Raw genomic sequence first — 117,084 nt, forward strand, 5'->3', positions numbered from 1 at the left:
TCATCATGCAAATTGCAATAAGAAAAGCACATGACGCAACTTTCAAGCTAAACGCAATCGAGCAGTCCGATATGGAAGGAAACAGAGCTAACGCACGTGAACATTACTTTGCGATCGTGATGCGATCGTGTTTTTGAATAAGGGAGCGTGGGACGACGTCTATATGACAAAGTCTCTTTCCCATTCTGGAGAAGACGACTTTGATGATGTCAGTTATTAGGAGGAAGATGAGGACGGTTTACCGTGCTCATTACAAGTACGGTATATTTCTTTAACAGAGCTGTTTACTGTGTTGCGAGCGTGTTTCTAGTAGCGTTTTGCTACCCTTCACAGGCACGGTTTGGGATGAAAGTTATAATATTCTTATTAAAGCTTTGAAAACTCTCTCGGTGTACCGTCTTTCTTTGTAAATATGTGTAACCATGTATAATATGTATTTGCAACTTTTTGTAACGTATTGATTTTAGAAACTTATTCTGATATGTTCTGTACGAGCAAATGAGAAAGAAGGGGCGGGGCAAACGCGGGCTGGCGGGAAGTGGAGTAAAGGTGAGACGTGTTTGTCGACGGGGCCGACAATAGTGGATATATATATTTTTCCCACACTTACCTTTGGAAATATACACTTTTTTCCTTGGATTACTTTCAACGGGCACCCGGACTGTGCAGGTCTGCATTAAATTTTAAGTACCGGTATCATTTTCCGTTCATTTTGCCGGCTGTGTTTTTTGGACTGTATCGGGTATGGGATAATTTCGTGTTTGAATTTCGTTTTTCCAATGTGGGCGCATGCGGCTAATATACAGGTGCGGCTTGTGTATGTATAAAGTCGGTTTTCCTCACGAAATGTGGTGGGTACGGCTTATAATCAGGTGCGCTCTATAGTCCGGAATTTACGGTACTCCAAATTACTTTCCTTGAAATATAAGAACACAAAGTAGTGCAAAAAAGTATTGTTGGTGCAAAATAATAACATCTGTCAACTGTAATAGTGACAGTGTGAACGACAAGTTATTTAACTGCAAGAAAAGACGTCCTAAGGCTTAGGTCATATTATATGTTTATGATGAAGTGAATGCTAACTCTAGAGTGGAAACTTGTGAACAGCACACGTAGTTACTCCTAAATGACAGGTGCTGATTTGGTTTCCCATGGCTCTGGAAGATGGCGTGTTTACGGTTTAGTGCTTTTACATACACTCATGTACACACATGCACATATTCTAGTGTAATCAGTCACTCCTATCTGCTCTCCCTCCACTAACCTCTTCCTCCTTCTCATCCTCCTCCTGTCCTGCAGCATAAATCTGCCGCCTGACAGCTGGAGTCGCCCCGACCGATACGCTCAGAATTAGCGTAAGAACTTCGACTTTGATGAAAGCAGCTTGGAAATACGAAGAAAGTGTGAAAAACATACGCACACAGGAGTCAGGAGGCATTCAAAGGTCATTCGTAATCTGTGACTGGAGGGTTGTTCATGTTGATTGAAGATAAAAAAATATAATATAAAATTAAATAAAATAAAATAAAACAAAACAAAAAAAAAAAAATAAAACTAGACTTGATGGAATATAAATATGATAATAACGTCTGTTATAAAAAATGAGTGTTTTAAGATTGATAAAATACAAAGATGGTGAAATACTGTAATAAATATGTAAACGGTTTGTTTTTTATCCATCCATCTATCATCCGCACCACTTATGCTCAGTTGGGTGGCGGGAATTTCGGGTACCAGTTCTGTTTCTGTCTGTTTTTGTCCTGTTTGTTAGTTACTTCAGTTTTTGTTCCCGTCTGATTTCTCCTGTTTATTTTCGATATCCTGATCAGTTATCTTTCCTGTCTGTCACTTCCTGTCCGGTATCGACCCCATCTGTCCGATATCAACTCGGGCAATTGGAATCGGTCTCGTCGGTCTCTGGCTTCCGGTCTTTCCACGCCCGACCGGCTACCTAAAGTGCATGACTCCCCATTTCCCGTAAAATAAAGGCTTGTGTGAGAACGTCAGGCGATTGGGTCCTGTATCTGTTCTGGTTCTGACAGGTCATGAGCCAGTGTGCTTTTTGAAGACCCAAATTATAGGGTTAGGTAGGTTAATCGGAGTCAGGCTGAGGAACCGTCTCTTGACGCCCCAGAGTTGGAGACTCCTGTTAGGTCCTTTGGTGACCGTGTCATTGTCTTTTGCTTCCATTGTCATTTCCACATCATCTCTTGCAGGTTTAGTTTGTTCACAACGTTGATATAAATGACAATAAAGACTATGTTATTCCATTTTATTCAACTTTGTTCCTCATTTTGCCATTAAATACCATCCTTTTTAGCCGCTTGCTACCCTGCATTTGGGTCTACCTACAAATTGTAACAATTCCCTTAGGATGTTTTTATTCAGAGGGTGGTTATCAAATAGAGTTTAACATTCATGAGGCGAACCCACGCTCTTTCTCAGACCATCAGTTCCAAGGCCACATCTAGAGTGACACCATAAAGAAAGTAGCACTGCAGACAAGTTGGCATCTCCAAACATCAAAGGTCCACTGCATTTGGTACCAGGGCCTTCACATTTTACACACAGTTCACAAATCCCATAACCACTTGGGTTGTAGGGGCACCACTCCCTGGGGTGTGTCTTGGGCAAGTACAGCCTGGTGGCGCCCACCCCTCTCCAGGCTGTTATTTGGGTTTGAGGTAGCTCCTCTTCTTGAAACAGATTTTGTTTCCATGGTTATCTGCAGAAGGAGAAGCCTCCTGATCTGACTTAGATACAGCACTTTCATCATCCGGCCGCTGTTGTTCTTCAATGTAAAGCGTTATCACACTCTTTTCAGATGAGCCGGATGTGTGGCAATACTGAAAGTAAAACCTAAATCCCAGAGGAAAAACAAATTTGTTCCGAAATTTTGAGTGTCTCATCGGACAATACACATTGCATCACTTATGGCTTTCACTGGAGACTAATGGTAAATGGTAAATGGTCTGCATTTATATTGTCACGACCTAGAATGGAATCTCGGACCCAATTGCGTTCGTTTTAAAGGAATCTTTATTGGATTGAGCTGACAGAGCTTTGTTTTTTTTGGTTGTCGGTCGCTAGCAGCGTTGGACGGAATGGCAGTTCCGTGACAGTTAGGCAGAATCGATACGGCTTAGCGGGCAGGTCGATGGCCAGGGCAGGAGAGCAGGTCGTAAACGTGGGACAGAAACAGGTCGAAACCGAAGGCAGGCAGGAATCAAACAGGAGAGGTCTTTGGTACTGGAATCTGGCAAAAAACACAGAGAGACACAAGTACGGTCTGACACTCCTCTCTGGGCGATGACAGTTTAAGAGGAGAGTGCCAGCCAATCAGAGAGCGCGCTTTCGCGCGCCAAACAAATGCCCCAGGTATCTTCATTTTGGCAGTCATGACATATATAGCGCTTTTCAAGTCAATGAAGACCTCCCAAATCAGTGTTAACCGTTAATATCTAAATAAATACATCACTTACACTGTCAGCAACATGTTTGCATATATATTTTTCCGTGGTTGCATATGTCCTTTGAGAATTTATATAAGCATCTGTCTGGCAAGATCAATTTACTCCTCTTAGACCTGTTGGGTTTGATCTGGGTTGAACGGAGGACAGAGCAGCAGGAGGCCCACCAAGTGTTTCCCTGACGGGGTGCAAAGACAAACATTTGGCAGCCTGACACTGGGGGAGAGGCAATCTTTATGGGTGTTTGTTTGAGTGTATGTGGGTGCTTTTCTATTATGAACTGTAGATTTACACCTGGATTATTCTTTCTGATTCCAGGATAATACATTTGTGGGTGTTAATAACCCTTTAAATAGATGCAGTGAATGTGAATGCATACCCGAGCACTTCAGTGGGCTGACTGATTTTTTTGTAATTTTAAAAATCAGACAAAAAGAGAGCAAAGCCATAATATCAAGTCAATACCGATGAAGGTCGAATTTGAGTTCCAAATTTGACATAAAGGGGGCAGTCCAATATTGGATTATAGTATGGACTTTCCCTGATTCATCAACCAAGATCCAAAGATTTTTAGAGATTGGTAAAAGAAGTGGGGTATTGGACCATGGCTGGTTACAAACCAATCGCAGAACATAAATTGACAGGCAACAATTACATTATTTCTTAAATATATTAAAGTGGGCCAAACTTGAGGAAATTATTTCGCCATTTTTCTGGGGACCCTTATAAACTGAGAAGTTTGGTACAACATGGACTATCCGCCAGTCAAAATCCTTCATGGCATATAGCAACATTTTTGTAGAATTGTGAAAGAACTGATTCAAAGTATCACTATTGATTTGAGCCATTTTAGTATGTACGTGTATATGTATATATACACATATGTACTAAAAAGTATAACCTGACTGATCTAGAGAAGATCTGTGTGGAGGAGTGGGCCAAGATCCCTTCTGCAGTGTGTGCAAACCTGGTGAAAGATTCCAAGAAACGTTTGACCTGAGTAACAGCAAACAAAGGCTATTATACCAAATATCAACATTTATTTTCTCAGGTGTTTGAATACTTATTTGCAGATATATCACACAAATAAATTGTTAAAAATTCATACATTGTGATTTCTGGATTTTTCTTTCTAATTGATCTCTCTCACAGTGGACATGCACCTAGATTTTAGACCCCTCCATGATTTCTAAGTGGTAGAAATAGCAAAATAGCGTGTGTTCAAATACTACATATATATATCCTGTGCGGAGTTTGTATGTCCTCCCCGTGATTGCGTGGGTTTCCTCCGGGCACTCCGGTTTCCTCCCACATTCCAAAGACATGCATTTCAGGTGGATTGGCTGGTCCAAATTGTCCCTAGGTGTGAATGTGCGAGTGAGTTGTCTGTCCCTGTGTGCCCTGCGATTGACTGGCAACCAGTTCAGGGTGTCCCCTGCCCACTGCCTGATGATTGCTGGGATGGGCTCCAGCACCCCCGCGACCCTACTGAGGATAAGCGGTGCAGCTAATGAGATGAGATGGGGATATGTCTTGTTTTTATTTATTATTTCGTTTACAACTTTTTAAATTGTATTTTTTTCTTTCATTGTTTGTACAGTGTCCTTGGGTGGCCTGAAAGGCGCTTTTAAATAAAATGCATTATTATTATTATTATTAATATATATATATATATATATATATATATATATATATATATATATATATATATATATATATATATATATATATATATATATATATATATATATCAATCAAGCCATCCATTATCTGCACCGCTTATCCTCAGTAGGATCACGGGGGTGCCGGAGCCCATCCCAGCTATCTTCGGGCAGTGGGCAGGGGGCAATGGGCAGGGGACACCCTGAACTGGTTGCCAGCCAATCGCAGGGCAAACACAGACAGACATTGCTCTCGCTCATTCACACCTAGGGACAATTTTGACCGGCCAATTACCCTGTTAACATGTTTTTGGGATGTGGGAGGAAACCTGAATGTCCGGAGGAAACCCACGCAAGCACGGGGAGAACATGCAAACTCCACACAGGAGGCTCGATCTCATGACCTCAGAACTGTGCTGCACACGCGCTAACCACTGCGCCGCCGTGGAAGATGTCCCTTCTCAAGGATTCTTCATTTCCCTCACGTTGAGGTTTTTGAGTTTTTCCCTGCCCTCATGTAGGTTTTAGAACAGGGGATAGTGTAGTAATAGTCTGTGGTTTGCAATAATCTGTGGTCTGTGCAGCCCTTTGAGACTCTTTGTGATTAAGGGCTATACAAATAAACCTGACTTGACTTGAGACCCTTGGTGTAGGGCGACTTAAAACGAGTGCTAAAAAGCACAAGAAAGATTTCAAACTACTGAGACTCAAAGTTACCAAAAAGCATCGCTTTTCTTCTAACTTCTATTCTCAGGTATTTGTGACGTTTTTGGGTGCCCGTAGCAGCAAAATGGCTAGTTTCATGTTATGTAGAATAAATGCAAATTTCTCGACCTACGAGTATTTTGTAAAAGGTACGTTTGCTTGATAGTTCTTGTGTTTTTGCTTATTGTTTAAATTATGTGTTTTTTATTGAATGATGTTTTATTTACACCGTGAGGCGCAAAATAATACACACTTTCCGTCTAAAACGAAGAGCTCAGAACTTTGAGGCAGAAGTAGACTGGCACATCATTGGTAAAATTGTAATTTTGTTTATTGACCCCCAGTCGCAAAACAACATGTGAAAAAAATGCTGACAAAAGCACTATTTAAAACTGAAACCCAGACAAAGCAGTTGAACTGCAAAATATTTGATATCGTGTAAAAGTCTTTTTTGGGTGAAATCGACGAACGGGTTAATCTGAAGTCATCCGCCAAGTACAAAAATGAGAAAATGAAAATTCCTCCGCTGCGGCGACACACCGAGAGGAAAAACTTTCCACCAAAATTGTTTTCACGCTACCCTCAACATAGAATTCGATTCATTCGTTATAATTGATATTTTCAAGAAATTCCAAGTGAACATAAGGGGAATGACTCATTAAGTCACTTTAAATAATACATCGTTAGAGGTTCAAATAGATCCACTCTGACTTGAAAGGCGGAAGGATAACCACTTTGGCGTTTCCATTCGTTGACGGGCAAGGAGAGGTAGAGAGGTGCGACGCGGCACCCTAACAATTTTCGTACAAACAGCGACGTTTAAAAGCTATCCCGTTTAAATCTTTAGAACCAACTAAATGTGTTAACTTACCAAAGCCGAGTTTTTATTTTATTTCCGCTCTTTACGAACGTTTCAATTCAAAGTTTAGTCGGACTTTTTTTTCGGGTTGAGAAGTCACCGTCCGGGGAGGCAAGGCAACCAAGCAGTTCAGTCTTTGGGCTCGCGCGACCTTATGTGGATTTTACAACCAAAAACATGGAGAGGATACCCGGTTTCTCCTCGGGAACGGCGCTCATTTTCTTCCTAGCTTTTTTTGACCTCTCACGAGGTAAGTCTGTTTATTTGCAGCAGAGTTCAAGTCTTCATTTATCATCATTTTACCTCCACCTTTGCGCTTTTCCCTCACGCATCACTGTGCGCCCTGCACGCACCTCGTACTTTTCGTCTTCCCTCCAAAGTCAGACTAGTGAGCTACTTTTGTCACATTTTCTTTACATTTAAATATTTAACGGACAACCTTTAAGATATTCACATCGTTTCTTACTTTTAACATGATAAAACAAGCAAAGGTGTGCTATGTAAAAATGTCCATTGAGAATTTACTCACCTTTTAAGAGGTCATTAAATGCAACAGCCCATTTCACTTTCCTCCTGATTTAGCGGAAAAAATGAAATTTGTGGAAAAGTGTGTCATTTCAATTTACAAAAGGATATCATGACAAAGAAACACAAACTAACAGAAAAGATTTTTGGTTTGTGTAGTACATAAAAGGTTTATGCACAAGTCAGAGCAAAAAAAGACAATTCCAATACATTTTATCCAAGTTAATGTAATGAACATTATTAAATAAACAACATCAAAAAATATTTCAATTCACTCCAAAATTTCACATCACCTCTCTCCGAATGTTTGAAACCTAACATTTTTAAACGATTAAGAGTATTTTCACTGTTCTTCAAAGTTAAATACAACTGAATTGTAGGCTACATATCAAATTGTACTGTATAATAGTAGTTAATACATGCATATGTGACTGTAAAATACTGCACATTTTTCTACATTTACCTAACTCATATTTCATTTATTGTAATGATAGCAAAGATAGAAAACGTGCAAATGATGCAAAGGTTGAATGCTTTTAGATAATATTGAGGAGTCCCATTTTCTGCAAATACTTTTGGCTCAGTCAGTCATGCCGTTAGGCTAACAATTAAACCAGTAATAACATCAAGAAACACAAGATGGATCACACAAACTTCTTACTTTAAGTTCTTCAGCTGTAATGATAAAGTTACACCACTATGCCTTTCACTTAGTTTGGTATGTGTTGCAATATAAGTAACTATTAAGTATTAATACTTTTGACAAACTTTAAAAAGTTGTACATAATGCATACTTGAACAGTGTCACCATAGTCATTCTCCCTTGGCCTGTTTCTGCAAAACAAACAGTTGTACATGTTTACCTGTGAATGCCTATGCATAGAATGAAGTCTCATGCAAGACTAATTACTTATTTGGTTGTTGAATTGGAATGTGATAAGTGATCATTGCTTGTTATGAATTCATGTTTTAAGGCATTATTTGCGACCAACAGAGGTGTTGTTGATGCACACGCTACTCATTTCGTGAAGAAATTAAAATGGAGGTATATTATCTACAAAACTTTTTGAAACAAGCATTTTGACAAAAAGCATAGAAACGATAAAGAAAAAAAAAGGGGGTTTTGGAAATTGAGTTTCCAGTAATTGCTCTTATTATATAAGTGGTTGTGCAATAGGTGTGTTTTTTTAATTCATTGACCTTGCATTTTGGTCTAATAAAGTGTAAATCCAACTGTAACATTTCTTATTGACATGACCCTTTTAACCGGCACAAATCTGAAATACAGTAGGCTACTCCCTCGATTTTTCGAGGTTAATCTGTTCCATAATTGTCCATATTAATTAAGTTCTGTGAAGTCGGAACAAGAATCTGTTTAATTGATCGAATTACTGTGCACAGGCAGTTTCTTTGATCCGAAATGTTTTTAATGCCGCAAAGCACTGTGGGGTTTGTAGTATAGAGACTATTTGTAACAAAATTTGATGCTTTTGGAAAGCCACATACTGCACACCTTGTTGACAGACGGGACGCTGTAATGCAGCCCAATTTTGGAACTAGAGCAAACAAGCTCAGTACTTTGTTGAATTTGGTGGTTGCTGTGAAAGAAATTATCCTCTCATTTATTTCAAAAGATTAATGAGGAAACAACAACTATTTTCATCATGGTGTCACTCATGCCTGCCCCGCTATCAGGATTGCTTGCAAACGAGACTTGTAATTCATTTATTTATTAGTAATGTAAGCATTTGGATCGTTCCAATCAGTAAAAGATGGCAGGTCTCCGATTGGTTTGAGTGTACTAACACTCTTAAAGTGACACCAGACTTCCACGATGTACAAAAAAATGCACAGAACTAATTAATAGAAAAAATATGCAACTGCACAGAGGGCGCCAAAGTCGGGCCGCATATAGCAAAGGAACTCTTTACTGGCTAACCAAGTTCAGTGACAAGCTGTGTCACTGAACTTGGGGTGACAAAATCACAAATTGTACTCAGGCCACTGTTAATGTAGATATTTACTACGGTAAAGTATTAGCTTAACTCCTTAGACCATGTTCCCATAAACGTACATACCATATTAAAAATAATTCAATATTCAGATACTCTCACTTTCCATTTGTGGTTCATTTTCACTCTGCTGTAATGATTTACATGTGATTTTTTTCCCCAATAGGACTACATTAGGCACTTATTCTCACATATGTTGATCAGTTAAACTGTTGGCAGGTGATAATCTGATGTTGATCCAAACCACTCTTTGTGTTGTCTTGAGAGTTTTAATACCCTACTTTTGTCTGTCAAACTTAGACTTCAATCTTGTTTCATCCTGGACTTTAATGTCCAACAGTTGATTCATGTTTGATGCAAACTAACAATTCATTCAAGTTTTCCTTAGCATTTAATCTGAGTTGTGTCAAAGTACACATTAAACTAGAATCATTTTGGCACAGTTAACACCATTTCTAACAACTTAAATATTGATTCATTGTTTACAAGATATACCAATGTGAGAAAAATGGTAAGAGTTTTTGACAAAGCTTGCTTTGTTCACGAGCATGAAATTGCTGCAACGATTAATGCCCTGTCATCAGAGGAGGAAAGAGTGGTCTCACTCTCTAGCTGCTGAAGAAAAACTGCTGTTGGCTAAGTTTTAATCCATGCAAACAGTAAAGCGGAATGCCAATACATATAATGAACTGGGGTAAATTGAAAAAAAAAAATGTCACGTATTTCCAATGGTAATAAGGCTTCTTCTAATCAATTTTTGTTAAAAATACAAATTTTCTTGAACTTGGCAAAAATTCTACACGCATTGTGCTATAACAGCGGGTTCTACGCCATGATTAAAACACCTATTGGTAATCTTTATAAAGGAGCAAGTACTAGTTAAAGAAGATAGCAAAGCACAAAAAGCAGCCAAGCAAAAAGTAACCTACTGTTTTTTCCAAAGACTCATGACTTTGATGCCTTGTATGATTTTCATAAGCAACTATTTGCTTTTATTTGAAATACCACCATTTCTTTTCTGTGGTAAAACGGACCATATAGAACTAATAGTCTAAAATACAATAAGAATCTGAAATGAACGTTTCCATAGTAAGGAGTAGAAATTACTCTTTTACTTCCAATTTGTGTCGATCAGACGACCAGTACAGGATGTGACAAGTGAGTCAACAACAATGGGAAATATTTCTACGTATATAAAATAGTGTACTTGTAAAGGTTTACTTGCTTACATTTTGACAATGTAGATGCATCATTAGAAGGCTACCCAGATTCTAAAACATACAAAAATGTGAGAAAATAGTTCATGGTTTTTACATAATATATATGTATTTACAACATTTTAAAAACGTGATGGTTATGAAAATATCAAAATATTGGAGGGTTGCAACCTTAATGAATGAAAGTAAGATCCCAGCTGTAGCATTGTATAGGAGCTGGATCGAAAAATGAACTACGCCACAGTGATGTAAATATGTAGTACCTTTTACTATGTGTAATCATTTATGATCAATTGCCATGTTTCATACGGTGAAAACAATTGTTTTGACATCAACGATTACGGAATGGTTTCCATGGAAAAAAACAGGGGCGGGAATTGTCAATTCTTAGTTAAAAAAATAAATAAATTCATTTTTGGCCTTAATCATCCAAAGGCGGGACCAATACTTAAGATTGACAGAGCTTCAAAAATATCTGACATTATAAAGATGGGGAATGTTATGCACCTTCAGTAACAATATCTTTTATTAGTCCATGTCACCAGTCTAGAGTTTCGATGTCAACATTAAAATTTAACTGTGTTAAATATACAGACCACGTTGGATATTGTCAGTCAACTCTATGTGAGCTCCATAGCACTACTGAGGATGTGCGCAAACCCCACAGTAATATTTTAGAAGATTTTTTATAAAGGACGTAAAAACGTTGAATGTGTTACTTATAATGGCAGACCATTTTAAGATTGGAATGCATACAATACTTATAGGTGTGCTTTACTACGCAAGGTTTTATGATATACTTTCGTATATGAGCAATGATTGAACAGAGATGAATCGATTGATAATCATTTCTGGCCCAAATCGCAGTAATGTTGCAAAATACAGGAACCGAAATTTTTTTAAGGTTTTAACAAAATACTATGCAAGCTTTTTTACATCTGTAGACTGGGTGGAAACATTTGTTGGCCTGGAAAAGGAGTGGCACCACCAGGCAGTACTTACAAACCACAGCAAGTGGGGCCCCTTCAACCCATAGCGGTTGAGAGTTTCCAACCAACCATATGGTAAATGGTAAATGGTCTACATTTATATAGCGCTTTTCAAGCCAATGAAGACCTCCCAAAGCGCTTTACAATGTGCTTCACACTTACCCATTCACACACACACACTCACACACCAATAGCGGCCATGCAAGGCGCCTACCTCCTTATTGGGAGCATTAGGGATTCAGGGTCTTGCCCAAGGACACTTCGTCATATAACACGGAGGAGGCGGGAATCGAACCTGCGATCTCTTAATCCCAAGACGAGCTAATGCCGCCCAATATATATATATATATATATATATATATATATATATATATATATATATATATATTATTATATATTATATATGTGGGCAGCACGGCGGCGCAGTGGTTAGCGCTTGTGCGGCACAGTTCATGTCATGGGAACCTGTCGTGGGTTCAAATCCAGCTCCAGACTTTCTGTGCGGAGTTTGTATGTTCTCCCCGTGCTTGCGTGGGTTTCCTCCGGGCACTCCGGTGTCCTCCCACATTCCAAAAACATGCATTTCAGGTGAATTGGCCGGTCCAAATTGTCCCTAGGTGTGAATGAGTTGTCTGTCCCCGTGTGCCCTGCAATTGGCTGGCAACCAGTTCAGGGTGTCCCCTGCCCACTGCCCGAAGATGGCTGGGATGGGCTCCAGCCCCCCCGCGACCCTAATGAGGATAAGCGGTACGGCTAATGAGATGAGATGAGATGAGATATTATATATGTATATTTATTATTTTCACAAAAATATAACAAGGATATTTTGTGTGTATAAATGTCACTGGAATATTCCAATTATTTTACGAGATAATGCATTTTGAAGACCGTCTTTCTTGTCTTTGGCATCCTTTTATAAACACCAGCACCCTTGCAAGCCAGTTACATGTTAGTCAAAAAGGTTTCAAGAGTTTTAAGCAAAGTTTTGGTAGTTTTAGTGGTGAATGCCTTGGTGTTGTGTTGCAGGTGGGTGCAGGAATGGTAATACAAATGGTGAGCAGCCAAAATGGGGTGAACTGGTAATTACATACAGAGAGCTAATAGGGGCTAAACCATCCGAGACACGGCAGGCTAGCTGTATACTATAGAGGGGCAACTGGGACCGATTGGCGGAAAAAAACGGGAGGCTGGCGGACCGAAAACATGCAGTAAGCATCCAGGATAACCGAGAGCCAACAACAACAACAAATGATGGCAACAAACATGAACCCAGTGGGTGAAAACACAAGGAGCACGGCAGGCTAGGCAGCTAGCTGACTCCTAGCGGTGCTAACCTGGACCAAACAAAACTGGAAGCCTTCAGGAGCCTGGCTGCTAAAGGAGAATATTACATTAATTTCAAAACACACGGCGAAAAACACAAATAGAAAAATCACAATCACACACCTAAAATTAGGCAAAGGCAAAAAAGGAACGCACGCTGTACACGACGGCAGGTGAACTTACCCCACAGACCTTTTAACGATCAAAGTACGCAAAACAGGCAGAAGTCCCCCAGAGACATGGTAACCAAAGTTTCAATTACTCCAAGCAAAAATGAGGGCTATGCATTCGCTGAATATTACAATTGCCGTCTGTTTTTCAGTGGGAACCGCCATCGTTTTGAGTCCTTGTTGTCATCTGGTGATGTCACAGCTCTAAGGGATATGAGGTCAAACTGTCAACTTTGAGAATTAATTTTTCAAGATCCATGGGGCGTGGAATAATGTGTAACATATCTGCATTATTGTGGGGAGGGACACTACATGTTCTGTGTCTAATTGAAAACGTTTTTTTCTTGTAATCCCTTTAAGTGCTAATTATACAGCAACCCACCATGGCAAAAGCACCTTAATGAGTACAAAGAGCATAGTTTTGTTTTTTCTCCATTTGGATACATGCATCACTACCGTGAATGCTCATTGACTGGAAATCACACAAAAGGAGAAAAGACAATGTGAAAGTGCTGCAGGCAGTGCAAGGAGGAGCAGTGGAATGTTGTTGCTGTTTGACATTCCACCACCTCCCCAGCCCCCTTTCGCACTCTTTCGATCGCACACACACAAACCATGCATGCACCCACACAAGAAGTCATAATTTCACTATTACACTACAGTTACAAATTAACCTTAAAACGGGATGCTTATTTTGCATTACATAATTATAATTTTCCACAATTAGACAATAATATGCAATATCTTGATCTGAAACTCTGCGTAATCAGGCATTATCCAATGCAGAGATTTTCCTAATTGGTGTTCTGGGCTCTGCGTAGTGGAGGCAAAAGCTTTATCTTTCAATGTACCGATGTTGTCAAATTTGTATAAGCGCACATTACATAAACTGATAAGAAAACACTTACAGGACAGGTAGATACTAGATAGATATTTTAGGGGTGGCTATAGTGAAGGCATTTGCTGACTCAAATGGTTGATGTCTTTATGTTGCTTTCCCAAATGTCTAAAGTCAACACTTGCCCCACAGCATGGTGCGGAATGCATTTTCCTTTTTCTTCTGGAACCGACACAACGACAAAAAAAGCATTGTGTGGCAAGTAGCCAGTTGGTTTTAACACTTTCTTTACATGTACAGTAATTTGATGACGGAAAAGAGATGTAAAATATATAGAAGTCAGAAATAAGTTTTCTGTATCCGCAAAAAAAGATTTTTTTAATGTAAAACATGTCACCTTCAGATTCAGATTCAGATCTACTTTATTGTCATTCTAGTACACGTGTATACAGAACGAAATGTCGATACATCTGACCCGCACAGTTTCCTCGAATGTACAGATATAAGTAAAAGTTGTATTGTATTATGGCTACGTATAGTATTTTACCATAGTGCAAGAGGAGTAGCTAACCAGATGTGCAAAATGGGCAGTCAGGTTAACAAGTCAGGTAAACAGATTGTTCTGATTGTGTGCATGTCGGTGTGTGTGTTTGCTGTCTTTTTTGTTTGTTTCTGAGAAATGCCAAAATGTATAACACTTTGGCAAAAAAACGGCAGGTACCCAAAATGGAGCATTTGTTGGTAAATGGCAGCGGAAAAAAAACAGCTTAACCTCTGTCCTGACCTACATTGGTTACCCTCGCCTTGCTGCACCACTTTGTTTTTTTCTCAATTTTTACAGAGCTATAGTCTGAAATCTTTAAGGTTATTTTTTGCCACGTAAATTAGCAAGAATTTTATGTAAAAAAAAAATAACTAACAAAAAAATTAAATGTATCCTTCCATACGGTCGTGTGTTTGGTGTGAAATGTTGCTTTGTTTGTGATGTGCATCAACCAAACAAAGCAATATGTTGAGCAACTCACAGCACTTGCATTATTTACTGTACTTCTCACTGCCATTTAGCTGTTGTGATGGATGTAGCATCTACTAGTTAGACATTTCAATGCACTTGCCATTACACTACTTCTCTTTGGCCCTTTTAGCTATTTTAAGAGTTGCACATGCAGCTAATTAGTAGCAAAACTCACGGCTTATCAAAGTCTTTTAGTACAGGAAACCCTTGTGGAGAATGTTTGTGTTTATCCCTCCAAATACCCATTTACAATACTAAAAAAATGGACTTAACAATAGTTTCATGTTCAAGAATGAAAATTGTAATTCACTTTAGTTCTACCAACCATGCATGCCCTTTAAGCATTTCTGTTCCCATATGGAGGTGTTTTCCCTAATGCACTCTCAAGCTATGACTTGCGACCCCCATTGCCCTAGGAACCCCAATTGGATATGCAGGGCTCTGCTTCTGGAATTCCTGCAGCAGTTTGCAATTTTAGTAATTGTGCCATCAATGTGCCTGCTTAACCAAATAGCTCTCAGTGGATTTAATCCTTCAATATTAAATAAGTGCCAGTCAAAATTTGGAACAAGGACTACTGGAGGTAGGGTCTATGGCTGTAAATGTTGAGGAAATGACACAAAGCGTGGTGTCTGCCCTGTTCACTGGGTTAGAAAATTAAGAGGGAATTAACGCAGGCTGCATTCCTCAGTCAAATAGGCTGCTAAGCCCGGATACAGACATCCAGGGTGCACTAAGTACAAGTGGTACCACGAACTTGCTTTGGAAAAAAGGTAGATTCTGTGACATCTGGTTTTACACTTAGTCATTGTTGAAATCATAATAAAAAAAACACAACGTCTGGATTAATTCATCCTCGTCTAAAAGAACAGCTTTAGACCAGACAAAAAAATGTAGACGTGAGTGAGGGGAGGGAAAGTCCCAGAAGTTAGGTCTGTTCTCACAAATGCAGTCTTTTGGATTTTTCTTTTGTTTTTCTTCTTTTTTCTTGTACCTCAAACACACAGACGCACACAGAAATCAGCAATTTCCCACCAAACATGCTCCCTCAACTCCTCTGCTTAATTACAAATACAAGTGGACTGTCAAGCACCTAATTAGGTCTAATTAGGTCACACCCTCACTTATGCGAGAATCTTGATTCTCTGCGTACAGGGGGAGGGGGTTTCCTTGATTTACGGGTTGAATCTGTTCCATTAATACTCCAAGCCACTCTCTTAAATCCTCTTTCCTCATTGAATTGAAGTTATTGTAATCTAATTCCGTGACACTGGGTAAACCGAAATATTACTTGATGGGCCAGTATTTTGTGACTGTAGATTGTTTTTGTCACACATCAGCCTGCCTATATTCTAGTTCACTTAGTTCTTTGACAATAGTGATAATTCGACTCCAATATTCATACGTGCAGCTTTAATAAAGTCAACTTCCATATTTTTATTGTGTTGAATTTTATTGCGGGAAATCTATTTTAAATGATACAAAATTAACAATACTGTGCCAATATTGTTACAGGGTGAGGTGGAGTAGGAATGTTACGATGGATTTTGGCTGTGATTGGGATTAGCTTTTAGAATGTGGAGTGCGTCGTTTGAGGTGTCCTTAAAAAAGTTGCAAGTAGAATATTTTCTCAATTAAGTATGTGTTGACCATGCCCAACTAAGTTCAAAGAGCCCTTATGCGTTTTCTTCCATAGAACCTATCTTGTCATGGTTGCCATGGCGCCCAATTGGCCCCGCCCGTGGGGTGCCAGCTGCGATTGGATTTCTGTCTATATAAAGCTCAGCGCTCGCTTGCATCGGTTGTCAGCCCGGCAAACGAACTTCTGCCCCACAAGAAGTGGGTCCTGACTCGGTTCTGGTTTCCTTTTGATATCCGGTATTGTTCCCGTTTATTTTTGTCCTGTTTAATTTCGGGTTCCAGTTTTTTTCCGTCTATTTTGGTCCCGTTTGATATTTTCTCCAGTTTTTGTTCCCGTCTAGTTTCTCATGTTAGCTATCGATATCCTGATTTGTTGTCAATCCTGTCTGTCCCTTCCTGTCCGGTATCGACCCCATCTGCCCGATATCAACTCGGGCAATTGGAATTGGTCTCGTCGGTCTCTGGGTTCCTGTCCTTCCACGCCAGACCGGCTTTCTAACGTGCATGACTCCCCATTTCCCGTAAAATAAAAGGCTTGTGTGAGAACGTCACGCGATTGGGTCCTGTATGTGTTCTGATTCGCGACATGCTTTTTCTTTACTTTTAGCATAACATTTTAGGGCAGAATACATTTTGTAACAGGAATGGGGGGATGTTGGGGGTGTGGGTCACGGGTAGAGAGTGTCCTCATTGCTGTCCCTGGTAGTTTTTGGTTCCTATTTGTTAGTGTAGCCTAAGAATGGTAAAGTAAAAATAGGTCTGTTTCAAGTACAATCCAAACGCCAACCCAAACCCCAAGAAAGATAAAAGAAAGAGTGTATTCGTGTGTGTCTAAGAAATGCACGTACTTGCACGCGCATCATGATTGAGCTGACGGAGGCTGCAATAATAACACAAGCCAGCCATGTGTTTGTCAGGTTTATTATCTCTTAATAAGGGTTATTGCAATCATTATTCCAGGGGGGGGGTTTGGGGTTTTTAAGGGTTATTGATCTATCTTCGTTATTCATTATCCATTATCCGTTATCGGTCAGTTCATAATACGCTACAAAGCCTAGGAGCCGGGACACTTACTCTCAGCCAAAAGGCCAAGCTAAGGTCCTAGCCCTAAAGCCTTGCTGCGATCATTGCGAATGCACCGTTCCCGGAGGTACTGCAATACCGGGCCGATGCGTGGAGTGGACAGAGCAAGCTCATATTCCATCTCCGAAATGCAAAAATCAAAGAGGCCAAGCTAAGGACCTAGCATCAAAAGGCCAAGCAAGGCCAAGAAGGCCAAGCTAAGGACCTAGCATCAAGGCCAAGCTAAGGACTTGGCATTATACCAGCACATGTTGACACTTTTAAAAGCTCATGGTAAAAAGGCTGAAACATTCCCAAGGGATCAAATGGCTGAGGTTAACAGGTATTATATTGTGGCGCTATTATTATTTGGGTCATTTTAATAGTATGATGCCACACTATTCCCTTTTGGTTGCATTTCTAATTCAAACGAATGATTGGCATGCCTGGGAAAGCATAAAAAGCTTGCTTACCAAACTAACAGCTTAACTGCAAAGCATTAAATCAAATGAAATCGCCACCCTCCCATAACTCGGGGGGGTCGCCGACAAGCCGCTTCATCCTTCCACTTCGAAAAATTTCCTCTCCCTATAACACGGCAAGGTTGAAATTCGCAACATAGGCCTAGAGCCCCCTCTTGCAGTTAAGAGTGAAAATAACCTGTGAAATAATATGTGTATCGGTAATTAAAAAAAAAAAGAACTAATGTGTTAATAATTTCACATACACGTCTCACTGGAGTATAAGTCCCACCCATGGCCTCACAGTGAAAAAAAAACTACGACCTATAGTCTGGAAAATATGGTCATCTGTTTTTGTTGGTTAACCATGACACACATGCAATTGTTAGCTCAGAGGTTAGGTTAACAACAGCCGTCTCCTGTTTTACCATTCTTGTGTCGCCCTGAAGATGACGTGAAGCCACATTGTGTGACGCCAAAAACGGCGTCGAGCCACGGTTACCATGCAGTGCCATCCTTGTCAAGGAAAAGTAATGGAACTATGTAATGGAAAAGTACCATATGACTGCAAAGACAGCTTTATGACTTTTGTGTTAGCATGAAGATGGTGGATTTTAGGGTTTGTGCTTTGGTTAGATACACAGCATTTAATCATGTTTATTTTATGCTTATACTTCCAACTGGGATGTCAATAAACAGCTTAGTCTCTTGTAAACAGTTGTTTTCCGATTAGGTTACATAAACAAGTCACTCTGTAACTGGTTGTACTTTCAGTGTATTTTTAAGTCAGACTACATTATGATGTCTGAGAAGTATTGTCGAATTGTGCCAGGTCTTGGTTTTGAGTCACTGCTTTCGTTCCGAACGTGATGTCAGAAGACCAAAAATTTCGAGTGTGCTGTTTGTGTGGGCTTCCCTCAGGGTAACGGTGTTTAGTTTGAGCCTCATCTCCCTCCTTTCATGCTGAGCTCAGGGTATTTTATTGCACATTTCCATGGCAACAGCATGCAGCGCTGGATCTGAGCGGCTTGTACAGCAATTCCAGGAAATGACTTTACTTCCTCACTTAGCGTGAACAACTTCCTGTCCTCGGACGCGTGGATGTGTGCCAGGGCTCAGGGATGTGTTTAGTCTTTGCGTGTTGTTTTCGTAATTACTTCCCCTGTCGGTCAATAACTCTCGTTTTCTAGTTTGCCCTCTCTCTTCTTACCTCCCACTCCAATTTTAGATACTGTATCGCTTGGGATCTGTGAAGCATTGGCCCGTTCAAAGAGTGTGGAAACATTTAAAATCTGGCACCAATTATGTATCCTAATATGTATGTCAAATATGGACAAACTCAGACTGTTCTCTCCACTGTCCACATGTCTGATATATCTCAATGTTCCCAGCTGTCTTTGCTGATAAACTGTAGCCGTGTGAAAGTGCATGGCAGCGTGTGTGCATTCTAGGATTATGAATTTCATACTGGTTAATGTACAGGCGTCCCCATGTCTAATGGACATTTGTCTTACATTAGAGTTTTGTAGGGATTATTCTCCATATCAGAATGGATTATGTGAGCGTTCTGATATCCACCAGTTGAAATCCCAAGGTTTCTTCCTTTTTCTCGTGTTGGGGTTTTTTAGCTTTTCTGTCTCGGCATGTAGGTATCTGATTTGAAGAGGTTGTAATGGTGATATGTGGAGCCTTTTGATTTTTTTGTGATTTAGGGCTGTACAAATAAATATCACTTGACTTGACTATCACGTCTGTTTCTGGTCACAAAGACCCTTGAATTTAAGATTAATTGCAGACACAGGAAGTAACACCACGGCTGATTATTTCCTGTATCACTGTGACACAACTTACTTGTTGGTGTTTTCTCAAAACCAGTGGACCCAGCTTCAGCTTTGCCAAAAATTAAATCACTTATGTTTTTTTAATTAAGGATGATAGCAAAACTCCTGTACTCTAAAAATATTTCATGAGAATATAATTAATACATGAAGAAACTAAAGGTCAGTTGGATAATTTTTGAATGGCGATTCTGATTAATACAACCAGATTTTAAGTATGTACAATCAACTATATAGCAGTTGTTGTTCGAAACTAAATGGAAATTCAGAGCTTTTTTATTTAACATTTTGAATGAGATTTGATTGCAGGGCCACTACCCTTTTATACATGCTGGAAGCTCCACTGTTGTTACTCTTGTATTTGTCTTATCGTTAAATAAAGTATGTTTTAGTATGTTTCTTGTTTTTTTCAAAAAGATTACAAGTAACAAGTACAAATAATGGCGGAATACAGTGATGAAGAAAATCGGGTATGAGTGATACGAGTGCGTCTAGAACTATGATTAACTTGCTGTCTTTATACCATAACTGTTATTATTAATAGTATTACAATTGTTGTTATATATTTGGTGTGTTTAATAGGGAAGATGAAGCGGTAGGGAATATAAGCATTTGCTTCTGACTACCCCTTTTCGAACATGTTGTGTAATATTATATTGTTGCTGAGTTATTGTTTTTGTTCTGTTTTTATTTTAATGTTCGAATAAAGTTGTCATTTCTTCATTCATAAACAAGGCAATGTGGGTAATATTAGGTTAGCAAAATATGATTCATGAATTACAGTCACTTTGAAACTTCTTGCACCGTCTTTGTTTTTTGAAATCCATGTTGCATTGATCAAGGCTGGCTCACTGCATGTCTTTTTGGTTTGCATGCGCCACTTCAATGTCTGCAAAGACCACTTGAACTGTAGCCCAATCCCCACACAATGGCCGGTGTGTGTCTGTCTATGAGTATCTTATTGGCAAGGAGATAGTCGGGCTTTGTTTTCTTTCCTCAAAGCTCATTTCTGTCTGTTAACCCATCCGGGAGCCCTGTGACCATTTGCTAATCTGGGGCCAACCTCACTGTGTTAAAAAGAAGACTATCACACTACTTTATCTTGCGCCAAAAGAAGGAAGAGCAACATGTGGGCAAAAGGGGCTGTTCTGTGACACTGCTAAAAGGTCATTCGTAGAATGGCTGTCCCGTTGCCCCCAGTTTAAAGTCTTAAAACATAAAAAGTGGAACTCTCTGAAAAGATATACATTATTGACATTCAGATTCAGATTCAGATCTACTTTATTGTCATTCTAGTACACGTGTATACAGAACGAAATGTCGATACATCTGACCCGCACAGTTTCCTTGAATGTACAGATATAAGTAAAAGTTGTATTGTATTATGGCTACGTATAGTATTTTACCATAAACATGCCAACAAGGCAGAAAAAAAAAGATTCAGAATTAGGTGTGTGGTTTGCTGAAGTGACAATCGTCGGAAAGTTTGATACCTCTATAGAGTATTTATTGTGTAAAAAAACAGATTTACATAAATCTTTTTTTATTCTAAGCATTAGCCACAAACAGAGATCACATTTTGCCGAAACACAATTCCTACCCCCCTGCCGCCCAAAGTTTTTGATATTACAACAGGGGAAATTTTCCAACATTCCACGTATTCAACAATTCATCGGTCTATTGACATTGAAGTCTTTCCTCAAACTTTTCTCTTTTGTCTTTTGCAGCACTTCAGTGTGTGGATAACAAAGCCCCATGTGTCAACAACGCTACATGTCAGACCTTTAGTAATGGCACCGGATACTGCAGGTAAGTCAAGGCTGTGATTACAAGGGTCAACACTGCCGTGTTGGATGTCAAGAGAAACACACTTTTATATCAATCCTCATCACCATGAAGTTTCACTCAAGACAGGGTGAAAAAAAATAATGGACTGTTCTGTGTGAGAAAGTGCACCGATACTGGGAACAATACCAACACACACAGTTTCCCATCCAACACTTCATGCAGTACCATCAATGTTATTTTCATTTTGGCTCCTTCAGATTTCATTGAGTCTGGCATTTCCAGTATTTTACTTTCTGCATTTTCCCAGCAGGTGATCTTGAGGCAGTACAAAAGTACATTAATTATTTAAGTGTATTAAGTTTGATAGTTTTATTCATCTTTTACTCCCAAATGTATAATCAGATCACGAAGTGCATTTTTTTCAGGTGTACAAAATTAAATATATAGTAGATTCTAACTGTCACTATTGCTCGACTGAATGCTCCTGTTCATTTAATAGAGCTAAGCTGTTCTTCCGGACTCCTTTTCCTAGCGATATTACCTTAAAATTAAAACCGGCCAAATGTAATTACTTTGCTGGCATTTGACCATATTTCTTCAGGTGTAGTGTGAAAGGCTATGTGTTTTGGTTCCCACACCTTTAGACCCGCTAATAAGAAGGGAGGGGAGAGAAAGACACATATCTTATTCACTGTTTGACATTCTTTCTGTCTTCATGAAGGTCAGATAGTCTCATTCTTCTGTATGTGCTCTGGGTGTCTTGTGTCCTAAGGACAAGTCTGCCCATTGACTTTATTTTTTATGTCTAGTCTTTAATCTTTTTGTTTTGTGATCAGTCACATTGATCATAGTAATGAACTGACTGCAGATAAATGGCGTGACAAACGGGCAGTATTGCACATTCCTGGGCGGTGGTATTAAACCAAATATATTTAATTAGACCCATCCAGGCCCCTCTTTCACACTCTCCATACCCAAACTGATCCAGTACATCATCAATGGTTTGGCTGCGTTTTGCACACTGTAATCAGCATTCTGAAGCCCAAGTCACAGCAAACATCAGGTGATATGTTTAAAGTCGTCTTGACTGTGAAGCAGCTGATTGAGGTTTAACAGGAATCAGAAGGTTTTCAGCTGATGCTGGAAGAGGAGTTGAAATATATTAGTGTTTCTACTAAACATTATGAACCGACTCCTTGTATTCATTGTTGATAAAAAATTATAAAATGAAGCCACACAGAGGAGACTTTTAAAAGTTTTTTTGTCACCTGACAAAGTAAGTGCTTACTGTTATACTGATTAATATATTATTTGAAATTTTTTTGCCTTAGGTTTACATTTAGACATTGACCAAACATATGCACCCGTACGCATTCTTTTAAGTTTCTTTATTATCTTCCCTTTGCAGTTGCTCAAAGCCCTTTTTTGTTAGCTGAAACAAATTTTATTTTTGCATGTCTCTGTAGTAAATGAAAGCGGTCCTTTGTAAGTTAACAGTCACTGCAGCCTTCTAGCCCAGGTAAGCGTGATTATATCACGTGAATCTCTTTTGCGATCAGACTGGAGGACTTGCATTTTTTTAAAGCAGTGACACTTATTAAACTGATTTTCTACAGTAAAAAGGCGAGTCTGAATGTGGATGTGTTGCTTTATTTTGATGCATAGCATTGCAGTATAAGAGGCTAAAGCAAAGAAGATCCATCATTTAGTGATCCCAAAAGGAACTATAGACACAGAAAAAAAAATCAACATATTATCAACAAATACAGGTAATGACAATAGATGCCAATCATGAATATTGTTGCATTTCCGAAATCTAAAAACATCTTTAATCAAGACCATTGTGGACTTTGATCGCAATCCACACAATTTCAGCCTAACATATTATCAACAAATACAGGTAATGACAATAGATGCCAATCATGAATATTGTTGCATTTCCGAAATCTAAAGACATCTTTAATCAAGACCATTGTGGACTTTGATGGCAATCCACACAATTTCAGCCTTTTTTAGTCTTCTCAATACAGTGCTCGTAACAAAACAGGAGTTCTAAACTAGGGCTGCACGATTTTGGAAAATAAACCTAATTGCGATTTTTCAGACCTGTATTGCAATTTCGATGCAATTTCGATTTTACAAGAAAAGTGCATTTCTGTGCTTGTTTTGTTTTTGGGGAGAACGTAAACGTATTGACAAACCTACCTCGAGATGATGTCCTTAGAGACTGAGAGTGAACGACTGTAACAAAATAACTATTGATTTACAAATGAAAACAGAATTGCAGTTCAATTATTTTAATTGTCATTATACAAAAGTACAACAAAATTGGAGGGTGTATTCTTTCAGTGTAAGAAAATGATTTAGAGAGAGGATGACTAGCTACACGCTTGCTTCGGGTAACCACGTCTTCTGCAAGGTCTTTGTGATGATTAATACAAAAGTCGCAAATGGAGCTCCAAGTCATCCGTTTCATGGGTAATGGATCTGGTGTTGGTGACTAATCACCTTCAACAGTGGTGGCTTAAGAGTTGTTATGCTAGCTGTTAGCTTTCCCGTCCGACGCCGCCTCAGTCAATTCACAGACGCGACAAAAAGGGCACCACCCGCTGGTGATCAGCTTTTCCTTGCGCTGTTCTGACTTTCATCCGAGTCTGATTTAATCAATGAAATTATTTTCAATGTAACGAGCCACTAAAGCAACAAGCTGTGGCTTTTGTTTTAGTGGCCATTTGTGCCAGGGTTGTTGGACTGTGTTGTTGTTGTTGGACATCTTGCACCTGCCTATCAAAGTTGTGCACACTCGTCTTGCAAACATTGCCTCGTCTTTAATGGTTGGTGCCATTAAAACATGCTTCTGATTGGCTGACGCTGTCAAAATAAATTTGACAATTCTTGTTGGCCAAACACTCTCAACACTCAAATAACAAACTGGTACTACATATCCTTGAAAAAAAATGCAGTTTTTTGCGGTTTCACTATCGCACTACGTCACATCGCGATATTGATTCGATTTTGGTTAATCGTGTAGCCCTATTCTGAACATTGAAATTCCTTAATGATTCCTTTTCGATGTGATGGGTTTTACTGAAAATTAAATTCTAGAAACATGTGTGCAACCTAAGGGGGAAAAAAAACAATGCTTCTCTCGTACATGTATCTCTTTTTTATGATGAAAATCCTTAGTTTGAACTACTTTTCTAAGAGTGCTAACACAGGGGTGGCGAACACGTGGCTCTGGAGCCGCATGCGGCTCTTGGCCGTTAAGAATGCGGCTCTTTGCCTCATCATATTTTCTATATACTGTGGCTCTTTGCTTTCATGTTTAGTATTTTTTTGTGTGTATTGAGGGTGGACACTTTCCTTGAAATCAACACAACAACAATACTTGTTGTATTGTAAGGAGAGTGTGTTATGGGAAATAATATGTTTTTAATTGTGTGTGTTTGTGTGTGTCTGTCTGTCATAGCAGGTCAGTGCGTGGTGTGGCTCTTTGACTCTCACAGTTAAAAATTTCGGCCCTTTGTGTCAAACTTGTTCGCCACCCCTGCGCTAACAGATCACATTTTGGAGAATTTTATTAGGAGAAAAATTGAATTGGAAATTTTGCCAGCTTGCCTTTTAGGAAAGGGTTTAGAGAAGCTGCTCAACCAGTATCACTGCAAGCCATCCGTCTGGGTGTGATGAAAAAGGTGTGTGTCATGTACAAGATTCATATGAGTCCCCAAGCTTGCTTGGTATGCTGCGCATGTCTTGCATCGTAATGACAAATGCTGCACATACTAATTTCACAATGTGTTTTGCGCTTCTATAGGTTGATCTCACACAGTACATTTCCTTAAAATATTTCAAGCTTGTTTCCAAGTTGACCGGTTCGTCATTGGTTTAATCAATTTATTTTTAGTCACCAAGTAAGACAGCATAGCAGTGTGGCACTAATTTTTGCACGATTTTTAAGAGATTTAATAATATTGTTATAAATGAAGCAATGTTACCTGCAATCTACCTTAACAACATTATATTTTTTGCTAACTAGAAAAATGGGGGTGGAGAAAACCTAAAATTTGTGATGCTATCAATATAATAATGTAGAAAAATAGCTCCATTTTAAAATGAACTCTTAAAATAACAAAAATTCAAAAGGGAGTTACCATGTCTGTGTTTTCTTAGGTGTTCTGTTTAGAGACATTTAAATCAAGTGTTAGCTCATGGACTGGCTGAATCCTGAGTAATATATCCTAAGTGTCCTCTCAATCAGGTGTTATGATGTTTAATAATTTCTGAAGAAAGGGGAATAATCCAAAAGGCTATCCTGTAAAAAATAAATATATATATGTATACATACAAAAAATGCTGTCAGTAAGTTTTTTTTTTTTTTTTTTTTTTTTGTTTTTTTGGGTGTGCTTTCCGGGCAATTTCAGCATTCATTTTGCTGAGATTTTTGTTGATGTATACTTTTTGGCCCTTTAATTTAGTAGGAGCTTCAACCTCAAATGAGACGGTGGTACCATGTTCTAACGTTATTTCTGATTAGTATTTTGTTACATTTTAGGTGCTGGCTAAATTAAAGAAACTAAAGAATTTATTGGCCGCAATATTTGCACTGCTACAGTTTCTGCGCTCTCTGATCTTCTTGCAAGGGTAGTTGCGTAGTTTCCTTTATATAAAGGCTCTATTGATCCACTCATGAATGATTTTAATGCCACTCTTCCATGGTGCCCTTACAGCTTAAATTATAACCCAGAAGACGCACGCCTTGGTTTACTGATAAAACTAGATCGCTTAAACAAGACTGCCGGAAATCTGAACGAAATAGCGCACTACCAAGCTTGAGATAAAAAGATGGCTGTCGCTCAACTTCTTGCACCTCAACTCTGAAAAGACCAAAATTGTATTATTGGTCCATCGAAATGCAGTGACTTGTTCTAAAAACCTTCTTCGAATACAGACAAATGTAATGTCACCCAGAGTGACTCAGTCAAAAATTTAGGTGTCACTTTTGACCCCAATATGCTAAAATTCGTCCTATTCTGTCCCAGTCTGATTAGGAGATAATAATCCACGCGTTTGTGCCCTCCCGTCTCAATTACTGTAATGTAATACTTTCCGGTCTCCCGAAGTCCAAAATCAAGAGCCTGCAGCAAGTACGAAATGCTGCAGCGAGGCTTTTAACTAAGACAAAAAAGTTTGATAACATTACCCCGATTTTAGCTAGCTGCATTGGCTCCTTGTTAGCTTAAGATGTGATTTTAAGGTTCTGTTGGTATTCTACAAAATCAGGCATGGGCTCGCTCCCTCATATCTCTCAGATTTAATTTACCCTTATGTTCCAGTCCGGAGCCTTCGCTCTGAAAATGCAGGTCTACTTGCGGCCCCAAGAGCCACGAAGAGAACCGCAGGTTTTAGAGCGTTCTCCATTGGGGCCCCGGTGTTATGGAATGTTCTGCCTTATGAGATTTGAAACCTCAGTGGAACTGTATAGATATAGGCTTAAAATCCACTTATATTATATAGTTTATGAGTGACCTTTATTTCATGTTGACAATATCTGTGTATTATTTGTTATTTCAACATCCGTTCAGTCTGGTCATCCTGGAAGGGGGATTAACTCATGTGCGTTTCCTTCTCCAGGTTTTTTCATTTTCCTCATGTTGAGGTTTTTGAGTTTTTCCTTGCCTTTGTAGGTTTTTTTTCAGGGGATGGTGTAATAACCATAGTGTAGTCTGTAGTTTGCAATAATCTGTGGTCTGTGCAGCCCTTTGAAACTCCTTGTGATTAAGGGCTATACAAATAAACTTGACCCTGCTTCAAAAAAGAACACCTCTCCAATGGGTCGCAAACACATAGCAAAAACATATAGTGGTATTTTCCCTTCCGGTGGAATTTGATAGCAGAGATCAACGTGGTGATATACCGTTTTGTTGAAATTTCTGAGTTGAGAAATCACCTGTTGAGCCACTGTCTCCATGTTTTGGTTTGGGTTAGTATATCTCGCGCGGGATTAACTTTTAGTCCTGTAATGATTAATTCATTGAGACGAGCACATTGTTCGAAATCATCTGCCTTATTTCTTAGTATTTTAATCTTCTCTTCCATGTGTAGTTGATTTTCTTTGATACTCTGTCGATATGGCACGTTTACCTCTTTAATTTTCTCAAGTTTGTTCTCCATTTCCACCGCATTGTTCTTAAGTCCCATGAAGTCTATCTTGATTTCTCTCATTTATTTCTGCATATCCCTCAGCTCTTTTTTCGTTGCTTTCGGTTCGTTCAGCATTTTCTCAATTTTCTCAGCATCATATCAAAGCGATCTTGGCTCTTTTCAAATCCCAGTTATGCAGCTGATTTTATAGAGTCCCTGTTGTAGACATTTGTTATATTTGTGATGTGTTGTATGTAGGTTCATCAGAAAGAAACAAGAAAAAAAACAGCAGCAGAAAAAAAAAACCAAAAATTCCAAAGCAATAAAAAGAAAGAGAACATCTTATCGTGCTACGGGGAAATTGTTTGGTACTGAACCTCAGTTACATGAAAAATTGAATTCCTCCAATACAGTGAGCTGATGATTGAAACAGAAGAACCTCGCCTCCTACACGGTGCATCTTTTGACCCCCGTAGGTTGCTCTCTCACAGTTAGGTTCCAGGGGAAAAAAAGAACTGTGTTGGGTAGACATGCTGCTGGTTTGATCTGACAGGCAGAAATTTGCCTGTAGGCCAGACAGTGGAAGAGAAGAAAAGAGGATGTCTCTTTTCAGGTAATCTGAGAAGAACTACCCCAGAGCGTAAATTCTTGCTGATGAGAGAGCAAGAAGTGAATGGCGGGTGGGGGGTATTTGTAGAGTCAAGTCATACAGTGTGGGTAGGGAACATACTTTGACTTTTGCTATTACGCTTTGTTCAGACTGTCACTTATTCATTCATGATAGACTCCATTGGGGTTTGAGGTGCCCCAGGGCACAACTAAACCAGCTTCATAATTTGTGCACTTCTGCTCTTGTAGCTTTGGGGTTTATCATCATTTTTGACGGATTAGCATTTTATCATAAAGTGCAAAAACATATTGGCGTGTAAAGGCTGAAACTTAGAAAACAACTTTTTTTTTCATCAAGTAACTTTAGACGTTTTTCATTTAATGAAGCCACTTGAGGCAACAAGATTCTGCAAGGATCTGGCCATGCTGAGAAGCAGTTGATTTGTACATCCTTAACTCTTTCTAAACGGTTAACATTTCTCGGAATTGGTACCAAACAATTTTCTGAACATCCAATTGGTTAAACATTTACCGGTTTGATTCTACGAAACAATGTTGGAGGAATATAAATCATATTATAACATGAAGTTTAGACTGGACAGAAACTACAGTCTGATTTGTTTTTTATTTTGTTGTTTTGTGTTTTAGGAAATCCATACAGACAAACAAAACGCATGTACTCTTTTTTTTCCTATGCCAGACCCACAAGGGGGAATGCCCAAAAATATTTTACTAACGATTTTCTCACAACGTTTTATTGTCATGCAGACTTATAGTAAATTTGTCGATTACCTTCAGACCACTGATGGGTTACTTCACTTCTCACTTCACAGCCTAGCAGCAATTTTCATATTGGAAGTATTCTGGACACAAATGACCTGAGATATCTTGCGAGAGGCATGTCCGAATCGGCGGATAAACCAAAATTTAATGAGCCATGTTTTCTGAGATTGTAAATCTCTGGAAGATCAGTGGCTCACCCACAGCCTGCTACAAGTATAAGCACTTATTTGTAAAGTACTCTTGTGAATCAGGTCTTTTTTATGGAATCATTGACAAATTCTCACGCTACCAACACTGATAACTTCATATTTATTGAGGCTGCCTGTTTCATCCAACCAAACCCTAAATACGTTATTCAATTTTCAAAAAAAAAAGTCGATACTTGTTTTTTCGGTGATTAGTCTATGGGATTTTAAACGCACGTTAACTCACTAAAGCAAGCATACAAATTGTAAAATGCTAATGGGGCAATTTATGTCAGGTTACAATGAGACTCGAAGGAAGTCTTACAAAATAGTGGGGAATGTGGCAACCAACCCACACAAATTCTTCCTGTCACTCATTGATTATGACAAGTATGGCCAAATGTCACTGTTTTGGGTTAAAGTTTTGTTTTTTAACTACACATCCAGTTTTCTAAAGCTTGACATACAATTTCCTCTTCTAAGCAGAAAGATCATTAAAACCTCAACAGTTTTGCCAACAGTTCTGGTACGAAAAACCATGAGACTGTGACTCAAATCAGGATACAAAGGCCATTCAACACAAAACAGATACAGTTATTGTGAATAACACTGTATTTCCTAGGGTTTTCTTTCAGGACAGAAAATGTTAAGGAAGATAATGACTGTTCATAAGGCTCGAAGGTCTGTAGTTATCCTCATTATAACCGCAAGGGCAAGATGATGACTAAACACCACGATGAGGCCCTATGTTGACTTCCTTAGATGAGTCTATTTGAACCATGTTACTTAAAAAAGATATTTTGCCACATGGGCTCTCTGTGGACTCCACCCTATTCTGACTTCTTATGCTCATCACTTTCATTTTTTTTTTTCTAGTTTGGAGACCCTTATGCAAACGTCTTAGTTCGATTCTGTTTACTTTTCTCTGTGCTGTTTTGGGTTTTTGTTACCAAACTTCTTTTTGTTTATTACACACATGAAAAGCATTTTTAGATCCTTGGTAGGGTCTTAGCTTACCAGTGATACAAAGACACTCAGGTTATTCTATTGTATTTTGCCCCTGGGTATCTAAGTGGCCATTTTGTTCTTGTGGCGGCATCCGATAAAACTAGTAAGGTATTATGCACTTGACTTTTGACGTCCAGACATGCTCACACAGGTATATGGTATATTGAACAGACTTTAGTCAAGGCAAATACGCACTAATGGAATGAAATCTGAGCTGGTTTAATCACACACTGGCGCTCACACACTGCTTCTCTTCTGAGTGTTGCGGGTGTAAAGCATGATGGAGTTATTAGGCTTCTTTGAGACTAGATTAGGGGTTGTAAGGTCTGCAGTTGAGGCATGAACTTATGGCAGAGGGTGGTTGGTAACAAGACAGTTTTTTGAGTGGATGGGACACCAGTGTAACTTGCAAAAAACGTGTTTAATGGATTCGCAAATAAACCAGTGTGAGATTCTACCCAACCCTCTTGCTCATTTAAGCCCCATGGCCAGCTAGTACAGGCTGGGGTCAGCATGAGGTAGAGGAGAGAACATTGTGGAGAAGAAGGGAGGAGTATGCAAGTATAAGTGTGTGTGTGTGTGTATGTGCTTGCAAGATGGGGGCGCTAATATGAACCAGCTGTAGAAACCTGACACCTTGAGTAAGCCAGAACTGTGAGGTGGAGGAGTGAGAAAGAGGTAAAAAGGGGCTCCAGAAAGCTGGAAGAGGGGGACGACAAAGAGATGAAGAAGGGGGAAAAAAATCAGTCACGTAGCAGGACAAAGAACCCCTTAGACAACACGGTCAAACAAACTTCTTAGTCTGATTTATGCACAGGCCATCTTGCCTGAGCTGTTAAGTTTTGTATGACAATGTTGAGTCATGCGCCATATGTTGATTTCATTGACAGAATACTTCCTCCCCGGTGAGACGCCACTCCCTGACAATCAAATGAATCATGCATAGCCTTGTTTGCTTGCCACGGGCTGGAGAGATACTTCCCAAGTCTATTAATGAAACGTTTTGTCTGGCACTAAAAGTAGAAGGACAGGCTGTTATCGTTTTCTGATGTCATGGCATTTGGTTTCTGTCAGAAGGGGAGAAATGGTGGCAATTAAACAAAGCAGTGAAAGCCAAGCTAACATACCCATAAGCAACACTTTGAAATTTTCATTTATCCGGCTATTTAGAAATTTTGCCATAGGTACCAGGGATGCAAATAATGATGTTGTAAAAGAGAGAGAACATTTTGAGCCTTACTTATGTTGCATCAGTGGCACAAAATGAAGCTGAGTTTACATCAGTCACGCTTTTATTTCCTTTCCTCTACACAGGAAATTAGTAATGATGGATGCAACAATGCCTCTTTCTTGCAGCCATGATTTCTCAGTGAAGAGAATTTATCAAAATTAAAATCACAGTGAGGAACCATTGGACCATTATTGCTTACATGTTGAGTACATATTTCATTTTATGTTTGGAAGTCAATAATATATAATGTAAACCTAGCATTTATGTGTACATGGCAACATGCATGGTCTTTGTGCGAGAGTCAACTTATGTGACATTTGTCAGAGGGCCCTTTCAATACACTGCCAGAGACGGCTGAAGGATTATACAGACTCAACACAAATTAGCACTCATTTTTCTTAGAGGTTCATATTGCTGTAATCTCCTAAACAGCTTTTGTTTTTGTTTATATTCGAGAGGGACCTTGTTTGTGTTTGAAGGGAAGGGTGTGAGTGGGATTCACTACTGAAGTCATAAAGAAAAAAAAAGTTAGTTCACATGTTATGTTACCGTCAGTGTATAATAAAATTGGGTTGGGGTCAAGTTTTGCCTGATACTAATATTTTTAAGCGAACACACACACTCACTCTCAACAAATAGACTTGATACCTGGCCAAATACCTCTAAACATATTCAATAACTCAATGGTTTTTTTTTTTGTTAAAGTTCGTTTGGCTTATGTTTTTTTGTCCTTTGAAGCGTTACCTGAGCCTGTCCTGGGAGGCAAGTTTGTAGGGGCCCATTGTCGTAGGCAGCAGTCCGCTCAATCACCCAGAGTCCCAAGACTGTGTGTCTGGTACACGGCTACACATACTACAACAATGCATGCACACCAAGGGAATTATATCACCTGATGTAAATGCAATTGGGAGAAAATGATACACTTGACTAGTTCCTGTCCTCAAGAGAGAAGTGGTTTGCAGAATAGAAAACTTTAAGGGGAACATTGTCTCTGATGTGATAATTTGGGGACAATTTGTGTTGGGTAATGTCGTATTTTCTTCCCTTCTGATAAAAAAAAGGAGTGAAATAGAGAAAATGTGGTGGCAAAACCATACATAGAGTGGTAGTTTTGCTGGATGTCATAGTGCCCACAATGAAATATTTTAAACTGCGAAAGCGCCGGTAATAGTAGCATGGGCTAACATTTTGTGATGTGGTAAGAGTTTGAAAGCGGCATATTGCCTTGAAAAACGTGCTTCTTCAAATGGAATGGTTTGGATGAGGGAAGCGGGAGGTTGCAGTTTGGGGCGTGGCTTAGGCAGGACTGGCGGTCTGTGGTTTCATGCAGTTTCAATCCAGACGAGTGATTTAAAAAACATTTGGGTAAATCACGGTGTAGAATTTTCCGAACAAGAAATCTTTCTACCAGTAATCCTTTCTACCAAACGTCTGTAAATAACTTTCAGCTGATGCTTCCTCACATCCTTCTGCTTTTGAACTTCTCTTTCACCATGAATGACCTGAGTTTAACCTCCTATAGAAACCGGAACTGTTCTCCGGCTCATGTATTTTTTTAGCACAATCATTGTTGTTTCGTAAATGAATAAAGTTGTCAAAAAAGGCACACTATTCAAGAGCAGTTCGATTGCTCTTTTGAGACTCAGAGTGTATGGTTTTCTTTGACATTCTACCGTATCCACCAAATCAATCAGATACATGATACATAAATTTGTCGTAGCGTTTTCCATTCAGTAATCAGCAGCAGAACATGTGTTGGTTTCACTCCCAAACACCAGTGTCTAACAAAAAAATGTAGCTTTTTGTTGAAAAATAAGTGTAAAACCTTAGGACTTAAGAGCAAATGATTTGTAAAAGTATGAGATTTTGTTGATAATGTTCAACTTTTCTAACAAACATCAACGGACCACACACAACTTGGCTGTTTTGGATGTCAACATTTTTGGTTCTGATCCCTACATAGGTGTGCACCAGGCTTTGTTGGTGAATACTGCCACCATAAAGATCCTTGTCATCCTAACTTCTGCTTGAATGGCGGGAATTGCTCTGTGAGCATGCTGGCTGGCGTACCTGTACCAAGCAGCGCCACATGTATCTGCCCACTTGGTTTTATTGGAGATCACTGCCACATCCCGCAGAATTCCTCATGTTACCCCAACAACCCATGTGCCAACAAAGGCAGATGTACCTTGTTGTCCCTCGACAAATTCACTTGCAACTGTGCTCGAGGATGGACAGGTAACTTTTTATTTAAGCAGGGTTACTACTTTTGCTTGTTCGTCATACTGAAGTTGCTTTTGTGTTTTAGAATGAGGGGAAAAAAATGATGGTTTCAAGAAACCAATTGGGTAGAGTGTGTGTTGCCGTAATTCTCAAGAGCATTCATGGCATGTAATAAGTTTGCAAATACTGTATTTATTAGTGTATAATGCTCACTTGTGTATATTGCGCAGTCCTAATTTTTTCAACTAAAAATCGATATAAAATTGTTTCACTTTCTCTCCGTGACAAACTGTTGAATACTTGCGGCCATGATGACACACTACCAACACAAAGTTTAGAATTTAATTATTTAACGTCTTGAAAGTCGGATTCTACATCAGATACAACAAAGAGTCGTTTTTCTCATTGTGCTTTTTGGCGTTTTTTTTTTATATATTTCATGATAACTTTGTGTTTTCATGATTCTGTATTAAACGTCTCTTGTACTGTGACTAAAAATAGTGTGATAACAAGGTAAACCTAATATCCGTTCCTATCTCACTGGCAGTCTAGTGGTTAGGATGCGACCTGGTTTCGATTACCATTGCATCCAAAGTTGTGCAATTGTCGTCAGCAATATTTCTTAACTGCTCAATCGTTGCACAAATACTCTGAGGAACTACCGTAAAAAATAGGTATTTAATGTGTACTAAAACTTAGAGTTCTTTTAAAGGTCAAACAAAAACGCTAATTATGCATACATAATTACGGTATGCTACATTTGCCGTCATCATAAACATTAAACACAATTTTCAAATGACTAGATTAGTCAGGTTTATTAATCTTTTTAATAACTGATTTGTGGATCCATTTAACCATTTACACATTGATAATGTGTATTCTCCCTTCATTAAATTCCCAGGACCACGATGTGTGCATGAGGACAGTTGTCTCTCCAGCCCCTGTGCCAATGGCGGGTCTTGCTTTGCTCTGCCAGGTGGTAATTACATATGTTCCTGCCCACCCGGCTATACGGGTCCTCGCTGCCTCAATGACACCAACGAATGTATCGCCTCGCCCTCAAAATGTCAAAACGAAGGAGTTTGTGTCAACACCCCTGGCTCCTACAAGTGAGAATTTACTATTCCATCAAAACATGACTTATACTGTAGGAGCAAATGTATGGGGACACTGTTTTTCTCTCTCCTTATTATAGGTGAAAATATAGAATGTAGCAAATACTGAATATATTTTCAAAGTATTTTATATGCTTTCAAAATATTTTAAACACTTAAATGCGTATAGTATTTTTCCTTTTTGAAGTGTAGGGGTTTTAACTATTTTAGAAATATGAAAAAAAGAAACTTAATAAAAATCGGCTCTAATCAGATATTGCCTTCACAGATGTATTTGCAGTGCCGGGTTCACGGGTCTGCACTGCGAAAGCTCGTACGTACCTTGCTCTCCTTCACCGTGTCTGAACGGAGGCACCTGCCATCAGAATTCTGAGATCAGCTATTCATGCCACTGTCTTCCAGGTAATGCAGGAAATACTCTGAAACCATTTTCATTTTGAATGAGCAGGAATAAAGACGCAAGGTTTGACACATTTTAGTCCTGAATGTGTTGGAAAAATTAAGACCAAACACCAAAGTAAAATTCAAAAAACAAATGCTCACTGTTTGAGTAGTTTTATTTTACCCAAAAATCATTAGTTTTTTATTTAAGTTTTGCCTCTATTTGAACACATCGGGAGGGTTTTTTTTTTCAATAGCAGCAGCTATTGAGAGCGAATGTATCATTGCTCTGTTTAAGACACAAACAGTTAGGTCCTCCTGGCTGTTTTGTATTAAACACACTGTCCACTCACTCTGCTACAATTTTTGAGTGGAAGCCACAAACACATAGCTGCTATTTTTGCACGAGTGAGGCATGTCAAATTTTTATATACACTGGCTGCTTGTCTGCATAAACCACAGCTCAACTTCAGTTTAACCCTTATGTAATAGTAAATACTAATAAAGCCTCTTCTGCACGCTAAAAGTACCTGTCCTAGTATTGGGTCTCATGAATGCTATGAAAAGCTCTTGGACTCTTTAGGTCCTGTGTCACAACTCATTTGATTGTACATCCACTAACTTTTAACAACTTATATTCAACTCCACTTGGCGTCAGGATTTAATGGGACCAACTGCGAGAACAATATTGACGACTGCCCGGGTCATCAGTGCGAAAACGGTGGCACCTGTATGGATGGAGTCAATACCTACAACTGTCAGTGCCCTCCAGAGTGGACGGGTAAGACTGAATTAATGTGTGCTGGGAAGAGCTTACTGTGTTTGTACACTGCTGTGGTATTTTGTGCGCTAGTGGGAAAGACAGCCATTTGTAGGATGTTCATTCATCTCTCTCATTCACTTTGCGTCCTTTAAGATTTAGTCAATGCAGCTCTGATTCAAAGCACACACTTTCTTGAAAAGTTAATGTTTACTCTTATCCTCTTTCTTTGAAATCAGTTCACAGTCAAGTCTTACATGAGCAACTTCTTAACATGTTGAGAACATGTTCCCTCCACAGGTCAGCGCTGCACAGAGGATGTGGATGAATGTCGTCTGCAGCCCAATACTTGCCAGAATGGTGGTACCTGCAATAACCTAGCTGGTGGTTATGTGTGCGTGTGCGTCAACGGCTGGAGTGGGCCAGACTGCTCCGAAAATATTGACGACTGTGCAACTGCCGCCTGCACCCAAGGCTCCACCTGCATTGATCGCGTGGCTTCTTTCATCTGCCTCTGTCCACATGGAAAAACAGGTGAGCCAGTCTGAAAAGCCTTCCTAAAATGTCTGGGTGTGTCTTTCATTTGAATAGATAAACACTGGGCTTCAAATAGTTGAGTCTTTAAACCATAGTATTTTTTTTAATAATTGTACTTTTAAAAGAATTTATGAATCAACGGGTGATTAATAGAGGCCTTAGGCCACTATATATGAAGTAATTTGTTTCTTATCTAAAAATTAATCTATAGTATCTATATTATCTAGTATCTATAGTATTTTTAAAATTTACAAAATGGCATCATGTTTTTGTTTTCAGAATATTATAATATTTTGACTGAAAACTGTAGAAATGGTCTAGTCAGAATGTTTTTTTCTAATTATAAATGATTCTTTTATTCTGTTGTCATGCCATCCAAGCCTTAGGCGCAGTCAGTAGACTCGTGATCACTACAAACCTCATTTGCTTGCCACGGATAATCATGATGATCCAAACGTGACACAGACATATTTGGACTTTTGAATTGAGATTACTTTTACTGTGGACTTGAACAGTCTCTGCTGAGGTCATCCCATTAATCGCATCTTTTGTCTCTAGGTTTACTTTGTCACATAGATGATGCCTGCATCAGCAACCCTTGCAGGAATGGCTCCCAGTGTGACACCAACCCCATCAGCGGCATGTTCAACTGTAACTGCCCGCCGGGCTACGTCGGCAGCACTTGCAACGTTGATCGAAACGAGTGCATAATCGGTGAGAGAAATGATTCCATATGTTGCGTTAGTGTAACGTGATCCAAAAAATAAGTGAATTCAATCATCAGATGGAAAACAGGGATGCTTTTCTGTCCTGTGAGTTAACATTTGAATCTGATTAATAAGGAAACTCCTAGTGTTGTTGACGCCCACCATGAGAAATTGATAGTTGCCTTTCGATGCCACAAAATGGCAGGCAAGCACTTTTGTTTATTTGACCAGACTACAGCCTGACTGAATGAGGTCGGTCCCCTGACTTGAAATGTGTTATTTCCCTCGAAAGATGTCATAACTTGTTGTCAAAGCAATCTTTTCATTTAAGAACTGGCTTTGACGGGTGCTCAAAAAAGAAAACGGTATTTTCTCCAAGAGCTTTACAGCTCTACAATTTTCATTGACATGACAACAAATAGTAGGGGAATTCTGATTAGACATAAAATAGTCTTACATTCTTATACATTTACTGGAACTAATGCATCCAAGAAAAATGTTAGGAAATGAACAAAATTGACTACTGCCAATGCGCACCATTTGATGGAACAAATTGGAGTCTAATTTAGTTCTTGTCAACGGTACAATCCACCCGCTGTTTGCCCCAACTCTTGTGCGGCACTTACGCCTTCTATGCTCTTCATTTTCAGGAAGCAACCCTTGCGAGCACGGCGGCCAATGCATGAACACAGATGGTTCCTTCACATGCAATTGTGTGAGGGGTTATGCTGGTCCACGCTGCGAGCAGGATGTCAACGAGTGTGCATCTAGCCCCTGCCAAAATGACGGCACTTGTTTGGATCGTATCGGCGACTACTCGTGCATCTGCATGCCTGGTATGCTACAAGAAAGCTAAGCAATATACTTTTAAATTGAATATTTGTGCTTTCGGCACTTTTGATTAATGCAAGGTTGTGTAAACGTTTGTATTCAAGGTATACATGTCTACTTTTAAAGCAAAGTCCCTCATTCTCAAACTTTTTACCATGTAAAGCCAACATTTTAATGAGTTACCCCATTAACCTCTTCATGCTCAGCTATGTATAAAAATGTACTATTTGTAAATGCTTTGTGTTAGAGATTAATGAACAAAAAGTTCCACGTATCTGACATATTAAGTTATTCTTTTCTTTATCTAACCTCGTACAGGATTTGAGGGCATTCACTGTGAGATTGAGGTAAACGAATGTCTTAGCTCCCCTTGCCTGAACCAGGGAAAATGTATGGATGAGGTCAACCGCTTTGTCTGCGAGTGCCCAGCGGGTCAGTATACATGGAATGTGTATCAAACCTCCTTTCTATAGAATATGGAACTATTTTTGGTGTTTTAAGGCTTCAGTGGGGAAACATGTCAGATAGACATCGACGAATGCTCGAGTACACCATGTTTCAACGGGGCTAAGTGTATTGATCGCCCCAACAGCTACGACTGTGAATGTGCTGAAGGTAGGATTTCATGACTGACTTTATGGTTTAAAAAGAAAGCACACTAAAAGTAGTTGAATATCACAACATCTGCTCCACAACTAGGCTTCACAGGTGTTCTTTGCCAAGATAACATCAACGACTGCCAGCCGGAGCCATGCCACCACGGCGTGTGTAAGGATGGCATTGCCACCTTTTCCTGCGAATGCCACCCAGGATACGTCGGCTCCATCTGTAACATCCAAGTGCAGGAGTGCCACAGTAACCCTTGTCAGAACCGAGGCCGATGTGTTGATCTTGTCAATGCCTACCAGTGTAACTGTCCACCTGGGACCTCAGGTAAAGCTATTCGTCCCAATAGGCTTTATAGAATGCTCTCTCACGGGTCTTGCTTTGGCATCATAGGCACAAATTCAAGTTTAGTACACTTTGTCTGTTTGGTGTGCATGCTACATTTACCTGATGTAGTGTACTGTAGTTCATTTTCACTTTCCAGTGTCCTACTCACACTTCCTCTGCTGTGGAGTTCCTTTTTTGAAAGTTTTCTTCTAGTTACCTTTACAAAATAGCTTCGACATGCTGTGAGACACTCGCAATGTATTTGCTGAATTACTGGTTTGTCAACATATTTTCACTTCCTCCTCTGGGCATTTTTTATAAAGGTGTCTTAATATGCCCCCTGGAGGCCACCAAGCTATATTTTGTAGGCACTGCATGGGAGGTGTATCAAGGTTCAAGAAAGTAAATAATCTCTCCTCTCTGCCCACAGGATTTTATTGTAATAAGTAATCACAAAACAAACCACTTGACAAAAACCCCTGACACTCTCAAAAAATTCAATTTTGTATCAAAACATGACTTTACATTGACCTTTAAAGATAAATGGCATGCAGATTATTTGAAAAGAAATGGCCTGGAAGCTTGATAACCCTGGCATATACCACTACCAGTTCTCACTTTCCTTTTAGCATTTTACTTAATCTTAAATCCTGGACTGTACTTCCTTTTTCCATATGACCTTACTCGAATTTACTTTAGCTGTTTAATCATCAGCCATAAGTAGCTGTTCACTTCAAACGTCAATTTCTATATCTTTTTTTCCTGGCTTTCTTTAGGTTTGAACTGTGAAATAAACGAGGATGACTGTGCCAGCAACCCTTGCGAGTATGGAGAGTGCCAAGATGGTATTAATGAGTACAAGTGTGTGTGCTCCCCTGGTTACTCAGGTATTCTTAATTAGAGTGTGAAACAATTAAGAAATGCTCTTACTAATTTAACTAATTCTTCTAAAAGGAACCAAATGCGAAGTGGATATTAATGAGTGCAACTCCAACCCGTGTATGAGTGGGGGGACATGCACTGACAAGGTTAACGGCTTCCACTGCCTATGCCCACCTGGCACCCACGGCCCTCTATGCCTCTCTGGGATTGACCACTGTGAACCACAACCTTGCATGCATGGCGAATGTATTGAGCAGCAGGATGGGTAAGACCTTGTGATATACCATTTTGAGGTTAAGACGAGTTTGTGAGGTCACATTTTAAAACTCATTGTTCTTTTTACCAGGTACCATTGTAAGTGTGAACCTGGCTGGAGGGGACAACACTGTGAGCAGGAGAAAGATGAGTGCCAGCCGAATCCATGCCAAAATGGCGGTTCATGTTTGGACCGACATAACGGGTACACTTGTGTGTGCCAGCCCGGATTCAAAAGTAATGCATCCTTTAGAAACGTAGGCAAACTGAATGGCGTCATCTTCTGTCTCTGTTTTTTTTTAGGTGTGAACTGTGAGAAAAATATTGACGAATGTGCATCCAATCCCTGCCTCAACCAAGGAATTTGTATAGACAGGATTAACAGTTACACATGCCAGTGCAGTCCACCATTTACAGGTTAAATTTCCAAATTTGTATCTATTTAATTCTTCTTTTTCTTTTTGCCCAAAGCTGCCTTATACACAGCTTGGTTTTTACTCACTTTTGACTTGCACTTTAATGGTAATATACTGCAATTGGTCATGAAAAGATGCATTTTTTTATTACAACAGGTAAAAACTGTAAGGACGAGCTTGATCCTTGTGCTTCTCATCCATGTGAGAGGGGGGGAGTGTGTCGTCCGACTGCAGACTACAACTCTTACACCTGCCGATGCCCTGCTGGATGGCAAGGTATTTTTTGGTTGATGCAAGTAACTTTGCATTATGTATTGATCAATAAAAAAAAAATTTTCATCAATTTATTCACACAGGGGCACGCTGCTCGGATGATGTCAATGAGTGCAAAAATAATCCTTGCAGAAACGGCGGCAGCTGCATGAACAGCCCGGGCAGCTACATGTGCAGATGTCAGCCTGGATACAGTGGACACAATTGTCAGACTGATGTTGATGACTGTTCACCTAGTGAGTTTGTTTTCACTGCTGCTGAATGTCGAGTGGGAGAATATGATCCAGACTCACTACCCAAATTTAAAAAACGCTTCCTTCAAGCTGCAAGTGGAAGTCTCTTAAAAAGAACATTGTATTTACAAACACCATGATGTATTTTTCTTCAGACCCATGCATGAATGGAGGCTCCTGTGTGGACGATGTTGGTGGCTTTGCCTGTGAGTGCCGCCCAGGTTTCGAAGGAGGTCGATGCGAGACCGAAATGGACGAGTGTGCCAGCCTACCCTGCTGGAACGGCGCCAATTGCCGGGATCATGTCAACAGCTTTGTTTGCGAATGTCGTGCAGGCTTTGAGGGATTCTTGTGTGAGCACAACATCCAAGAATGCACTGAAAGGTATGCTTTAAAATCAATGCATTGCATTGCACGAGTCACTTAAATGTTTTTTTTCTCACCAAACTATTGTATATTGATTTTTCCATAATTCCTCTCCTCCTCCAGTTCTTGTCTGAATAACGGCTCCTGCATCGATGACATTAACACCTTTTCGTGTCAATGCCGTCCTGGTTTCTACGGCACATTTTGTGAGTATGAGCAGAACGAATGTGACTCTCAACCTTGCAAGAATGGTGGCACCTGCACAGATGGCTTGGATACCTACAGATGCACCTGTCCTGTGGGCTACAATGGGCAAAACTGCCAGGTATGTAAATGTGCTCAGTTGTGGATTATTTTAAGGCTTCGCATGGGCCATTTTATCTATTATCTGTATGCCTTGCTTTAAACATTAATTTGGATTCAGGGGTAAAGAGGAATGGTTAGCTACTTCTTTTATTTGCTGAGAATTCTGCGCCTTTTTCTTGTTTTTGTGCTTTTAGAAGCACCCTAAAACCTTCATTAGCTTCATTAGTTTCTGTTCTATTTTCAGAACTTTGTCAATTTGTGCAGCCAAGTGCGCTGTCACAATGGCGGCTCCTGCTCTCAAACAGCAACTTCATGGACGTGTCATTGCAAAATGGGATGGACTGGACTCTACTGTGACGTCCCCAATATGTCTTGTCAGGACTTTGCCGCTCGGAATGGTGAGAATATTTTTCTCATCATACGCAGTCCTCAAAAAAACGTTTTACCAACTAATGTACGTGGTTTCGTGTTTATATGTAACTGGTATGGTTGATCCTATTTGTGAATCTTTGTAGGTTTGGAAGTGGAGAATATTTGTAAAAATGCAGGGAGATGTGTGAATGTGGGTAATTCCCACCAGTGTCAATGCCAGCCAGGATACACGGGAAGCTATTGTGGAGATATGGTTGATGAATGCCAGTCTAATCCTTGTCGCAATGGAGCTACATGCAAGGACTACCAGGGCACATATGAATGTGTCGTAAGTAGATTTTCCTAATATGTTTTTGTATAAAAAATAAATGTCATTACTCTTTTGAATACATTGAATGTCATGTTACAATTTTAGAAAAAACACTAATACCATATAAACAAATATGATAGCATTAAAATATCAACTTCAGGCTAATATCAAAATAATTTTCAAAATCCAACATCATAACACACATAAAACATATCTAATGAATGATGGTTATGTCCATTAGAGTTTGATCCTTCTGACAATACACATTTTTTTGTGTAGTGTAAGCCAGGTTTCCAGGGAGTGAACTGTGAGTATGATGTTGATGAATGCCACTCAAGGCCCTGCCTTCATGGAGGAACGTGCATCAACCTCATCAACCGCTTCACCTGCGCCTGCCCACCTGGAACACAAGGTAAGCTCCTTAAACAACTTAAAATTTCCAAAAAAGACACGTGTATCGCTCACATGCACATACACACACATGCAAACACACACTCGAGCATTCACACACCCTCTTTTTTTCTGTCATCTGTTGCGTAGGGCTTCAATGCGAAGTGAACATGGACGATTGTGCTCCCAAGCCTGGCTCATGGGAGCCTCGCTGCCTTAACGGCGGTCAGTGTGTTGACGGAATAGGACGGTATACATGTTCCTGCCCACCTGGCTTTGTTGGAGAACACTGTGAGGGTGATCTGAACGAATGCCTGTCAGCACCCTGCCACGCTTCTGGCAGCCTGGATTGTGTACAGCTTGTCAATGACTATCTGTGCCGCTGCCGTCTTGGATACACAGGTATATTTTTAATCCTTATTGAGGTCATAGCCCTGTAAAAATAATACACATGATTTACAAATTATTTGATTTTTAAAAAAAATAAAATTTCTCATTAGTTGAAGACTGCCTAACTTGTACCTTCTGTTAAATCCAATCAAATGTATGATTTTTAACAATGTTTCCTGTAGACTAGTTGTAATTCCCTGTAAAAAAAACTTTGAACCTATCGCATAGCAGCTGTGCAAAATGCAAATACTTTTTCATGGGACTTGCTGAAGCAATTAATTTCATAGGATAGATTCCATAGGTAAAATCATGAATCAAGCTTAAGCAAGGGTTCACGCTAGTTTTTATTGCTTTGGTTTTTCCTCACATGTCTTCCTCTTTCTTCCCGAAGGTCGCCATTGTGAGTCTATGGTAGATTTGTGTCTCTCCAAGCCTTGCCATAATAGTGGTATCTGCTCCATGAACATGAGCTCAATCCATGGCTATACGTGCTCCTGTCTTCCTGTAAGTTTGCCATGTTAGTTTTTTTATCACAACCAGTAATTTTAGTTTTTCTTTTTTAGTGTCCTATAGACTAAGTTGAGCTGAGGACACATTTTTCTTCTTAGTCCTAGGCAATAATGAATAAATAGACTAAACCCTGAATTTAATACGGTGAACCTGCAAGTCAGTGTTTCCAAAACCCATCACACAAATTGCCACCTAAAAAAACTATTACTGAAGTATCACTATAATGACCATTGACCTACTTTGAAATTAAGTTTGTTGTGTGGTAGGCCCAGTTTTAAATGGACAATTTACAATGTGATTTAAACGCTCTTAAATGTTCTCAAATCATTTTAAAAAAAAAGTTATTAATTTTTTGCAAGACTCTGTAATACTCTAAAATTTACTGTGGAAAAAACACATTTTTTTCTGAAATCTTCCGTATTCTTTAAAGTGATTTTAATGAGTTTACTAAAATATGCATAACTACCGTAAATTCCGGACTATAAGCCGCGCCTTTTGTCACAAGCTTTCAACCGTACGAGGTAAGGGTAAGCGTGAGACAAGTGGAATATATGTGTTAAGGAATGCGCAAGTTTAATGTAACTTCGCACTTTGTGAATTAATAAAACTAGCATGAAAAGACCATTATCATCGAAAAGGTGTCAATCAAAAAGGGAGAGCTAACTTCTATATTGGGAATAATTTTACGACTTTGTTTATTTAATGTTGAGGAGTTAATGTACCGTATATTATTAAAACTTTTCTGTGTGCTGTGTTTCTTTGTAAATATCTCATTTTTCAATGTGGGCACATGCGGCTTATAGTCGGGTACGTCTTATGTATGTCAAAATGGTATTTCCTTTGAAAATGTACAGGATGCGGCTTATAATCAGGTGTGCTCTATAGTCCAGAATTTAAGGTATACTGAAAAACTTGTGGGTTGGTAGATCTGTACTACCAGTGGTATCACAAGATATCTGTGACCCTACTGAAGATAAGAAGTGCAAAGAATAGATGGATATTTTTATTATTATTATTATTTTTATTATTTATATTATTAAAATATTTAAACTCTAGTCAAGTTAGTCAACTTTCTGTATTTACTGCACTTTGTTCCTCCTATTGCTCGTAAGCTATTCAATACTACCCTTCTCCTTTGAACTAACCGTTTCCCCTTCTTTAACCCTCACGCTTGCTTCAGAGGGCCAAACCACGACAGAGGTATGGTGAAAAAGCAATCAATTTAAGACGCCCTGCAATTATTAATAGAATTTAGTTATTTCCTTCACATACTGCTTCAAAGCTCAAATGCAACTTTATCAATTCTGTGGATTTACTCTTTTCTTTTAGGGCTTTGTTGGATTCAACTGTGGTGATCTGGAAGGCTACAGCTGCAGCAAACTGCATTGCCAGAATGGCGGCAACTGTGTGGAGTCGCCAGTGGGCCAACTTTATTGCCAGTGCAAACCAGGCTTCACTGGTCCTCATTGCGAGAGCAAGCAGACGTGCCCCACACCCTGCCAAAACGGCGGAACCTGCGTTAGCGACCCTTCCAACCCATACCTGTACAGCTGCCGTTGTCCTACTTACTTTTCTGGACGCTACTGCGAGAACAAAGTGGTGGTAGCGCGCAGACCGTCCTGCCCTTATCTCCAATGTGAGCATCAATCCGGGGATAGAGTGTGCGACACACAGTGTAACAACCACGAGTGTCAATGGGACGGAGGAGACTGCTCCCTCAGCTGGAAGCAGCCGTGGGTGAACTGCACCGCCAGTGTTCCTTGCTGGGATTATTTTAAAAATGGACGCTGCGACAAAGAGTGCGACAACCCCGGTTGTCTCTTCGATAGCTTTGAGTGTCAGGAACATCCGCCCAGTACCTGCAAGTATGTCACCCATGCATTGATTTGAAAAATAATATTGACTAAACACCTTCAAACAAAATGTACCTTACAGCAGTGGTCCGCAACTTTTTCTGAACCGCAGACCAGTTGATTGTCTGATAATATTTTCACAGCCCAGCCTCTGGGCGGCAGTAAACATGTTTGTACTTTTTCTAAAATAATAGAAAAAAAGCTTATAGTAACAACAATTAAAACATTTATAATAGAAACATTATTAATAATAATAATGAGTGTGAATCCACTGTGTAGTCATGTGGAACATTTAGATGTCCAACAGATATGGTTTTGGCTAAAACTATATGCCAAAAATGTCTCCAAAGCCATATAGTTGAACCCCTCCCCCCAAATGAATAATTAACGCTTCAAAATGATTTTTTCAGGTATGACAAGTACTGTCCAGACCACTACGGTAACCATGTGTGTGACTGGAGCTGCAACACGGAGGCTTGCGGTTGGGATGGCCTGGATTGTGCCGGTGACACTCCAGCCAAAGTAATCGAAGGCACTCTAGTTATTGTTGTCCGGCTGCAGCCCAAAGAGCTGATCGAGGACATGCGTGGTTTCTTGCGCTCCCTTGGAGCGCTCCTACATACCAACTTGAAAGTGAAGCTTGATGAGAACAACGAGCCAATGGTGTACCCCTACTATGGGACTGAGGATATGCATGAGCGGCTATTACATATAGGAAAAAACAAACGGGAGATGGAGCGAGAAGTTATAGGGTAAGGCTACAGGAGTATTTCCTATTTGCCATCAGGATTTTTCCTGGCTGGTTTTATTTTTTGGTTTAAATTTCAATACGAATGCTGAGCTTAAGAAGAGCAGTCCACAGATCAAGTTACCTCAATACTCTAATCTGGGTTTTTATTTTACGTTGGTTTATTGGTTTGTGATCATGCCACATTTGTTTGATGGAATTTTGAGAAGGTACAGTAATGAATACAGTTTATTCTAGAGTCATTTACTTTTGTTTTCTGTTGACAAATCCATCACAAAAGCACATTGAAAAAAGTGCATTTTTTGACAGCAAATGCCTTGCTGAGTTACATTCTTTTTCTTAAATGCCTTGTGTCATTTTATTTTATGATAGATTTGTGTATGTGTTAAGTTTCTCTTTACCAAATGAATGTGCTCCTTTTGCTCTGTCATCTTGACAGAACAGTATTGTTTTTGTATCCACTCATTTGCTAAATTTGCAGTAGTCCTTTGATAGTCTTCTAAACGGAATGTTTAGGTTTTTTTAGTCTGTATATGCAGAAACCCTAACTGTACATACATTTCCCCCCAGTTCTGTGGTCCACCTAGAAATTGACAACCGCGAATGTGCCCAGAAGTCTGAAGAATGTTTCTCAAACACCAACGAAGCTGCCTCTTTCATTGCAGCGGCACACATTAAGGCTGGCCTGCCTTATCCTCTTGTATCTGTCAACAGTAAGTGGCTCTAATACCCAGTCTCAAATAAACAACAGAAAACTCTATTCACACCGCCCCCTTTTGGCCTACAGGTGACCTGACGGTTAAGAAGTCCACACCATTTCCAATTTACGTGATTGGTGTTGTAATTCTCCTCATGCTAATCGCTTTGGTGTTTGGGATGCTGGCAGTCAAAAGGAAACATAAACACGGCAAGTTATGGCGGCCCGAAGGCTTTTCGGCTAATAAAAATGACAAGAGAAGAGAACCTGTTGGTCAAGATGACTTTGACATGAAGTGAGTGGACATATATTGCTGAATAAGAAGTGATGATTATTCTTTTTATGTGCGAGAAAAAGTGTAAATCTAGCTTTGGTTTAGTATTATTTCCTGCATTAACTGAATGAGGGAAAATAAATCAAGTGAATTTGTCACACCAGGAATTTCAAGGGCCAAGATGGATCCATTATTGATGGACGTCAGGATCAGAGGTGGATGGAAGATGAGGTTCCAGCTAAGATTCCAAGGGTGAGTATGAAAACTCTAAAAAGCACAATGTTGTTATGAATGTAGGTTCAAAGTTTTTGTCACCTGCTAGAATGAAGACAAGCCTTTGCTAATGTCTTCGGATGGAGCGGTTGACCATAGGGAATGGACTTTGCAGCATCGTAAAGCCGCTGACGTCATCCTGACCCCGCCTCAGGCTGACATGGATTCAGACTGCCTGGATGTCAACGTCAAAGGACCTGGTAAGAAGACTCGTAGGTGACAATGTTACAGCATTTGTCCAAGTCACCAATCTATTACCAGTCTACTAATACCAGAATTGGCAACATTTTTGACTCATAAAGCCATGAAAGAGAAATGTTACGATTATTTTGTTTCACTGTGTGACGTTTGATGATTTCATAAAATATGTAAAACAATAATAATAATGCACGAACCTGTGTCTCAAATCAACAAATATTCTACTTGAAATGTGTCTCCTTCTGTTGTAACTTAAGATCAATGAGGTTTATTTTGACCATTATTTATATTGAAAAGTGCGAGCAGAATTTCCTCGTTAAAATACATAAATACAGCGAATAAGAACAATACGGATGTATATACCTTCAGCTAGCGGAGCACTGCGGCACAGTGGTTAGCGTGTGTGCAGCACAGTTCTGAGGTCATGAGATCGAACCTTCCTGTGTGGAGTTTGCATGTTCTGCCCGTGCTTGCGTGGGTTTCCTCCGGGCACTCCGGTTTCCTCCCACATTCCAAAAACATGCATGTTAGGTTAATTGGCCGGTCCAAATTGTCCCTAGGTGGGAATGAGTGAGCAAATTGTCTGTACCTGTGTGCCCTGCGAATGGCTGGCAACCAGTTCAGGGTGTCCCCTGCCCACTGCCCGAAGATAGCTGGGATGGGCTCCAGCACCCCCGTGACCCTACTGAGGATAAGCGGTGCAGATAATGGATGGATGATGGAAAGTTGAAAAATTTTACTACTAGCTGTCGCCATCTTCCGGTGGAAATCATCATTGCAGCCTCTATGAAGCTGCACATTAAGGTCACCCCAAACTATGTTCCCCACCTTTAATTTGGAGCAGTATTTGACTATTGTACTTGTTTTTGTTCAATGAAGATTTTTTTTACCCAAAAAATAACTCAAAGTTTGGGTGCGCGAAATACTCGAGGTTTTAGAATATTTGTGGAATGATTAACAGTCAAAAACTATTGCTGACCACAATTGCAAATCACTGGTTGCAACAGAAATTAAACCTGGGTCACGGTGGTCAGAGCGCCGTATCTTAACCACTTGTAAGTAAAAATAGTGTGAAGATGACATAAAATCTTATGCCTTTTTATGTGTCATGTACATTACTGGTGGTCCTGTGGTTCCAATTAGTCATGTTCACCGCCTCAACCCGGGTTCGTTTCCCGTTGCATTCAAATGCAAAGTTTGAGCTAATAAAAATTGAGACAAAATTTTGTATTGATTTTTAATCAAAAATTAATGGTGCGCTTTATACACGTATAAAAAATGAATGAAATGAAACAATCACGTTAAGCAAGTATAACTAAAATTTAGATTTAAGGACATTAACAAACCTTGTTTTTGGTTCAATACTAATACTACTGTTAATGCCTGCTTTTGATCCTCTCCCAGATGGTTTTACTCCTCTGATGTTGGCTTCCCTTCGCAATGGTGGAGGGCCTGATTGCTCATTCCCCGGCGAGGAGGAAGAGGAAAGCGGAGGCGATGAACCCGGTCCTAGCATTATTTCAGACCTCATTGCTCAGGGTGCGTCACTCATGGCCCAAACGGACCGGACGGGCGAGACTGCGCTTCACTTGGCCGCCCGCTACGCCAGAGCGGACGCTGCAAAGAGGCTTCTTGATGCTGGAGCTGATCCCAACGCCCACGACAACATGGGAAGGACCCCATTACATGCTGCCGTCGCGGCAGACGCGCAGGGAGTCTTTCAAGTGAGTTCTCAACAGTCCTTTTGCCCTTAACCCTACAAGTATATTTCTATAAACTTACTGAAAATGTCTATAATGAATCGTAAGGTTGAATGAATCGTACGTAAATCATGTATCTCCCGACCGATCAAGTTTTTCTGGGCATATTTGCTTCCTCCTAGATTCTCATTCGCAATCGCGCAACCGATCTGGACGCTCGAATGAATGATGGCACCACTCCACTTGTTCTGGCAGCCAGGTTGGCTGTGGAGGGCCTGGTGGAAGAACTAATCCACTGCCATGCTGACATAAATGCTGTAGATGATCATGGTCAGTACTGTTAAATCAAGAGTGCTCTATATATGTATAACATTTGATTTTACATTACGATTGTAATGTGACATTACAAACGTTAACATACTTTTTATTTTATTTTATTGTTTACGTATGTTTCATTACTTAAATACCTGTCACCTGGAAGAGTTTTATTTTAGTAGTAAAATAGGTATCATTTAAGATTAAAATGCATACTAAATGTTGAAAACAACCTGCTGAAAATATAATTTATGAATGGCTTTTAATGGCACAAGATGACCGCAAAACAGGTTGTTTTCCTTTGACAGTGCTTTTGTCTGTCACAGAAATATAATTTATTGCCTTTACAACATGTTTGATCTCAACATTCCATATAATGGCCACAAAGCACTCCAGTTGTTAAGAGTTTTTGGCCAAGAAATATGCAAAATGAAATATGAAAATAAGTTATTAAAAAAGGGATTGATTAACTGGCTGCCAAATTATGATTAGTTTAATATAACCCTTTACAAAGATCAGCTAGAATCACTTGGCCAAATGACCTCTTGTTTTGTTTTTGCTTAAAATGCAAAAGAAGCTTGAACGCTCCATTTTGTTTGCAAGCATTAGCAGCTAGCAACTAACCTTTGTTTTTCTATTGTCACAATTTTTTTTTAATGTTTGATAGCAACTATTTAGAGTTTAGGTTAAAACCAAACTCTATTTTTTAAAACATTACTTATTTCATGGTAACTGGCAAAGTATGTGGTGATTATTTTTTGCTCTGCCTAATATTTTATCTTCCCTAAAACAAAATCCATATCCATCAGTGAGAAAAATGGGGGTAATTAACAACGATCACACAGCTGATTTCTGCATTAACTTCTCATTTTTTTGCATCTTCTCAATTGTCATTCTAGGCAAGTCCGCTCTTCACTGGGCTGCAGCAGTAAACAATGTGGAAGCCACACTTGTGCTCTTGAAGAATGGAGCGAACCGAGACATGCAAGACAATAAGGTCAGTTCAATATGTTTCTGTGTTACAATTAGAGGGAGGATCTTAAGCCTAAATCCGAGATAGATCCGACCGTAATTTCGGCCCGGGTCGGGCCGGGTTTCTCTAACTGACATATATATATATATATATATATATGCTTATTAAAAAAGTATTGTAAAAAGGTATGTGAATAGTAAAAAAAAAATTGCTTTTGACGGGCTATCGTTGTTCTTCTTTGTCTCTCTGCGTCTCTCGCTCTCTCCTAAATTGGTGTACCTGATTATTAAGTACGTATTGTTGCTGTGGTTCATAGCCCAATTTTCAACCTGTAAAAATGACGGACGGCCTTAAAATGTTCTTGCCAGTATTTTCGTCAGTAATGGACAATAAACAAATAATGTAATCTTTGCAGACACAGAAATAGAAAATATGTAAATGTTTATATTGTCTTGTTTAAATCAGATTTCTTTACAAAAGACAGGCTTTAATTTGTTATCATAAATCTCTTCTCATTCTCCAAAGTTTTCACAAATACAATATGAAATTTTGGATTTGTTACAGGCTTAATCCTGAAAATCTAGTTAATTGGTCAGGCTCAGGCTGTGTCAGGCTTTAATAACGACAGGCCTTGGTTGGGTCGGGCTGGATTTATTTGGCCTGACCTTACGTCAACTTGTAATTATCTGGTCGTATTCAGTGTTTATCAGGACAAGTCGTCATGATGCCTCATGTTGTTTGTTTCAGGAGGAGACACCACTGTTCCTGGCAGCCAGGGAAGGCAGCTTCGAAGCCGCTCAAGTACTCCTTGACCACTACTCCAACCGGGACATCACCGACCACCTGGATCGTCTCCCCAGAGACACAGCTCAAGAAAGAATGCACCATGATATAGTGCGCCTGCTTGACCAGTACAATTTGGTTCACAGCCCCCACAACGGGCCCAATCACATGGGTGGAAACTCCTCAGTTATGTGCGGAGCCAACGGAGCCACTTTCATCGGCATGCGTCCTGGACCCCAGGGGAAAAAGAGCCGGAGAGGAGGCGCCAAAGTGGGAGGTGTCAATGGGGCAGCAAAGGATGCTAAAGACCTGAAGGCCAAGCGCAGAAAGAAGCCCGCTGGAGGCGAGGGTCCGGTGGCGGTGGGCGGCAGTGCCATCAACGGTGTGAAACCAGCTGAAGGACTTCCCGAGAGCTCCGTCACCATGTCACCGGTCGACTCCCTGGAGTCGCCGCATTCGTACACAGGCGAGGCATCAGGGGCGGCCTCAACAACGGCTAACTCCCCGCCCCTCATGAGCAGCCCTGGGACCAGGCCCATGCTGCCCCCAGTCAGCCACATGCTAGGCCAGCAGCAGCAGCAGCAGGCCTGGGTGGGCATGTCCAAGCACGGTTACAGCGGCCACATGTTCGGCCTGGTGCCGCACACAATGGGGGGAACCCACCGTGGTATGGTCCGGCACCATGGCCCTGGGGGCCCCATGCTGACCCCCATGAATGTCACCATGAGTCGGGAGCAGCTGCCTCCTATTGTTACCTTCCAAATGATGGCGACCGGCGGAGGCCAAAGCATGCTGAAGCAGCCGCAGCAGGGCCATGTGCAGGTGACTCAGGCACAGACCCAGAACCCCCAACCAGGGCCCGGCCACATCCACTGCCCCCAGGGTTTGATGTACCAGATCCCTGAGCAGATGAACATGGGGCTCCCCCGCCCCATGCAGCACGCCCACACCGTCAACCATGGCGGAACCCTGCCTACTTATCCGCCCTTGCAGAGCCCGGTGGATAAGTACCCCACGCCTCCCTCTGTGCACAGCTTCACTCCTGCTGGCTCTGAAGGTACTACCCCGGGCCATCCGGCGCACCCTCCCAACGAGCACCCCTATCTGACGCCCTCGCCAGAATCCCCAGACCAGTGGTCGTCGTCTTCGCCACACTCCAACTCGGACTGGTCCGACGTCACCACCAGCCCCACTCCGCTTGGCAATGGCCACCATGCTTTGCCCTCCACCCGCCACACGCACATTCCTGAGCAGGTGCAGCTGCAGCCCCAGCCCCAGGCGCAACCGGCACCGCCGCAGGCGACCCAGCAGCCGCCGACCCTGGGGAGCAGGCAGGTGTTTGCGTAGGTGGGCGGCCAGGCAGCCAAAGAATGACTCTCATAGTAACTCTCTTCGTTCCCGTCGTATGTTATAACGTTCTCTCTTTGCACTTAAGAAAATGTGCATGAAGTTCCTGAAATCCCCGAGTTTAAAATCAAACGCCATGGTGCCTTGACCTAAAGAGTGTTTTGTTTCTTTAAAGATGTTTATCACCAAGCTTCAGATGTCATATACCAGGGGTGCTCGCACTTTTGCAGCACACGAGATACTTAAAAATGAGCAAGCTAATATGATTTACCTATACTTTTAGAGTTCTGTTTACATTGTGTGATTGAATTAAAAACTAACTAAAACCAATGAAGAATCGGCAGCAGTATGCATTGAAAAAAATTAATTCCTAATTTCCAATGTAAGCCTGACTCGTCGGTCTCTTTTCCAGGTAAACAATGTTGCAAATAAATGATAGCCAACACTGTAATCTTAACATGCTGTATTGACCGCTAAATGTGTCCTTACAAATACAAAGCACCAAATACAGTTTCCCGTGATGGACCAGTACTACTTCTAGGATCCACCAGTAGATTGTGATCTACGTATTGAGCACCCCTGTCATATACATTTATTAGTTTTTTTCAAATGCAGCAAACAGAATGAGCTACTGTATGCCACGATTGGGCCTCACACCCGGACTATTTGACCTTGAGAGACTTCAGCTCCTGATCTTACTCCTGATGCTTATTATTTCGTAAGAACATTGAGTTGAACTAAATGCATAGGTACCTCGCTGTACAGTACTGTATATCTCAAAACTGTATACCAAACACATTCAAAATTAATTTGGCAAAGCAACCTTTTTTTGTATTTTTTTATGATCACAAGCCCAGTGATGAGAAGCGAGGACGTTATAGATTTCGACTTGTGTTGTTATATTTATGCCATGCTACATGTTATTGTTGAAACCACTCTCCTTGTGTCAAGTCTGTTGGACCGGATCTCAACTTTGTTACTCACCAGACCATCTAAAGTTTTCTACGTGTTGTATTTTGACAGTTACTGTTACACAAAGAACAATCCTATTTGCAGAGCTCCATGGATTTTTTTTCTTCCCTTTTTTGGTGTTTGAAACCTACATGGACGCACAGCGCCTTCTGCTCGTAAAGTTTGAACTTTAACATGGCAGAGATTTTTTTTAATTTGCTCTTTTTTTTATATAAAATACCATACGCACTTCTTGAATGATTGTGAATGTTACAAAGGTGCATGATGATTATTGTACAAACTGCCTTTTTTCATGTATGCTCCAAAACGATGTAACCTTCTCTATTTTTCTTTTGTTGTTGTCTATTTTCAGTCTAGTTACAATCAATGTTCCCTCTAAGCTTCTACGAGTCTGAGCAATCACAAAGTCTGTGAGCATAGCTCGGAACAATGGTGAGCAGCATCAATCCTGTGTGTTGCAACAAAATCATAACGAAACATGTCTAAAACCTGCCATCAAATCAAGTTACATTTTGCTGAGTTTTTGGCAATGGTAAATTATTTTTCACATATTACTGAATTGGCTAATGTACTATTGGAAAGGTTGCACGCCGCACAATCTAGTTGTTTTTACAACAACTTTGACATGAGATTTCTATTTTTCAAAAGTAACTTTTGTTACATAATACTAACATTGTGTGGCTTTATTTAGTCGGTTGCAATCACACTTTTTTGTGAAACGAGTGCTGGCAAAAAGACTTGATATGTTTGCCAATTATTTGAATATAACACCAGATTTCTCAGCACCGGATAACCCGAGAAAAACATATTTTTCCTGTAAATGAGAAAAGTCACACTCCTATGATGTTTGGCAACACAAAAGAAGCAAAAAATGTCAAGTTGGTTTATTAACCATGGTCAAGCAGAATGAAACACACTGTGCAAAGGTGGCCATTCAATGGAAGGTCCACAGTTTAACGGCTGGAACAATGTTCTTCCATTATTGCCCACCCCCACCCTCTTATCTCCGCTTCCTTTCGTTTACTACCCAATCTCGTGTTGATATTGACTTCAAAATACTGCATTTAAGACACACGTAGGGAAACCGAGTTGTTTTTACCCTTATGCACTGTACTTCTGACCGAATATCCTAGGGAATTCGTTTTGCAATTTCAACCCCTAATTTTTATGCCCTGGATAGATGTTCATGTGCGCTTAGAAAGTGTGGGCAGTTTAGAGGGAGCATTGGTTACAATCATTGTCCATCTTTTTCCCGTGTTGCATAAGCCAAGTCTAGAGGTCCATCAAAGTGTTTTGTGACTTTCCTAGTCCCAACTTGTAGGTTTGTGTCACACGTTAGTAGTGGATGCTCAAAGGACCAAAATACCTACTAATAATAGTGTTGCCTCGCTAGTAGTATGACGACTTTTGGGACTCAAGTGCATTCGATGCGGTTGCAGAATTGCAATGAAAATATTCCCAAGCAGGTAATAGTTTGAGAACTCAATCGGTCTGCATACAAAGGCAAAAGCTGTTCTATAAGGTTTGTGAATATCCATTTTTCCTCCAAGTCTATATGAAGTAGTTGTGGTGTTTTTCCGTTAGGTTAGACTTCAAACGTTTTTTTTGAAGATCAACCAAATTTATTTTCTCAATTAAAACCAAGATTATTATATCCCAACGTGTGTGTGTTATTTCTTTATTTTCATTTTACGATGAGTTTTTGATCCGATTTCAAATGAATGCTCACAGCGCTTAGTGTGTTTTGAGATCCTTTATAAAGTAGTGTTACTTGCATTACATTTATGTAGCCTACATAATGGAGAAAGTAGTTTTTATTTTAATGACAACAGCATGTATTGATCGAAATTTCATCTTGACTAATTACATGCCTAAAAAAAAGTCCTCATTTATAATCTCATGGGCGGCACGGCAGAACAGTGGTTAGCGCGTGTGCAACACAAGTCTGAGGTCATGAGATTGAACCTTCCTGTGTGGAGTTTGCATGTTCTCCCCGTGCTTGCGTGGGTTTCCTCCGGGCACTCTGGTTTCCTCCCACTTTCCAAAAACATGCATGTTAGGTCAATAGGCCGGTTCCAATTTGTCCCTAGGTGTGAAAGAGTGAGCGAGTTGTCTGTCTCCATGTGACTGGCTGGCAACCGGTTCAGGGTGTCCCCTGCCCACTGCTCGAAGATAGCTGGAATGGGCCCCAGCACCCCCGCGACCCTACTGAGGATAAACGGTGCAGATAATGGATAGATGGATGGATATAATATAATTTGCTATAGTTATCTCCATCCGTCTATTTCTATTTGTCTATCCTTTCCAGTTATATTCATTAGTCTTCACAATGTGATGTATGATTCAAAATGTGTTATCTGTTATTGACCCCTTGCACGTCAGGTTGCCTTCCCTGCAGAATGAGGGCCATGAAGGACGGCAGGAAGCACCCTAGGGGACAACACTTGATTTATTGCTTTGCGGTGGGCAAGATTCTATGCCCTATTAGGGATGTTGTCCGGTTTGATGAAGACAGAAGTCTGTGATGTTTATCTGCAGTCAAACGGAGGATGCACAACACTGGCAGCTCTCGGGTACTCCAGGAATTTTACTGCACAATGAAGTACAGCAACGCGTACCAGATACAAAGAACTAGTAAGCATTGAAGGATTTTATATATTTGACTATAAGGGATTTTTTACGATCAACTACAAATTACATTTAATGCAAAAGATATTCACTGGCTGAGCTGTGGGGCTAGTCATTGCAACCTTGTGAAGAATGATGTTTACAGAAAACAGCAGGAACTGGGACGAAGGGCTGATATGATAATCAGCGCTTCCCGGCGCAAGATGTGCCTTCCTGACGCAGGGGTCCACACATCGAGGCGACGAGGTAGAGCCCACATGGGCGTTCCTGGCCCGCCCATGGGAGGAGCCGGCACGCCAGCTTGGGAGACGTGGGTCGAGAGAAGAACTTCAGAAGATCGAGGGAGAACGAGAGAAAAGGCTCGACAAAGATGCGAGCGACGATAATTCGGCTGATTCGATGGCGTTCACTTAGTTAAATACTTTAAGAAAATAAATCTGCCCCCGTGTGGAAATGCCGGTCTCTTGTCCATATTTTCCCAAAAAGAAACGAGCATGCATTGTTAGGCGTAAGTTGTGTTTGGTTAATGGAGTCAGATAACTCATTCGAACAATTTGGTAAACGATACATTTTAATATTTATTTCCTAACAGCATCCAGCCTTGTACTGTATAAGCTTTTAGGTCAGCAATACTGTATGGGGATACTCCATTTACAATCTAGTGGTACACATCGTTTGGAATGAAGTCAGGCAGACTGGAGGATTCAATTATATCTGTGAACATGTCAAGAGGAAGACTGTTTACGAAGTCGGTGGCTAGCCCTGCTAATGCTATCTTCACTTTCTCAAAAAACGCCATTTGTGCTTTTCGACAAGGAGCGCCACCTCATCTGACAGCTACACAATATTTCTTTGACTAATTAGTGCTAATGGTGTTCAATAGTATAGCATTTTGTTTTTGTTGTCAACTGTTTTTTGGCCATACCATGTGCTTACTCCAGTTTACTACCGCCTGTCGTGGTGTCATCACGTGGTTAGAATAGAATAGAATATACCTTTATTGTCATTGTTACAAAATGGGTTAACATATTGTGACAACGAAATTGGGCATGACACTCCAGTTTCACACAGTCACAGTGAGGTAAAAAAGCCAAGAAGATAAAGGAACAGAGAAGATACGGTTATAAAACAAGGACGATAAGGTTATAGTTATAATTTACACAATATTTAAACAAGAAATGTCGGCATGTAGGATGTCACATACAGTTTGGTATCGTAAGGGTTTGTGCGATATGCATTTGGTGCAAAAATAGTCATCATAGTGCAAAAAAATAGTCAACATTGTGCAAGGTGAGCAGTAAACATAGTGCAGTCAACATGTGCAAGAGTCATAGACATAAGTAACATTTTACGTTCGTATGAGGTAGTGTGTTTGCAAGAGTTTTTCAGTTTTTTGTGCGGTGTCTGTTTAGGGTGGTAATGGCTCTAGGGAAGAAACTGTCTCTGAGTCTGTTTGTTTTTGTTTTGTGTGACCTGTAGCGCTCAAAGAGGTGGTGGCCGGGGTGAGAAAAGTCCTTGATGTTTTTTTCTGCTCTGCTGAGGTAGCGAGAGCAGGCAATGTCCTCCAGACTGGGCAGAGAGCAACCAACGATTTTCTGGGCTGTTTTGATGACCCTCTGGAGTGTTTTCCTGTCTGCTGCTGTGCACCCAGCATTCCACACCGTAATGCAGTGCGTTACGTGTGTTACTTGTGTGTGCAAAGGGTCAATAGAGAAAAAAAAACTTTCCTTTTGCGAACTTCATTGAGATATAAAGCGCCAACTCGCCGTTAGATGGCAGCCTCGCATATGCAACAGCTGCAATTGAACGAGGACAGAACAAAGAAGAAACGCGGAAGTGAAAATTCTTACTATTGTATTGAGCGTTTCTCGTAAACTCGCTGTAATTGGAATGCTTGTCTGAATTAGAATGTTTTTAAGAGTCCAGGTGTCTCATAAAATGTGAGTTTTGTGCGTGGTAGGCGTACAAAACCGTCAGCAGGGGACATGCCGTGAATGAAAGAAACAAAGGATTGCATTCTTAGCTGTTTTGGATTTGACACTTCTCCACGAGTTTATTTCAATTTATGTCCGGAATCCCTTAAAGACTCACAAACAGGTAAGATATATTTTTCTCTAACGTACCATCTCACGAATGGGTTTTCATGTACACAATTGTTATCATTAGCACGTTAAAGGCAGTTCTACCCCTTTGGCAAATATATGCTTGTAATTCATCCATCCATTATCTGCACCGCCTGTCCTCAGTAGGGTCGCGGGGGTGCTGGAGCCCATCCCAGCTATCTTCAGGCAGGGGACACCCTGAACTGGTTGCCAGCCAGTCACAGGGCACATGGAGACAGACAACTCACTTGCTCATTCACACCTAGGGACAATTTGGACAGGCCGATTAACCTGACCTGCATGTTTTTGGAATGTGGGAGGAAACTGGAGTGCCCAGAGGGAACCCACGCAAGCACGGGGAGAACATGCAAACTCCACACAGGAAGGTTCGATCTCATGACTTTTGAACTGTGACGCGCATGTGCTAACCACTGTGCTACCCTGCTGCTTGTAATTCAATACAACCTATTTCGATGTATTTAAATATAACAGACACTGATTTTTTTGTTCATTATTTTAGGGTGGCAATGGTTTCTTACAGGTGTGCGTACCTGATTGGTGGAAAACCATGATGGCTATTGTGTACACCTTTTTATATAAGGGGTTTCAGTACAGGTTATACCAGGGGTGTCAAACTCACGATAGAACAAACATTCTGTCGGGGGCTGGACTAGTAGATTAAAGAGAACGAAAAAGAGAAAACAGCAGGAAATGAGAGAAAAAGGGAGGGAAAAGGAGAGAGTGCGGGACAAAGAAAGAAAAAGAGAGAGAGGGAGAGAGCGTGAGAAACAAAAGAGATAAAAAGTCGTGAGAGAGGGGGAAAAGAAAGGGAGAGGAAGAAAGAAATCCAAAGAGAAATAGAAAGACAGAAGGAGAGAAAAGGGAAAAGAAAGCGGGAAGGGTAGGAAGAGAGAAAGAGAAAAGAGAGAAAAGGGAAAAAGGAAGTTGGAGCAAAAGAAGTTAAAGACACAGGGAGAGAAAGAGACAAAGAGCAACAAAGGAAGAGAAAAAGAGAGACACAGAGAGTGAAAGAGACAGAAAGTGAGAGAAAAGGGGTGGAAAGAGAGAGAGAGAAAGAAATCCAAGTGCAGTGTCTTTGTTCGAGGCACCTGGCTTTGGCAACAACAAGTTGACATATTTTAACCTGCAGCTTGTTTTTCTCTTGCGCTTCTCTAAGTGTTGTCTCGCGGGCCGGATTCAATCCCTTAGCAGGCCTGAGCTTGCCCGCGGGCCGCCTGTTTGACACCTGTGGGTTATACCAACATTTATCTTCCTCTCCATGTCCCTTAATCATGCAAAACTTGAAACACTTAGGTAAATAATAGTAACAAATACTTAGTTTTATCATTACAGCCTCCTGAAACATTAAACATTTTAACAATCTGAATTAATTATCGTAATAAACTTGAGTTAAGTGTCTTAATCAAGAATTATTTCCTCTGTCATTGGGTACGTTTACATGCAGGCAATAATCCAATTGGAAATAGTAAATTGCCAGTATAATAATTATTCAAAGAGATGTAAACGTAAAATTATCCAATTAGGGTTTCAACCCAACGGCGAGTATTAGTGTTGCCATGGTTTGGCTAGTCCTTTAAATTTCCAATTAATAGTGCATGTACAGCAAACGCTTTTAAGTAATCTAAATTCTTGTGCAAATGTGCAGTTGTCCTCATTTGGGATATTTTATGCCCCTAAGCACTATGGGACTTGTAGTACAGAGACAAATGAGACATGCAAACTCTAGCTTACTCACTAAAATATGTATTGGTTGATTTCTCCAGGACATTTGTTTTATTTTCTGCCCCCACAGCAAAAACGTAGCTATATATAGTACATGTCGCAATTTTATCGATCCATAGTCAGTTTGAAATTATGCTTTTGGCTAACCATGTACGAACACATCTTGTAAACACATGCAACGCAGCCATGGAGCTCACTTTTGGAGCGTGGAGGAAACAAGCTTGGTATTTCTGTGAATTTGGTGAGTGACATGAATGAAATCCTCCTTTGTTTAATGTCAAAAGTTAAATGCGAAGTAATACTCATTTGCATAATGCTGCTCCTGCTTTGCTCTTGTAATAGTCTATCTATCTATCTACCTTGGTCATATCCATCAAGAGAGGTGACCGACAGCAAGACACACACATACAATAACAAAGAAAATAAAAGGGAAATAAATAGCAAAAAAAAAAAAAACACAAGTTTTGGACCATGGCCAACCCAATTGCCCAAACACCCAAACAAGTTAGGTACCTCAGCACGTAAGTTGGTCATGCTTTCGTCCCTCCAGATGAAACAGGACAAAAGAAAGAGGCCATGTCACTCGGGTCAGGGTGACACAACCAACTCTTTTGTTCAACAGCAGGGCCCGCCAGCTTTCACTGGTTTACCCTTGCCGCATCATACAGGTGCCCAGCCCATCCTTAAGAACGCGTCCACAATCCCACTATCCTTTCACAACACCTCTCCACTCCTTTCACCAACAAGAGCTCTAGCTTCCATTATATTTAGACCTCGTTCCTGCAGTGCACTCATAACACCATCCATCCACACTCTTGTAATAGTAATAGTCGCAAACTCCATGTACTGTATACGGACGAGGTCGTTTGTCATGTAAACGATTAATTCAGATTGCTCCAAAAATTCAATATCCGATTTCTAATCGAGTTACTTTGTTGGTGATATGAATGAGTGGAGAGGTGTTGTTAAAGGATAGTCGGATGTTTGGGCGTGTTCTAAGGAATGGGCTGGACACCCGTATGATGCGGCAGGGGTAAACCAGTGAAAGCTGTCGGGCTCTGCTGTTGAACAAAAGAGTGTGTTGTGTCACCCTGACCCGAGTGACATGGCCGCTTTCTCGTGTTTCATCTGGAGAGACGAAAGCATGACCAACTTAGGTGCCGAGGTGCCCAACTTGTTAAGGTGTTTGGGCATTTGGGTTGGCCATGGTCAAAAAATGTTTGTGTGTGTTTTTTTGCTATTTTTCTTCTCTTTTTTATTTTCTTTGTATTTGTTTGTCTTGCTGTCGGTCACCCTTCTTGAGGGATATGACCAAGGTAGATGGATAGATAAATCGAGTTACTGCCCTAATGTAAATGTAGACGTTGTCCTCTCATCTCCCATAAGCCTTCTAATTGGGTGGCAAGCATGGCTTCTTCCCGGCTCAAGTACCTCTCACTGGGCGTGCTGGTGTTCCAGACCACGTCACTGGTTCTCATCATGCGCTACTCCCGAACTTTCCAAGCGGAGGGTCCACGATACTTGGCTTCCTCTGCCGTGGTTGTGGCCGAGGTCATGAAGATCGTCATCTGTCTAATGCTTGTTTTCAAAGACCACAGTGAGTGCATGTCATCTTTAAAGTACCTTTCACTATTGAGGCATTACTAGTTTATCATTTGATTTCCCTTAATTAAAATTGATTAAAGAACGAGCCTTGTTTTTCCTCAGGTTATAGCGTACGAGCATTTAACAGCATCCTTCGCCAGGAGATCGCCTACAAGCCCATGGAAACCCTGAAGCTGGCAATCCCCTCTGGCATCTACACCCTACAGAACAACTTGCTCTATGTCGCCCTGTCCAACCTGGACGCAGCTACTTACCAGGTACATTCACAAATTCCCTCTGGTCTTGAAGTAAATGTTCATTTTTCAGCACACTCTTGTGTGTGCCAGCTCACGTACCAGCTGAAGATTCTGACCACGGCTCTGTTCTCCGTGTTCATGCTGGGAAGGCGGCTGGGCGTCTACCAGTGGCTCTCATTGCTCATCCTCATGGCCGGAGTGGCTCTTGTACAGGTAGACGGCAAACTTTTGAGGATTTTAGTGTGATTGAAGTATTTAAAAAAAACAAATTATCAATATAGCAATTATAGAGCTACCAAATAGTAGAAATCTATCTTTGTTTACCACTTTGGTTGAGTGCAAATTACAAAATACGAAAAGTATAAATAGAAAATCCAGCAATGTTAATTTTTACTCCTCTAGAGGGTGCTCTTGGTTTACACAAAAATGCTACCTCATTACATTTTGAGTGCATCTTTAGACAGAAAGTACCTTCTAGAGCAGAGATATCAAACTCGGTTTGGCTTCTGGGGCTGGATCCAGACTTTCTGTTCTCAGGTGGGCTGGATCAGAATGTCAACTCGAAATGTTATGCTTTCTTTTTAAGTACAGTATTATGCTTTATCATTCAACCTACTCTCGTCACGAAGGATCGACCGATATGGGTTTTTCAGGGACGATGGCAACACTAATTATTAGTACTAAGAGGAGTTCGATAACCGATATTTGGAGCCGATATTCATAATGCAAAAACAAATACAATATTTGCTATGGATTTAAATAAAACTTCAATAGTGCTCTGAAACCTTTTAAGGTAAATAAATTAGAATTTCAACACAATTAACATGACTTATCTTTTACTTTCATATGACTAATAAGTGTTTTATTCCTCTGTAGTCTCCTAAAGCCACACACCTAAATAGGTTCGAAGTGTGTCTTACTTTGCAAACAGTAGATAGGGGAGTCAGATTTTGAATCCAATTTAAACATTCGTTTACATGGGCAAATCGAATAAAATCAGACTCTCAATAACAATGATGCTCATGTAACAGTGATCAGTGAACAACTACATACAATAAATATGCGTTACAAGAAGGTGAGTATAGTACACTACAAACATGCATTTACAATAAGGCTAGTTAAGTACACTATATAAAGCCTTCTTGTGTACAACTAGCCGTGTTCATGAATATTATTGCGTTGAACTTCAGTATGTCACAATGAAAAGAAGTATGTAAACAAAGGTCATGGCTTACTGGAAAGGCATCCTCTTGTAAACTCAATATAGAAGAGTGAGAGAAATGCTGCATTTCATAACATTGTGAAGTCGGAATTATCCAACTTGGATGGTACCAGATAACACCTCAAAGTGTTTCAAGAAAAGTGGGGAGTTGGGTTTTCCAACCTCCGACCAGGAAAATATCATTAGAATGACACTCCAAGTGGTAGGTCCTAGTCGCGAAGTCGGGGGAAAATATCTTTTCTCTGGAAAACCCGGCTTCCCAATTTTCTGGAATGCAACAAAAGGCTCGCGTGTTGTTTGGTATCTTGCTTAAAAATTAGCTCGTTGAATAAATAAGTATGCTGATACGGATATATGCCTAATTCCCAAATATCGGTGTCCATAATTTGCCTGCCCGAAAATTGGTTGACCTCTATTTGTAACCTACCCTACTTATTATAATCAAGAATGATCAGGGATCGTTTCTTAACACAACACATTATTCAGAAAAAAATGGGAAAGATTTTCATATTTGGCATTAAATTGGTTAAATTGTTTATTTTAACAGTTGAGTAAATGCAGTTTTATACCAGAGACAACTCACCGTACTATTCAAACTCAACGCTTCCTTCTAGCAGCCGGAAAGAGAATTTGGTTTGCATATATTTAAAAAATCATAACTTTTGATAGAAATTACTTAAAGACTTGCTTATTTTTTGACATACTCCGAAATTTATGGCGCTCCGGGTGTTTGACCTGCCTGATCTAAAGGAATCAATCAACACCACTTTTAGTTCTTTATGAAACCTGAGGCGTGTTCAGGAGAGTGATCAGACATGTAGTCTCTTGATAATCGCTTGCCGCGCACTGCTGAACGTTTTGTAATCGCTCACTGTGATTGCCTTACTGATCCAAAATGGCCGACGACAGTACAATGGATTTCGTTCTACAGCTTGCTTTGAGCGAGTTGGCTGATATGAGCGACAGTTCGCATATTGACACAGTTAAGGTTATCCTAAACGCAGTGGAAGGGTCATACCTGTCTTGCATTGTTCACAAACATTACCAGGCAATGTAAGACGATATATTACATCGCCAACAGCACTCGTCAGGGTGAGATCCTCCATCTTCTGCACTGTCGACGCCATGTTGGAAATCAAAGTAAGCGGTCTTTCTCCCGTGATTACTCGGGCACGCGAGCGCTCAATAATCACTGGCCGTTCAGAAGCTAGCGATAGCTCGCGATAGCAATCACTCACTCTCCTGAACACGCCTCAGTTGTCTATCATTATTTTCATTGTAATCACTAAATCCGTTGATTGTTTCAAATATTTACATTCATAAAGAATTTGTACAATTTTTTTAATTAATGGTCGATACTGTTGTTTTCAAATTTTAAATACTCTCAGAACTAATTCAACCTAAAAATGGCACTTTTAAATGTAACTTGGATTTTTTTGTTGTTTTTAAATATTTTTTGCAATATCAATTTTTAAAATTTATTTTTTTGTATTTTATTAAACATGTTTTTCTGCTGTATAATATATATATATATATACATACACAACATTTTTATTTTAGGGTTATGGCACTCGTCAGCTTCTGTAGTATGATGCGTAGATGATTAGCATTTAGCTAAAGGCAATGTGAAAAATGTACCTTATGGATGGAAATTGTCTTAGATATTTGCACGGCGCCACTGTTGTGCAGTACCTGAACTTGATATTGATCACTCATTGCATACAGCATAATCCAGGGGGCACCTACCTTTTTTAATCAGAGAGCTACTTTTTATTACTGATTGTTGTGAAGGGCTACCGGTTTGAATTTCTAAAATAACAACTTGTCATGTTATTACTATGTCGTTGCTATGTTATTACATGGTTGTAACTATTAGAAGTACAGTTAAAATATCCTCAGTCAACCACCAAAGCACCATGTCAGTTAGAAATCAGATTTCCTAGAAAATCACTTTGACCCATCACTGGTGACTTGGTGAGCTGTTTACAGAGCCTATGTGCGGGCTACTCAGGTGTTCTTAAGGGGCTACTTGGTGTAAGTGCTTTAATAGTCCTGTCGCTACTAATGGGTTTGTGTTTCGTCGCAGTGGCCCTCTGAATCCTCAGTGGTGGCAGAAAAGGAATCTGAGCCCAATGGCTCACAATTTGTGGGTGTCATGGCCGTCCTGGTGGCGTGCTGCTCAAGCGGCTTCGCCGGCGTCTACTTCGAAAAGATCTTGAAGGAAAGCAAACAGAGCGTGTGGATCCGCAACATCCAGCTCGGTCAGTCAAAAATTGCCGGTGTGCACATTTCTGATCAAAATCCATGCAAAGCTTTTTCCATCACCTTACATTATGTTAAATCATATCTCTGGGGACAAGAGTGACAATAAGGTAACAATATGCTTCTGCTTGCTAAAAATGCAACACTTACTTATTTAGTCAACGAACAAATACAACTATTTTATGAGCTTGTTAAATTCCACCAATAGAGACTACACTTGCATGTCATCGAACATTTAGTACTCTTTTAAAACTCCTATGAATCCACTTGCATAGCAGCCTCTAATTACCGTCATGATCCTTTTGTCACCTTACTAATCTTGTTGGTGCGCTGTCAGTTTTAAATAAAAAATCCACTGCTCATTTTTAATAAAGGGCTTAGATGTCAACGAGAAACAGATTGGAAACAAAACTAAAATGTTTTCGTTTGGGGGGTTGGATTCAAATGCCCTACGGGCCATAATTTTCCGATGCCTTTGGTAGAAGCTTGCAAATAATGTCAAGATGCAGTTGTCGTAATTGTCATTTTGATATTTGAAAAGTGTTTTCGACCAACTGTCGTCTGTAGCTTTAAATCATGGGGGAGGTTTTGTAAATGTTTTTAATTTGTTTGATTGGGCTATTGTTTATTTAGAAATTTGGATCATTGAGTAGTTGCAAATTTTGCATTTACAGTGACCAATGATTAACTAATCATACCGCTGTAACATTGTAAACACTAACTTTTTCTTTCAATCTGATCCAACAAAGGTTGAGCCAGAAAACTCACAAACATGATTCTTAATTTAACTTTCCACTCATTTTCAGGGATGTTTGGACTGGTATTTGGGTTTTTCGGGATGCTGATATACGATGGAGACAAAGTCATGGAATCAGGCATGTTTCAGGGCTACAATTCAGTCACTTTCACTGTGGTCACACTGCAGGTGGGTTCTGCGTCACATTGACCGCCCTAGTTCCTCCTCCTTTTATCTGTTTGTTTTTTGCTCAGGCACTAGGCGGTCTTGTTGTCGCGGCAGTCATCAAATACGCGGACAACATCCTCAAAGGATTCGCCACGTCGCTGTCCATTATCCTCTCCACGCTCATTTCCTACTTTTGGCTACAGGATTTTGACCCTACCAGGTAGTCCAGCTTTTATGTTTATTAAACGAGTTTATCCTACTCCACGAATACAAGACAATACAGTTTACACCTTGAGATACAGACATCAGCAGAGATAGCTGTGATTTTCTGTCTCTTCAGCTTCTTCTTTTTGGGTGCCCTTCTGGTCATCTCTGCCACATTCCTCTACGGGTACAAAGGCAAAACACCCACAAACCCTAGCAGGGCGTGAAAACAACGTCAGAAAACCGGGACCAAAGGCCAAAGAAAGGTCAGGGAAAGTAAGGGTGTATAAGGTGAAAAAAAGGTCAAGCAGTAAGACAATAGCTGGTTACACCTTAAGTGCCTCAATCGGTAGGAAATCACAACTTGTTGTGTAAACATTCCCTATAAAACTGCTATCTGGGCCAATTTTTCAGTTGGGCATTTTTCAGTGGGAATACTAACCGGAACCTCAGTTTTTGAAAGTTAGAATTTTTGATGTCTTTCTTTTATTATTATTATTTTTTTTTTTTCAGAATGTCAGGTCTATTTGCTTTAGTTTTGAAAGAAAACAACAAGTCAAAGCAAAACATTTGTTTTTTCAGATATTTTTTGCTGTTGTCATTTGAATTGAAATGTTGTAAAATTAGTAACATAATCATCTTATCAAGTATTTTTTTATTTAATTGGCAGATAACATTGCTTGCTTAAATATGATTTCTCTTTATTTAAATAATACCTGTCATTAAAAAATGTTACTAATGAGCAAACGTTACTGCTTTTATATTTAATATTAAAAAGAGGTAATTATATAGTAAAAATAAATACAAGCAAAAGTGTCAGAATCGGTAGCCAAATTTGTTAATTTAAAATATTTATTTGACTGTTTATGAAATTATATTCTGTATTTTTGTAAAAAAGGAAATAAAATATCTTATTTTGTTGCACATAAAACTCAAGTCAAGTCATGTTTATTTGTATAGCCCTTAATCACAAAGAGTCTCAAAGGGCTGCACAGACAACAGATTATTGCAAACCACAAACTATTATTACACCATCCCCTGATCTAAAACCTACATGAGGGCAAGGAAAAACTCAAAAACCTCATCATGAGGAAAATGAAGAAACCTTGAGAAGGGACCGCACATGAGGTAATCCCCCTTCCAGGATGACCAGGCTGCAATGGATGTTGCAATAACAAATAATACACAGATATTGTCAACATATAATATAGGTGATTCATATGCTATAGAATAGAAGTGTGTTTTAAGCTTAGATGTAAACATTTCCACTGAGGTTGCAGATCAAATCTCAGGGGCAAGAGCATAGACAATAAACATAAGTAATAACTAAAATTGTGGCCAACATTTCAACACACGAACAAGACCGTGACAAAAAGAGAAACATTCATTTCAAAAGGGTCTTTAACAAACGTTTGAGACGAAAATTTGTAAGGATTCAAACCTGGGCTGGTTTGTTGTGCGTTTATTTTGAAGGCTAATTCGGTAAGAGCTTGCAGTCAATGAATCTGCATTACCATCTCTTTAACCTTTTTAAATATAAATAGAATTTAAAAAAAATACTACAATGTAAACCTAGAATGTTTAAATAAAATGTATTTCATTTTGTCAATGTATTTATTTTGTGTTTTTGTCCAGACTAGTTCATTCATAATTTCCCAATAAAAATCTTTATTCAATTGGACTTTCTGAAATGAGGTTCTCCACAAAAACTGAGGTTCCATTGTATTCATAGAAATCTTTACATTGAAAATTGATTTACCCTAAAGAATTTCAATATAAAATATTGATTTAATCTTAACTGGCTTTAGCAGCAGACGAGGCAATCAAATTGTAAACAACGGTATCGTAAAGTAAAACGATGTACATTCATACCCTGTTGCCAAGCAACCAAAGTCCACGACTGCACAACATGGCTACCGGGAAACGGAGTGACTAGCCGAGTCTGTTACGAACACTTTGAGTCGGTTACAGTTTATGCGAGAAACGGCAGATTTAAAATAATGACGTTAATCAGAAGACATTAGTTGAAATAACAGAGTCCTTCTACTCCTGTAATTTATTGGTTGTTAATTTCGGGTTAAAATGTGGTATTTTCCTTTTGTTGTATATGCTGATCAGAGATTTATGAGGTTTTATTTCAAATCCTTTGTTTAATTGTATGAGTTGACTGTTATGATCTTTTGTGTGTGTGTGTGTGTGTGTGTGTGTGTGTGTGCGGATACACTGTTGTCTTAAATACTACTAAGAGAATCTTTTTATAAAGTGGAAAAACTTGTGAATGGTCTGCTTTCATGTTGCTCCTCTTTCCTTTAAGCTTTAAACATACTGCAACACAATTAATTCAATTATTTTTTTAAAAAAGGTCAACTTGCAAATATACAATTTGTAATACCTTACCCCTAATGAGGACTGTCAAATAGAGGCCCAGGAAGGAAAAAACCTTGCCACAGTTTGGTTTGTTTAATTCACTATGCATCATTAATTTGTTTAACCCGTAGCTAATAATGAAATGAAATTATCTGCATTTATATAGCGCTTTTCAAGTCAAGACTTCCCAAAGCGCTTTACAGTGTGCTTCACATTTCCCAATAGCGACCGTGCAGCCATGTAAGGCGCTAACCTCTAATTGGGGGTATTAGGGGTTCAGTGTCTTACCCAAGGACACTTCGACATGTAACACGGAGGAGCCGGGATTCGAACTGAGATCCCTTGATCCCAAGAAGAGCGCTCTACCTCCTGAGCCACTGCCATAATAAATTGTATCAATTAAGTAATAAAAGGCCGAGTGTTTTCTACCAACATACAGTATCTCGTTGCCGCCACCGGCCCACCAGCCATCCCCTGGATCCCGAAGATGTCCAACTTAAAGCACCACTTGATGGTTTTCCGGAGATTTTTTTTCCGGGGAAGTTGTATTTAGCACCATCACCCAGGTTCTGAAGCTTTGCTTCCCCCGGAGGTGGGTCAGCGTCGGCTGATGGGGCCGGTTCACCAGCGCTGCCCTGTTAACATTTGGGTAGCAGTTGTTGACGGTGAAACCCAATGGCTTGGAGTTGGGGCCCACGACGATGACCTTCTCGGTGGTGTTGCCATACCACAGAAAGCTAACCCAGTCCGAGATAGCTGCACGATGACTTCTGCGTCTTGTAAAAATTGGAATTTTGGCGGGGCAAAAGATTTTGTTTTTCTGTTTACGGCCATACCACCCTGAAAACGCTTTACCTTTGTAAGCTTAGCAGGGTCAGGTCTGGCTAGTACTCGGATAGGAGACCGCTTGGGAATACCAGGTGCTGTTTATGGGTGATTTGGCGCATGCGCTGCTGCAACAGAACTGCCTGCTTCACAAACAATTTCTTCCTGTGTGACTTGTTGCTCCTGACGCAGCCCATGGTGACCACTTGGGACCAACCAGAAGGGCAGCTCCCCTTCCCAAAGTAAACACATTTGATTCTTTCCTGCCAGGAGCTTCTTCTTTTTTGCCCGGAGTGACATGTCATGGGTTGTTGGTAGAGGGGCATCGGATGCGGTGGTTTCTTGAGAACGTGAAAGAAGTGGCCTCCTGCGTGTCGCTGTTCAGCTTTGTAGGGTGCTGAATTGAATGCAGAAATAACCCCCCCTTTAACAAGCGCACAATGTAACAGAATAGTATAACCCCCTCTCTTGTAGGTTTTGTAGTTACATACCCCCTCCAAATCATTTGTGTGACCTCGACAATGTGTCCTCCAATATTTACTACACACGCACATTTAATCACTACCATTGAATTAATAATCATTTTAGGGGAAATCCATAATTATAAGGTCCAATATATTTGTACAGTGTTTTAAAGCCATTGTGACCCCCCAAAAGTATTCATTTATGGAATGATTTAGATCAGGGTTCTCCAAACTTTATCAAGCTGAGAGCTACTTTTTGATACTAATTACCGCAAAAGGCACCCAGTTTTGAGATGCATGTCTTAAATAACATTCTTACTATGTTGTTATTATGTTATTACCAGATTAATTATTGGAAGTTGGGTTAAATAGACTCACAATGAATCATAATGACCCAGCACTGGTGATCCATATTCGGAACAGGTCCACGGGCATCTAAGTTGTCCTCAGGAGTCTCCAACGTGGAGTCTATAGACACCATGTTGAGACCCCTGATTTAGATGATGGCCTTCAATACTGTATGTCCCTAATTACCAATCAAAATTTATATAATGTGCATATTTTCGATAAATGGGGAAAAAGAAAATTAAAATATCAAGAGTTTCTTTAAGTATCATATGTTATAAGATTCCCCTCCTTTTGTTTTTTGTTTTATTTTTTTGATTCTGAAAATGTCTTTCTTGCAAATATCAAATGCAATATCGATAGGCAATTAGGATCTCCTTCAATCTACTCCCTTTGGGCACTTGATGATGTAATTATATCATTGTATAACATTGTCAGCTGTTGGTGTGAAACCGTTACGTTGTTTATGTTAAATACCTGTCAACCTGTACGGTTTTGCCGTACAAAGTACGTTTATTATGCATTTTAAGACTTGTACGACGTACGGGAAAACGCAAATTTGTCAATGATGGGTACCATCCGGTATACACCGACTATTACGAAACGGCAACTCAATCGAGTCAAACAAGTTCGCCGCGGAAGCCTCTATCTCGGTATCGTTTTTTTTTTGTTGCAAACGAACGAGTGGTTTGATGTAGTGAAAGGAAGTCCGTCTCTTTTTAGAGAACCGGCTTTTTCGGCTCAACTCATTAAAGGGAGCTGGCTCTCAAACGGCTCACTTGCTTTGATGCATTATATTACGAATCATTATTGTTGTATAAAGAAGTTAAGAAAAAAAAGGAAGTATAGAAGGAGAAAATGAAAAAAAGACAGGTTTGTGGTTATCCCTTTAATCAGTATATAACCAACAATAATTGAATGCAGAAAATGAATTCATAATTTGAATAAGAAAATGTATCATTCTACTTAATTATATTTGCGTGTATTTTTTTCCTTCTACAGTGAACGTCCAAGCTACTTCATTTTTGAACTTTTTTAATAACGCCTCATTCTTGGCGAGCCACTCAGGATCTCACAACAAAATGTTAATTAACTAAATATATGATATAACATGTTAAACTACATAAATAAACACGTTTGAAAAATAAATATGGTGTAAGATTTAGTATATTGTAAGGGAAAATACGTCAGTTTGTAAGGGCATGGGGCCCTGGAGGTTGACAGGTATGATGTTAATTATCTGTTGATGTTGTTTTGGGCTATGCCCAAATAAAAACCCACAACAATCAAATTAATCTTGTAAATCCAAAGCTGTTAAACCCAAAAATGTAAAAACATGTAGCCTAGATGGTAAGGCGCCCGCTTTGAGACTGGGAGGTTCGGGTTCGCGCCCCGGCCGAGTCATTCCTAAGACTTAAAAAGTGGTCGGCGGCGCCCTCTCTTGGCTGCGGCTGCATCGGGTCAGATGCAATCGACATTTCGTTCTGTGTACATTGTTACACAGAATGACAATACAAGGAAATTATTATTATTATTATTATTAAGAAGACAGTACAGTACATATTCCGTCACTTGAGATACAATTTCCGATGATTGGTTGAAAAACAAAATGCAACATCGTCGCTAGATGGTGCGAGAGTAACATCAGAAATGTGAAGTCTGTTGTTTTATTTTGTTTTATTTTTTTCAAAACGGTCTTGAGGTTGGTCAGAGAGTGCACTCCGGGGAGCAAATTTGAACCCCAACACATTGTCCCATTTATTGAACGAACCAGACCATTTGGAGTCCTTAAAAACTGCATTTTGCTGTTCAAACCACCGTAATGTTGCATTTTATTTTGAAGGCGATTTCTTAAAGTGATGGTACCAAACTGATTTGGCAGACTTTGAAAGGATCAAACCCGTTGTTTTCTATAAAGTGCTAAAATGAAGTGCACATATTTTTCTCATCAGCAACTCAAACGTAACTATACATTTGATCCTGTTTGCTGTGTTATTAAATATGATTTTTCGTTTTTGTCAAAATGAATTGTTTTGTTTTGAAACTTACAGGAAATGAAGCAGTGCGGTGTAATATCCACGCGGAAGTGATCGTTCACCCTGTCAAATGACTTGACTCCAAACAAATTAACGTGATTGTCAACTTTGGAATTACTTTATTTTCTGTATCGTAAACCCAAAAACATTATAATGGTATGTATTTTTACAGTTATTCGCAGGTAATTGTAATCAAACCAATTCACGTCTGCTACAAAGCTAATTCGCGTATTTTCTCTTTGAGCTGTATAAAGCCAACACGTTTCTTTCTTTGATAACTATGTGAATAATTGAAATTTGGTCTAACGCCTGAAAGATAAAAAATTCTAAAATGTACTGAGGTAATATAAAATATTGGGACATATTATATAGTAAGTAGATCGGGAAAACAGTACAGTATTACATACCTGCCAAGCTCCAGGGCTCCATGCCCTTACAAATTGTAGTATTTTCCCTTACAAAATACAAAATAATCTTACACCATATATTTTTTTCGAACCTGTTTATTTATGTAGTTTAACATGTTATATTGTATGTGTTTCGCAGGGTTGGCTAGGGTTACTTTAACAGGATTACTTTCCATTACTTTTGGATTACTCCGTTACGAAATATGCTGATAAAAGACAAGTGAAACTAAATATGAATAAAATGACTAAATTTTGTGCAGGCTTGGGGAGTAACGGAATACATGGAACGGCAAAATGATGTTGGCAAGCTGTTTGGATTTATTTTCATTTGGTTTTGCCGGAGATCAAATAGATAAAAGCCAGGAGAGAAAGCTTACCACGTGTTGTGAGTCATCATTTTATTCATATTTAGTTTATTTTGTCTTTTATTAGCATATTTGGTATTGGAGTAATCCAAAAGTAATTGAAAGTAATCCAGTTAGAGTAAGCCTACCCAACCCTGGTGTTTTGTTATATCATTTATATTGTTAATTAACATTTTGTTGTGAGATCCTGAGTTGCTCGACATGAATGAGGTTTATTATAAAAAAAGTTCAAAAATGAAGTAGCTTGGACGAAAAAATACATGCAAATCTAATTAAGTAGAATAATACATTTTCTTATTCAAATTATGAATTCTTTTTCTGCATTAAATTATTGTTGGTAATATACTGATTAAAGGGATAACCACAAACCTGTCGTATTTTCATTTTTTCATTTTATACTTCCTTTTTTTCTTAACTTATTTATACAACATAATAATTCGTAATATAATGCATCAAAGCAAGTGAACTGTTTAATGAGTTGAGCCAAAAAAGCCGGTTCTCTAAAAAGAGACGGACTTCCTTTCACTACATCAAACCGCTCGCTTCGTTTGCAACGAAAAAACGATACCGAGATTGAGGCGTCCGCGGCGAACTCGTTTGACTTGATTTATACACCGTTTCGTGATAGTCTGTGTATACCGGATGGTACCCATCATTGACAAATTTGCGTTTTTCCGTACAGATTTTCTTGTACGTCGTACACGTCTTAAAACGCATAATAAACGTACTTTGTACGGAAAACCGTACAGGTTGACAGGTATGGTATTATTACTGTATTTTTTAAAATTTAGACTTTTTTTCTCCCCACTTTTGACTTTATCAAATCTTGACACTGAAAATGTTCCATTTCTATGCAGGTTGCCACTGATGTCAAAACACTCATCCAAAGGTTTTACCAGCTGCAATCAGAGCGTCTGGAGACCTATCGCCTTTTCGAGGAGTATGTCTGTGTTCTGCCTCTAAAAAATACAGCAGACTTTCGGGATACGACATTTATCTGTTGTGGTTTTTTTTTGTGGGGGTTCGCAAAGTCATATTGTCTTATGGCAGGAAAAGGAAACCTATGCCAATTGGCTAATGCGTTCTGAACAGCCAGTACTCTAGATAAAATCTATAATTATTCTGATCCAAAGTGCCATAAAGCAGGAAAAAAATTGAGAGAGCCGTACCAAATATTTTTTTAGACCAAATTCATCCAGCCATTATCTGCACTGCTTATCCTCAGTAGGGTTGCTTGGGTGCTGGAGCCCATCCAAGCTATCTTCGGGCAGTGGGCAGGGGACACCTTGCACCGGTTGCCAGCCAGTATTAGGACACATAGAGACAGACAACTCACTTGATCATTCACACCTAGGGACACTTCATACCGGCCGGAAACCCACGCAAGCACGAGGAGAACATGCAAACTCCACACAGGAAGGTTCGATTTCATGATCTCAGAACTATGCTGCACACGCGCTAACCACTGCATTGCCGTGCTGCCCAGACCAAATTCAACAAAACTAAAAAAAAAAAAAAAAATCTCCGAACGAAAGCTAATCCTTCAGCACATTTTATTTCATTGCATAACATTGTGTGTTGTTAGATGATTTGAACAAATCTATGAAATAATATACCAGAGCCTGTGTCCTATAGAAATATTTTATTAACACTCCACTTATTGAAACATGAATATTTTGTTTGTTTGTTTGTACATGATTCAATTGTTTGTTTGTTTGTAAATGATTCAAATTGAATCTTTTCTTCCGGCGCCGTCACGAATGGCAGCCACTCCAGCAGCTCCCGTGTTATTTTCGATTGTTCTCAGCTCAGGGATGCTGCTGGAAATGTGAATTTCCCTTCGGGGATGAACAAAGTATCTATCTATCTATCTATCTATCTATATGAAGCCCTTTGAGGCTCTTTGTGATTAAGGGCTATACAAATAAAAATTACTTGACCTGACTATATCAATATAAATATTACACTTAAAATTTGTCTCTGACCCTAAGTTACTTAAGAGTTTTGTGGCTCATTTTGACTGTCATTTGTGTCCTACATAAAGGGGCAAGCAAAGTTATTTTGTAAAATTGTTGCAAAATAATATAAATGATAAGGACATTGTCATAATTTTTTAGACAGTACAATAGTTAACTTTTGTCTCCGATCCATATGTACTCATGCTAAAGAGCCATAAATGACTCGCGAGCCATAGGTTCCCATCCCTGTTATAGATTATACAACATACTTCACGGTTTGCAGATCCCTTAACTGCCAGGGACATCGAGGCACCACCTCTTGTAGTGTGTCCTGGGCAAGTACGCCTGAGCGGCATCCACCTTCTCCAGGCCCATAAAGCAATACCACTCATGACTAATATATATGTATATAATTAAATAATGTTATAGATAAATTTAGTATTCATCTGATGGAAGTATTTGCTTAACATATATATACTGGCAATAGAAATATTCTGAGCGATTTGCCCTCTACACTGGCTCCATAGCGGATAAATACTGTACCAAAAATGCAGTATCGTATCGCCAACCCGCAGAGTTTTTACAAAGTACAAAAAAACTCCGAACAGACTGAGAAAGACATTATGGGAGGTAGTTCAGCCAATGGAGTGTTATTTTCATGATGCTGTGAAAAGCTTTTTATGAAGTCGACCAATCTTAGATAAGATGCGTAACTCCTCATATGAACGAACACTGCAAAATTTTACTTTATATATGGAAATAATGGTTTTGATTTTGTATAGTGGGGAAAATGCTGTTAAAAGGGGCCCCAAAAAGCATCTTATTCCACACTGCAACGTGAGAACGTCGAAAGGGGGAGGTTGCCGTATCCCGGGATCTACTGTGCATTGAATGTTAACTTCAGTTTCGATCAATTGAAACCAGAATATTCCCGGTGTTTGCAGAGGTCATGAAGCCTACCTGAGGACGGGCCCTCACTATGACTTTGACCGCTACAAGCAACTGGTACACCAGATCACACTTGCCTTCAGCGGAATCTCCAAAGAGGTTCTGGACATCAAGGAGAAGTTCCAGCTTCATCTGGACCGACCCGACCTCTCTGATCACATTAATAGGCTGCAGTGCAAAGAGATGCACAAGCTCCAACTGGTAATTCGTAGTCTTTTGGTCCCAAATTTAAAAACCAAAACTTGATAACTATTTTTAAAGCACCCCAAATAAATATACATTTTTTTGGGTCGTGATGTATTTTTGCAATTAGACAGCTCAGCTGCAACTGGCTCGGCAGCGGGCCCAAGACCACCCAGAAGAAGAGGACGAATGTGGGGAGAAAATCCAGCAGATTAAACACGAGTAAGTACAGTCACTGGGACCAAGGTTACGATACGAGTCCTAAATCCAATGGCCCTCAGCGTGAAGTTCCCGTATTCTTGAAATGTTCAGGATCATCAAGACCCAAGAGGCGCTCAGCGAGATTATGCAAGACTTCAAGTACGATTCAGAGGAGACCGATTGACAGGTGGCCTGTCAGTTCGCTTTTTTGTATTCTATAATATGCAGGCCTGTAAACATTTGTTGTAGAAATTATTTTATTATACACACTTGCATTATCAAATATATTGTAGCAAAATAAAAGATAAATATTCATTTCGGAAAACTGGTTGGTGGCTGACTGGTTAGCACATACGCCTTGCAGTTCAGAGGTCCTGTGTTCAATTCCAGGTACCAGGCTCTCTTTGTGGGGTTTTTCCGGAAGCTCTTCTTCCACGTACCATTAACATTCATGGCAGGTCAATTGATTCTTTGTGTCTGTGTTAGTACATGTGCTTAAAATGCTTTAATTTCAACGTTGCGTTTTCAAGGTCTGATATGTGCTTGAAGTTCATGTTAATGCTTGAACTTGTTGCTCTGCAGTCTGACTTGATAGACTTGATAGATCATGCATTCAATGGAGAAAAATTAACTAGGTCTGCTCAAAAATTATGCCGAAACGCCTGCTCTGGTGGCTTCGCTTTGCCATTGCATTTCTTCGCTTGTGATTAACAGCAGCCCATTTTAGTTTATATAGCATTGTCCTATGAAATGTCATTGCTCCTTACGGGTCGCCCCCAAGAGGACAGACACAACACATTTATCACAACCAATTGTGAAAAAGTATTTTCGTGTTTAGCATTGAATGCGTTAACTGGTTAATTTAATCAGTTGAGTGATGTTGTTTTACACCTGAACCAACTCGCCACGCTGTACAGACTCCAGACTATCCACTAGCAGCCAGTGAGAGCATTTGGTTTGCATTTATTTTAAAACCTAACTTTTTAGAAATTACCTTTCTCCTTTTTTGACGGATAGTTATTCCCCCTTTTTCACGGGGCTTGCGTTCCAAAAAGGCCCCGCGATAGTCCTCACCTGCGAAGTAGAAACATTTGTTTATTTATTTATTTATTGTATATTCTATTATAGTAGTGGAACTGAGCAAGCGTGTGGATAAGAGAGTACTCTGTTGAATTGGACACATGGAGAGGATGGATGAGGAGCGAATGTTGAAGAGGATCACCAGAGCAGAAGTCAATGGAAGGAGACCAAGAGGAAGTCCGCGATTGACGTGGATGGATGGTGTTATGAGTGCACTGCAGGAAAGAGGTCTAAATATAGTAGAAGCTAGAGCTCTAGTTTGGGATATGAATGAGTGGAGGGGTTGTTGTAAAAGGATAGTGGGATGTTTAGAAGCGTTCTAAGGGATAGGTAGGGCACCTGTATGATGCGGCAGGGGTAAACCAGTGAAAGCTTTCGGGCCCTGCAGTTGAACAGAAAAGTGTGTTGGTCATCCTGACCCTAGTGACATGGCCGCTTTCTTGTGTCCCATTTCATCTGGAGGGACGAAAGCATGACCAACTTAGGTTCCTAACTTGTTTGGGTGTTTGGGCATTTGGGTTGGCCATGGTCCAAAAATGTTTGGGTGTGTTTTTTGGTACTTTTTCCCTTTTTTTACATTTTCTTTGCTTTTGTGTTGGTTTTGTCTTGCTGTCGGTCACCCCTCTCGAGGGATATCACCAGGGTAGATAAATAGATAGATACTCTATTATACATTAAAACCAAAGAACAAACCCATATTACAGGCTCAAGCATGATCAAAGTACTGCCCTTTGATTTTTTTAACAAATAACTTCTGTACTGTGTCACATATTTGGATTTCAGAACAGTTTTTTTACCTCTCATGATACATTGTTGCCATCATGAGGACCTCATGGAAAACTGCATTTACTTTCCTTAGTTAAGTCAAAATATTGAAAAAGCCATTTTAAACCCAAATAAAAACCCCAAAGATCCATGTCTGGAGCTGCAAAAAATTAAAAGCGTTATTTTGGCTTTATGAGGAAGGGAACACTGAGTCCATCTCGTATTCATTGGAAAACGTTGGGAATGTGTCCCGTTTGTGTTCCTAAAATAACACTATATTTTTTTATTTTCAAACATTTTTGAAAAAGCGCCAGGGAGCCACTAGGGAGCACCAAAGAGCCCCATGTGGCTCCCGAGTGAGTTCAGAGGGTCAGAAGTTCAACTTCTTCTGCCTTTTGGTTCTTTTGTCGGTCCAAAGCGTCTCGTTGACAGGATCGCTTTTAGAGAATGGAAAATATTTGCGAATAATGTAGGTCCATCAAGCCGTTTTACGATGTATAAAACTCAGACCGCAACATTATTAGCGGACACAGGCAGAAAAGTGGCGGGGCGACTATGTAGCCAATCAGAATGCAGAACCTAATACACGATAAAAATCAGCGGAGTAGTGAAACTGTGATAAGTAATCTGCGATACAGTAAGGGATTACTGTCCTCCGGAATGGAAATCATCCAACGGGCAGTATCCGTCTCACAGGCCATATGATTGACATGCTTGTTGAACACAATTTGAAATGATGAAAAAAATATTACCCCTTTTTTTTTTGCACACCACTAATGCACGTAATATTTAATATTTTATCTTTTTTCTTTAGATTTGTAAATTTTTAAATTAGTATTTTTAATGGGGCGACAGCAGCTCAGGAGGTAGAGCGCTCGTCTTGGGATCAAGGGATCCCAGTTCGAATCCCGGCTCGTCCATGTTACATGTCGAAGTGTCTTTGGGTAAGACACTGAACCCCTAATACCCCCAATAAGCAGGTTAGCGTCTTACGTGGCTGCAATACAAGGCCGCTATTGGGAAATGTGGAGCACATTGTAAAGCGCATTGGGAAGTCATTGACTTGAAAAGCGCTATATAAATGCAGATCATTTAATTTCATTTCATTAATGTTTTCCAGGAATGTGTTTCACAATGACCTTTTTTTCTGGGAAGGGAAAAAAAAGTTTAGTTTATCTTTGTATTTTATAGTTTATTGGTTGTTGCAATAAAAAGTCAATATTTGGAATTTAAATTGGGTTGTGTCTTGCGAGAGTTCCAGTTGCTGGACTTTAAAGTTACTTACTATACAAAGGGTAAATAAGTTATTGCTATTATAATTTAGAGGAATAATATATAATATTAGATAGACATTGCATTATTATTTGTATCATACTGATCAAAAGGACCTCTTTTTTATTCTTTTTTCTTGCTTTTTTCTTTATTTTTCTTTATTCTTTCCTTTTTACTCTTCTGATTTCTTTTTTGTTTGTCTCTTTCCCCCTGGCTTTTTACTTTTACTTCTTTTTTTATGTATATTTTTTCCTTTTTCATGTCTTTTTATTTCTTTCTTACTTGCTTTTTTTCTTTTTTTTCTTATTTGTTCCTGCTTTTTCTTTTGTTCTTTATCAATGTTTCATTTATTTTTATTTTATTTTATGTTTCTATTTTTCTGACTTTTAACTCCTTTTTTTCTTTTTTTCTTCTCTTATGTTTTTCTTTTTTTTTTGTTTCATTTCTCAATTTTGTCTTTATCTTTTTTTGCTTTATTTTCCCTACTTTTTAAGTCATTTTGTGCATAATGTAAAACAATAATTGGTAATATTAGGATTAAAGCAACAATAAAAAAAACCTTTTCTTCATTCCCTTGTTTCACTGACAACATCTGGGCAGTATAAAGTATAGGTATAAGCACTTTGTCACACTGAAAGGACTGTTGTAAAGGGCTGTGTTAACAAAGTACTGTACAGTTAACATGAACAATTTTATCATCATTTGTGGTCACCGTGGGTCAGCAGGTAAACCAATTTATTCATTCTGGGTGATAATTTTGCTGTAATTTGGGATTGTATTTTATGTTTCATCTGTTTTCAAGTTTAGCTATATTTTATGCCGTTTTCCTCATGTTGAAGTTTTTGAGTTTTTCCTTGCCCTCATGTAGGTTTTAGATCAGTGGATAGTGTAATAATAGTCTGTGGTTTGCAATAATTTGTTATCTGTGAAGCCCTTTGAGACTCTTTGTGATTAAGGGCTACACAAATAAACATGACTTTTTTTAGAAAAACTAAAAATGAGTAAAACGATTTTCTAGGAATACAAAACATGATTTAATACACTCTAACCTTTTTCAATCTTTTTGGGGGGATTAGCAAGATATTTAATTTGTGATATTTACTTTATTCCATTTATTTAATTATTTTCTGTTGGTTAATAGAATTTTGTACCTGTTCTGTCTCATGTTCAGAGAATTACTTTATAAAAAGACAGAGAGTAAATGCTGCCACCTACCGGTGTGGATGAATGTTACAGTTGGATGATCAATGGCAAAAAGCTATGTTTTATTTAAATACTAATACCCGACTGAGGATAAGCGGTGCAGATAATGGATTGAAGACGGCGATGTTTATCTGACTGAAGGGACTCCTGTTGTGCTGTGGCGCAACACTGGCAGCCCTGAAGTTTTCCAGGATTTGCAGGAAAATTTTTGTTACAAGATACGTTTGATGTATCCATCCATTATCTGCACCGCTTATCCTCAGTAGGGTCGCGGGGGTGCTGGAGCCCATCCCAGCTGTCTCTGGGCAGTAGGCAGGGGACACACTGAACTGGTTGCCAGGCAGTCGTAGGGCACACAGGGACAGACAATTCGCTCGCTCCTTCAAACTTAGGGACAATTTGGACCGGGCGATTAACCTGACATGACAAAGACACTGAAAATAATAAGTTGGCTAGTTCGTGCTGCATTTTTGACGACATAAATGGGCTGCTTTTATTATGATTAGCCAGGTATTTAAAACAGTATTTTTCCACATATACTGAAAAGTGTTATCTGCTCTACCGTCAAACCTCATCTCATCTCATTAGCTGCACCGCTTATCCTCAGTAGGGTCGCAGGGGAGCTGGAGCCCATCCCAGCAATCATCGGGCAGTGGGCAGGGGACACCCTGAACTGATTTCCAGCCAATCGCAGGGCACACGGGGACAGACAACTCACTCGCTCATTCACACCTAGGGACAATTTGGACCGGCCAATCCACCTGAAATGCATGTCTTTGGAATGTGGGAGGAAACCGGAGTGCCTGGAGGAAACCCACGCAAGCACGGGGCGAACATACAAACTCCGCACAGTAAGTCCGGTAGCTGGATTTGAACCCGCACAGGAGGTTCCCAAGACCTTAGAACTGTGCCGCACACGCGCTAACCACTGCGCCGCCGTGCTGCCCACCGTCAACCCTTTTACGCCGAAATGAACTCCCAAATTACCATCGGATAAAATGAGAGACAGATGTTCAGAAGAGGTAACGTCATTTTGCCCGAATAAATATTTTCAACATGCTCAAAAGTGATTTCCACATAAGGTGCTAATGCCCGTGCTTTACTGTTCTATTACATTCCCCAAAATGTAGTAAAGTTGGCGCGAGGGGAACGCCCGCGGTGCATTTGTCGGCAAAACGAACACAGTCACGCAGACAAAGTACGAAGAACTAGTATGCATCCAGACTTTTGTAAGCTTTTAGATCAGCACCTGTGTATGGGGATACTCCATTTACAATATAGTGATACAGATACTGTGCACTGAAGTCAGGCAGAGTAGACAATTTGCATTTTTGTTGTTTGTATTGTCTACTATTTACTGGCTTCGTCCACTGTTTACCACCGTCCCTCATGTTGTGCAAAGGGTCAATATGGTAGTCGCTATTTTGAACGGTGACATGATGATGTGACGTAGAACTCGGAGAAGAGCGAAAAACCACGCCGATGAAAACGGCGTCAGGTGGGCCAAGGGGCACACGCCCCCGATGATGGTCCGCACCCAAAGTTACGCACCGATTTTGACCGTCAGTAACGATAACGGTGTTGTTAAGGCAGAAGTAAAAAAACTGATTACCCCGTTACCCCGATATGACGCTATACCGTATCCCCAACACTGATAATGAATGGGATTATCCCATTGGGGATAGCACAGAGGTCAGGAACCCCTTTGACCCAAAGAGCCATAAAAGCAAAAAATGTTTTAAAAGAAATTGAGAGAGCCACATCATATATTTTCAGACAAAATTGAAAAAACTGCCAAACACGCTCTCTAGACAAAAGCTAATTCTTCAGCACATTTTATTTCACTGTGTGTCATTTGAGGATTTAATCAAATGTATGAAATGACAATAATGCCAAATCCGATGTCCCAAATCAATGTAAATACTGTTGAGATTTGTCAATTTCTATGGCACTTTTACTCGTGGAATTGCGGTAAGGCGTTTTCTATTGGGTGACGTCATTACGTACACACTATATTTTCGTTGTGCTGTGGAGTTGATTGCCATGTTGAATCGGATGAAGACGAGTTCTTGTTTGCTTGCTGTTAAGAATAAATATTCTTCAAGACTGAACCACAATGTCCTGCTCATCTTCGCACGCATGAGGAAACCACACGCTCTGTGACATCCTTAACAAATATGCCATTTACAATTTGTCTTCCACCTTCAGTTAAGAGTGTTGAGGCAAGATTTTTTCCATGAAATTTGTCCTTAATAACGGTTTCAAAACAATGTGCATGCAAAGTTCTTTTGTAAAAATGTCACAAATGACTGCAAACGATAAGCATATCGTCATATTCACTTTGGGTGTAGACTGCACTGAGCGAGAGAGAAAAGGAAGTGCCTTGCGCTGTGTGCAGGGATCCGCCCACCTGTACTGCTCACCCAATCAAAGTCGTTTGCCAGCGTTTTGATTTATCAGTTTAAATCAGGGGTGTCACTCATTTTAACACGGGGGCCACAAGATAGAACAAACATTGTGTCTGCTATGCAGCTGTTTTTGTTTCTTTAACTTTATTGGGATGTAAATATGTACATAACGTGTAAATGACCTTGAGTGCATCTGGAAAGTGTCCAGAAGATGGCTTTTTATACATCTCACATGCAAACTAGTAGAATAAAGAGAAAGAAAAAGAGAGATAAAGAAATAAGAGAAAGAAGGAGGGAAAAGGAAAGAGGGCGGGACAAAGGAAGAGAGAGAGGGAGAGAGCGTGAGAACCAAAAGAGATAAAAAGAGAAAAGAAAAGAAAGTGCGAAGGGTAGGAAGAGAGAAAGAGAAAAGAGAAAAGGAAAAAATGTAGTAAGAGCAAAATAAGTTAAAAAGACACACAGAGAGAAAGATACAAAGAGCAACAAAGGAAGAGAAAAAGAGAGACACAGAGAGTGAAAGAGACTGAGACAGAGTGGGAGAAAAGGGGTGGAAAAGAGACAGAGAGTGAGCGAAAAAGGGAAGAAGAGAGAGAGATAGAGAGAGAAATAAATACAAGTACAGTGTCTTTGTTCGAGGCACCTTTCTTTGGCAACATCAAGTCGACATATTTCAACCTGCAACCTGTTTTTCTCTTGCGCTTCTCTGAGCGTTGTCTCGCGGTACAGATTCAATCCCATAGCGGGCCTGATCTGGCCGGCGGGCCGCCTGTTTGACACCTGTGGTTTAAATGGTTTCTTATCGAACTCCTGCATTAAGTTGCTTCGGCTTTATACGGACCAAAATCGGGATGAAATCGCTTGACTTTGGAACTCCACAGAGATGTGCAATAGTTACATTTTATTTCGGAGCCATATGTACTCATGAAAAGAGCCATATATGGCTCCCGAGCCATAGGTTCCCTACCCCTGGGATAGCATATGCGCTTCCCAGACTACCCTCATTACTACATCCAATTTTCTTTGGGTGTCCTACCCCACCCTGGTAACGCCCCTGCCACGGTATATCCTATTTTTGTCATACATTGTTCCCTCGTCTTGTCTATGATCGAAAGCGGTTAGGGAGCGTGCGGGTCTATATGCCGCCGCGCAAGTTTACGCAACAGGTTGCTTGGGTTACGCGGAGCTGCGCGCCAAAGCGGAAGCGGACGCCTCCCGCGAAGTCGTCGCACGCATCTCTCGCCTTCTCCCACATTTTCCAAACGGAGATCCTTGCGCGAGCATCCTCCAACAATGTCGGTGTTGGCGCAAAAAGTTGGCCTGTACTTGTACACGGCTTACCTTTTGCTCTTCGTCGTCTGCCTCAACGGCTTCCTGCGCGCCTTACACTTCTTCTCGCCTGCCCTGAGCAAAAAGGTCATTTTGAAAATGAACGAGCGGACGTCCATGTCGATGAATTCCAAGTTCACGTACGAAGACTGGGGGCCCACCTTCCTCACGCCGGCTTTCGTCAAGACCGTGTGGGGACACATGTGGTCTTCGCTGGGCCAGAAGGCGTTCGTGGGGGGGACAGCCCCGGACTCGCCCCTGGTCGACATGGACAAGCGGCAGACAAGAGTTAGCGACTTTATGAAAGGTGAGTCTTACTTTGAAGACTTTATTTAAAAGTCCTTAAGAACGGAACTTCTCAGGAGATAACGTGGCTGTCGTGGAGTTCAACGGTTAAAGCTGTTTGACTCGATGACTTCATCAACAACAAATCTAACAGTCAAGTTTCATAAAACAATTCGTTTTCCCTAATGGGACAGTGTGTAATATTAGCGCCCCCTATTGGCTAAACCTCGTTAAATAATACTGCTTCAAATGATGAGCTCAAATACATGAACTATCGTGTCGATAAGCATTTAAGAATACCCGTATTTTCCGCACTATAAGGCGCACCTAAAAGCCTTTATTTTTTTTCAAAAGCTGACCATGCGCCTTATAATACAGTGCGCCTTATATATGGATCAATATTAAGTCGCAAAGTCTTGCAACTAAGGCAAGCAGTCGCCGACTAGATTTTCCCCCGAAGGCGAAGTCGTCTGCAGTGTATGCTGGGATTTATATACCGGGGTTTCATTTCCTAACCAATGTGTCAATCATCATTTGAATCAGTCACTATTGGCTAAAGTTATTCGGAGGTAAAGGGGCCGGATCCTTTTTATCATTTACAGGCTCGCATAGGCTAAAGGGGCGAAACAAAGCCTGCAATTGGCCGAAAAAGATGAATGTGAATCACACGTTGGTTGGGTTGCACTACGGCATAGAGAAAACATTTTTTACTATTCTGTATTTGTAAATATTTTACTCTCCTGGATTTACTACACTCACAGTTGTAAGAAGACCATGGTTACGTATCATTAATGAACGTGAAGGCTGCAAGAGAACTTAGGTGAGCTATGCGGCTTTATATTTTCCCGGTATCTTGTTTTAGAACGATCTTGATGTTTCTGTGATGAGTCTATTTTTAAACTAAATTCAATTCAAAGTGTTTATTGTCATATGCACAGTAAAGAACCCCGTTTCCCTGCAAAATAAAACTCTTACTTTGCTGTCCACACAGTTGCCAGCAAAAAAATAAAATGGAAACTAAGAAATGTTTGGCATTTCTTGAATCCCAAGCCTTTAACCTTTCGAATGATATTTGAAACGATGCATTTGAGTGATTGGTGACATCGTACAGACACTGTTTCCGTACATGTCTGAGACATGTATTTGCTTCTTTGCAAGCTTTCGGAATGTTAAGGGGGTAATAAGTTTGACTGAATCATCTGACTGTTTTGTCGAAGTTCCCATTGTAGCGCCTTATAATCCGGTGCGCCTTATGTATGGAAAATATAGGACCAAAAACTATTTTTTTGGGGGTGCGCCCTATAACCCGGTGCGCCTTATAGTGCGGAAAATACGGTACTCTTAGGTTGAGAAATTTGCATTGATTTCACAAAATGTGAGCCTCACCTTACCTGGAGGGAGTTGAAGTAATTTTCTGCTAACTTGCTGCTATGGGTACCAAAAAAACCTCATGAGTTCTCTGGGAAAAAAGGAGAAAATGGTGCAATTTGGTCACTTTGAATCTCCGTAGTTTGTATTCTTCCTTGTGCTTTTTATCAACCCCTTTCAGTTGTAAAATTCGTTTAAGATAGAGGCCACGCAGTTGAAAATAACATTCTTATGTGGTGCCAGACAAGTAGATTAAAGAGAACGAAAGGGAGAGAGAGAAAGAAAGAGAATGAGTAAGTGAAAGATAAATACATGGAGAAAAAGAGAGAAAGCTAAAGAGAAATAGGTAGGGAGAAACAAGATGGGGACAGAGAGAGACAGATTATGAAGAGCATAGGAAAAAAGATAAAGAAAGAAACTAAAGAAAACAGGAGAAAAAGAGAAAAACAGAGAGAGCGAGAAAGAATGGGAGAGCAACATCGAGAGAGAGAAGAGAATGAAAGAAGGAGACATGAAAGAGAGAACGAGAAAGAGAGAGATGGAAAAAAGAATAAGGGAGGGATAAAAAAAGAGCACGAAAGAAATACAGCTGTTTAGTTAGTGGCTTGGCCTGATTTTGGTGACATCCAGTAGACATATTTCAAAGTGCAGCTAGTTTTTTGTTGCGTTGTCATTCAATCTGTTGGTAGCCCTGATCCGGCCCGCGGGCTGCATGTTTAACACACATGCACCACACAATACAGTATTATCTCGTGGTCAAATATTACACAGTGTTCCTTTAAAGCAGAAGTGGGCACCCCGTTCCTCGAGGTTCACATGTCCTGCATGATTTTGGAGGTTTTTCTTCTTTTTCAGATTCAGATTCAGATCTACTTTATTGTCATTTTAGTACACGTGTATACAGAACGAAATGTCGATACATCTGACCCGCACAGTTTCCTTGAATGTAGAGATATAAATAAAATGTTGTATTGAGTTGGAGTATTGAGTACTAATAATATACTAAATAATTATGGCTATGTATAGTATTTTACAGTAGCGCAAATAGTGCAAGAGGAGCAGCTAACCAGATATGCAAAATGGGCAGTCAGGTAAACAAGTCAAGTCAAGTCAAGTCATTTTTATTTGTATAGCCCTAAATCACGAAGAGTCTCAAAGGGCTTCACAGATTGTTACACTATATTACACAAACTATTTTCAACCGACAAGAGGAGTGGGTTATTCGTATGCAATGGAGTAGAAGTGAGTTTTAAGTTTAGATTTAAACATTTCCACTGAGGTTGCAGATCGAATCTCAGGGGGAAGAGCATTCCACAGCACCGGTGCCCGGATGGAGAACGCTCTCGAACCAGCAGAAGACTTCTTTGCTCTCGGGATCATCAGAAGACCAGCACTCTCAGATCGTAGGCTTCGGACCGGGACGTAGTGGCAGATCAGATCTGAAAGATAAGAGGGAGCAAGTCCATGTATGATTTTGTACAATACTAAGAGAACTTTGAAGTCACATCTTTGGCTAACTGGGAGCCAATGCAGGTTAGCCAAAATCGGTGTTATGTGATCGTACTTTTTTGTCCTGGTTAAAAGCCTCGCTGCGGCATTTTGTACTAGCTGAAGAGACTTGATTCTGGACTTCGGGAGACCGGAGAGTAGTGCATTGCAGTAATCGAGACGGGAGGTAACAAATGCATGAATTATTGTTTCCGCATCAGACTGAGACAGTATTGAACGGATTTTAGCAATGTTGCGAAGATGGAAGAAGGCAGTTCTAGTAATTTGCTTTACATGCATCTCAAAGGATAGATCAGGGTCAAATATGACACCTAAATTTTTAACTGAGTCACTCTGTGTGATGTGACATTTGTCAATGTTCACAGCAGTTTTTGAGAATAAGTCCCGGCATTTAGAAGGACCAATGACTAACATTTCGGTCTTTTCAGAGTTAAGACGCAAGAAATTGAGTGACATCCACTCTTTTATCTCAGTGAGACAGGCCTCCAAATTTCCACAGTTTAGTGTGGAAGATTCCTCCAACGGAAGATATAGTTGAGTGTCGTCTGCGTAGCAATGGAAGCTGATATTGTACTTGCGAATAATATCACCTAATGGAAGCATGTAAATGTTGAAAAGTAGTGGGCCGAGCACTGAACCCTGCGGAACACCGCAGGTAACATTAAAGGGCTCAGATGTCGTTTCACCATATTTAACACAGTGCGTCCTATCTGAGAGGTAGGATTTGAACCACGAGAGGACGGCTCCTGAGAGACCAATCCATTTTTCCAACCGTTCTAGTAGGATATTGTGGCGCACTGTGTCAAAAGCAGCACTAAGATCCAGCAGCAGCAAAAGTGATGAAGCGCCAGAATCCATTGACATTAGGAGATCATTTGTTACCTTGATCAGAGCTGTCTCAGTAGAGTGGTTAGCCCTGAATCCTGATTGCATGGATTCAAAAAGGTTATTCTCCGATATGAAAGCATTCAGCTGCTGTGCCACTACTCTTTCGAGTACTTTAGAGAGGAAAGGTAGGTTTGACACAGGTCTGTAATTACTTAATATTTCTGGATCAAGGTTGGGTCGTTTCAGTGTGGGTTTAATAACGGCGGACTTAAAAGCTGCTGGAACTACACCTGAGGAGAGTGATGTATTTATAATATTTAGAACTGAAGGCCCAAGGACGCTAAAAATACTTTTAATAAGTGAACCTGGGAGCGGGTCGAACTGGCAAGTTGTCGGTTTGGCCGCATTCACCACTTGTTTGAGATCATCAAGTGACAGTTCACTAAAACCGGCCATTTTCCCAGGGCAGCCACCCTGTCGTGCATCTGTAAATTTCAGTCCTTTAATACGTGTGGTACTAACAATATCTTTTGCAATTTCTTCCTGTATGCATTGAATCTTCTTAGTGAAGAAGACCATTAACTCCTGAGCAGAGTGTGTCGAACTGTCTGCGACAGGCTGTTGCCTTGTAAGCGATGCTACAGTGTCAAAAAGGGCTTTGGGGTTGTTCTTTTGAGACGCAATCACCTTCGAAAGGTAGGCCGATTTTGCAGAGGCAAGGGCCGCTTTATACTTTAACAAGCTGTCACACCAGGTTTGATGGAAAACCTCAAGCTTGGTAGCGCGCCATTTTCTCTCCTATTTCCTGCATTCTTTTTTAAGGGTTCTAGTTTCATCAGTAAACCAAGGTGTGCGTCTTTTGGGACGTGATTTTAGTTTTATGGGCGCTATTGAATCCAGCACACTAGTCAGGGTGGTATTGAACTCATTCATGAGTGAGTCAATCGAGCCATTGTATTTAGGAAAGGACGCAACTGCTCCAGGAAGGAGTTCAAAGAGCTCAGAAACTGTGCCAGTGCTTATATTGCGTCCGCTAAATCCCTCAGCTTTATTAACTCTACATTTAGTTAGCACCTCAAATGTCACTAAATAATGATGAGAGATAACAGTAGTACACGGTAGCACCATAATGTTTGAGGTTAAAACTCCTCGAGTCAGAATCAAGTCTAGCGTGTTCCCATTTTTATGGGTTGGCAAGTCAACCAGTTGAGTAAAACCAAATGCATCAATTAGAGAACTAAACGCAATAGTAAGTGAACTGTGTGGGGAGTTCATATGAATGTTAAAGTCTCCCATAATTATAATTTTGTCTGCATAGGTTACTAGTTCAGACAAAAGTTCAGCAAATTCGTCTAAGAAAGTTGTGTATGTCAGGTAAACAGTAACAATAACACTGTAACAATAACGCTGTAAGTACAATAGTGCAGAGAAACAGATGTGCAAGGAGTGGCTAGCTATAAAGAACTGCCAGTAGTGCAAAAAGTCAAACAAAACCAACAGATGTACAGATTAGCAGCAGTTTAGATTTACTATGTGTTTGATTGACCATTTAACAGTCTAATGGCCAGGGGGACAAGACTATTGTGGAACCTGGTGGTCCTGCACTGCACACTGCAGCTATAGCTATAGCTTCTTCAGCTATATATAAATGTATACAGAGTTTGTGCGGGTGCTTGAAATCCTTGGAAATGTAAATGGTCTGCATTTATATAGCTCTTTTCAAGTCAATGAAGACCTCCCAAAGTGCTTTAGGCATTAGGGATTCAGTGTCTTGCTCAAGGACACTTCGACATATGGGAATCGAACCTGCAACCTCTTGATCCCAAGACGAGCGCTCTACTTCCTGAGCTAATGCCGCCCTAATGCATGCATTTTGATGTTGTGTATTCAAGTATTGAAAAGTGCTTGAATTTTTGGTGAAGTGCTTGTAAATGCTTAAAAATGAGGCTGACGGTGCTCTCTGGGAGCTTCGCCTTGCCGTTGCATTTCTTCCCTTGTGATTAGCAACTGGCATTAGTTTGTATGGCTTTGTCCTATGGTCCTATTGTCTTACAGGTCCCGCCCAAGAAAACGGGTGCATTCTACACCTTAACAGGACACTATGAAACGTGTATTGGTTCAAGAATTGCGTATCAATTATGGACATTTATTATGGACCATTGCAAAATACATGATTCACACCAGATTTTTTCTTTTAACCGTATGGAGAAATTGGAAAACTGGCTTTGAAAGTCCTTAAAAAGTGCTTGAATTTGTCCATGAAAAAAGGTGTAGGGTCACACCGAAGTGGACGGGTGCCTGAAATCCTTGAAAATGCTAGAATTGTGATGTTGTGTTTTTAATGGTCGAGAGGTGGTGGAATTTTGTGTGAAGTGCTTGCAAATACTTGAAATTGTTGCCATGTTTCTCAACAAGCCTGATTAGAAATGACGCCTACAATGCTATGTGGTGGCTTCACTTTGCCATTGCATTTCGTCTTCCCTCATGATTAACGGCAACTTTTATTAGTTTGTATGGCATTATCCTATGAAGCGTTATCGCCCTCTACGGGCGTGCCCAAGAGGACAGGTGCATGCTACACCTTAGCAGAGCACAATGAAATGTTTATAAGTGCAAGGATTACGTATAAATTATGGACATTTATTAAGGGCCATGCAAAAAAGTGAGGTAGTGTTTCCCAGGGATGAATTCTAATTGGAAGAAGTTAGCGGTTTACTCAAGACGTAAAAATCAAATTGTCTTGACTAAAAATCTCATACATCAATCGCAAATAAATTTGTGGCTCTACATAAAACGATTCACACCGGATTCCTTCTTTTAATAGTAATGGAGAAATTGGAAAATTGGCTTTGAAAGTCCTTAAAGCCCCAGTGTGTAATATTTGAACATTAGATGGTATTCTATTGTCTAATGCAAACACAAACCAGTGCCAAGAGCACAGCGTAACAGCTAGAAAACACACAAACATGGAAGTTCTAGGTTGGGATTACACAATGTAAAAGAAATACAAATTTCTCTTTTTAATAAAAACTAAAATTGGTGTGATAGTATATGTACTTTTGCCTAGTGTTCAAATCAACGTTTGTTTTTACTGAATGAACGTTTTTTTGTGCGACCAGGACATACTTAATATTACACACTGCCCCTTTAAAAACTGCTTGAGTTTGGCAATGAAAAATTGTACGAACCCTGTAAAAATCCACAGCAAAAATACACTAACTTATGTTAACGTGCATGTTTTTAATTACTAGTAGGGTGAGAAAGTAGCTTTTATTTGACATAATATCAGGCTCTCCTAGAGGGAGCTGAAGTCGCTGTCAAACATCTTGCCGCTACTAATACAAAAAAAAAAGAAAGAAAAAATGAAAAGAAAAATGTTGCGGTTTGGTCACTCTGAGTATCCGTAGTTTGTATTTTTCCTTGGCATTCGTTTTCAGTTGTACGACACACAATGCAGTGACATCTGGAGGTCAAAAAATATACACCGTCCCTTTATTGTCATGAATTCCTTAATACCAAAATGAGATAATGAATTTTTAAGCCCTACCTATTTTTACCTTATTCTACATATGATGAAACTGACAACTATTTTTGATATATTCATATTGTAAATTCTCAATGATTACAATTTTTCACGATACCAACTATGCAGCCGATGGTACAATACCAATAACATTGTATTTATTGTATTGGTTTTTATTCTTTATTTTACGGGAAATGGGGGCTGTAATGCACGTTAACACAAACGCCAGTGATTCGGCGATTGCTGGGCGGAAGAAGCAAGGCAGCAGTCCGGCGTGGAACAACAGGAAGCCAGAGGCCAACGAGATTGATACCAGTTACACGAGCAGATACCGGACGGATGGGGGTGGACAGGACGGGACAGACAGGATTGATATCAGATTCAGGAGTCTGGAGACAGATATCAGAAGGACAAGATTGACGGGATCAATACCAGACACTGGAGACTGGAGTACGATATCACACAGGACGAGATGGACGGGGACGATACCCGATACTGGAGATTAGAGTCCGATAACAAGAAGGACGAGAGAGACGGGAACGATAACAGACACTGGAGATCGATATCAAACACGACAAAATAGACGGGAACAATACTGGACAGGATACACCAGCAGGAAACAGGACAGAGTCAAAACACACATCTTGCGGGTGCAGAGCTTCGTTGATGGACTGACCAAGGGTGAGTGAGAGCACTGAGCTTAAAAAGGAGGGAAGCCAATCAGTCAACGAGCTGCAGATGGTGCCCAATGGGCGGGGCCAATTGGCAACCGTGACAATCCATTTATATTTTGGGTTTCCATGGCCAACACATAAAGTTAATGGATTTCTTGTACATGAGCATTAACATCAGAGATTCCAGACACAGTAATCTGAAATGTCTTTTGGAAATGGACAATATTGGTTGAATATTATTGTCAAAAATGTGGAATTTTCTTGTATGTAAACTGAATAAAAAACATTTTTAATGCACATTATCTTTGCCAGTAGTTTGTTTTTTGATATTTAACACAGATTAAATTGATGAGCGAATGAGTTGTCTGTCCCCGTGTGCCCTGCGATTGGCTGGCAACCAGTTCAGGGTGTCCCCTGCCCACTGCCCGAAGATGGCTGGGATGGGCTCCAGCCCCCCCGCGACCCTAATGAGGATAAGCGGTACGGCTAATGAGATGAGATGAGACTCTATTGTAATTAATAAACCTTACTAATTATTTTATTGTATTCATTTACATTTGACTAAATTTTAAACATTGTTCATTGTTTTTGGAGTGTATCAAGTTGCCTTTAATTTGAACAGTCAAGATTAAACTGTTTTATCTCATCTAGCTTGAGTTCCATGTGTTTTGTAAGATTTGCGTTTTATATAAACCAATCAATGAATCACTTAATATTTTAAATCAGTATTTGAATAAATGGGACAGTTAACCCTTTAAAATAGTATTTTTGTATAGATATTCCTGCTCAATTCAGTTGTATTTATATCACTCCAATAGCACTTATTCCAATAAGACAACTTAATAATTAAATAAAGGGTATGCTATGACCACTAGATGTTGCTGTATTGTGTCATGTAAAGGATGAATACAAAATTCGGAGACTACGGTGAACATGAAGCAATATTCTTTGTTAAACCCAGCTTTTCACAACGTTTTGGGGTCAATTCTGTAAGCTCTCTCTAGGTGAGCCCCTGGTTATGTAAAATGAATGCAAATTTCTCAACCTACAATTATTTTGAAAAAAAGTTTATATTGCTTATTATTTAAATCTTGAGGATAAGCGGTACGGCTAATGAGATGAGATGAGAATGTTTTTTTTTACCACTCGGATTTGATAAGTTATACACACTTTTTCTTTGAAAAATACTTTACATGTACAGTAATCCCTCGGTTTTCGCGGTTAATGGGGGCAGTAACCCCTCGCGACAAGTGAAAATCCGCGAAGTAGTGTCGCACTTTCATATAAAGGGTCAAACTCTCCTAGAGGTGACGTCCTTACCGACTGAGAGTAACAAAATAACAACTATAGATCCACAAATAAAAATTCGGAACACAAAATTGCAGTTGAATAAATGCTCATTATACAAAAGTACAACAATTTGGAGAGCTTCTCCTTTCATTGTAAGAAAGTGAATTAGACAGCGGCTGGCTTGCTGCACGCTAGCATCGGGTATCCTCGGATTAAGCCAGGTATCCCCAATCTACAATCATCCCGAATGTAGCGGTTTGTAGCTCAAGGTCATCCATTTAATAGGTAATAGATTTGGCGTTGGTGAGATACCAGTCCCACAGGGGTAGATTGTGAGGGTTGTTACATAGCTTAGCTATAGAAGTAGGGTCAACCTGCGAGCTTGCAATTGCCTTCTCTCCATATGTTGCCTGAGTCCTTTCCCGGACCCTAACAATCCGCAGAGCACCCGCTGGTGATCAGCATTTAATTGTCCTCTTCTGACTTTCCTCAGAGTCAGATTTAATTGGTGAATTTCTTTTCAATGTAACTAGCCGATGAAGCTACTATCACTAGCCCTCCCATACCTGCCCCTGTGATAGCATTTGCTGTCTGCTGTCTGCTCAGAACACAATGCACGATACGTTGATATCAACGACGGTTAAGACAATTCTATTCAATTAAAAACTTTACAAAGCAGTGAACCAGAAATAATCGAAGTGCGAAGTAGCCAGGGGTCTCTGTATACAAAAATCTCATTTGCTGTCAACTGTTTTCCTAATGTTTTCTCCTGCTATCTTCAGGTTCTCGACCTCTGGTGCTGAACTTCGGAAGTTGCACATGACCACCGTTCATGTTCAAGCTGGACGAGTTCAAGCAGCTCGTCCGGGACTTTGGCGACGTGGCCGATTTTCTCGTCGTCTATGTCGAGGAAGCGCACTCGAGCGGTACGAGCACTCACAAACCGATTTCCTCACCAGGGTTCTTACCGGTGCTTGAAATCCTTAAAAATGCTTGAATTTAAATGTTTTCAAAGGTTGAAATGTGCTTGAAATTCGAGTGAAGTGCTGTTAAAAGCTTAAAATTGTTGCTACATTTCTCAACAAGTCTGTTTAGAAATGAGGCACACCCTGCTATCTGGTGGCTTCACTTTGCCACTGTATGTCGTCTTCCCTCGTGATTAACGGCAGCTGTCATTAGTTTGTATGGCATTTCCCTATGAAGTGTCATTGCCGCTATGGGACGCGCCCAAGAGGACAGGTGCATTCTATACCCAAACAGGGAGCTATGAAATGTGTATTAGTGCAGATACTGTATATTTGTGGCTCTGCAAAAACACAATTTGCACTGAATTTCTTTTAATTGTTCTAGAGAAATTTCAAAATTGGCTTTGAATGTCCTTAAAAAGTGCTTTGATTTGGAAATAGAAAAAGGTGTACGAACCGTGTCTCACTAATAATTTGTATTTAAAAAAACACAATACAAATAAACCCGTGAAATGATCTCCTGCTCTCAAAAGTTCCCAAGTGTTTTCAATGATGACTATTTACAAAGATACCGTATTTATCCGTGTATAACGGCACCCCATATTCTTTAATAAAATCGGTCTATAATTCACTTTTTCTTAGCTTCAACTTTGTGGTTGCCTGCAATGGGAATCAAACACGAAAAGCGACTGTGATTTTGCATATACTAACCACTGAAACACTAGTGATGTAGGTGACACATGAAAAGGCTTCATCCCATCATCACACTTTTTTCCCAATAGCAGAGACGAATGGCACCGCCAAAACAATGTGATAAGATCGAATGCCTTTTCGTAGGTCTTCTGTATCACTGATGGTAGATTACTTAGGATTTGGCACCGCGATCCAGGTTTTAACCAGTGCGATTGTGGTCAGCGATATTTTTCGGCTGATTAATCATTGCACCGATACGTTATAACCCCGTGTATAATGTGCCACCAAACTTTTTTGGATGAAAAAAAAGGGTGTTATATACAATGTTCCCTGTAATTTTCCATGGGTCTGAGCGTTCACACAAAGTCGGTGAGCAACGTTTGAAACAACAGTGAGCAACCATAATCCTAAGTGTGGCAAGATAAGTAATTATCAAACATGTCCAAAACTTGACATTTTGCTGAGTTTCCGGCAATGCAAAATTATTTTTCTCTTTTGAATGAATTGACTCATGTACGATTGCAAAGGTTGTACGGCCTACAAACGTCGTTTGTTTTTACAATTCTTTCACAAGATTTCCATTTCTTTTTTTTCCTGATATATTTTGTCGCATGATACTAACATTTCGGGAGGCTTATTTAGTCGGTTGCCAGATACAGAACCGTACTTAATCACATTTTTTTAGTGGAAGTACAATGTTGGCAACAAGATTCACTTGATATAATTGGAAATTAATTGAATGCAACACAAACTTTTTCTTCTTTTTCCCTGTTTTTTTCTATTTTTTTAAAAATCCTTTAAAAAAAATCTCATTGTGTTTATTTTTTCCGAGCTGTTACTTTTTTCTTTTTGTTCTCTATTTACTTTTTTCCTTTGTTTCTTTCTTTTCTTTTTTTCTGGCTTTTTTCTAAATTTGTCCTTCTTTTTTTCTCTTCCTTTTGTTTTTTTTCTCTCGCTTTTCACTTCTTTTTGTTTTTTTTGTCCTATTCCCCCCTTCCTTTAAGTCATTTTGTGCATAATTTTACCTAATATTTGGTCATGTTGGGATTAAAGAAGCAAAAACAACCTGAAGAGCCGTTTAGGACCCGAAAGAGCCAGTTCCTTTTAGTGAGCCGAGCCGAAGAAGCCAGGTCTCAAAAAACTGCTGACTTCACTCAACTTCGTTCTACTTCGATCTTGACTTAAAAATACCGCATTTATAACACAGCGTCAGGGGAACCCGTGTATTTTTACCTTGTGTTCATGCACTGTAACTTTGACTTAATTCGCTTCTTAATCAGCAATTTTGAGCCCTCATTTTTGTGAGCTGGCTAGATTTTCTTGTGCGCTGAGAATGTGCGGGCAGTGCACGATTGCGCACCCGCGCAGCTTAGAGGGAACATTGGTTATATACAAATAAATATGTTTCATGAAATAACAGCAACGAGAGTGATGTGCCAAAGATGGAAACACCGTTTAAAAAGTTCAACCAGTGCTAGCAGTGTAAAAAATGTGGGGAGGGTGAACCAGCCCAACCTGTTTAACCGATTCTGTCATACTCATTCTTGACTCTAAATTTATTGCTTGCTTCATTTCGGACATTAAAGGGATTGTGTGTATTATTACCACATACTTTTGTTTAAAAAAAATAAATAAATGAATAAAAAATAAACAATCTAAATAATAAGCATGAATTCATTATTATCTTATAAAAGTGCATTTTCGTAAAAATACTCGTAGGTTGCGAAAATACAGAAATTGTTCATTTTATTTTGTAATTTTCTTACATAGATTTTGGTGTTTGTTTGAAAAAATTGTTATATACAATATTTTAATCTTATCATTTGTTGTTACATGAATACATTTGTTATTAATATTTTTAAACACATTTTTGTACACAGCAAAATTGCCAGTGGTAGAAAAACAAAAGAAGGGGTTTTTACACACCCAGGTTTCAGTTTAAAGAAGGGGTCTGGAACCTTTTGGACCAAAAGAGCCATAAAAGCAAAATATTTTGATTTTTTTCTTCTTCTTTTTTTGGGAGACAGAGAGGAGCACCATAAGTTCTAAGACAAAATTCAACAAAACCGCCAAACATGCTCTCCAGACAAAATATATTTTTTCAGAGCGTTTTAATTTCACTGTGTGACGTTTGATGATTTGATTAGATTTAAGAAATAATAAGAAAGCCAGAGAATGTGTCCCATATCAAAATATACCACTTGAAACTTGTCTCCTCCCTACAGTTACTTATTATCGTTGAGGCTCATTTTCCCCTTTTTCGTGAATAATGGTTTCAAAAAAAGGTGCAAGCAGTTCTTTTATAAAAATGTCACCAAGTACTGCAAACGAAGAGTTGATGGATGTATTTCCCTTTAACGCAGTGGGCACATGTAAGAGAGAGGGGAGCGTGCTACATGTGCTTACCAAGTTATCTGCTCACCCAATACCTCTCCACCAATCAAATCGTGATACCATTTGCTGTCTGCCGTCTGCTCAGAACACAATGCAGGATACGTTGATATCAATAGAAATAGAAACAATTCAATTTAAAATCCGCAAAGCAGTGAAGCACCATTAACTAAAGCGGGAAGTAGCGAGAGGTCTCTATACACTGAAATTTCAAATTAAGGTAATTTAAGGTTAATTAAGCTCAGATAAAGTCCAAACCAGCTCACAAAATGCTAAATTTAAGCACTGGTTGTGACACATTTTAACATTCGACCACTAGATGTCGCTGTATAGTGTAGTGTACCAGAAAATGAGTGCTTAAAAGAAAAAGGACTTACAAACTACGGAGAGTTAAAATGACCAAATGGCACCAGTCTTTTGTTTTTTGGGGGTAGCACCAAGATGGCAAACACTCTCTAGTTGAGCCTTGTGTTATGTAAAATAAACGAGAATGTCTTAACCTAGGATTACCGTAAATTCCGGACTATAGAGCGCACCTGATTATAAGCCGCACCCACCACATTTCAAGAGGAAAACCGATTTTGTACATACACAAGCCGCACCCGTATATAAGCCGCACGCGCCCACATTTAAAAATGTAACACAAACACAAAATTAACCCAAACCCAACTTCAAGTCCCACGATTGAAACTAAATGGCCTTCATTAAAGTCCACAGCTGGCAAAATGAACGGAAAATGATACCGGTACTTAAGGTTTGATGCAGACCTGCAGAGTCCGGGTCCCGTTGAAAGTAATCCAAGGAAAAAAGTGTATATTTCCAAAGGTATGGGTGGGAAAAATATATCAGATGAACACATTTACTCACGCAACTCCTTCTTTAACCAACTTTTTACCCCCTCTTCTTTCCTTGTCTGTCCCTCACCTTTAGCGGTCCCAACTAAAACTCGGCACCCCGCGTTTGTTCCGCCCCTCCTTTTTCATTCACCCGTGCAAAACATATCAGAATAAGTGTCTAAAATAAATACATTACAAAAATATACAGTTGCAAATACATATTATACATGGATTACACATATTTGCAAAGAAAGACGGTACACAGAGAGAGTTTTCAAAGCTTTAATAATAATACTATAACTTTCATCCCAAACCGTGCCTGTGACAGGGCAGTTAATGGTAGCAACACTCAAGCGCCGCTGGCGGCCATTAGAAAATTTACATAAATTGGCTGCATCACTGAATAAGCCGCAGGGTTGAAAGTAAGGGAAAAAAGTAGCGGCTTATAGTCCGGAATTTACGGTATATTTTTAACAAATGCATGTATTATAGTGTCCCTTTGAACATAGTATTTTAAAAAATATAGCGTGATGACGATTTTTTTTACCGGCTTTCAGATGGTTGGGCCTTCACTAACAATCTCCAAGTGAGCAAGCATCAGAACCTGGAGGACAGGATGGCGGCAGCACAGATCCTTATCAAGGAGGATCCACTTTGTCCTGTGGTGGTGGACCAAATGAGCAATGCCGCCTCTGTGGAGTATGGTGCGCTGCCCGAAAGGCTCTACGTGCTGCACTTGGGCAAAGTACTCTACAAGGTAAGGCCACATCTCTGTATTATATACATACAGTGATCCCTCAGTTTTCGTGGATAATGGGGACCAGAACCACCCACAAAAAGTGAAAATCTTCGAAGTAGTGTCGCGTCTTCATATAAGCCCCCGCGGGATAAACTTACCTCGAGAGGACATTATTACTGACTGCACTCGCTGGTAATCACCATTTCGTGGCGCTCCTTGATGAATTTATTCTCAATGAACGATCCGCTGAAGTAAAGGCTGTTGCAATGCTTCCCAGTTTGTTTGGGTGGATACATTGACTTGTTTTAATTCAGACCTGGACACTCCATCCTCACTCCATCCTCGATGGCAGCATGTCCCCCCTAGTTTTTGATGTTTCTCTGCTCCAATACAGCTGTTTCCAAGCTCCTGCGAGCTTGCTAACAGGCTAATAATTTGTGTTACCTGAGTTGAAGAAGAAAACCCCTTAAAATCATGCAGGACATGCGGCCTTCAGGCCCAAGTCTCATCTAATTAGTGACGCGCATGAATGAATGAACTACAATCCCACTTTCCCTCTGGATTAAAACGTCAGTGGGGAAATTCCTAGAACAGAAAAGTAACACAGTATGCCGCGATTAAGACAATTGTTTTCGGACTATGTGAATCTCAATCAACTAGCGCTGCAGTCTATATTATCTAATTTGGCATTTACATATACGCAGGACTGAGACAAAAAAAAACATTCTCAAAACAAAGCTCAATGTACTGTACTGACTAAAATTCAGAAGCCCGTATCATCACAACAGCCTGTACAGGTACACTTGCTGTGCCATGTGACTGATCTTAAGCGATCCCATCCCATGTGCACATGACAAGGTGATAGAGAGGAGACGAGGTATTGCTACCACTTCATAAAAAAGTCACCATACATGCCGACACGAATTACTGAGGTGGGGTACACGATAATTATCAGGCTGACAGTTATCGGAATGATCACAACTGTCAGGACCAGAACGGAAACAGGACCCAATCGCGTTACGTTTCTCACAAGTTTACTGAGATAGAGAGGAAGGGCAGCGCCCGCGATCCGGTGCTTGCTAGACGCGGGAAGCAAGTTGCCCTCGCAATCGGATTTTGATCCAAATACAGAAGTGGATCTTACATAGCGGGCGATGCCGGTGTCAGGGACTGAATAACAGGTCGATAGCTGGGACAAGAGAGCAAAAACGTGGTCGGGATCGGAAACGAGTCGTAAGCCAGGACGGGAGAGTAGACGTGGTCAGGTTCAAGAACGGGTCGTAAGCCGGGACGGGAGAGCAGACGAGGTCGGAATCAAAACAGGTTGTAGCCGGAACAGGAGAGCAGATGTGGTCGGGATCAAAACAGGTCGTAGCCGGAGACAAACGGGAGCAAAAAGCGGGACAGGTAGGAGTCGGGGTTGAAAAAGGCTAGCCTTGTATACACAGTGGTTCGCAAACGGACTGACAACAGGGGACTGACAGGACTGGGTTCAAATAGTGACAGGGTGCCAATCAGGTGCTTCTAATCGGTAATCATGACATCAACCAAACATGAAATCAGTTTTCAACTCATCTGCTATGCATTATGTATTATGTTTTTTGCATTTATGTATTATTAATTTTGTCACACTCCTGCATATATGTTAGTGCCAATTTCCATCGACTTCTGCTGACACAGTCCACAAACAAGTGTCTTAATTACGGCACATTTCTATTCTAGACATGAATAAATGCAATTCTTTTTTCGATATTTTCAATGGTGAATGTGAGGTGTGTCGTTTGAGGTGTCCTTAAAAAGATCAAAGTAGAAATTTTGCTCTGTTAAGTATGTGTTAACAATGCCCATCTGAGTTCAAAGACCCATATTTTTTTTCCATCGCGTATCTGCTTTTATCTTTTACCCTCGGTGTTCCAGCCACTCAGCGCATTACGCTCGAAGAAAGAAGGCGGAAGGGGGTGGATGGAGTTGAGAGGGGGGGGGGGAGTAATTTATTTTATTGTAGGATGATCATGGTGAAGGTAAGAATATGAAAAAGGAAGAGTTTATTTGAGCGTGTCTAAAAAGATCACACACACGCACAAAAGGAGCTTAACAGAGGCTACAAAAATGATTGATGGGCGTCAGCAGGTAAAATATTTTGAAGGTACGGACACCGCCTTTACTTATCCCATGAATGCAAAAGGTAAAAATCACATCCAATCAAAAATGCACTGTATTTATGTCAAGGGGCATTTTGAAGCTGAGAGCTACTTTTTTGTTACTGTCTAGCACAAAGGTCTACCATTTTGTTGCATTTATTATTGCATTATTACTAGGTTGTAATTTGATATTAAAATAGGCTCAGTCAACCACTTAGATAGATAGACAGATAGATAGATAGATACATAGATAGATAGATAGATAGATAGATACTTTATTCATCCCCGAAGGGAAATTCACATTTCCAGCAGCATCCCTGAGCTGAGAACTATACAATTATAAAGCAAAAAGAATACAATAATATACAAACACCCAGTGTGACGTGCAAATGCCCACTGTAGCGTGTTATATAGAATATCTAAATAGTGCTACACAGAATACATTTTGCAATAAAATTTGGTAATACATCATTAACATCATTCCTGTAAGAAACCACAATGATATATTTTCAGAACCAGTATGCGGGCTACTTAAGTGGTTTTAGGGGACACTGTGGGCACCAAATTGAGGACCCCATTAATATTTATCTTGTATTTAATTTCTGAATTATAATTTTATAACCGTTTTTATATTCACACTATTTTTTGGCAGGTTCTGTCCTCCATCCAAATTACAACCCTGGAGGGGAGAGTGATTCCCTTTTAACCGAAACCTAAATGATTCCACGTCGTCTTAATTTCTATATCCGATGAGTTTGAGTTTCACATGCTCTTCTTACCGTGCGAATGGGACGATTAGAAAGTGTGCCAAGAGAGTGTTTTTGTCCGTTTGGCTCACGCAATCGCGTGTCTAGGAGCTTCCAGCGCACTGCAGATAGCTCAGGAATTTGCCGGCCTGGGCCCAGGCCTATGCCGGCTCTGCCAAAAACGCATGGAGCTCCCCTATTGTTCTCTCAGGGAACGAGGACTTCAAAACAAACAAGTCATGATATGAAGGATTAATGGCTGACGATTTGCCAATAGAAAAAAAACTGTAGACAAGTAACAATTTTTGATACTAATAATTTAATAATCATATTTAGATTACTAAAGGGACTGTAAACATAATTTTAGCACCTTCTAGTGTAAAACAACAATATTGATTTATATATTAAGCAAAAATATATTTAATATCTTATGAACATAATTTCATTTGCATTTATTTGACATAACATGAGACTCATCTAGAGCAGAGGTCAGGAACCTTTTTGACCCAAAGAGCCATAAAAGCAAAACATGTTTTAAAAAGAAATTGAGAGAGCCACATCATATATTTTCAGAAAAAAATTGAAAAAAACAACCAAACATGCTCTCTGGACAAAAGCTAATTCTTCAGCACATTTTATTTCACTGTGTGTCATTTGATGATTTCATCAAATGTATGAAATGATAATAATGGCAAATCCAGTGTCCCAAATCAATGTAAATATGCCATTTACTTTTCTTCCACCTTAAGTTAAGAGTGTTGAGGCAGATTTTGTCCATGAAATTTGTCCTTAACGGTTTCAAAACAATGTGCATGCAAAGTTCTTTTGCAAAAATGTCTCAAATTAGTGCAAACGATAAGCATATCGTCATATTCACTTTTGGTGAAGACTGCACTGAGCGAGAAAGAGAGAAGGAAGTGCCTTGCGCTGTGTGCAGGGATCCGCCCACCTGTACTGCTCACCCAATCAAAGTCGTTTGCCAGCGTTTTTGTTTATCAGTTTAAATGGTTTCTTATCGAACATCTGCATTAAGTTGCTTCGGCTTTATATGGACCAAAATCTGGATGAAATCACTTGACTTTGGAACGCCACAGAGAGATGTGCAATAGTTACATTTTATTTTAGAGCCATATGTACTCATGAAAAGAGCCATATATGGCTCCCGAGCCATAGGTTCCCTACCCCTGATCTAGAGGGAGCTGACAAATTGTTTGCCATCTTTCTGCTACGGGTACAATAAAAACAAAAATCTAGCGAAAGGCTGGGAAGAAAAATGAAAAGAAAAATTCAGTGACTATAAGGCGCTCCTAAAAACCCCAAGTTGGCCAGTAATTTGAAAATATTGCCTGATTAAAAAGGTCTAAAGAAAAACAATCTGTGCATGGAGACTCTCATCGAGAATATTCGGGGTTGGTTGCAGCGCACATTTCATATTAAGTTAGGGAAATTAAACATTTTTGATTATAGCTATTGAGCAGTGTTCATTTTACCTCTGAAAAGTGATGGGTCCCGGGGACTCGCATGCTAAAAAAATGTATTGGTCCCAACAGAGATCTATGGGTCCCCAAAATTTAGTGTTATCGAGGTTGAAATTGTAAATCGGCGACAAATACAGAAATAAATCTATAAATCTATATATTCATTCAGTTTTAATCATCGCACTCAATTGGTAATACAAAGCAGTTATCACTTCAGATTTTTCAGTTCACAAAAATATTGTACATTATACAAAATAATATTGCTGAAATATTAGTCTATATATTCGTGCAGTTTTAAACACTTCAGATTTTTCAGTTCATATATTCTTCGTGGTTTGCTGTCCCGCCACAGTTGTAATGCCTTCTCAAGATCCAATTGCAGCAACGGAATTTCCATAGCTAATTTGTGGTTTTCATTGTCGTTGTGCCGATCCTATGTGCTTTTCTTAAAGTTCGTATTGCGAAATGATTTATGCAATCCAGTTTTTTTGTCACGCTGGGTGCACGCATCACAGAACATGTAGCCTCCATTATCATCCTGCTCATAGCGTAACCAGGAATATAATTGAGTCAATTTTGGCAGAAAAGTCCTTTTCTTGCTAGGAGTATTCTTTTTTTTATCTTTCGTCGAATCGTTCGCTTCAAAACACGTGTTTTCCTTGCCTTTGCGGTCTTCTGAAGAATTTCTCCGCCATGTTTTTGTGTCAGAATTATTGCCGTTGTTCCGACTTATTACCGACACTGAAGAAATTACCAATTTTTTGTTGATTTGCACCTACTACCAACTGTTTTTACGGAGGCATACTTCTCTTTCACTCGACAACCACCAAAACAATTACGTCATCTCGAAGCATCGAGGTCTTGTTTGCCGAGATCGGCGCAAGACCAAAACAACAATGGCGGATCTGCGTGACAAAAAGTTTGGAGCGCGGTAAATCTTTGTTAACAAAAAAAAGTAATCGGGAACAATGACAATTTGGTGTCAAAAAGGTTTCGTCCCGGGGACGCAAGTTGATTTGAGACTATGCGTCCCCAGCAAAAATGATGCGTCTAAGACGCGGGCAAACGAGAACACTGCTATTGATTCGCCCTTAATTATTATATTGGTATTTTGCTATTTATAAAATATTTTACAAAAGACTGTTTTCCATAGATCTTATCGTGTTGTCGTGTGTTTGTGTTGCAGGGGGGCATGGGGCCTTGGGGCTACAACCTGCAGGAGGTGCGTTCGGTCCTGGAGAAGATCAAATAGGAACTGAAGACGTCAAGCAGACTACTGCCCTCTTCAGGCGGCGTTAATACTTACTAAACGCCACTTACTCTTTCGGCGCTTTCAGCTTTCACTACCTTTAGTAACACACACAAACTCAAAGACACACCAACACACAAAGACACACTTCGTGATATCTGATGAGAATCTCAGCCGCTCTGCGTTTCTCAGTGACGGTCACAGATCAAACCTTTCGGACTCTGCAACCCGATGTATCGAAACAAAGAATTTTGGGGATCTTCTCAGATCTATGACGAAGTGAAAATAATTACCTATGAATTTCTTTTCCTGGAAGAATTCTTTAACGAAGGTTGTCAAATGTTATATGTCCGTGTAGAACAGGGGTCTCAAATTTACTTGGGCCGTTGGAGCCATGTTCTGGGTGAGGTTAGGCAGAATTGACTAGAAAACCTCTAATAAAAACATTCCACTCATTAAATAACTTTAAAGGGACAATGTATAGTATTTAACGGTAGAATTTTTTTTTTTTTTTAAAAACAATATTGTTTTGAATAATTTGAACAAATGCATGAGGTATCTTTTTCTCTTTTTTTAAGTTCATAGGTGGAGAAATGTGTATTTTTTTACATAAGATGAGCCTCAACTAAAGGAACTTGACATGTTTGTCTGCAATCTTGCTGCTAAGGGTACCCGAAAAGGACGAAAAAAGGGCAAGTCTTGGCTAAAAAATGAGAAGAAAAATGGTGCAGTTTGGTCACTTTGAAGTTTGTATTCTTCCAAGAGCTTTGTATCACTCTTTTTAGGTTACTCTACATACTTCAGCCACATCTAGTGATCAAATATTACACGGTGTCTATTTTTAAAAATGCCACACAAAAAAGGTCTAAAGAAAACATGATGGCGGAAAATTATGTCAGCTCCTTTTCGGTGAAGCTCATGTTATGTGAAATAAATGCAAATTTTTCTACCTATTTTTTTGTTAAACATTCACCTTTATATCGTAGTTTGTGTATGTTTGTTTATAGATCAATGTTGTTGTTTTTATTTTGAATTAACATTTTTTTTTCCCACAAGGAGGCGCTTAATATTACACACGGTCCCTTTAAGCTTTCATATTAGGGCAGGGCCCTCAAACTATCATCCCATAGGCTGCAATTGGCTCTCAGGCCGCAAGTTTAAGACCCCTGGTCTAGAATATTATGTTAGAGTGAATAAACGATTGTTTTTTTCTTAATACATTTAGCCCCATTGACGCCCAAGCGCTATTTTTACCGAATTCACTGAATAGTTTTGTTCACTTGCTTGAACTGCGTATTTTATATCTCCGCGTTTCACAATTTATTTGGCAATTGCATCACATTTTTTCATTGGGCCAAAGCCAAACTAGCTACACTTGATAGAAAAAAATGAATCATAACCCAACAAATATATTGCAACAAGTATGGAATATTTTCCAATTTAAATTGCATTTTCTGTTTTTTAAAGTTTTAACTTGTTTTTCTCCCAAAATATTTGAGAAATAGTTGAATTATTTTCCATTAAAGTACTAGGAAAATGATTTATAATGGTAATTACATTATAATGGTAAATAATTTCAGCACAATGTAGTTTGTAGAATTAAGATAGAGATTTAAAAGAGAATAAAAAAAAAATGTTAGGATAGATTAAAAAAAATTACAAGATAGTGCTTAGAGACTAGCTTAAGTTGAAAGTGCCATCAGAAGTTAAATATAGTAGGTACAATTTATTATCGTAACATTCTTTTCTACTAAAATACTACAAAATAAACAAAAAAAATATATAGTAAAATGAGAAAAATATTTTCTATAATGAAAAAAGTTATCAACAAATGGGGAAGGATTTCTTTTTTTTTTAGTGTGGGATTTATATTTACAGTACAGTAGTGTTTAGTTAAAGGTATAGTGAGTACACATATTTGCATTTTTTTAACTAAAATATAACATATTTTTACTAATCCATGCAAAATGTTGGATTATATTCTACTAAATTATTGGAAAAATATTGGGAAAATTTTGTAAAATATAGTGAGTAAAATATAGCATTGTAAAATATTTTCTGGTAAAATTCTACAAAATACTTTCAGAAAAATAAACTAAAATGAGAAAAAAAGTCATCTTTAAAATGAAGTTTTATTAGCAGATTTTCTTCAGTGTGGGAGTAAAATGTACAGCACAGTAGAATTTAGTAAAGCACGCTTTTCTTAAATCTAGGACCTAAAACTACTTATTTTTACTAAACAGAAAAACATATTTTAGTGTTCAAAATAATCTTAAAATTTGAAATTGAACTCATCGACTGAAAATGAAAAATTGTAGGATTGACGTCTATTGCCGTCAGTGGCACTGAAAGTCTTGATGGCCAATTGCGGTTCTGCACTATATTCTATTGTACTTTTGGGCTGGCAATATTGGATTTATTGATTATAAATTGCCACACTAACGGTACTATGTTTTTGTTGGCCTGTGGGAATTACATGACAAAACAAACACAGAAAGGATGTTCCAAACAGTCTCACGATCGGTCGCTTTTTATATGACGATTACGGCGCAAACCTCTGGTCGCCGTAATCCGAAGTCTTCAAAATTGACCCATTTGTGATCTTTGTTGGACACCCTTTGAGTCATAAATCTCAGATGACAATAAAGGATTTGGTTTTCAGTTTGATTTGGGCCTCCGTTTTTTTCCATTAAGTTTTGAATCAAACACATCATAATAATTTATTAAGCTAAATATCAATAAAATCTGCTTTCAATTGGAAATACTGTTGTGACCGCGATGATTTGTATTTTTCAGCATGAAAATTCAGTATTTACTTTGTTTCCTTGGATATCATGCTTTTGCTTCTCCCTTTAGCATCACAGTAAGCCTTGGCACCCTAAGTGAATAAATACTGTTCAAAAATATTGTAATATATATGCTGTATCATCAACTCGCAAAGTCTTTAAGAAGATCTCAAGATTCCAAGCTGAATGAAGAGAAAGGTATTGTGGGAGGTTGTTCAGCCAAGAGCATATCTGCATTTTCATGATCCCTTGATGCAAACCAATAACTAAACACCATTTTAAAAGATGTTGACAAATAGCAGACAGTTTAGAGATGTTGCTCCTTATATGTGCAATTTGGGGTTCTGTTTTTGTCCATTAAGTTTTGAATGAAACATATCGTGATAATTTTTTTAAGGTAAATAGGAAAATAATCTGCATACAATTGGAAATACTGTTCCACTTGTAATAGAATTCTATGTTGTACGAAATGATTGGGAAAAAAGTTTGGAATATTGTATGACGTTGATGAATTTATAATGGGAGGATTTTGAAATTGTGTAATTTGAAGGTTAGGGTATCAGTGTTAGGGTTTTCTACAATATCCAAAATTGAGAGGGAGTTTTAATTGGCTTCATTTAAATGGATAAACCACCCAAACCAACCCAGCCTCTCCCCCACAAAAAATGTGAACCAAGAGGCAAAAATTCAATACTAGCCATTTTCAGACTCATAATGCTGAAATATATATACCGTATTTTCCGGACTATAAGTTCAGTTCGCCTTATATACCGCAAAATACATGGATACAATTGGAAATCTATCCATCTACCTTGGTCATATCCCTCAAGAGGGGTGACCAACAGCAAGACAAACACATACACTAACGAATAAACTAAAAAAGGGAAAAAAATAGCAAAAAACACACACAAAAATTTTGGGACCATGGCCAACCTAAATGACCGAATACCCGAACAAGTTAGGCACCTCGGCACGAGAAAGCGGCCGTGTCACTCGGGTCAGGGTGACACAACACAACAGCAGGGCCCGACAGCTTTCACTGGTTTACCCCTGCCGCATCATACGGGTACCCTGCCTATCCTTTGGAACGCGTCCAAACGTCCCAAAATTGGAAAAACATATCGTATTTATACATATTTTTGATTAATCCCATACCAAATATGCTTATAAAAGACAAAAATATATATAAATGACCTTTCTTAATTGTGTTTAAACAATGTAACAATGTAAATGAATTAGAGGAAACCAAGGGGAGGTTGTTGCTTGCAGTCCCACATACAGTGCTCAAGTTTTAACCACATAGTATAATTTATTAAGCAAAAATAAAATGTTCTCTTTCACATGCCCGTCAAGATATTCTCTGTTTTACTCTAAATTAAAAGGACATCATCCATCCATCCATTATCTGCACCGCTTGTCCCCAGTAGGGTCGCGGGGGTGCTGGAGCCCATCCCAGCTATCTCTGGGCAGTGGGCAGGGGACACCCTGAAATTTCTGAATATGAACAACAATTAACTGCAAAATACAAAAAGATGATAATCATTTAATTTTACTCAATGTCCCTGAACGCATCCCTTTACTGTCTGCAGGTGTTAGCAGCTCACGCCAATTCAACGAAATGAGCGCTACATTGACAGAGAAATCAAATACAGACAAAAAGAAAAGTGCTTTTACCTGCAACACACTCTGACAAAAACATGCATTTGTGTTGTGCTGAAAATGATCCCCTGTGGAATGTAAGGAATCTCATATTTTGGGGAATGTTATAGAACAGTATAGCACTGGGCATTTGCACCTTGTATATAAATCACTTTTGAGAAAGTTGAAAACATCAACTTTGGCGAAATGACACTATTATGAACGTTTTTCTCCCGTTTGATATATTAATCATTTGTCAATTCATTTCACCGTAATACGCTTTATGGTACAGGACATAAAAGTTGTCAACACATGTGATATTCGTAATATTACCGTTTTTGGGAGGTTCGGGTTCGCGCCCCGGCCGAGTCATTCCTAAGACTTAAAAAGTGGTCGGCGGCGCCCTCTCTTGGCTGCGGCTGCATCGGGTCAGATGCAGCCTAGATGGTAAGGCGCCCGCTTTGAGACTGGGAGGTTCGGGTTCGCGCCCCGGCCGAGTCATTCCTAAGACTTAAAAAGTGGTCGGCGGCGCCCTCTCTTGGCTGCGGCTGCATCGGGTCAGATGCAATCGACATTTCGTTCTGTGTACATTGTTACACAGAATGACAATACAAGGAAATTATTATTATTATTATTATTATTGAATCAATAGTTAATTGTGATAAAATTAGCTCGTAATCGTTTTAGTTTAGATTAGGTGATGGGGGTCATTTCGCCAAAGTCAATATTTTCAACTTGCTCAAAAGTGATTTCTACTAGGTATACAAGCCGCAGATGCTCCATGTTTTACAGCAGGGGTGTCAAACGGGCGGCCGTGGGCCGGATCAGGGCCGCTAAGGGATTGAATCCGGCCTGCGAGACAACGCTCAGAGAAGCGCAAGAGCCAGGTGCCTCTCACAAATGCTGTACTTGTATTTCTTTCCCGATCTCTCTCTCTCTTCCTCCCTCTCTCTCTCTCTCTCTCTCTCTCTCTCTCTCTCTCTCTCTCTCTCTCTCTCTTTTGTTACTCTTTGTCTTTTTCTCTTTGTGTCTTTTTACCTTCTTTTGCTCTCTCTTCCTTTCCCCTTCTCTCTCTACTTTCTCTCCTCTTTTCTCCCCTTCTCTTTCTCTTTGGATTTCTTTCTTTCTCTCTCTTTCCCCCTCTCCCACTATTTCTTTTTTTTGTCTCTTGTTTTTCACACTCCCCCTCTTTTCTCTCTCTATCTCCCTTTCTTTCTTTGTCCTACTTTTTTCCCCTCTCTTTCTCTTACTTCTTTCTCTCTTTCTTTCTTTCTCTCTAATTTACTAGTCCGGCCCCCGAGAGAACGTTTGTTCTGTCGTGTTGCCCTCGAGTTAAAATGAGTTTGACACCCCTGTTTTACAGTGAACCCTAGGGATACAAGATTTTTTTGTTTTAAGGTGGGTATCGCAAAATGAAATTCCTGTATAACGGGGTTAGTGTTGAAATGTGCTTTTTCCTGTTCTTTCAATGTTTAGCCACAGTAGAAGAACATTTTGCCACACAAATTTCAACGGGCCTTGTCCTTTTCTGTAGTAGAAAAGAAAGTCTAGACCGCGCTGCACTATGTGTGCTTCTGTTGTTTTTCTAGCATCTGGTAGGGGCTACGGGCATTATTTAGCCCCCTTTTCTGCCTGGCAGGCAGGAAGCAGCAGCAGGCCAGGTAGGGAGAGGTGCTTAAGGTGCCTGTCAATGACAACTGGGTGAGTGAGAGACAGGCTGCGCTATCTACACGGAGAAGCAGCGCCTTTAGGAAAATTCCGGAGGAGCGTAATATTGATCCCAAGACAAAAGTATCGATCTGGTACACGCAATGACAAAATAAGGATCGTTCCGTCCACCCTCAGTGATAATGCCAGTTAGCATAATAAGAGTTCGTATATGGTTTTACTTGCAGGATATCCTGGGCACAATAATTACAGGCAATGGCTGTAGAAGGTTACAACTTCAGAGAACTTTCAATCAATCTTATACTATCGAAAGGGAGTTACCAAAACTGAAATGAAACAGAAATTGTTGGTTCACGGTTGGAATGTTCTTCATTTCAATGGGTTTCTGTCTAAGCTGGTTCTTGCAGGTATCAACTGGCACCAATGCGGTATCGCTTAAGGCTTCATCTGGCCACCAGACAAAGCTCAACTAAAATAATAAAAAGGTCATGCAATATTGACTTCAATTGAAACCTTTGGTATCATGTTAGCTGAGAAGACTATTAGCAATAGTCTATAGTAAATATTAAATATGTATGTAAAGAATTTTTTAAACTGTATTTAACTTTTGTGCGACGTGGTGTTAGTTGGTCGAGTGGAGTAGCAGGTGTATACTGAATATTAGAAATGAAACTTATTTTAAACATTCCACTTGCTGGGATTTTAATGCCCTCAGAAGACTTCCTTGCTATAAGAACTTCCTTATTCCTAATCTTAACTGTATTGTTGATTGGTTATGGCCATGTAAATTGGCGAGGGTACCGATTCGTGTGCCCTCTTCATATTTCTTAATAATCAGGCTTCCTTTCCATGATTATCATGTTCTTGCTTTTCCATTTACCTCACTGCAACCCTTTGGACAAACCTGCTCTTAGCACATTTTATTTCACTGTGTGTCATTTGATGATTTGATTAAATCTATGAAATAATAATGCCAGAGCCTGTGTCCCATATCAATATAAATGTACCACTTAAAAATTGACTCCTGCCCTCAATTACAGAAAGGTGTTGAGGCTTATTTTGACTGTCATTTTGGTCCTAAATATTGGTTTCAAAACAAGGTGCGAGCAAAGTTCTTTTCTAAAAATGTCAATAAATACTGCAAATGATAAGGGCAATGTGATATTTGCCTTAGGGGTAGACTGCAATAAGAGAGAGAAGCGCGCACTGCAGCACCGAAGTACGCACAGCACCTAAATCACAGGTGTCAAACTCACGGCCCGCGGGCCACATCCGGCCCGGCGTACAATTATATCCGGCCCGTGAAATCATTTTATATACATCTACTTTAATGGCTCAGGTCTATGAAACGCTGATAACTTCCAAACCATACTCGGATGCTAAAAACCACAATGGCCGAGAAAATTATGTTGCCGGTAAACCCGTGTGTCTTATTTGTGGAGCTTTTGTGGCCGCAATTAAGGAGTTTAATATAAAACGGCATTACAAGACAAAACTTCAGACTAAGCTGAAAAACTTGAATTCAGAGAAAAGGTTAAAGAAGAATATGAAGATGTTTTTCACCAAAGCAAATTTCCAAAGTGAAAAGCACAAATTTTATTTATATTTGTTTTTTCAGGACAGGAGATATTTTTATGGAGAGCAACGATTTTTAATTGATTTAATTAAGTTTATTTATTCTGGAATAATATTCCTGACTTTTGCAAATTCAAATTTTTTCAAGTTATTTTTTTTTAATAGGCAAGTTTTAGTGTATTCAATACATATTTATCCTGTTCGGCCCGCGACCAAAGGTGTGGTTTGAGTTCTGGCCCTCTGTATAATTGAGTCTGACACCCCTGACCTAAATGCAGCTTCGGGTTTACTTCAGGAGTAACTTTGGGATGGGGAAGAGTAGGTTTAACCCCTTGTGCTTGAATGATTTTATGTATAACTGTTAGGGCTATGCAAGGAAATGAGTGGGAGGGGTTGCCCAGCTGATGCCCGAACCCTTTGTTCTCCAGCACCGCAGGGCAACGGCAGCAGTTGGGCGCGGAACTTTGTCACAGGGTCGTCCAGCTGACGTCCCAAACCTGTTGCGGTGGTCGGGAGAGTCACATTCTGCGGCGCTCGCCGGGGCTCCGTACTTAGTCTCGTCCTCTCGATGGCCGTGGCTTGCAAGTCGCCTCTGTGCCTGAGTCAGTCCGTACCTGCCCCCCGCTTAAGTCCCACCCTTAGTAAAGGCCTGGCCACGGCAGCGCCGCGATCCGGTGCTCGCTGGACGAGGGAAGCTAGCCGCTCACAGAATCGGATCGTGATCCGAATGCGGAAGTGGATCTTCCTGAGCGGGAGATCGTGGTGTCGAAGACGGAAAAAACAGGTCGACAGGAGAGCAAAACGTGGTCGGGATCAAAAACGGGTCGTGAGCCTGGACGGGAGGGCAAAACGTGGTCGGGGTAAAAAAAAAAAGAACAGGTCGTAGCCGGAGACAAACGGGGAAATGTTGAGGCTTATTTTGACTGTCATTTTGGTCCTAAATATTGGTTTCAAAACAAGGTGCAAGCAAAGTTCTTTTCTAAAAAATCAGGAACTGACGGGTGGAAAACGGGTGCCAAAGCGGGACTGACGGGAGTGAGAGTCAAAGTGCTTGCCTTGTAGAAACAGAGGTTCGCTGACGGACTGACAACTGGCGGGTGAAATGACGGAGCTTAAGAAGGACGGGGGACCAATCAGGAAGCCAGCAGCAGCTGGCGCCAAACGAGTAGGCACAGGTGAAATTAATGAGTAATCATAACACTTTTTAGAGACACCCCGTGTTTTAGAAGAGAATAGAAGAATAGAATTGACTTTTATTGTCATTCTTTGTAACCATGCACACAGAACGAAATGTCGATACACCTGACCCGTACAGTTAAACTGTAGCGAGCCGATGCAGCCGCAGCCAAACAGGGCACAGCCATTTTAGTTATTAGGTGACCAAACCCCCCAATTCCAACCCTTAATGCTGAGCGCCAATCAGGGAGGCAATGAGTACCAATGGTGTAAGTCTTAGGTATGACTCGGTCGAGGCTTGAACCAGCGACCTCCCAGTCTCGGAGCGGGCGCCCTACCATCTAGGCTACTGAGCTGGTAATGAATTAATCTGAATTTATATAGCGCTTTTCAGTGTGCTTCACATTTCCCAATAGCGGCCGTGCAGCCATGTAAGGCGCTAACCTGCTTATTGGGGCCATTAGGGGTTCAGTGTCTTACCCAAGGACACTTCGACATGTAACACGGAGGAGCCTGGATTCGAACTGCGATCTCTTGATCCCAAGACGAGCGCTCTACCTCCTGAGCCACTGCCCCTTTTATGTTCCTTTAATTGTGAAAATAAAAAATACTACAAAAGTGCTACAAAAATACAACTTCAGTAATACTACAAAAATGCTACAACAGAAAAAATACAACTGGAGCAGGGGTTTCCAACCTTTTTAAAGCAGAGAGCTGCTTTTTGTTACTAATTAGCGCAAAAGGCACCCAGTTAAGTATGCATTTCTAAAATAACAGGTATTACTTTGTCGTTACTATGTTATTACCAGGTTAACTCATTCACTACCAATGATGATTACAGAGGTCAATGATCCATTTTAAATTTGCCATTGACAGGTTTCGACATCAATCCTCTATCATCTACTTAATTAAGCTAGCACTGAGTTAACTGAGCTGACAGTGAATGAGTTAAATCCCTCAATGAACTAGTTAGTTTATAAATAACGTGCATTAAATAGTTTGTCACTAATTCCCTTATCTAATTAACAATCAATAACGGTGACATACATCAAAGATCCATATTGAATTCAGTGCCATTGACTGAGTTAGACGTCAATCAAGTGGACGAGTTAATTATTGGAAGTAAGGTTAAACAGACTCAGTCAAACATTAAAAAATAAACGTTTTACTAGAAAATCACTATGACCCAGTATCGGTAAGATATTTTCAGATCAGGTCCACCGGCAACCTTGCTGTCCTTAGGGGCCACCACGTCGGAGACCCCTGTACTTGAGGAATACTACAAAATACTATAGTAAGACTGCAGGAGACTGATTATTCCCTACTAATTGGTGTGTGAGTGTGTGTGTGAATGGGTAAGTGTGAAGCACATTGTAAAGCGCTTTGGAAGGTCTTCAAGTCATGTTTATTTGTGACGCCCTTAATCACAAAGAGTTGTCAGGAAACGAAGCAGGAAGTCGGAACTCATATGCGATCTGTCACTTTAATAAGGAAATAAAAGTTGTCCAACACACAAACGGACCCAAAACAAAACAGGTTTAAAGGCAATCCAAATGACAAACTAGGCATTACTCAGTTCAAACAGGCATGAACAGGTCTTCCACAAGGTAAAGCAATGGTCTGGCAACAGGCAGTCCCAAAAGTACTCCACAGGTAATCAGTTCAATGCGTCTCAGCCGGTGTCAAGGGGCAGGGCCAGCTGGGCGCCACGACAACCGTGCAGGACCTGACAAGAGTCTCAAAGGGCTGCACAGACCACAGATTATTGCAAACCACAGACTATTATGACACCATCCCCTGATCTAAAACCTAACTATGTTAACCCAATTACATAATATTTAGTAATGGATTTTAATAAAGGTATTTTTGTGGCTATTTATTTATCTTATTTATTTCTCTTTCTTTCCCCCTCTCTCACTATTTCTGTTTTTATCTTTTGTTTCTCACCCTCTCTGTTTCTCTTTTTTGTCCCACCCTCTCTACCTTTCTCTCCCTATCTTTCTTTCATTTCTTTCTCTTTTTTTTCTTTCTCTTTAATCTACTAAACCGGCCCCGAGAGAATGTTTGTTCTATCGTGTGGCCCCCGAGCTTAAATGAGTTTGACACCCCTGCGCTATACAAATGCATTACATATACTAAGCCCTATTTTTGATGTAGGTTTCTGTGACTTGACTTAAGAAATAACAGAGCTTTGACTTTTCTTCAGTTGGGACGATTTCTCCTACCGGCTTTTGTTGCCCGAGGTGGAGAATTTTGAATGGCCAATAAACGGACCATATGTCTTCACACTGTGCGTCACATGTTCCTCCACATAAATCAAACTGGCGGTTTTTAGAAAAGACCTCAAAGCTTTTCAAATGTACCACTCATCTCTCGCCTAAAGCGTCTTAGGGTAATCCACTGTCATAGAATATACCTTTACAGTGTTCATTTTACCTGTGAAAAGTGATGGGTCCCGGGGACTCGCATGCTCAAAAATCTATGGGTCCCAAAAGAGATCTATGGGTCCCTAAAATTTTGTGTTATCTAAATTGTAAATCGGTGACAAATATATAATATAAATCTATATATTCATTCAGTTTTAATCATCACAGTTGATTGGTAATACAAAGC

General features: G+C 39.8%; 4 protein-coding genes and 1 pseudogene across 4 annotated transcripts; 4 read left to right on the forward strand and 1 right to left on the reverse strand.

Annotated features, from left to right (window-relative positions):
• The first annotated feature begins 6,604 nt into the window (after nt 1-6,604).
• On the forward strand, nt 6,605-54,201 carry notch2 (notch receptor 2). Its single transcript, XM_088348949.1, has 35 exons — nt 6,605-6,945; nt 21,514-21,595; nt 33,495-33,769; nt 34,656-34,863; nt 35,138-35,271; nt 35,909-36,031; nt 36,311-36,544; nt 37,106-37,261; nt 37,905-38,090; nt 38,404-38,517; nt 38,587-38,700; nt 38,785-39,018; nt 39,795-39,905; nt 39,973-40,165; nt 40,247-40,392; nt 40,459-40,572; nt 40,728-40,847; nt 40,928-41,080; nt 41,233-41,461; nt 41,567-41,768; nt 41,994-42,147; nt 42,265-42,449; nt 42,711-42,843; nt 42,972-43,223; nt 43,603-43,715; nt 45,051-45,586; nt 45,985-46,326; nt 46,893-47,035; nt 47,110-47,314; nt 47,458-47,545; nt 47,616-47,766; nt 49,169-49,488; nt 49,647-49,794; nt 50,679-50,776; nt 51,500-54,201. The coding sequence occupies exons 1-35, from the start codon at nt 6,873-6,875 to the stop codon at nt 52,880-52,882; spliced, it is 7,452 nt and encodes a 2,483-aa protein (XP_088205075.1). The 5' UTR covers nt 6,605-6,872; the 3' UTR covers nt 52,883-54,201.
• On the reverse strand, nt 17,554-17,713 carry LOC148355460 (U2 spliceosomal RNA; annotated as a pseudogene).
• Nucleotides 54,202-61,619: 7,418 nt separating the features above from the next.
• slc35a3a (solute carrier family 35 member A3a) lies at nt 61,620-69,039 on the forward strand. Its single transcript, XM_088349898.1, has 7 exons — nt 61,620-61,924; nt 62,035-62,189; nt 62,259-62,381; nt 65,477-65,651; nt 66,459-66,577; nt 66,643-66,776; nt 66,897-69,039. Exons 1-7 carry the CDS (start codon nt 61,735-61,737, stop codon nt 66,985-66,987), a joined length of 987 nt encoding a protein of 328 aa, XP_088206024.1. The 5' UTR covers nt 61,620-61,734; the 3' UTR covers nt 66,988-69,039.
• Nucleotides 69,040-72,812: 3,773 nt separating this feature from the next.
• rex1bd (required for excision 1-B domain containing) lies at nt 72,813-77,184 on the forward strand. Its single transcript, XM_088349899.1, has 5 exons — nt 72,813-72,953; nt 74,427-74,509; nt 76,472-76,676; nt 76,789-76,880; nt 76,971-77,184. The coding sequence occupies exons 1-5, from the start codon at nt 72,951-72,953 to the stop codon at nt 77,041-77,043; spliced, it is 456 nt and encodes a 151-aa protein (XP_088206025.1). The 5' UTR covers nt 72,813-72,950; the 3' UTR covers nt 77,044-77,184.
• Nucleotides 77,185-84,706: 7,522 nt separating this feature from the next.
• Nucleotides 84,707-108,295, forward strand: dio1 (iodothyronine deiodinase 1). The gene is made up of 4 exons (XM_088349298.1): nt 84,707-85,220; nt 95,173-95,316; nt 99,833-100,032; nt 105,566-108,295. Exons 1-4 carry the CDS (start codon nt 84,878-84,880, stop codon nt 105,629-105,631), a joined length of 753 nt encoding a protein of 250 aa, XP_088205424.1. The 5' UTR covers nt 84,707-84,877; the 3' UTR covers nt 105,632-108,295.
• The last annotated feature ends 8,789 nt before the right edge of the window (nt 108,296-117,084 follow it).

The sequence above is a fragment of the Urocampus carinirostris genome, chromosome 12, assembly GCF_059441175.1.
Source record: "Urocampus carinirostris isolate Australia breed hairy pipefish chromosome 12, RoL_Ucar_1.0, whole genome shotgun sequence".
Lineage (NCBI taxonomy): Eukaryota > Metazoa > Chordata > Actinopteri > Syngnathiformes > Syngnathidae > Urocampus > Urocampus carinirostris.

Bases quoted from the DNA above. Each gene is read 5' to 3' on its own strand.
- notch2 (XM_088348949.1), top strand. From the start codon at position 6,873: ATGGAGAGGATACCCGGTTTCTCCTCGGGAACGGCGCTCATTTTCTTC. The intron at 37,262-37,904 runs GTGAGAGAAATG...CTTCATTTTCAG, and splicing joins TCGAAACGAGTGCATAATCG to GAAGCAACCCTTGCGAGCAC. The intron at 38,518-38,586 runs GTCAGTATACAT...TGGTGTTTTAAG, and splicing joins TGTCTGCGAGTGCCCAGCGG to GCTTCAGTGGGGAAACATGT.
- slc35a3a (XM_088349898.1), top strand. From the start codon at position 61,735: ATGGCTTCTTCCCGGCTCAAGTACCTCTCACTGGGCGTGCTGGTGTTC. The intron at 62,382-65,476 runs GTAGACGGCAAA...GTTTCGTCGCAG, and splicing joins CCGGAGTGGCTCTTGTACAG to TGGCCCTCTGAATCCTCAGT. The intron at 65,652-66,458 runs GTCAGTCAAAAA...ACTCATTTTCAG, and splicing joins GATCCGCAACATCCAGCTCG to GGATGTTTGGACTGGTATTT.
- rex1bd (XM_088349899.1), top strand. The intron at 74,510-76,471 runs GTATGTCTGTGT...CGGTGTTTGCAG, and splicing joins ACCTATCGCCTTTTCGAGGA to AGGTCATGAAGCCTACCTGA. The intron at 76,677-76,788 runs GTAATTCGTAGT...TTTTGCAATTAG, and splicing joins AGATGCACAAGCTCCAACTG to ACAGCTCAGCTGCAACTGGC.